The following is a 141,246-nucleotide window of genomic DNA, read 5'->3' as shown; positions in this document are numbered from 1 at the left end:
TGGACACAGACCCAGATGAATCCCGTTCCCAGCTGAGGAAACAGGCCCAGGCGGCCTGGGTCAAAAACTCTGCTTGAGGCCTTCGGAGCTGCAGGACCAGGCAGGGAGTCAGCAGGGTTGGTGGCCTTGCTGTCCAGGCCTGGGGAGGGACCAGAAACCAGGCTAAGTGGAGCATGGAGCGTTTAATGGAGGCAGCTCAGCTAATCAGAGGATCCGAGAAAGAAGCCAGACATGAGCCAATTAAAATGCCAGCCGCTGTGAGTTCCCCGATTTAATTTTCCACAAATTAGCTTAAAAGGGGGGCATGGAAATGAAGATGTTAGATTTTTTTAAGAGCCAAGAAGGAAAATCCTTTGAGAGTTATATGGCTTGTTTCTCTATTAAAACTAAAATCAGGGTGAGTGATTTGGCTCAGCAGCAAAGGTGCTTGCTGCTCAAGCCTAATGACCCGAGTTCACGCCCCAGACCCGCTTGGTAGAAAGAGAAAACCAATTCTTAGAAGATGCTTTCTGGACCCACGTGCATGTGCACTCGCACGTGTGTGCGTGCACACTCACACATACACACACACAAAGTAAATAAAGAAAATTTATTCCTCGCTCTCAACTAGGGACTTGGGATGCTTTTAGTATCCATCCCTTTGGACATGTCACCCAGGGCCTGCCCACTGGGGTGCAGACGTGGTTACCCTTCTCTAGTGTGAGGCACCATTATTCCCGGAGTCACAACTTACCATGGACCCCACAGTCTCTTGGATCAGCACCCCTGCTCCTGTTTACACTGAGGCTCAAAGAGACCATGCCAACTGTCTGAGGTCACAAAGCTAAGAAAGAACGGAGTCTGATTCAAACATTTACAGCTGCCACCCCCACCCCACCCCGCATTGCTCTCCAGCCCCAAACTCTGACCCAGGGAACCTGCAGAACTGGGTCCCAGGAGACAGGCTTCCTCTAGCCTGCATGGTGTCCTGCAAGGCAAAACAGGTCACTAGAGACTGCTAGCATTCAGAGGCCTTGCAAATGCCCTGGCCTTCGCCCGGGCCAGGGTCGTCCCCAGCCCAGCTCCTCTGTCCTAGCAGTGACTTCTGACTCTCCCAACACCCACCTATACTCTTCCAGGGGCCTGGTCTCGGTTTGCCCTTCAACCAAGGCTGGGACCCAGCACATTCATCACTGTCTCGCAGCAAAGGCCTGTTGATGTTCACATTCCCCTAGTGACTGGACCTGGCAACCAGCGCCCTTGATCTCATCACCGTGTCCTCCATTCCACGAGCCAACCCCCACCTTCCAATCAACTAGAAGTAATTCGCTCTGACAATGTGGAGAGTCTGTGACAACACCCACTTCAGTCTTCTACACGGTCAGTGGCCACTTGGAGCCCAAACCCAGACACCCCCCCTCATAGATCCTGACAGAGAACTGCTCTTCTGAGCTATGTGCCTTTGGATGAGTGACTTCTTTCTGGACCTCCTCTTCCTGTCTTCAGAACGCACAAGACAAAAAGTTAGCTTGAGCCACAGTATGGTGGCACACGCCTTTAATCCCAGCACTTGGGAAGCAGAAGCAGGAAGATCTCTGAGTTGGAGGCCAGCCTAGCCTACAGAGCTAGCTCCAGGGCAGCCAGGGTGGCCACACAGACCCAGTGAGGGGGGACACAGATGGGTGGAGATAAGAGCAGACGAGAAGACAAGATGAAACTTCTTGATGGAGAAAGGAGCCCACCTCAGTGGGGTGGTCAGGGATCGGGGACATGAGTGACAGGACAATAAAGCCCTGGGTGTCTAAAAGTGTCCCAGGCACTGAACGGGCTGGTGACTGCGAGGCAGTCACCACAAGCCTTGGCTTATGTCACTGATTTCTCTGGCTTTCACGAAGCTTGGAATGACACAAGACATTTCTCAGGTGTCGAGTGGAATACAGCTGCATCCCACTGCCTCCATGGCCTAAGGAAGGGGCCCGGAGTCACAGGGTTGGTGGACAAGGACTGGTAGCCACACCTGAGATGTTCAGGCCAGGGGGTTAGAGTCTAGTTTGAGAAGATGTCTGCATCCAGAGTTTTCCAAGCTCATTCCAAAGCCAGCCCTGAGAAACATCTGCCCATGGACCCAGAGCTTAGAGCAAGCATTGGCCTGGCCTCCGTGTCCTGAATTCTTCAGATCTGTATTCAGCCCTGCTGAACCTAAGGTGAATCAGCACCTCAGTGCATACCTAGAATCACAGCGTTCAGGAGGCTGAGGCAGGAGGATGACGAGCTTCAGGCAAAGCTGGGCTGCACAGTGAGACCTGGACTCCAAAATAACCAAAAGCTCAAGCCAACTGCCTGCTCTCAGAGAGTTCAGGCCTGAGAGATAGCAGAATGCCTTGAATGTGGGGTGCCTAGCAGTGAACCTCCAATGTCTGTGAGCCTAGTGTCACAGTCATGTCCATCTAGATGTGAACCCCACAGCCAGGGATAGGGTCTACACTGACCTTGGTGAATGCTGAGACACAACTGGGCTTCTGGAGCAGCAAGGAACGGTGTAGAGGAATCAGCGAAGGCCATCCCAGCCTGCCGTCTTCTACCTAGTTTTCCTCCCTCCTCCCATGCTCCTCATCCATCCTTACACACAGGTCGGCCCTACCCCACCCCTGACTGCTTAGCTAACTCCAGAGGAGCAGCTTAGCTGAACCCCAAGCTTCAACAGTCCCACATTCCTTCCCAGGGCTCGGAGGATCCAGCTTTGAGCCTATCCTCCCCCAACCTCCTCCCAGGGCAAATCCTCCCCAAACCACCCTGCAGGGCCTAGAAAGGCAGTTCTGATCCTGGATCCCAGGGAGCTGAGGCCTTATCTCCCAGCAAGCACTTTGCATCTCTCCCCCCACCCCCAGCTTGTGGTCACATCGCGTTCCAGCCCACGGCTCCCCACCATCTGCAGAGAGAAATCCAGTTAGACCTTGCGTAATAAGTTCCTGACAATCTTGCTGAGGATGCTGGGTCATAAAAGTCTGCTGGTTTTATCGCCGGTAACAGACACGGAGTGAAATTAAGTTGTCTTATCAAATTTAGATAATATATATCCCTCTAGAGTAGAAGGCGCTTCACGGGGCTTCCGTGGTATGAGCCCAGGAGGGGATAGGCAGCCAAGGAGATCCTGGGCACATGGTGGGGGTGGGGGTATCCCAGTGAACCCCAAAGCCTGATTGGCAGAACAGCAGGGCGACTGGCATTCCAGAGGTCAGAGACAGTCAGGGCTGGGCTGCATTCCCACGTTGGTTGAAGATGTACAGCAAGCATGTTTCATTCATTCTGAGAGTCTCAGTTTCCTCCTCTGTGAAGTGGGCATGGCAATAGTGCCTGCTGTTGGGAGACTTAAATGAGATGCTGTTTTGCCTGGGCAAACACACATGTAGACATGCTAATAGAGCAATAGAGTTCACAAGCATATACATGTAAACATAGACGTATGCACACTCATGTAAAGCATGCAAAAACAGATTGACAAATGTATATGCACATTGGCAAACACACACATGCAGACACAACTATGCTCTTAAGTGAATGGGCACATGAACAAAAACACACAATAGGGCACATAAACATGTATACATGTGTTCACAGGAACATATGGAAATACAATCACATATGTACATGTGTAATGTATTTGCTCACATACAAATGTTTGTAGCTGAACATGTTCATGTATGTACACACATACATGCACACATGTACTCACACACATGTGCATGCATTCTTATACTGTTGTACCCACATGTACACATGCAGAAGTATACATGGTCAGACATATGCATACATGCACACACATGTAGGCATTCTCATGCATATATGCTCATGTACATGCATGTACATATACACATTTACATATATCCATAGAACATGTGTTCACATTCACACATGAATGTATACATAAACACATACATGTTCATGCCTTATGCACACACACATGCCACTTGCATGGAAACATACATATGTGCTTGCACCTATATTCATATACATATATCTAGCCATACACATGTATACATATATGCACATACATATGAGCACCTACCTATACTCATATGAACAGAGTTATGCACATGTGAATATACATGTTCATATATGCATTCACATGTACTCTTGTATACATTCAGTTATATACATATACATACATATATGTGAATACACATGTGCATGCACCTTCACACACATTCACACTTACCAACACTCACACATACCTGTGTATACACATGTATGTTTAATATGCATACATGCACATACTTATCCACATATGTCTAAACATGTACACTCACTCAAACACTAATACACACATGCATATGTGCATACACAAGCATTCACACATTACACATACACATACTCACAATCATACATACTCATGAACTTGCATCCACATTTATACATAAACCTGTACACTTGTGTATACATGTACACACATGTCCCATGCACACACGTGCCCTATGTATACATACCCACAAACTCACCTAGGTACTTTGACCTACATTCCTATATACATACAAACACACACATGCACATTTCCAGTCATATACACACGTGGGTACACACCATGCACACATTATCCTACCCACATGCTCTACTTACACTTATATGCACACTCACGTACATGTGCAAGTATACATACACTCATATACACATCACGCACACTCATACATGCAAGTGCACATATGCACACATATGCATACACACGAAGGCATAGCCTTCACTGATGTTTGCTCTGTATCAAGCCCGAGTTACACGTACTCACCCATGATGTTAGCCCTGGAAAGCTGTTACCACCACTAACTCCCAATCACAGAGAGGAAGCTTAGGCAAGGGGGCTGGGTGACTTCTCAAAGTCACACAGGAAGGACATGGTACAGTCGGGACTGTGACTCTCACCTCCCATGTTCTCCCAAAAGTTATCTGGAATGAAGAAAGGCAGGCACAAAGGGAAGGACTGAGCAGCTTCCAGCTGCTGGTGCCTAACACCGGGCTCAGCAGACACTGCGTGTCCAATAGATGCTGCTAACCTGATGTGTCTTCATATTTTTCTCTCCCGTTACCACAAGAGGCAGGGAGAATCAGGCATTACAGCCTATAGAGCTGCTATTGCCCATTCAACATAAATTAGAACAAGTGCCCCCTCTAGGCAGCTACTGTAACCCCGTGGGTTTGACTCACCCAGCTAATGCCCTACTGCACAAAGAAAAGTCCCCCTTTTCTGGTACCAGAGACTCAGGTTGACACAAGAACTCACACTCAGAGAGTGTCCCTTTGTGTCACACACAACCTGAACAACGGTCCATGGAAATCCCACTCTGGCTTCCTGGAGCCCAGCAATGAGTCTGAAGGTACACCCGGCATCATGAGTGTTTGTGGAATGACTGTCCATCTTTGACTGTCTCCTACTCTGTTTCCCTCGCAGCCACTCTGAGTCCCTGGAGAGCGATTGGTGGAAGAGTCGCCAGCTGGGTATGATGCAGCCATGTTGCTGTTGGGGAAGTTTTCAGACATAAGAGGGATAGACAGGGTCAGGCATAATTGGTAAATATTTGTCTATCTAATCAGAGGGTCTTTTAATTAGCAATTCCATCCTTGCAACTGGTTTTTTTCCCCCTTTCCACGGGAAGTCAATTAAATACAACAGATGGAGGAGAACATGGGGGTTTCCCTGTCTCCCACCATCTGTCCCATCCCACCACCTCCCCAGCTGCAACCCCACCTCATTGGTGGAGCAGTCTGCCAGTTGTCATAGGAGGGTGGATTTGAAGGTCTGGAAACCAGAGTAGGGTCCCTGACCCCCTAGGAGGCCCTCCTGATCTCCCTTCCTGAACAGTCTTGTCCCCACACTCAGGCTGTGACTCCAGGGCCCTAAGACCTTTGCACCTCCTCCTATCCTCTAAAAACAGTACGTGGAACTTGCAGTTTCAGCCTTAGATGGCCCTGCAGATCTGCTAGAAATGTGTCCTGTCCTGTGTTCTATGTGGTTGACCGTCACTGACTTCAGTAAGCCTTTGCACACGCATCCTTTAAAAATAAAGAACATATACTAGCAGAGCCTGCGCTAGGCCCAGGGGCATGGGGATGAAGCAGCCGGGCCTGACTTTAAATAACTCGGTTAAGCACAAGAGACAGGCAGGTAAATCCATGCATTCGATAAGTGTTTATTGAGCGTCTGCATGAGCCGGGCGCTGCTCTGGCTGATGGGAATGCAGCGGTGAATGGCACAAAGGCCCTATCACTCCTGCGGTGGGGAAGTCAAGAAGCAGATGGACTGGGCATGCAGGGGAGGGAGACCAGTGGCTGGAGAACAGGCGACCACGGTGTAGTAAGAGGTGTCCCACTGCAGGAAGCACCTGGAGTCCTTGGCACTGCTTCCCACGGTCCTGGCCACCAGGACATAGCCGCTCTCCTTTTCTGCCCACATCCTAAGCCGCATTCCCTTCTGACTTCTCCAGTGACTTCACTGGGCCCTCCTCTGACCTAGTCTTGCCTGGCTAACTGCCCTGATGCATGGTAGTCTCTTTCTGGGGACTTTTCTCCAGGGTCTCCTGCTGTGTTCCCACAGTCCAGGCCTCCCCTCCACGCTCATTTGCTCAGGTCTTCTCTGGCCACCTTCAGGTTGTCCCCTCAACCAAGAGCTCAGACCATGTCTACCCTGCCTCATCCTCTGTATTGTCAGCCCGGTGTACAGCACGGAGTACCTCACCAGCCCATCCCACCTGCGTTGACTGGGCAGGATAAAACCAGGTGGGAGGAGAAGGAGGAACATTCCAGGCGGGCACAGCTGGAGGATTCTGAGGCTGTTCAGAGTCGGGCAGGAAGCTGGAGTTAAACACAAAGCCTGAAAGCCACCGACCCCAGACATTCACCGGAGATCCACGTGTCCCTGTGCTGTGGGATACTTTCGGGGGGGGAAAAGCCAGGGCTGGAGAGATGGCTCAGTGGTTAAGAGCACTGCTTGCAGGGGACTCTGGTTCAATTCCTAGAACCCATAAGCTGGTTCACAACTGCCTGTAACTCCAGTTCCCGTGGGATCTGGCGCCTTCCCCTGGCCTCCACAGGCACTGCTCACACATGGTGCATAGACATGCTTGTAATCAAAACACCTATCCAACATGCAGCACGGCTTAGTCTAGAAAACCTGCCTGGGGCAATGAGGGAATGAAGAAAGGATGGACACACAGAAAAGGTGGGATCTGGTGGTCCGTGCTTGCTCTCTTGGACACCACGACTACTCTACAGCAACTCGGAACCACTGTGTCTTTATTGAGCTCAGCTCAGAGGGGAGGAGTTAGCTAGTCCCAGTAGAAGGGGTCTGCAGCAGGGCAGCCGCAGGCTGTAAACAGTAGGAGGAAGCTGTGCTTGCTAGTTTTTGCACACGCTGCCAACATTTGCACTAGGACCAGGGGAAGACTTTGCCATCCCTCCAAGCCTGACCTGGGGGACGGAGGAGGTTTGCCAGTTTCCCATGGGTTTGAAGCATTAATTCTTGACATGATCAGGCCCATGTAAACAGTACACCTATAACTCAGGATTTCATCTATTCGTTACACATTCACCCAAGGCTTCCTCAGCTCCCCGCACCTATTCACATAAAATAAGACTTACTTAGTCTTTTTTAAAAGGAAGAAAGAAAACGGCCATCATTTTTCCACTTTTTCCAAATAACATTCTCCTGTGGATGTAGGTTTTCATTTTTATTGGGTATTCACCTAGGGGAGAATTGCTTGGTCATAGCTCGACACTCATGTTTAACTCTCTGAGAAACTGACAAACCTTTCCAAGATGGTTGAGCTATTTGATAACCGTACCAGCCACGAGTGTGGGTCATTCCCTCCCTAATCTGCCAGCACTTGCTATGCTCTGCCTTTTTAATTTTGACCGTTTTAGTGAAGTGTTCTGCACTTGTAGTTTGAAGTGGTGCCATGTGGCTCTGATTGTATGTTCTTTTCATGTTCTCATTGGAAGTTTGTATGTCTTCATTACAGAAACGGCTATCAAATTCTTTTTTTCCCCAGTTTTTGGTTGTCAAGTTGTAAAAAAGAAATACCTCTATATTCTGGATATGAGTTTTTCACTAAGATTTATTTATTTGTATTTCATGTGTATGTTGCCCACTTATTTGTCTGTGCACTACCTGTGTGCAGGGCTGGCAGAGGCCAGAAGAAGGTGCAATTGCTTGGAACTGGAGTCACAGACAGTTGTGAGCCACCATGTTGATGCTGGGAATCAGACCTTAGACCTCTGGAAGAGCAGCCAGTCAGTCTGTCTCTCTCTCTGTCTCTGTCTCTCTCTGTCTCTCTCTGTCTCTCTGTCTCTGTCTCTCTCTGTCTCTCTGTCTCTGTCTCTCTATCTCTGTCTCTCTCTATCTCTCTCTGTCTCTCTGTCTCTGTCTGTCTCTGTCTGTCTCTCTCTGTCTCTCTCTGTCTCTCTCTGTCTCTGTCTCTCTCTGTCTCTCTCTGTCTCTGTCTCTCTCTCTCTGTCTCTCTCTCTGTCTCTGTCTCTCTCTCTGTCTCTCTGTCTCTCTCTGTCTCTGTCTCTGTCTCTCTCTGTCTCTCTCTCTGTCTCTCTCTCTGTCTCTGTCTCTCTCTCTCTGTCTCTCTGTCTCTGTCTCTCTCTGTCTCTGTCTCTCTGTCTCTGTCTCTGTCTCTCTCTCTGTCTCTCTCTCTCTCTCTCTCTCTCAGGAGGGGGGAGTAGAAAGGCCTGGATATTCTGTCCAGGCTGGATTTGAACTCTTAATTCTCTCGTCTCCACTTCCCAAGTGCTGGAACTATAGAAGTCTATCACCAAACCCAGCTTGCTTTATTTTTCCAAGGGAGAAAAAATGTATCACTAAATAAAATGGAGATCTTCCTTAACAGCTACCACACAAGGGGAATGTAAAAGTAAGTACAACCCATTCATCCTATACACAGATACTGCGATCAAGATGTCCTCTGGCCCAGACACCGGCCTTGGCACAGAGGACGCAGTGACGAATGAGAGACTGACATTCCCACGGACACGGCATTTCTAATTACAGAGAAATGAAAAGTCATAGCATAGGAGGAAAAACGCCAGGCTCTGTGCAGAGCTGGAAGAGCATCTGGGAGAGAGCACACCTCCCGGAGGTCAGGAGGACTGCCCATCACACGGCTGGAGCAAGGGAAGGTGCCAAGGTCACCAGCGAGAAGTTCTGCTTTAGGATCAAGATGGAGCCAAGTTCTCCGTGCTCAGGGACACAGGGGCCATGGCAGGAGCAGAGTGGTCACTGGGAACAGTCCCATGGGATCAAAGAAAAACATGGGTCATTTAGGGCCTTGTGTACTGGAGCAAAGGGCTCAGATTGGCTGTAAGCCCCAGGGAAGGCCCTTTGAGGGTTTTAAGCTGTAGGGAGACATAATCTTATTAAGGCCTTTGAAAGCCCTCTGGCCACCGTGAGGTCAAGTGAGGAGGAGGCAGGAGCCCCGCGTGGCATGGGCTGGCTCAGACCAATGTGAAGAAATGGCGAGAAGACGCCGTGTCAAAGGGGCTTTGAGAGAAGCTGGACAGGCAGCTGAAAAGCTGGATGGGGAGGCGGGAAAGGAAGGAGCGGGCATCATCGAGACGGGGCAGAAGCAGGGTAGCACAGGGCACACGTTAGGACGTTTAGTTCCCAGACACCTGTTGGACCCCTCATAAAGGGTCCAGAGGACTGTTGAGAGCCGCTCTAAAGGTGCCTGGGTGCACACAAAGGGGAAAAAAGCAAACAGACATCAAAGGTTGCCCTCTGACCTCCTCATGCACACACAGGATAATAAATAAGTAAAGTTTTTTTAAAAAGAAAAAGGCCACCAGGTGATGGTGGTGCACGCCTTTAATCCCAGAACTCAAGAGGCAGAGGCAGGCGGATCTCTGTGAGTTCAAGGTCAGCCTGGTCTACAGAGAGTTCCAGAACAGCCAGGGCTACACAGACGGCCCAAAAACCAAAAGAACAAAAAGACCACTGCTGGAGTCAGGTGTGAGGGTCCTGGCCAGTAGTCACAGTTCTCAGGAGTCACAAGCAGCAGAATTTGGAGTTTAAGGCCAGTCAGACCCTGTCTGTGGAAGGCTGGGTCCACAGAGACGCTCTGGGAAGTGCAGGTGGTATTCAAGACTTGGTGCCAGCTGGAGTCCCAGGTGAGAAGGGGCTCGAAGCAGGAGAGGGGAAAGCCGAGAGCGGGCCAGAGGCGCCTCCAGCTGTGGCGTGGAAGAACCCAGGGTGGCAGGACGCAGCCCAGAAAAACTGAGTTTTGAAACAAATCTGTGTTTTTGAGTTCACAGTTATTTGCTGGTGACCCTGAGCCTGGCCTGACCTACTTCTCATGAAGTGTGACAAACAGGCCAGCCCTGCACCACATTGTCCTCTGAGCACTGAGAGAAAACAGCCAAGTCCCGAGGGAGCTCAGATGCCCTGCCTGAAGCTCCTATGGCCTCCAGGGGCTTCTCTGGCACACAGGCAAAGGGGATCAACTAAAGGCTACAGGAGAGGGGTAGAGGATGGGGAGGGAGAGGCAGAAGAGGGAGGGGAGGGCAGAGGAGGGAGGGGAGGGCAGAGGAGGGAGGGGAGGGGCAGAGGAGGGAGGGGAGGGCAGAGGAGGGAGGGGAGGGCAGAGGAGGGAGGGGAGGGCAGAGGAGGGAGGGGAGAGGAGGGGCAGAGGAGGGAGGGGAGGGCAGAGGAGGGAGGGGAGAGGAGGGAGGGGAGGGCAGAGGAGGGAGGGGAGGGGCAGAGGAGGGAGGGGAGGGCATCGTGACAAGTGATGAGAGACTGGAGAGGACTGCTGGGGACTGGAGAGGTGGCTCAGTGGTTAACAGCACTGGCTGACCTCGGAAAGGACTGGTGTTGGGTTCCCAGCACCCACTTGGAGCCTCACAATCATCTGTAACTCCAGTTCCAGGGAATCCTACGCCCTCTTCTGGCCTTCATGGGCACTGCATGGACATGATGCACATACATACATGAAAGAAAAACACCTATCCACATAAAAACAAAATAAATACGTCTAAAAAGAAAGAGGAAGTCTGGACCTCTCTGGGGATCCCCTGAAGTCCCACTATACCATTCCAATCTCAGCCAGAGAGACAAACAACTACTTTCCCTCTGGAGTCTCTTCTCTGGACCTCCAAGACCCTTCCCCTCTGCTTCCTTAACAGACAAGGCTGGACCTAACCAAGAGCTTACTCTATGGTGGCTGCTCATCACCATGCAAGTACAGAGAAGCCTAGCCAGTGACTTAAAGCCACACAGGAATCAGTGATAGAGCTAGGATTTGAACCTGGGCCTCTGACTCAAGCCCTCTTGTCAAGGACATAGGAAGTGGACTCCAGCCTCTACCCAGCAAGGAAGCCCTTGGTCAATGAGCAGCTGCCCCTTGATTATCGCTGGTGACAGGGTGGCTTACCACCTGTCAGTCTGCTGCCTTGGCTGGGTGGGTCTGCATTCTGTCCTTCTGCTCTACCCAGACCTTCTGATGTCTCCCCACTGGTGATGCTGGAGGAGACCTAGGGAGTGGCAGGGCCAAAAGGAAGGTTGAAGTCAGCAGGCCAGGTTCTGCAGCCATGTGGCCTTCAGCAAGTTGTTGCCTGTCTTTTGGCCCCTCATTGGAGCCTGGCCCATGGCAGTACCAACTTCTCTAAGATGTTGGGAGGATTGTGCCACAAATGAGAGAGCCCCCCCACCGCCCCACTTAGGATTGGTAGATGTTCACTCTGTACCCTTGCCTCCCTCCCCTCAAGTCCCTCATGACTCGGTCCTCATCCCCTCCTTTGACTTCCCCTATGCCTCCTGAGCTCTAGCTGCTGCACCCCTGAGGTGCAGGTAAGCCCCTCCACACCTGATGCCTCCTAATCAGGATGCCAGGGCCCACATGAACCCTGGCCCCCTACAGGGCCCCGTGAGGCTCCTAGCTAATTCCTTCCTCAATCAGAAGCTCTTGTGGCCTCTCTGCTGATTGCCCCTTGTTCCCTGCGGGGCTTGTTCCTCTAGAAGATGCCCAGACCCACCCAGCTCTCCCCTGGGGCAAGGAACATGGCCATCCCACCCACCAGGTGTGTCTGTGCCATGGACCTCTGGGTGAGAGGGCATAAGCATGCAAAAACCATCAGTGCACGGGGAGGCACACGTGTATACACGCCTGCTCAAGAAACACACATACACACACACACACACACACAGGCAATTCCACCAATGTGCAATGTGCACTCACTGAACACCCATCAGTGCATAGAAGCAGCAAGCTGAGAACGCATGCTCCAGTAAAGGATGGACACACACACACACACACACACACACACACACACACACACACCTGCTAAACCATAGCCAGGGCTTCTGTCCTCCGCCTGCCTCTCCCTCTTCTCAGTTCCTTGGATGAGCTGGTTGATGCCCAAGGCCCTGGGCCTGGACAAGAACAGATAACACAGAAAATCTCATTTCCAGGGCTTCGGTGTCTGGCTCCCGCCCCCATCCAAGTGAGCCAGGGGCTGCACTTAGATACCTCCCCACCCAGCATTCAACAGCAGTGAGTGTTAGTGACCTGGTCCCAATCAGTCCCCAAAGCCAAAGTGACTCTCTGGAGAGGAAGAAGGGAAGGGTCCTGAGGCCAGCAATTGGGCGGGGGAGGCTCCCCGCCCAGGGATCTCACAGAGCCTGGGATACCTTACCACTGCTTCTCTACAGCTAGGGCTGGCCTCGCTTGGGAAGGTGAATGTTCCATTCCAACCAGCTACCGGCTTAGTGCCCTGGCAAAAAGGGTCCCCCAGGAACTGGTGGGTAGAAGGTCAGGCAGACAGGCTTGGTGTTCTGGGCTTGGCAAGTGTACTGAGGGCTTTGGCACTGGACCTATCTCTGATTCAGTAACCGAAAGCCAGTGTCCAGGGACCACAGGAGGAAGTGCAGGCTTCAACCTTTACACAACCCTTACCCTGCCCCAAGACTGGAGCTAGGCTGTTGTACACCACTCCTGTGCTCTCCTGCAGTCACGTAATGGCTCCGTCCCTGGCACTCCCTCATTCCCAGAAACTGAAGAATTAACACCAAGCCCAGCTGGGAATGTCCAAAGACCACATTCTGCCACCCTTCCCCCACACTCCCCTGGAGGCCATTGATCACTGATTAACTGGTGGCCATGATTTTAGGGAACAGTTACAGATGAGCATCACCCAGGAGCCTGATCCTGACTCTGTCCCCTTCCTAACTTCCCTTCCCATGGTCCAAGAGCTCTGCCAGGACACACAGGTGACTCAGTACTCTATCACAAGCACATGGGTCCTATGTTGAGCCCTTGAGATGCCAACCCTGGTGATTGACTCCAGGCACAGATCTGCCCTAAGCCCAGACCTCTGAGGGAAGGTTACAGCCAAGCCCCTTCTCTGGACTCCAGAGGAATGGCAGGTGTGGCTTCCCACCTAGATCCCCTAACTTCCTCTGCTGCCAACTCCCTGCTGCCCCACCTGCCTGTCCCGCCATCATCTGCATGGATTTATTTCACAATAATTTCATTTTATCCCTGGCTCCAGAAAGATGGATCGGCTGGCAGGGTGACGGAATCAGCATTGGACTCATAAATCTGCTGCCCTCTGTGAAGCTCCCGTGACACCCCACACTTGGTGGGGGATGGAGTGACGAGGCTATAGTCCGTCTGTCTCTGCCACCGGCACTGGGGGCAGGAGCAGCCGAAAGCCAGGGAAGAAGAGCTTCCCCACCCTAAAGCTCAGAGGGCAGAGGACACTTCTGTTACTAACTAACCCAGGCTTTTTGTCACTTGGCTGGCAGGACAGGACACACCTTCCTGCCCCCTAACTCCAGCCACAAGGAGAGGAAGCCACCAGCTGAGTTGGCACTGGAGCTGACTGGGAGACAGGACAGCTCTGCCCTTCTCTAGATGGTCAGTGGGAGAGGATTTGTGGACAGCCAGCTCCTTTCTGGAGGAAATGCATGCATGCAAAACATACAGGCACACAGGCGGCCATCTAACAAACGTGCACACACAGAACGGTAACATGTGCACATTAACACACGCTAGAGAAGAGGTATCAGGCTCAATCACAGAAATGTAGCACCATCAGAAGAAGAATAGAAAGGATGGACCTCCACTAAAGCTCAAAAACGGTGTACACGCTCTTCTGTGTGGCCTGGGGCCACTTGCTCAGCCTCTCTGAACTGACCTTACTCTCCTTCTAGGATGGCCACACACAGCCAAAGGGTGGCTGGTAAGGCTGAATGAGGTAACATGAGAGATGTTCCTAGGGTCAAACTAGCTTCTAGAATCATGGTCACTGACCCTACCACACCCAGCACTCCCCCAACCTCTCTCTATTCTGTGTCCCTCCAAGCCTGATTCAACTCTTTTCCAAATCTGTGCAGTCCCCAGTGACTTCCAAATGCAGCCCAGAGGCCCTCAGGTTCGAGGCCCCACCTCCCTGGCTGCTTGAGCCTCCTTCCTTCCTCCCTGGGAGGCTGCTCCTCACAGTCCCAAGTCAGGCCAGAGCCTAAAGTCGTTTGGAGTGTATTAGATGAAAGAATAGACTCCATGGGCCCCATGACGTTGGAGCAGAGATCCCAATGGGGTGATCAAGTCTTCGCCCAAAGAGGTTAGATGGTTCTAGAGCCAGGAGCTGCAGCTAGCCAGAACTGAGCCCCAGCTCAGTCCTGTGGAAGAGAAGGGGTCTTACTTCCTCATAACAACAGAGCTCTCCAGTGTGACAGACTTCTGACCTTCAGCTTAGAGCCTGCACTTGGCAGTGCCGGGGCCAGAGAGGCGTCCTCCTCAGAGTCAGCTGGGTCCCCGGTACCAGCAGCCCGCCCCCCCCCCCCCCGCGTCTCACTCATTCCCTCCCAGTTCCACACACTTCAGGATCCACTCACCCCCATCCACACACATCAACCCTTTCCTGGGGTCCTCCATACTGGAATCCCTTCCCCTCCAGACCCCCCAAATCCTCCGTGAGGCAGACCCCAGGAGAGGCTTCTCTGTCTGCCCTTCCTTCATCACTCCCGCCCTAATTAGTATTCCACAGAGAGCCCTCCCTGCAGGCCCCAGGATTTGTTTGCCAGCCGGCCAGTTCCCTGTCTCCCCAGTTCAGAATGAGTAATTCCGTCCCTCCCAGGCCCATTTAAGGCAGTGAATAATTAGTTACATTCAATTAGGCCTCTTGCTGCTACAGTGGCTCCTGCCTGCCTCACTTGGGGGGACAGGCTAGCTAATGAGACAGCACACGTCTGACACGGGGGAGCGGGTGTTAAACACAGCCGACCCCTCAGCCCTCTGTGGGGTGCAGAGGGCTTGAAGGAAACAACAGGGGGCCAGAGATGATGTCAGGGATGAAGGAAGGAGAGGAGTAGAGGGGATGGATGGATGGAAAGAAAATGGAAGATAGGAGGAGAGAGACAGAGATAGAGAGACAGAGACAGAGACAGAGAGACACAGAGAGAGAACATGAATGAGAATGCACTCGAAGCTCCAGAGAGAGACCAGGAGAGGAGAAAAGCATGCCTTGCAACCCCCGTGTGCCCAGCAACATGGGGGTTCCCTAATGAGTCAGGAGCCCGCCATGCAAGGGGAATTTGTAGCGATTAAAACCATGCTGGCGATCTATATATTCACTGGCATGGAGAGGCGTCCTGGTGGGTCCCACCAAGCAGAGAAGGCTGCTTACAAAATAGTGCATATAATCATATCTCAAGTTTAAAAACTATTTCTGGCACAAAAAGCAATTCTGAAAGAACCATGCCTTATGATTGGCAGGGTGGTGGGAGGCTTACAGGTGGCCCTGTTTTCCTGGTCGTTTGTTGCTTGGATGGGGGTGCGATGCAGGAGTATGACTTTTATAATTAGCCAAAACAACAACACTTGTTCGAAAGAGAACCCAGGTGAGGCAGAGGAGCTGGAGATGAAGGAGGTGTGCAGGAAGCAGGAAGGACGGACCGGAGGACCAGACAGTCCCTGGAGGGAGTGGGAGGGAGGCCTGGGGTGAGGAGGAAGCAGGGGCCTAGCTGAGTGCCAGGGCCCAGCGGGACCCACCAATCTGCGGGGGGGGGGGCAGGAGACCTGGTGATAGAGAGCATGGGAAGAAAGATTGGTCCCCATCCCAATGCCCCTAGGGCAAAAATGTACTGGTTGATCTTTCTAGAACCCCTATTTTACCACACTACTAGTCTCAGGGAAGCCCCCTTTAGGAAATGCCTCCCCACCCCAAACTACAGCATGATTCCCTCCCCCAGTTTATTCTAAATTAAACCTGCATCTCCCCATCCCTGCAGGTGGGTTTGTAATTTTCTATGCCCAACTGATTCCAGGGGAGAGTAATCCTCTGGGGCATAGCCTTTAATAACTTCTGCTGCCCAAGGAACCCGCTGCAAGGCCCGAGTCTGCAAGAGGGTATCTGAGTACGCACGCCTGGAGGATGCCCACCTCAGGGTTCATTGTGCCTAGCCAGGCCGCCCAAACACAGCGCTGAAGTCTTGGGGTTCAGTGCCTTGGACCCATTTCACCACTGGTACAGCCTAAGCCCCCAGGGCTACCTGATCTCTCTCTCTCTCTCTCTCTCTCTCTCTCTCTCTCTCTCTCTCTCTCTCTCTCTCTCTCTCTCTCTCACACACACACACACACACACACACACACACACATACACGCACACACACACCAGTACACAGTGAGATTCCTAGTATTTCCATTCCAAACCCTCTGCATCATGGCATCATGATTTCTTGGGCAATTACCAAGACCTTTTTAATTATGGAATTAGCTACATTTGTGTGTTGGGAAACACCGCGCAACTCTCATTCCTCCTGGGATGGGCTAGAAAGAGCCAATAGACTTTGCCCCAGAGGAGGAATCCTGCCCCAGGTAGCCTCATTCTCCCTAGACCCCATCTCCTCTACCGATTGGTTGCCCAGCCCAGACTCCCATCTGCCCCAGGCAAGCACAATCCTTATGGAAGGGAACTTAGACCCAGATCTCAGCTCTAACAAGTTGTTTGACCTCTAAGCACCATCTGTGAGATGGGTGCAGTAAGAGGCCACACCTCCTACTGAGTGGTCAGACTGAAACTGCAGAATGAATGAGGCAGGGGGTCAGACCTCAGTTACAAAGATTGGGACCTATGCAGAGCCAGCTCAAAGCAAAGCCAGCGCCAGGCAGCAACCAAAGACTTTAGGATGTTACCTTGCCGCCACCTGCTGGACACTGCCAGCCTCACAGCCACCCCTCCAGGTGCCACCAGAAGAGCAGTCTCTACATGGGAGGAGGCTGGTCCTTCCTACAATATTCAGGCTGAGACAGACCCTTAGGGAACCAGTCTTTCATCAGAGATGTGTGACACGTGTCCATACCCCCAGTATTGCAGGCAGGTCATGGTCAAGCTGGATGCTAAGAGATACTAAAGTTACTTTCCTATGCGTGGTTCTGCAGACTTTCAGAAGAAACTTCCAGAAGCAGACCAGAGACAGAAATGGAGGCAAGCGGTGTGGCAGAGAGTTGAGCCAGGGGGCAGCAGAGGGAAACTGAACTTAGAAAGCAATGAAGAAAGCAGTGGGGCTATGTGCTCGCTGTGGACACGTGGGACTCCGCCACTCTAGGGAGACCAGAAAGCAGTGTAGACACCCGCAGGGCTGGGATGCAGCCCGGTTGACATACTACTTGCCTAACATGCCTGAAGCCCTGGGTTCAGTCCCTAGGTCATTATATGGGATGTAGTGGCAAGCATATATGATCCCTAGCACCATGGGATCAGAAGCCCAAGCCAACCTCTGCTGACGGTGAGTTTCAGGCCACCCTGTCTCAACTCAGCTGTGATGAGAGTATGTGCTCCCAGACACTAACTCTCCCAGCTGTCCCCAGCCTGGCCTGCAGCCACGGCAGGCAGGTATTCGAGACAGGGGAAGCCCAGGCATCGATCCCAAAGCCAACAGGAAATCCACTGCCTAGTCAGCAGTGTGGACGCTAAGGGCAGCTGTTCTCTAAGTATGTTCTCTGATCCTGCAGCATCAGGACCACCTGGGGAACTTGCTAGAAATGCACATTCTTGATCTTGGTCCCAGATCTGAACCAGAAACATGGGAGGTAGGGCCCAGCAATCTGTCTCTCTACAAACCTCACAGTTGGTCACTGTGTTCCTTCAAATCCAAGAACCTCTAACCTAGAGAAGAGCAACTGCAACCATCACCTACAGCACCTGCTGGATGTGGCGGCTGCCCTCCACCAGGTAAGAAACTGGGAAGCAAAGGGGCGGCAGTGACTTTCCCAAGGCTACTCGGATAACAGGTGACAGGTGGGTCTTTTGCCTCTATCCAACACACACACACACACACACACACACACACACACACACACACACACGCATGCGCACACATACACACACGTGCACGTGCGCGCGCACACCATCGATACCACCACTACCACCATGGAAGTCAAGGCCACCAACTTGGCTCTAGACAGGGAAAGAGGACTAGGTCCCAAAGTTCCCTCACCCCCGCCACATTTCCCTCTGCTTTCTAAACTACAGCTTCCACCTGGTGCCTCCAACTGGCCCGGAAGCTCTTCTGGGAAGACTGCCAAAGCCAGGTGTCCTTCTCTCGGCTTCCAGCGGCACTTCCCACCCCCAGCCTGCAGCGGCACCTCCCACCCCCAGCCTGCAGCGGCACCTCCCACCCCCAGCCTGCATCAGGACCAGCCATTGCCATCCCCACCCTCCAAGCAGTAGGACCTCCAGGGGGATCCACAACTGTCTGAGACTTGTGAGTTAAACCTCAGTGGGAGCCTGTGTAGGAGTCTCTCTGAGGCACCTCCTTGCCTCCTCTCCCTCCTTGTCCCCCAGCCTCCTCCCCTCCCCTCCCCTCTGCTCCCACTCCATCTGCTGCTTCTCCTGGCTAGGCTCCCCCTCAGTTGGCACAGCAGGAAAAGAGAACGGATGCTCTATTTTTATCCTGAGACACTGTCGTGGGGCAGAAGAGGGCACCATCTGACTGGGAAGCATGGAGGAGGTCAGAAAACAGTAGGGGACCCAGGATCTCCCCGGAAGCTGATGTCCGCAGTGGCTAGTCTCTGGAAAGCAGAGAGATCGATCTTGGAGCAGCTTGGAACCAGGAGTGGGAGTTCATGGGCCACTGCACACCACTGTATCACCATTGACAAGTCACCCCCCCTCTGTACCCATTCCCTCCACCTGTAAAATGGGAAGGGACACAGACCTTGCCTGTCCTAGAAGGCTACTTCTGTGAACCTGAGGCCTTGCAAACTTCCCACTAAATGTGAGCATACTGGCAAAATTCCCTGGAGACCCCGTAGTCTGGGGACACTCTTACTTGAGCTCAGAAAATACCCTAATTCTTCCAGCCTAATAGCAAATTAAATATCTCATCACCTGGCATGTCTACCCTTAGTCTCCTTTGTACACGTTTGATGATCTTTTTTAATTACGTAAGCATTATATGAATCTACTATCCCCTTGGAAAAATAATGAAGCATTATGGGAAACCCAACACACATACACACACACCTGCCACCAGACCTCATCACTCTTTAGAAAAATAGTTCATTTATATTATGTGTACACGTGTTTTACCTGTGTGGTATGTACATGTATCACATATGTTCAGTGTGCATCAATGTCAGAAGAGGGCATCAGATCCCCTGAAACTGGATGGCTGTGAGCCTCTATGTGGGTGCTGGGAACCAAACCAAGACCTTTACAGGGGCCGCTGCTCTTAACCGCTCAATCACCTCTAGATCCACTCCTGCAGTTTGGATTTTCAGTGCTTCATTTGGAGTCTTTGTCTTACCCACACATGTAACGTGTCTTATTCACAGCATCATAGCTTTCCTTCCATATCCAAACAGACCGTATTCAAGTACAATGTGCAGTCTGCTTACATACTGTCATTTAGCGCATAAACACTGTTTAAGGGTATGTGAGAGCTTTGTGTGCTTTGTTTTGGAGGTTGGGAGAAGTTGTTGCTCAAAACAAGGTTTCTCTGTGTAGCCTTGGCTGTCCTGGAACTCACTCTGTAGACCAGGCTGGCCTCGAACTCAGAGATCTACCAGTCTCTGAGTCCCTAGTGCTAGGAATAAAGGTGTGTGTCACCACCACCCAGTTAATGTTTGTTTTTGCAACAGTATCATGTAGCCCAGGCTAACCTTGAATTCACCATGTATTCAAGGCTGGCCTGGAACTCCTGGTCCTCCTGCCTCTTCCTCCTGAGTGCTGGTATTACAGGCATGAACCACCATACCCATCTTAGGGTACGCATATACATATGCATGCATGCATGAACATGTACCACAGAATGCCCATGGCGGTCAAATGTCAATCCTCTGAATTTGGTTGTCTCCTTTTACCATATAATCCTGGGGATCAAAATCGGGTAATCAGGCTTTGGTGGCTAGTACTTTTACCCACAAAAGCTACCTTACCTGCCTGGGTATGTGTTTTTAAAAGTCGTTTTCCTACCCATCATTCCTGTTTTTGTTTGTTTGCTTGAGTTGATAGTATTTCTGAGATCCTGTTGTATAAATACATTACAGATTTATTTAGCCAGTCCCCTGCTGATGGGCAATCAGGTGTCTTCTAACAGTACAAGTCACAAAGCCATAGACTGTAGCGTCTATGACTCCTGATAGTGAAAGCCACCATGATACATCTCTGGGTCCTGTATTGCTGCACTCTGTGGACCCCTGATGCCCAAGCTTTTCCTCCATCTTTAAAAGCAAGTCGAGGGATGACAGTTTTTGTTCCTTTCAAATCTCAAATGTCAGCAGTCATCCGATGCCCTCAAGCCATCACCACTGCAGCAGCTCCAGGGTCTCAGACCAGGTGCTTCAAGTCCATGCTGTCGGTCAGCTGTCTCTCTTGCACTGCGATGCGGCTCTCCTTGCCATCCTCCTGTGTGACAGGCTGAAACCCAACCATTGTCTCCTGCACTGGAGCCGCAGTGTTGTGGCCAGGACAATCTTCCGTCTCCATGGGACCTTCCATTTCAACAGCATGGGGTAAGGCCTGGAGAGCCAGGGTGTGAGAGCCAAGGTCACCCCTAGGCACAGAGTCATCCTGTCCCTAGGGAGTAGAATCCTTCCTCCAAGTCCCTTCCCCTGGGGGGGGGGGGGATTATCAAAGCTGATTTCTCAGATACCTCCTGCCCCCTGCTGGACGCACGAAATTTGGCAGGAAACTTCCAGAGTTAGAGTCAGCCAGCAGAAGAAACTGCCCCTCTGGTTCCACCTACTGTCCTCTAAAGGCTGGACTTCCCTATGTTCCATGCCAGAGGAAAGCACGGGCAGGGTTATTCTGATAATGGTGCCTGGCTCCTCACAGTGGGGGAGTGACTGGGTTAAAGGAAGGAATGAAGATGGTGATTCAGGGCTGGGTAGGGGTAAGAGTAGCCAACTGTCATCTTACTGGCCCCAGGTACAGATCCTGAGCCCCCCCACCGTGTGTGTGTGTGTGTGTGTGTGTGTGTGTGTGTGTGTGTGTGTGTAATGTGGTGTTGGGTATATGTACATGTACCCATGTATGCACTAATGGAGACCAGAGGTCGATGTCACACTCAGCCTTATTTGCTGAGTCAGTTTCTTTCGGAACCTGGAGTACCTTGTGTCAGCAAGACCCACTGGCTGGCAAGCTCTGCATGTTCATGTCCCCTGCCAGCCCTGATGTTACATGTTTTTTCATGGGTATTGGATCTAAATTCAGGTTCCTGGGCTTGTGTAGCAAGCACTTTGTCCACTGAGTAGTAATCTGTCTCCCTGTGTGCCATGAGTCTCCCAACCTGCCCACCAGGAACTCTTTCCAGTTTCTCTCCCTCAAGGATGGCTTACCTTATTATCCTTTGGTTCCTTGACCACCTTTTCTAGAGAGAAAAAGAAGGGGTGGGGCATTGGGAGAGCTGGTTCTGCAGCCCTGAGTCCTCCCCCTCTTCCCTCACAGGGGCACTCACTGATACAGAAAGACACCACTATGAAGATGGTGGTGAGGATGACCATCACGATGGGAATGACCAGTAGGGCTCGCATCCGGGGCCGCAAACCTGGAGAGACAGACTCGAGTGGAGACACTGGCAGATGCTCCCAATGCTTGTCCAAAGCAACTGCATGGTCTAGCATCTGGACCTCCTGCGGTCATAACTTTCAAGCAGTAGCACTGTGGGTAATGTTGCATTAGGGGACCTTTTTAAATGCTCTGTGGTATTTGCCAATGGTTATGAACTGAGAGATTGCATTTTGGGGAGGATAGCGTATGTGGCCCTGGTATATGTGGAGGTGTGTGCATCTGTGCACACATTCAGTGGCCAGAGGAGGATGCAGATGTCCTGCTCTGTCGCATGTCACCTTCTACTGAGCCAGAGTCTCTCACTGAGCCTGGAGCTAGTCTGGCTACAGCAGTTCTCCTTCTTGCCCCCCCCCCATAGCACTGGGGGTGACATGTGGCTATGCCTAGCTCATGCTTGCACAATAAACACTCTTACCATCTCTCTAGCCCTGGGAGATTTCAGTTGGGAGGATCAGCCCCCCCCCCCCCCCCCCCCCCCGTCAACCAACTTCCCACGTGGCATTCACCAGCTATGTGGTGAAGGGAAAGCCGGCCTGCCTGTTTCTCACACCCCCTGCTCTCTTCCCTCGCCTCTGAGGCCTCCTGCCTTTTGGTCTTTTTGTCACTTGGAATGGCAATGTAGACACAAGAGATACTTTATTTCTCTGCTCCACACTTCCATAGCAGATGTTAACAATGTAGACACAAGAGCCTCAGAGCAAGGGGTGTAACCACTTCCCCATAACAAATAAGGAGACAAAAAAATTCAATCCTCTTTGAGACAGAATCTCACTAAGTGGCTCAGGCTGACCTTGAACTTGGGATTCTCATGCAGCAGCCCCCTGAATACTGGGACTGTTGGCCTATACCACCACATCCATCTGATCGATAGGGATGCAAACACCAATAGAACAAACACTGGCCCATAGGTGGCTACATGGCTTTTAAATAAACTTGCATTGTAACCAGGTTCAAATTCAGGATGACAGAAGCAGGGTCCACACATCTGGCAAGGCCGGCTCCTACCTGATTTCAAAATTTGCTCTTTTGTTCATCACAGGTTTTTATTTCTTACATTTGTTTTTATTTTTTCTAGTATAACATCAAGATGTTTTTTCTCTTGCTTACTGTCCTTTTGCAATACTTTATTACATGTGGCAGATGAGCTCAAGTGCTTCTCTCACTCCATTCCAGTCACATCTTTCCAAGAGAACAAAGCCAATCTTGAGAAAAAACAAAGGGACTGTATCTTTATTTTCCTTTCCCTTTTCGGCATTGGGGATCTAACCTAGGACTTCACACATGCCAAACAAGTGTGGGGGTCTAACCCAGGACCTCACACATGCTAGACTAGTGTGGGGGTCTAACCCAGGACCTCACACGTGCTAGACTAGTATGAGGGTCTAACCCAGGACCTCACATATGCTAGACTAGTGTGGGGGTCTAACCCAGGACCTCACATATGCTAGACTAGTGTGGGGGTCTAACCCAGGACCTCTCACATGCTAGACTAATGTGGGGGTCTAACCCAGGACCTCACACATGCTAGACTAGTGTGGGGGTCTAACCCAGGACCTCTCACATTCTAGACTAGTGTGGGGGTCTAACCCAGGACCTCACACATGCTAGACTGGTGTGGGGGTCTAACCCAGGACCTCTCACATTCTAGACTAGTGTGGGGGTCTAACCCAGGACCTCTCACATGCTAGACTAGTGTGGGGGTCTAACCCAGGACCTCCCACATGCTAGACTAGTGTGGGGGTCTAACCCAGGACCTCACACATGCTAGACTGGTGTGGGGGTCTAACCCAGGACCTCACACATGCTAGACTGGTGTGGGGGTCTAACCCAGGACCTCACACATGCGAGACTGGTGTGGGGGTCTAACCCAGGACCTCACACATGCTAGACTGGTGTGGAAACCTGGCTCATCAGGCTTGCACAGCAAGAGCTTAGCTAATTGAGCCATCTCAATACCTCTCTTTTCACTTTCTATGTTGAGACAGTGTGTCCCCAAGTTTTCCAGGCTAGGCTTGAACATGCAAAGTTCTCGCCTCAGCTTCCTAAGCAGCTGTGATTACAGGCCCACTCCCCAGGCCCAGCTCTCTGACCCTCTCTTTCTTTACTCATTCAGTGACAACCTAGTCACTGTTGTTGTCTGCGTTTGTGATCCAAGCAGCTGGTTAAGCTTGTCACCCTGGCATCCAAACCAAGGCTAACAGGCGACAGTGTCACAGTGTACCCACACCTCAGTTGAGGGGCAACAGAACTGCGCTCACAGTTTCAAAATGGTGAAATGCCAAGCCGTGCAGTCATACCACACAAGTAAGGGAGGTGCTGCTGCCCACCCATTTCACAGCTGAAGAAACTGAGGCTCACACAGCAGATGTGACTCATCCAGCTCCCAAGACAGGAGCTGAAGTGCTATTCCCCAAATTGCCTCCAGCTCGCATTCCTACCCCTATGTGTCTCGGTGTCCCCTTTCCAGTCCCCCTCCCAAACACCAGGCAGGACCCGTCCTCCAGGACTCACCACAGACAGCGTCGGTCGTATTCGTCCCTTCCTGTCGTACCACCATGTTTTGGGCCTCACAGCTGCACAGAGACACGTGTGTACACATATATGTGCATGCACACACGCATGCAGACAGGGAGAGAGAGAACCAGGCTCCCCAACCACGAGACTTCTAAGCCCAGGGGAGCCAGCCAGGTTCACTGAGCATGTGACCAACAGTGCTGCCTTCTGAGCTGCTGGTTATGGGAAAGACGGGAACACGCAAGTGAAAGGAAAAGTTGCTGCTCATAGTGAAGGAGGGGTAACCAGGGGTGTGGAGGATGCCGGCCAGGCTTTGTGACAAGGGCTAAGACAGACAGGGCATTGTTCAAAGGCAGGACCCTCATGGCTGGAATGGGAGGGGATGAGTCCGTCCTACAGTGAGGCTTCTTGACACCCACAGGTATTTTGTGCTGGGAAATGTCCTAAGTCCCAGAATATTCTGTCTCCACCAGCTAAACGCCAGGATCAGCCCTCTAACCAATTACGGCATCTGGAAGATGACCAGATGTGCCCAATGTCCCACAGAGAGCAAAACTGGTCCCTGTTAAGAGGCTCTGGTTTAAGGGTCTTTTGGGGGAAATTTCTCCATGAAGGCATGGAAGGATGTTTAAGTGGGAGCCAGCTAAGCTGGACCGGTGTGACAGTAGAGTCATGTGGGCGGTACTTGTGAAGATATGCTCCAGGCAGAGCAGCTCCAGGCAGCTGGAGAGTGTCCTTGGCACCAGCCAGATGACCTAACTAGAAAGAGGAACTGCTCCCAGGCCACTCGTGCAGGAGATGTTGCAGAAGAGCGGACAGCTGGGGAAGGGGCGGAGCGGAGATGTGAGATGTGGGATGGATGGTCCTGGGAGGCGTGGACAGAGAGGGACAAAGGGAGAGCCGGAAGCAGTGAAGAGGGGGGCTTCAGAGAAAGCGTGTGCCTCAGCCATGCCACCTTCAGCTGAAGCCTCCAGAGAGGGGAAGAGAAGGGCCCCCAAAAGGTACACGCCAGCTAAGCGGTGCAGTGTGGCAGGCGTATATTTGACTCCAGTACAGGAACCTCTGTGGTCAGCTAATACCCACCAGTGGACACTGGTGAGCGCCTGCCACAGGTAGCACCATTCCTAACACAGAGGAGAGACTCATGGAAGGGGGAAGGCTACAACTCTCAATTCAAGCAATTGTTAGCCTTTGGGGAAAGTGAGCTCTAAGCAAGGGGCGTGTGTGTGTGTGTGTGTGTGTGTGTGTGTGTGCGTGTGTGTGTGTGTTTCTCAGCCTGAGGGGAGGGGCTTGTTCATTTGAAAAAAACAAATGCAAAGAGTTAATGGGGCATGCACTTAAGGGCTCTCCCAGGCAGGAGACGTCAAAGCAAAAGAAATCAACTAAGATTGGCGCTAAGGAGGGCTGGGGGGACAGACAACCCAGTCAGGAAACTACCTGCCCTGTAAGCGTGAGTTCAATCTCTAGGACCCATATTAGGAAAAGAAACCCAGGCTTGGTAGCATATGCTTATAATCCCTGGTGCTGTGGAGATGCAGAGTGTCCCTGGAACCCTGACCAGGCAACCTAGTCTACTTGGCAAGTTCCAGGCCAGTGAGAGACTGCCTCACACAAAAGAAAAAGGTGGACAGTGCCTGAGGAACAACGGCCCACGTTGCTACCACACGCACACACACATGCACGCACACATACATATGCATACACAGCAGTGTATACGCATACATGTACGCACGCATGTGCATATACACACGTACACCAAGAAGCGGAAGAGCTGACAAGGAATAGTAAAGGAGAGAGAGGGGTGTCGTGGTGCCTCAAGATGAGAGACTTCATCAAGATAGGGAGACCCAGGTTCTATTAACTAAGCAAGAGCAGGCAAGAAAAAAGTGCAGCAAGCGTCCCTTAGGCCAGCCAGGTCACATTCACAAGTGAGTGTGGCCATGGGGGAGGGCACTGAGCAACAGGTGGCTGAGGAACAGCAGCGGGACCCACACTTCTGTTATTAAGGAGAGGCAACCCTTATACCTGGTCCACGGGCGACACTGTTCAAAAGCTGATGGCCCACTGGAGAAGAAGCCGGCTGGGCAGGGTTCACACACCGTATCGGCAGTCCGGGAGGCTGGGAGCATGGGGGAGCATGCATCAGGGGTCTCAGTGAGTCACAGCATCACAGCGGTGTGGCTCCCACAGGAAAGAGCCCGCGTTCAGCTCCTTGCCCCAGTGCAAGACTGCAACCCAACAGGAGTCCCCTCCCCTTCCCCAGGAAGTTGCCCATAGCCAAGGCCAGATCCCATTTCCTGTTAACCAGAGGGAAGATGGCAGTCCAAGTGGGAGTCGCTATGCCCTCAGCCAAAAGCCAACTGCTCAACCCCAGCTCTTTTCTTCCACCCATGGAGCTGCTTCCCCAGGCGGGCCACTTACCCATCTGCTTAACTCCAAAGCCAGGGCCACAGGATGTGTGTTGAGCACACCTCTCGCACTCCTTGCTAGTGCAGTGCTGTCCCTCCTTACAGGCACAGATGGTGTCTGTATCTGCAGTACCCTCCTTCTCAACCTCAAGCCCTTCCTCTGAGCAGAGATGAGAAGGAAGAATGAGAACCCCCCCGCCCGCCTCGCGCTGCACCAGGAGTCCTGCTTCTCAGATCCTCTCCCGCTTTCTTACACCCTCTTCCCAGTACAGACAATGATGAGCTAACTAACGTATTCAACAGCCCAAACTCAGCCCAGACTCCCACCGACCAGGACAGGCCCCAGCTGCTGAGATCGGAGGGATGCCATGGTCAGGACTATCAACCCAGCTCTCAAGGGCGCCTCCCCCGCAGCCGAAGCCCCACGCACGCACGCACGCACGCACGCTCGTACTGGGTTCACAGTGTGTGTGCTGGTAGCAGCGGGGCTCCTTGTTCCACTTGCTCATGAACTCGCCCGAGTCACACAGAAGGCACTGGGTCTTGGCGAGAGCCGTACAGTGGCTCTCCAGTCTCCTTCCTGAAAGAAAGCCGGAGGAAATGAGGCAGTTCGGGCCAGTCCTGTGAAGCAGACCCTGTCATCTCAGACCCCGTATGAGTGGGGAAGATGGAAGACGCGGGGCAGCCTGGGGCATTCTGGCACCGAGGAGGGGGAGGGAGGGACGAGCCGCTCTTAGCCTCGAGTTCACAGTTCATACACAGGGTCTGCACCTGCCAGCAGGCCAAGAGGGAAGGAAGGGTCTTGGCATGGGGGCTAGAGAGGCTTCTCATCTCACCTGGCTGGCACAAGTCGCAGCACTGGCCATTGAAGAGGTACTGTTTGTCGCTGCAAGTAACGCATTGCCCTAAATGGACCTAAAAACAGAAGTGTGTAACTGGAAGGGATCTCTGACAGGCATGCTGAAAGTTAGCCAAGACACGGACTGTAGCAGATGTGGAAATCCAAAGCAGAAAAGGAAGACCCGCAGTATGAGGTTTACTTGATTTCTACTAGACTGCCAAGTGGTGTGGTTATAAAACACCCAGAGTTATTCTGCCATCTTACAAAGCAAGAACTCAGAACTCCCTCACCCAAACAGATCCACTTGACTCCTCAGTGCCCCCGAAGGCCCAGCAGGAAGGGAGAACTCAAGTACTTCCTGTAGAGTCTGAGGCTGCTGGGTCCCCCTGGCCTCAGCCCTTCTCCCGAGTGCCACCGTGCTTTCTGTCCCCACACAACTGATGTCAGGAGGATAAGGAGTCATTCTACAGAGGGCGACACTGAGGCTGAGACACCATGTGAGGGCAGCTACCCTCAGAACTCAGAAGAGCGAATCAGAAACTCCTGGGAGCCAGAGTTGCAGGTGGTTGTGAGCTGCCCAGTGTGGGTGCTGGGAACCTAACCCCAGTCCTCTGCAAGGGCCGCACATGCTCTTAACTGCTGAGCCAACCCTCCAGCCTGTATTGTGTTCCTTAAAGTGTCCCTGGAACCTAGACCAGGCAGCCTAGTCTACTTGGCAAGTTCCAGGCCAGTGAGAGACTGCCTCACACAAAAGAAAAAGGTGGACAGTGCATTTCAGTGTTCCCCAGGGACAGAATCAAAGTTCTGACTGACTGTGTCCAGAATCAGAGTTCCCAGCATGCCCCCCTCCACTGACTGTGTCTCACTTCCGTCACTGCCACACGGAGACGCCTCCCATGCTATGAACTTGATCGTTTGAACACACTTCTCTTAACTGTAAGTCCGTTGTCGCCTTGAGAGAACAGCTAGTATCACTTCCCATAAATTAAAAAAAAAAAACTAAAAGACACCCAGCAGACTATTAATAAGGTTAGTAAGCCTCGGCTCACAGCTACACTTGCTGAGAGCCTTCTCCCTGGACCTGTCTTGATCTTAGTTTTAAAAGTCTTTGAACGGCATTAACTAGCCACATGTGGTTGTGCAGGCCTTTAATCCCAGCACTTGGGAGGTAAAGGCAGGCAGATCTCTGTGAGTTCAAGGCCAGCCTGGTCTACAGAGTGAGTTCCAGGACAAAAAAGAAAGGGAGGGAGGGAAGGAGGGAGGGAGGGAGGGACGGAGGGAGGGAGGGAGGGCATTAACTATGGTCTAACTCCAGAGACTTGCTCCTTGAAAAAAATGACAGGACACAATATGGCTCAGCAGATCAAGGCACTGGCAAGCCTGATGACCTGGGTCCAATCACTGGCAACCACATTGAACTGGCTTCCATAAATTGTCTTCTGACCTCCACACATACCCTGCGGTACTCATACGCACATGCGTGTGTGCATACATACATACATACAACGTGTAATAAAAATTCCTTTTTTCAAGTTTTTAAAAGAACTATGAAGTGAGTCTATGTTTTGGTGTGTGTGCATATGCATTGCCCTGTTTGAGACTTGGAGCATGCACTTGCCACGGTTCACGTGTGTGGAGGTCAGGGCCCAACGTCCGTGTCAGTCCTCACCTTCCACCTGTTTACAAGGGGACCTCGCTGCTGCTCTCAGCTGCATGTGCCCAGCTAGCTGGCCTGAAAACTTCGCAGACTTTCCTGTTCCACTGAGGAGCATTAGGGTTGCAGACTTCTACCACACGCCACCTTACAAGGTTCCAGGGATGAACTCGGGAACTCAGGCTTGCATGGCAAGAGCTTCAAACCAGAGTTATCTCCTCAGTCCTGTACTTGAGGATTTATGGGAGGGTTTGTTTGCTTTTTTTGTTTGTTTGTTTTGTTTTTAAAGTTTTAGCTGGGTGGCAGTGGCGTACACACCTTTAATCCCAGCACTCAGGAGACAGAGGTAGGCGGATCACTGTGAATTCCACAGTGAGTTCCAGGACAGCCAAGGCTACACTGAGAAACCCTGTCTCGAAAAACAGCAACAACAACAAACATTGTTTAAGTTTATTTATTTTACTTTATGTGTATGAGTGTTTTGCCTGCACTGGTTGGTGCCCTTGGAAGTCAGAAGAGGACACGAGATTCCCCAGAACTGGGGCGAAAGATGGCTGCGAGCCACATGTGGGTGCTAGGAAACTGAACCTGGGTCCTCTGCAAGAGCAGCCAGTGCTCTAAGGGTCTGTCTAGCCATGAAAATTATTATTGATTATGGGTAGCTATGTGTCTGTATGTGGATATGTGCATGCATGAGGGTAGGTACCCTTAGAGTTCAGAAGAACGAATCAGAAACTCCTTGGAGCCAGAGTTGCAGGTGGTTGTGAGCTGCCCAGTGTGGGTACTGGGACCCCATCCCAGTCCTCTGCAACGGCTGCAATGCTCTTAACTGCTGAGCCATCCCTCCAGCCTATATTGTGTTAGGCTACATTCTAGAAATACCCATGGCTAGGGCTGTGGAAAGCTCATGTTTGAGAATGAGACAAATCACTCTGTAACACAAACTAGTCATCTTGCTTTTCTGAGGCTGCATTTCCTCACCATTAAAGATCTGCTTTTATTATTTTATTTGTGTGCCAGCCCAGTGTTGGTAATAAGAACTGGACCTGGCAGCATGTGCTCTCACCCACTAAGCCATCTCACTAGCCCTGTTACATCACCTTTAAAATGGAATTATAACACCTGCCCTGGCGGATGGGTCGAGAATGTGAGAAAACGCACGAGCTCGGACTGGCAGTCTACCATGGCGGGCGCTCACAAAATGGCAACTGTATTCCACTCACATAGATGAGTTTCTGCTTGGGTGCCTGCACCCGGGCAACTGACTGTCTGTCCAGAATTCGGCTAATGGGTAGCTATAACTCAGCGTGGGTATCTGAGCAAATCACTTAATGAAATGCATCTGAAAGCTCCTTCTGCAACAGCACATCCCCAGGCAGCACCTCATGGGACTTCCCACTCTGCTTCTAGAGCAGTGAAAGTCCTTGACAGCATCGTTGAGCAACTGAAAAGGCACCTTGCCTGGTGACTTGCCACCCCACTTCCCGTTCCCCAAAGTTCTCAGGGCCACAGCTTGGGGACCCCTGGCCACGTGAGTGGCGAGCTCAGAAGTCAGGCAGATTCTGATTCATACCCATCCTGAGAGTCTTTGGGCAAACCTTTTCCCCTTTCTGAGCCTCATTTTGGTCATCTGTGTAACAGAGGAGTGGGGAGAAACCAAATGGAGGCTACATGCAGTCTCTCTCCCAGCCCCATGTACAGAAAGACCTTGATAAATAGCACTTGCCATTTCTGGCAGGGCCCAGCCGCTACCTGGAGCCCAGATTGGAGCTTGCAAGGGCAGACTTTCCCTGTGGGTAGTCCAGACCTTCCTTCATCACACCTCTGTTTCTTCCTCCGTTCTTCCCACAAGGCTCTACCCTCCAACTGCATCCTGTCTCCCTAAGAGTCATTGCTTAGAGCAGTGGTTCTCAGCCGTCCTAATGCTGCGACCCTTTAATGCAGTTCCTCGTGCTGTGGTGACCCCCAACCATAAAATTATTTTCGTTGCTACTTCATAATTGTAGTTTTGCTCCCGTTATGAATTGTAATGTAAACCTGTGTTTTCTGATGGTCTTGAGGCAAGTCCTGTGAAAGGGTTGTTTGATTCCCTGCCCTCAAAGGATTGAGAACCTCTGGCTTAGAGTGAAAACGAAAGCTTGGAAAGCAGCTTCCTCACTTCCTCCCCTCTCCTGTTGTGGACCCCCACAGTCATCCCTGTCCAGGCCATATGTCAGAATCTACGGCCCTCGACTGGGGATGTCGCTTGGTTGGTACCATGACTGCACTGCATGCCCGAAACCCTAGGCTCCATTCTAAGTGCCACATTTTAAAACCGGTCATGGTGATGCATGCCAGGAGACCCAGCACTACAGAGAAACTCAAGGACAGGAGAGAGGGCTCAGCTATTAAAGTGCTTACCACATAAACATGTGGACCAGAGCTCAGGTCTCCAGAAACACATGCAAATGCCAGGTATTTGTAGTGGACTCCTGCAATTCCAGCCATACGAAGCAAAGATGGGGATCCCCAAAGCAAGCTGGCTAGTGAGACGGGTCATACGGGGAGCTCTGTGTTTGACGGAGACCCTGCCTCAGTGAGTAAGGTGGAGAGTGTCCAAGAATGACTCATAGCAGTTTCAGGCCACCACATGCAAGAACACACATGTGTCAACACAAATATATACACACTATACACACATGCAAATCGTATACACGCAAAAAATGGGGAGGATTGAAAGTCATTCTCAACTGCATAGCTAGTTGGAGGTCAACCTCAGGTACCTGAGATTCTCTCTCTCAACTCAGCTCCTTGGTTGCATATGCTTAGGGTACCAACTGTCCCAGCTGCAGAAAGCCAGGCCTGGAACATGATACCTGCCCCCATGGGCAAATCGGTGGGAGTCAGCTGAAACACCTAAGTCCCTGTCTCCAAACCAAAAAGACTACAGAGCTTGAAAACACGGGGAGCCCAGCCAGAGGGGCGGGGATGAGACTCAGGTAGTCAGGGGATTCCCAGCCTCCAGAATGAGGAACTGCAGAAATACATTTAAACCAAAAGTGAATCAAACGATGGCTTCTGAAAATCCCGGAGATGTGCTTGGTTGGGTCTGAGCCATTCTGGTGCCGGGAGAAACCGAGGCTGGTCTCTTCACCCTTTCGTGGGTTCCATAGCTATTCCTCTCTTTGAGTACCTCTTACGCCATCTTAAGTACGGGAGGCAGAAGCACCAACCCAGGGGTTCCTCCAAGATTGGCTTGGCTATGGAAGGGTGTGGTGGATGTTAAATCACCTCTCACCAAGAAAGCACCCAGGGTCTCGTTCCCACAAGATGCCCTGAAAAAAGTGGCCCCAGCTAGCAGGAAGATAACCACTGATGGCAGGCGTCTATCCACAATGGGAAAGTGACAGGAAAACAGGCCAGACCCGCCCCTTCCCCTAGCCAGACTACCTTCCTGTGCACTCCGAACCCCTTTCCAGTCTCGCTAGCCAGCTCCTGAGCCCAGGCTTGGATTAGATAAAGTTGTCCGGGCACCTCTGTGTAGGTATGCCCTCCCTAAGCTCCCCCGTGCACTACGCGGAATGGAACCCCAAACTTCTGGGAGGGGGGAGGGGCAGCCCACCTTATTTTACAGTCAAGACCAGAGAGATCTTGCCCGCCCTACTCAGCCCTTCCCACCTCCCCCTATCCCCCAAATCAGCTAGGAAGATCTCGTCCCCGAAGTCTTGTCGCCTCTTTTCATCTCCCACTCTCAAATCCCTTGGGATCGGGACAGAAGCCACTCACCGCTGTCAACAAGCAGCCCCAGAGCACGCACTGCCGAGGCAAAGTAACCATTGCGAGGTCGTCGGAGCGGCCAGATCGCAGAACTTAGAGTGGTGCCTCTAGTAACTCCAAAGTCCCTGCCAAAGGCCCCGCCCAGGAAAGGGGCGGGGTCTTCGGGCACCAATCGCAGAGGGTCTCTGGCTAGTTGCTGAGCAGGGATTTCCCCAGGACCTTCCCAAGAGTCTGATTCCCCCGGGAGTTTAAGGGGCGGCTGGAGGAGGCATAGTCCCAAGGGGAGCCCTTTTTCTACCTCCCGGGACCCCAACGGCCACCTATAGCATGGCTAGGAAGTCTCATGCTTGCAAAGAGCAGAGGGGAAAAGGATTCCTGTAGGGACTAGCGGGGAGAGGGGGAGACCAGGGGGGGGGGCGCCACAGGAGACCCACATTTCCCCTAATACCTCCGGGAATCTTCGCAGAACCGAAAGCGTCCCCAGTGGGGACAGAGAGGTCGAAGGAAGTCCCCAGCATCACCGCAAACCCAGAAAACGGGAAAGACCACAATTGGAAAGCCAGGAAGTGATTCAAGAAAATGAGTTACCTACTCAGTTTCTCTTTCTTGAGAAGGCAATTCCCACGTGTAGGGGCAGAGTACCATTCTCCCATCCATGCATGACATCCACGTGTCTCCACTAGCGGCTTCTAACCCATCCCAGCTCCATCCGGAGTCTGGAGACAGGTATTTACTGGGTGGACCAGCCTTTCGTAGGATCACAGGACCCATCGGGAAATGTTATAAGACTAGAGGCCTTCCCTCTTCCTCCACTAACTTTGGTGAGGTGTGGTCCTCATGCTTGCCTGTCAGGCACTTTGTTAGGGGCACAGGCCAGGTGAGTGGCTGAAGAGCACGCCTGGAGGCCAGGTCCCACCGCATTGTCTGTCTTCTCCCTCTGGGATCCATCTTATTCTGTCCCGTGTGTCCCTCCCCTCCACCACCATCACTGTCCTAACACAGGGTCTCACGGTGAGTATGTGAGTGGTTTGTCACTTCTCACCCACGAACAGCCCCCATGACAAAGAAGGCAAAGGGAGCACAACTCTGCACGTCTCAATTGTGACCTCAAACCACAGCAGCCCCTGGGTGGGAAGGATGGTGTTCACATACAACAAGGCCAGAAGCGTGCAAACCAGGACCCAGGGGTGTCCATTAAAGACACCCAGAGAAACCCAGGATGAAGAGAAAATTAAACCCTCCTTCCCTCCCCTTTGGAAAGCAAGCCTGGTTTTCATTCCTGGGAGTGGGGGCATTACTAGATAACCTCAGCTATTGCTTATTCCTTATTCGCTTGATTCCAAAATTGGGGCCTCCACAAAACTGCCTGGGGGAAGCCAGTGCACAGAATTAAAACATTAATTATATTATATAAAACATATCATAGCGGCAATTAAAGCATCTCAAATTAATGTGTGAAAGAATAAATAGTAGCCTTCATGTTGCCCCATGGGGTGCAGACCAGACAAGATAAAAGGAAGACATTTCAGTTCACACACATCCCTAGGAGACGCTGGTGGTGAGGCCTGAGGAAAGAACCGAGATGGGCTGAGAAGGGAGCTGGGAGGCAGGGGCTAGTGAGATGCTTCCAGGGGAGGTGGTGAGCACCAGCATCCCCTCGAGGGAGCAGTGCCGCAGCAGAGGAGGAGCAAGGGGTGCTGGAAAGAACAGCGATGCAGGAATTGGGAACCCTGGAGGAAACGGCCTTTGTGAAGAGAAGGAGGATGGGTGAATGGCTGAGGAGCATGCATGGAGGTCAGAATCCGTGGGTCTGCTAGCTCTACAAGTGTCTTTTACCTGTATTCTCTTCCTCCTCATCACCTAATACATACCCTTTGTTGTTCTCTTTCCTAGATAGTATGCTGTACTTCCAAGTACATTTGCGCGTGCGTGCGTGCGTGTGGTGGAGGTGGAAAGGGCTATAAAGCTAATTGTTTTTTCAAGTGTTAACTCTCTTATGCATTTGTCAGGGTTTTGTGGTGGATAAGTGCATAAAAATATAATTAATACGGAAAGTGTAAAATCCAACTTGAAGCTCCACGGCTTCTGAATGACTGTCCTAATTATTTAGATGTTTGTGGGAGATGTGTAGATTTTGGGTCTGACTCATCTCACTACATGATGCTTTTTATTTGCAAGTTCATTACAATAAAGTTTTATTTAAAAAAGAAAAAGAATATTAGCCATAGTGGCACAGGCCTTTAATCCCTGCTCTCAGGAGGCAGAGGCAGGTGGATCTCTGAACTTGTCTGGTCTACATACTGAGCTCTAAAACAGCCAGAGCTACATACTGAAGCCCTGTCTCAAAAATTAATTATTAAAAATATCCCAGCTAGTTGTGTTCCCCAAGGACCATCACTTTTTAGTTTACACGGTTACCCATCCCTTGGCTTCCGAATCTGCACCTCTAATCAGCCCTCCACTTCATCCCCACTCCCTCCCCCACCTGACAATACCTCCCTTTACCTGCTTTTACCTGCTCTTTCAGCGCTGGAGTTCAGTGCGCCTCCTCTGGGAACGCTTCCCCCAGTTCCCACTGGGGCGAGCACACCACCTCCCCAGCTCTCTCCTAGCACCACAGCCGGTCGTCCAAGTGACACTCAGCCCCACCGTGCCGTACATCAATTATTCTGTTTATTTGTGGAACCAGTGTGTTGAGGCGACTCGACTCCATGGGGCACGGTAATGAAGCTCTGGCCCTAATCTTTGCCTCCAGCCACGCTCGGCTGAATTTCCCTTTTCTGTCCCTTAATGACATTTTGGGCAGATTGCATTACTTTGGGATCACTTTCTGTTGTTAAAATCTCCATCCTTTGGTGCTTCGTTCGCAAACTCAATTTAAATCTCATCTCATCCTCCCTGCTCATCCAAGGATTGACTTGAGCCAGAAAGAATCTTGTCAGCTAGAAATAAAAAGCAGGGAGGAGAAAGGACTGACTGGGTGATGCACCCTAGCACCTTCCCAGGATTGAAATAGAAAGGGAAAGTGGGAAGAGGGCAGAAATTCCCGGGTGGAGTGTCTGGCCTCTGGAAAGTGTCTCTCCCTGTGGCTTGACCCTCCTTGTCTGCAGTGGCCAAGTGTTGACTTCCGGAGGGACACTGAGTAATTTTCATGGTTTTCCTCCTGGACAGTTCTCTGATGGGACATCAGCTCAGGTTTTAATTAACATTCCTCTCTTGCCATTACTGCCACCTGGAGACAGCCGTGCCCAAAACTCAGTCGACTTAGATGAAGCCTCAGACAGGTTGCTCTGGCCTGGCTACTGTGCTGTTCGCTTGGCCCACAACGACACTTTATCCAGGGTAGCTGCTTGCCATGTCCTTCCTCGCTTTCCTGGTCCTGTCCACTGCCGGGAAGACCTCGTGAGAGACAGCATCCCACGTCCCCTTCCTAGATTGCCCTCAGCCTCCACAAGGTCCTTTGAGCCTCCTTCACTCCCACTCTTTCCTACTGTACACCCTGCAGTCATCGATAGAACAAAAGACCTTCCTCTGCCCAACATTATTAATTAAAGTGGGCACCTGGGCTTGTGGCTAGTAGGTATTGAGTCAGCTCTGCCTCTTTAGTAAAGCCATTGGGGAGATCTGGCTCTATACAACACAAAACCCGTTGGCTTTGCCAGCTGATGCCTCGCAGAACTTTCACTCCGTAGCCTTTGTAATGGCCATTCCTCACATCTGGCTTGATTACTAGAGAGAAAGGGATCGATGTCTTAGTTATGGTTTCTATTGCTGTGCTGAAACACCATGACCAAAAGCAAGTTGGGAGGAACGGGTTTATTTGGTGTACTCTTCCATGTCACTCTTCATCACTGAAGGAAGTCAGGAACTCAAACTGGGCAGAAACCTGGAGGTAGGAGCTGATGCAGAGACCATGGAGGGGTGCTGCTCACTGGTTTTCTCCCCATGGCTTGTTCAGTCTGCTTTCTTATGGAACCCAGGGCCATCGGTGCAGGGATGGCCTCACTCACAAAAGCCTGGGCCCTCCCCATCAATCCCTTAGCTACTGCCCCATCATATGGGAGTGTTTTCTTAATTAAGGCTCCCTCCGCTTAAATGACTCTAGCTTGTGTCAAGTTGACATAAAACTATTCAACACAGTCATCTTCTATTGCCCATCTAGATGCCCAGCCAGAGCGCAGGCCCATGGCGGGTGCTGATCAAGTCCTTCCTGGGTAAATGCAGGACTGTTAGCAACAAGTCTGAAGGCTTCCATCAGGACCTACCTGCTTGGGCCCCACACTGGCTGCATGGCTGCCCGTCCTCACTATGACTGGGTTCTCTGGCTGGGATTCCCAGACCTAGCTGTGTCCCCCAGATATTTCCCTATGACTCAGCAGAGTTGAGCTGGGATTTGTCAAAAGGGACTAAGACACTTAGGAAAGAACACAATGAGAGATCTGGAAAACCCGAGAGTCAACAAAGCAAAAGGGTGCTTTGACAAAAGGTTGTCAGGATCCGGTTAAGAAGCCTTGCCGGTGGGCTGATTGTGACTCCCAGACATGGAGAACTCGGCCCTGAACCTCAGCAGGTTTCGGGGGCTGTGCTGTCTGGAATAAGAGATAGATTTGGTGGCAGAAGAAGTGACTGAAGATTTCCTGCTGTGATCTCAAGGTCTTCTACGTCCTGGCTTCTGCTGGCCTCCCCTTCTGATACCGGCTCCCTAGGAACCTCCAGTCATCAAGCGTTCTGTGTGTCCCTCCCCCACTCATCATCTGCTACCTCCTCTTCCCAGTCAGATCTAAGACAGACCGTGTCTTCAAGGGAAGCCTATTTTGAGACCCTCATCTAAAAGGGAGTTCCTTCCACTGCCCAGCCCCCCTCCCACTCCCCACACTGTCCTCATGTAAAGACAGAGCTCATAATGTTAGATAGAAAAGAATGTTATTTCAAGGATGCTGGGCTGGAAGGCTGAAGAACCAGACTCAGGCCAACCCTGAGCTAGCCAGTCCGGAAGACAGGGCCATGATCCCACCGCTTGGTCCCTTCCTCAGTGTACCAACAGAAACTAGTGACACAGGGAGTTCAGAACATAAAACTCTGAGGTATGGCTGGAAAGATGAACCGGTCAATGACATACTTGTCCCCAAAGCACGAGGACTTGAGTTCAGATCCCCCCACACACGTGAAAAACCAAATGAAAGTTAGGCATGGTGGCATGTGTCTTTGATTCTATCACTGGGGAGGGAGGGGCAAGTGGATCTCTGGGAGTTCCAGGCCAGTCAGGGCTACATAGTTAAGAGTCTGCATCAAAATAATCAAAGAAACAAACAAAACAACAATAAAAATGAGGCAATGTGTGTCTGTAATTCCAGCGCTGGGGAACCAGAGACAGGAGACTCCCTGGAGCTTGTTGGTCAGTCTAGCCAAATCACACTCTATCTAGGTTCAGTAAGAAAGTCTGTCTCAGAAAAATAGGGCTGCCAAAATGGTTTAGTGGGTAAAGGTGCTTGCTGCCAGGCCTGACAACATGAGTTCAGTTCCCAGGACCCACACAGTGGAAAGAGAGAACCAACTCCTGAAAGTTGCCTCTAAACTCCACACACATGTAGTAGAACTTTTGCTTGAGCATATGCAATAAATAAATACATATATAAATACTAGTAAATACATAAGTATAATAACAAAAAGGAAGCCACCCAAGATACACGATTCAGAATCCTCTTATACAGCAATGCTTTGTTCTGACAACCACTCAGTTCTTGGGCTACAGACACACACTGCCACATCTAGCTTTTTGCATGACTGTGGGGTATCCAGAGTTGCATGCCAAGAATTTTACCCAGGAACCATCTCCCCAAGCCCAGAAATCATGTATTTTGACTTCCAATGCTGGTGTAGAATGTATTAGTTCACTAAAGGATATTATATTAAATAGACACTTCACATATATATGAAATCTTGCAAACCAAAAATAACCCATTGTCCTATTCCAAAATCAAATCAATGTTTTCATTTGTACATTTGTGTTCACATTTTAGTCCTAGCCTGTTGCTATCTCTCCCAAGGAAAGTATGAATCTCTGTTTTATATTTTCCTGTTATTATGCTGTGAACATCACTCCCATGATACTTTTATGAGATTTATGTTTGATTACGTGTGTGTGTGTGTGTGTGTGTGTGTGTGTAGGTAGTAAAGTGCCCATGGAGACCAGAAGAGGGCACTGGGGAGCTCACAGGCCACTGTGAGCACCCTGGCCCGGGTGTTGGGAACCAAACTTAGGTCTTCTACAAGCAGTATGTGCTGTGACCACTGAGCCATCTCTCCAGCCCCACAGTTTTCTTCCTTTGTCCATCTCTTCATGACCTCCTATTAGGGACCATTCTGCATGTTAAAGAATGTACTTGTTCTTTTCCTAGGAAACCTAGGTTTTCTCTGGAACCACTTCCCACTAAATAACATATCACAGGAATCGTTCCAAGCAGCTCCTGCTTGAAAGAATTCTGGAATGCTCTGTATGATGAATGTGTCTCATCTGATTCGGCTGCTCTGCTGTGGACTCTCATCCATGTTCCCACTTCTGCAGTGGGCACTGAGCAACACAGGTCCTTGATCATGCATGCTTGGGCACTTGTACTCCAATGTCTACAGAAAAGATTTCTAGAAGGAATCTTGTATGTATATAAAGTGCAAACAAATATTTTCAAAATGCTTTGCAAGGAAAAATATCGAAAATTTCATGTTAAAAGACTTTGGACTGCCAGGTGTGCTAGGTGTGGTTACACACGCGTTTAGTCCCAGCACTCCAGTAGCAGAGGCAGGCAGATCTCTGTGAGTTCAAGGCCAGCCTGGTGTACATAGCCTGCTCCAGGACAGTCAGGGTTACATAGTGATCCTCTGTCTCAAAAAAAAAAAGAACCGTGGACTCTCTCCATTACTAAATGTTATCATTCATTTACTATTTGATAACTTGATGTATAACAGATATTGATAACTCTCTCCATTACTAAACGTTATTGTTCATTTAATATTTGATAATTTGATGTATAACAGATACTGCTGCTTCAGTTCGTATTTCTCAAAAGTTATATTTCTCCATTATTAATAATTTTTTATTTTTGTGGTTGTAGGGTTTTAGCCCTGGGGCCTCATGGAATGTCCTCAGCCTCTTTCCATACTGAAGCAGTTATTCAAGCTGGCCTGGAACTCATCCTGGAGCCCAGGAAGATTGTGACCTCACGATCCTGAGGAGCTGGGATTACAGGACTGTACCATCAGGCCCAGAGAAGGTGAGTGTCTTAGGTTTTACCCAATGTTTGTCAGCCACTTGAACTTCCTTATATATGAACTAACCATCTTTTTTTCAGATAGTTGTTATTCAGCTTCAATCATGAATTCACTCAACTAATTCATTGACCAGTTAATTTGGGTTACATGTTAGGGTTATAGTTTTGAATGAGACAAAGTCCCCGTGCTAATGAGTTCTTTGTATGCAATGAAAATTAACCTTTTCCTCTGTCATCTGTATCAAAAAACAGCTCAGATGTCTAATTGTGCCTCTAGGCTCCCCCACAGGCATGTTCTGGAAGATTATAACCATCTCAGTTTCATGTTATAGGATATAAAAATAGTACTGGGCACTAGCCATCACTTTGTTAAAGAAGAAAGAGTGTCCAACAACGCACTGTGTGGCACCTTGTAGATCCCCGCCCTCAGGCCCTCCATCCACAGTCACCACTCCTTGATGTCTCCTCAGCATCTTTGACCTCTTGTTATGAGGCCATTTATGGCTTCAAGAGCATCTTTAGCTAACTCTGGATGGGAGCAGAATAGGAGTGACGGCGTTAAATGCTCCTTGGAACAGCCTTCTACCACTGGCAGAGTTATAGGCTAGTGCCCTAGTTCCTCACCCCCTCGGATTGAATAGCTAAGAGGTAGGTTCTGCATCATCCCAGTCTGGGAAAAACCCCAGTTTCCCATGATGCGATTTTCTACTCATCAGTCCCCCACCTGGAAGCACTTCCTCTGGGCATTTCACTTGCCCAACTTCCTGACACAGCTTCCTGGCATCATCTCTATCGTGAGACAAAACTTTTCCCAGGGAGATGCAACACACATGTCTACTTATCTGATGACAGACCAAAGAGCAGATACTGCAAAAGTCCAACTTGGTGAACCATGAGTTTTATTGGGTTACTTGCAGGAATATGGGTGAGGGGTTACTTACAGGAGCAGAAATGACTCAAAGACAGCTGCATCACCAAAGCCCACCCCAGCATGGGTAACAGCTCACAAAGCTGGGAACCTGGAGCACACCGCACAGCCTGCAGGCAGCTCCACGGATGGAGGGTGTCCTTCCAGGTGCCTCGGCTGGTGGACACCCCTTCCAGGAAGCAACGCGTCTGACTTCTGCCTCCTCCAGGCAGCTATCTTGGTCTAGGTCTTCTTTGCAGTTTTTCTCTCTGATTGCCCAGCTTCACTTCTTTTGAGGACTCTTAACTTTTATTGTAGACTCCGGCAGGGAGCCGTCTGGTGAATCTGGTCAGTTTCAGGGACTTCCTGAATCTATTCTGAGCTCTTAAGGAGCTTCCTGGCAGGATGGAATGTTTCCATTTCAGAGGAAACCAGTGCATAACAACCTCCCACATCAGTGCTTAAGCTCAGAGCTTTGCCTCACTTTCGGATTTTGAGAGACAGCAGCTAAGATCCTTCAATGGCAGCTGAGGAGACATGCGTCAGGAGAGAATGGGGCTGATAGCCGTCACTGTGACCTCTGACCTCAGAGACATGGGTCCAAAACCACAGTGCTACTGACAGTGTGGCCTTACCCTAACCTGTTTTCTCCTCTGAAATGAGATTGAGCGCTTGGGTGGTGACTGGAAAGACTGGAGTCTTTTATCATCATAATATCTAGTAAAAATGATACCAACCATTGATAATAAACAGTCATTTCATGGGGTTCAGATAGCTCCTCCATGATCACTGGGCATTTAATATTCTTATATCCATTTCATAAGACTCGTTCCAGCTCTCTAAGAACCAGGGATGTTGCAGCCATGGGGTTTCTGTGGTCCTGAAGTTCGAATATTCCTAGATATATTAGTGGGTTGGCCTATCTTTGATGGCAGGCAAATTCCATGTCTGCACCATCCAATATGGTAGCTTCTGGCTGTGGGTGCCTGGGAAACATGTGAGGAGGTAGATGTCTGTGTACTTACTGCGTGTCTGTGTATGTGAGTGTGTCTGTGTGTGTCTGTGTATGTCTATATGTCTCTGTGTATATCTGTGTGTGTGTGTGTGTGTCTGTATGTCTGTGTATCTGTGTGTCTGTGTGTTTGTGTGTGTCTGTGTGTGCCCATATGTAGAGGACATAAGACAACATTTGGTGACATCCTTAGGAAACCCATCTAGCTCCCTTGAGACAGGGTCTCTTACTGGCCTGAGGCTCACCAGATGTGACCAGCAAGCCCTAGGGACCCACCATTTCTGTCTCCCTAGCACTGGGATTACAAGTATGTGCTACCACAACCAGCTTTTTCATGTGTTCTGGGGCTTGAATTGAGGTTCCTGCATGTGTAAGGCAAGTACTTCACCAATGGTGGCACCCCAGCCCAGTTTATGCCTTTAACAAAGGGTAAGCAGCCACACATAGCTAGTATGTACCACCTTATGTGACAGCTCCAGGCTAGAAAAAGAGGTTGAGCAGTGGCGAGCAAGACCCCTTAGCTCTTTTCTTGCCCCTGCTCTCCTGCCTCCTCTTTTCCGTCTCAGCCTGAGCTATTCATTCCCTCCTTTGGAAGGCTCTCCCTCTCTCTCTCCTTTGTATGTGACAGCTTCCACAGAAGGAAGCGGTGGGGACTGTGAGAAGCGCAGTATTTTCATACACACAGCAAGGTGAGACAAGCACTTTGGTGACCTCTGAACTGAAAGACAAGATGAATACGCTATAAATACAGCTGAATAGAGATTGGCTTCCAGATGGCTCCCATTGTTCCCGCTTCCTCGTAGTATTCATGCTGAGATAATTCCCAGCTTCTCAGATCCTCTATCGGTATAAAACATCACATTACCTCATTTTCATCTCGTTACATTCACAGGTCACAAGACTACTTTTATCCTTGCAGAGTTCATCACTAATGGTTGCGAAATAATGCCTCTTTCCGCTCCAGCAGGAGCCCAACAGAGAGCTTCCTGCTTGGGAATCTTTTATCCCCCACTTCCTACTTTTGACTCTCGTCTAAATGATGGGGGCTAATGGAGTGCTCTGTATGCTAGTGTGTACTTCACATCAGCCAGGAGGCTCCCCGCACCAGCCTGTGACTCCGCGGGGGCAAAATAAATGTAGTCGTTTCTTTCCCAACCGTCTGATCCCAAGGGATGGCATGGCCACACTTGCTGGAGCCCCATACACATGGCCAATCGTCAGCCCACCCAGACTGTATTTCCATGGTACTTTCATAAACTCCACACGGTATAAAGTAGAACAAGGGAACTTTGAAGTCTCAAAGACATAGGTTCGAATGCTGCCTGCGACACTTAACAATGTGTGTGGGAGGGAGCAGAATGAAGTCACATCTTTGAGTCTCAATTGCATATTTGTAAAATGGAAGGAAGAGTCACTGTTTATATGGGAAATATTAAGAGCAAGGACCTCACCTCCAGTAGACTTGCTTAAGCCCTTGGGTACTTATCTGTTTCCCCCCCCCCCCCCCCGAGATTCAACCTTCTCATCCATAAAGTGGGATTGCAATATCTATATTTTAGGTAGTTAAAGAGTACTAAGTTAGGGTATATATAAAGTGCTCAGCAAAGTCCCTGTCTCAAAGAGCTCCCTCACTCTTTCATATACCCCCAAGAGAATTCCTGTCTCCATCCATCAATAGCTTTCTTTATACCCAAGTTTTTACATGTTTGTGTGCTGTGGCCTCCTCTGACTGTCTGGAGAAGTCAATGAGTCCTTCTCAAAAATATATTTTCCTGGATTTTAGACATGGATCAGGGGAGTGTCAGCCTACAATCTCAGGGCCAGTGAGTCTGGGAAACGGAGGTCCCCAAGAGATATGCATTATACCCCCAAAGAAGCGGAGAGAGGCAAGATCTCCTGAGCAGATTGGGAACATGGGGGGAGAGGAGAGGGAACCAGGAAAAAGAGAGGGGGATAAGAGGAGGGTAGAAGAAGACATCGGGGAGCAGGAAGGTTGAGTCAGGGTAAGAATAGAGGAGACCAGGATGAGAGATACCGTAATAGTTGGAGTCATTATAGCTTTGAGGAGAGAGCTGACACTAGTGAGATTTCCAGAGATGTACAAGGATAACACCAACTGGACAACAAAGCAATAGCGGAGAGACTACATTAATAGCCACTACCTGATGATAAGGTTGATGACTACCTTATGTGACATCCTAGAACCTTCATCCAGTGACTAATGGAAGCAGAGAAGATACTCACAGCTAAACACTGAACTGACCCCCTGGAACTCAGTGACAGAGATGGAAGAGTGATGAGCAAAGGGGTCAAGACCGTACTGGTGAAACTCACAAAGACAGCTGACTGGACAAGGGGGAGCTCTGGAACCCCAGACTGATGGATAAGAGGCCAACAGGGGACTGATCCAAACTCCATGAATGTAGTGCCAGTGAGGAGGCCTCAGAAATCTCTGGGGCCTTGGATAGTAGATTAGAGTTTACCATGGCATACAAATGAACTTTGGGGGCCCATTCCACATAGAGGGATGCTCTCTCAGCCTGGACACATGGGGAAGGGCCTAGGTCCTGGCTTGGATGAAATGACAGACTCTGGAGATGCCTCCAAGGAGGGCCTTACCCTCCCTGAGGAAAGATGTGGGAATTGGGCTGGGGGAATTGGGAGTGGAGGTAGGGCTGGGAGGGAGAAGGGGGGGGGACCTGGGATTGCCATTTGAAGCATGCATGTTTCTAATTTAAATTTAAAAAAAGAAAAAATATATTTTCCAAGGAATAAGACATTGTGGGGACGTGACAGCCAGCCCTAACCTGATGCCACTGTGTTATCGCCTGTCCAGAAATGAACTGACCTATCCCAGTCATTAGATTAGATTAGAGTGCTCTAACCTGAGTAATGATTTACACAGATCCCCTGTGAAGACTAAAAAAACTTAATATGGAGTCAGGCATCCCTTACGGGCTGTTGACCTTTTGCTCTGGAATGCCTGGGAGATCCTAGTGGCCTACACGTGGGGTAAGAATGAGATAATGAACGGGCTGCTGTGAGGCAGTAACAGCCAGCTGCCTTTGCTCCTATCACAACCTGCTTGTTTCTACAGGAAAGGGATGGAATGGGCTTTTCATTCGCATGTAGAGGGAAAGCAAGAAGCAACTGAGGAAGTAGAACAGTTGTCCTGGCCAGCTGTGGATTCCATGGAGAGTTGTAATGCACACCTTTCTGATGTCCACCTTAGCACTCCGCCTTAACCCCCTTGTGCACGGCACACTGTGTTGGCTCTTATGGCTGTTCTGCCAGCAGTAAGAATAAATTTATTTAATCTAAATTTGAATTGAGTCTAAGTCCTTGATTTCTCCCAGTGGATTTGAGTATCATAACGTAATAGTGTAATGGAAAAAAAAGCAATTATATAGACATAAAATCATCAGAATATTGGCAGCAAGTATGTGGCATAGCACTCTGTGTTTGTTCATTGCTTAATTAAATAACAGATCTAGTTAGTGGCAAACCCTCCATCATCAAAAAGTAAGGACAAGTGTGAACAGTAATACAAGAAGATACCCACAGCAGCCAGGCCTAGTGTCACTGGCTGTCATCTCCACCACTCACTCGAGGCGGAGGCGGGAGGCAGGAGGATCAAGAGTTGAAAGTCAATCAGAGCTACAGAGTGAGTTCAAAGACAGCCTGGGCAATTTGGTGAGACCCTGTCTCAAAGTCAGAAGTCCAAAAAGAACTGAGGCTGTAGTCAGTAGTAGAGGATTTGTTCTATGTCTAAAGCCCTAATAGGTTCAGTCCTTAGTCTCACAATGAAATAGACATGTCTAACTTCTGTTGGAAACAGAGCCGCAATTCACAATCAAGAGAAAGGTTTACTTCCAGTCAATAAAGACATTCATGTTCATGAACCCCATGCCAAGGGCCCTTGCTTTATATCTGTCCTCAGTGGCGGGCCCAAAGTCACAGGTGAGGTGGCAACTTGAAGTAACAGGCTGCAGATTAGCCATTGAGTATTATGTGTCAGGCACTCTGCTAAGTGTTTTGCCTATTTTACAATTCTGTTTTGTTTTTCAAGCAGAGTTTCTCTGTGTAGCTCTCCCTGGCTGTCCTGGAACTCTCTATATAGACCAGACTGACCTCACAGAGATTCGCCTGCCTGCCTCCTGAATGCTGGGATTAAAGGTGTGTGTTACCACCTCCGCTCCGTGTTTTGCCTATTTTATATGTGAAGAACTTAGGGTGTTGTGCCCAAGGTCACACAGCAGTAAATGGGAGAGCCAAGGTCTGAACCCAGGTACTGAGCAACAGTGTGCTCTCCTAGCTACGCCGTTAGAGGCCGTTACACTGCCACTCTACACAGAGCACAACAAGTGAAGTCAGACTAAAACCTTTAGAATTAGCTGGACTGAGTTAAAGAATGGAAAGAGAAGGAACGGAGGATGGAGAAAGAGATAGGAATGGGGCTGAGAGAGTAGAATGAGAGACACAAAGACCTTGAGGTCCAAGAACATGGTGTGTGTTAGGCCCAACAGGACCCTTGTGGTTGCAGATTGAAAGCACAGAAGACAGTGGCCTCAAATAAGCAGGAAGGCAGAAAGGGGACCCATTTCAAAGGACCTTGAAGACAGCTTTATGTTTATCCTAGAACACTGGGGACAGATTTCGTTCTGCAAAAATATCCCAGCTGCTGTGGTGGTGCAGGCCTTTAATCCCAGCACTTGGGATACAGAGGCAGGCAGATCTCTAAAACTTCAAGGCCATAAGTTCCAGGGCAGTCATAGGTACAGTGAGACCCTGTCTCAAAATAATGAGTAAAATGATACATATGTATATGATATACATATACATATATATGCATACACACACACACACACACACACACACACACACACACACACATACACACACACACACACACACGAAGCAGGCCAAGCCAGGGATGACAAAACCATAGACTAGATGATGTCCAGGATGCACAGAGACATGGGGAGATCTGAGAAAAGTTTGAGGGAAAGGCTCAAGTACATCAGAATGGGGTTTTTGACATTCCTCCCCTTCTGAGGTAGACTTTATGTTTCCCTTGATTGAAGCTGCCCAGGCCTGTATGCGTACTCAAGCTATGTAGCTCCTGCTTGGTTCTTTCTCCTCTTAGAGCCCTGAGCTGTGTGTAAACAGCAAGACTGCCCTACAGTGCCATGAAGGCCAGGCTTGGCATGTGGGTGATCAACATGGAGACACTCCAGGGATCTTTGGAGAAAGACCTACCCAGCCCACAAAGCTCCCGTCACCCCTTGCTACTGAGGCAGCCACTGACTCTGAGCTAGAACTGCCGAGTCAGCCCTTCCTCATTCCCAGAAACTATGAGCAAGAAGGAAACAGCATTTTTGCCACTGGGTTTTGAACCTGAAATGTTCATCTTCTGATTCCAATTCCACTGAGCCGGCCAGTTAGCAAGGCGAAAGCTCGCTAACATGATAGGGCTGGGTTATGTGCAAAGGACCCGGAGAGATGGTGACAGGTAGTGAATGGCTTTTTTTGGTGTGTTATCTTTGCAATTTTAATTACCTAGCTCAGTGACTTGCAAACATGGGAGAGCTTTTTAAAATTAAAATGCAGATACTTGTGGAGAATGATGATGCATATCTGTAATCCTAGCACTTGAGAGGCCGAGGCTCTCTGGCTCAATTCATGGATTACGTAGGGAGACCCTGTCTCAAAATAAAGGGGTTGGGGGAAGGAGATATCTCAGTGGTTAGAGTTTGCTATACAAGCATGATGACAGAGTTCAGATCCCCAGTCTTTACACGAAAACATAGCCATGGTGGTGCATACCTGTGATTCCAGCACATGGAGGCAGAGACAAGAGGATCCCTGGAACTTGCTGGCCAGCCAGCCAGTACCTAATTGGTTATCCCTAGTTTCAGGGAGAGACCCTGTATCAAAAAATAATAATAGTAGTGGGCAGTGATAAAGATACTCACCATTGACCTGTGGCCACACACACAAGCATAGGCTTGTACACACATGCACATACATGCATATACCACACATACCCCCCCACTACACAAAAGCATGGACTTGTACATACGTGCACACATATACATTCACCACACACACCCACATACCACACCGACAAGCATAGGTTTGTACACACATGCACATACCACACATACCCCTCACATACCCCCTGCAAAAGCATGGGTTTGTATACACACACACACACACACACACACACACACACACCACACAAAAACATGGGCTTCCACACATATGCTCATACATATATATACCACACACAAAGGCATGAGCTTGTTCTTTCTCTCTCTCTCTCTCTCTCTCTCTCTCTCTCTCTCTCTCTCTCTCTCTCTCAGATTCTACCTCCTGCTCTCTGAATCAGAATCTTCCTGAAATAGGGAACCACTGACTAGCTGCCCTGATGTGCTCTCGGTCGTTATCTTTTGTCTGATTATTCTGTCTGTCTGTATGTCTGTCTGTATGTCTCTGTCTTTCTGTCTGTCTCTCCTCTCTTTCTCTCTCTCTCTCTCTCTCTCTCTCTCTCTCTCTCTCTCTCGTCTCTGTCTCTCTCTCTGTCTCTCTGTCTCTTGATCTCACTCTGACTTTAAGACACAGTTTGGCCAGGCGTTGGTGTCTTGGAACTCGATCTGTAGATCAGGCTGTCCTGGACCCACAGAGATCTGCCTGCCTCTGCCTCCCAAGTGCTGGGATTAAAGGCGTGCATCACCACTGCCCACCTTATTATACTCTTTTTACATGTCCCAGTACAGAGACAAATGGGGAGCTGGCTCTTCTGAGAATTTCTGATGTCAGAGCATTGAATGGATTAACTTGGTCATCTGAATAGCATAGATTCTTATTAATGGTAATTCTTTTAATGTTTCACAAGTACATTTCACATGGTTCTACAGATAAACACATCCCATTATATGTAATCGCAATCAAGCACAGACATTACTGTAACAGTGGATAGCCCTGAACTTAATCCTTCTTATAGAATAGAATATTATATGGTAAAGAAGAAAGGTAAAATTGGTTCAGGGTAAGCTAAGCATGGTGGTGTATATCTATAGCCCTGGCACCCACAGAATAGAGGCAGAAGAATCAAGAGTTCAAAGCCATCCTTGGCTTCATGGAGAATTCAAAGCCAATCAAGAGTACAGAAAATGGTGTCTCAAAAATGAACACGAACCTCTGAGAGGTAATGGCACACATCTTTAATCCCAACACTCAGGAGGCAGAGGCAGGCAGATCTCTGTGTGTTCAAGGCCACAATTCCAGGACAGCCAATGCTACACAGAGAAACCCTGTCTTGAAACAGCCCCTGACCAAAAAGAAGAACATAACAAAAATTATTTGAAGTGTTATTTGGTGTTAGATTAAGGAGAGAAGAGAGGAAATCTAATTAAACTGACCTCTGGTGTGTCAAAATCAATTTTAATGAAATATTTAATTATTAAAGGGGAAGAAGTAAGTCATATTAATACTTATAGAAAAATATATCATGTTTTCTCCAGATAATGAAGTCTAAAGTTAAAACAAAATTCAGGGGCTCAGTGGTTAAGAGCACTGGTTGTTCTTCCAGAGGTCCTGAGTTCAATACCCAGTACTCAACGTGGCAGTTTACAACCTCTGTAACTCCAGGTTCAGGTAATCTAACAGCCTCAAAACACCAATGTGAATAAAACAAAATTAAAATTAAAAATATTAGAAGGGCTGTGTTTGTTCTTGTGAGGTTTGTGGGGACACCTATCACCTTGCCTCTTTTAGCTTCTAGAAGCTGCTTGCTTCCTAGGACCAACCAATACCCCACTCCTCTCTCTCTTTCCCCCTCCCCCAGAACATGCCTGAGAGAAGCACCTGGGGGGGGGTTGCAGCTCGTGGTTACAGGGATCTCAGTCCATCACAGGGGAGAATTTGTGATGGCAGCAGTAGGAGTGTGAGGCTTCTGCTTTTCGGATTTTGGCGGATTTGAACTTGAAAGGTTCCATCTAGACCCTTTCTCCCCAGAGTTTCCATACAGCACCACCAGCTGGGAACCAAGCCTTCAAACACACGGCTTGTGAGGAACATTTCACATATAAGCCATCACACCTCCCTTTCGCCCCGCCCCATCACCGCCCATCTCTCTCTTCTGCCTTCTCCCTGTCTCTCCTCTGCTAGGAAGCATGCTTCCTTCTGTGACTCTGGTCCCCACCTCCCTTTATAAGAACCTGAGCAATTCATGGGCCTACCCAGACAACCCTGGGATATTGCCTATATCCAAACCAAAGGCATCACCCGTGTTACCATGGAGGGAGACAGATTCGCAAGTTCCAGAAATGAGGGCATGGGCATCTTTGGCAGCCAAAGTAGTTCTATCAAAGTAGTACAAAGCTATACTGACATAGGGGTGTGACCAGACACCAGACTCTTCCTCACCAGGTGACCCTGCCAAGGAAGGTCCCTAAAGACTGTGAAGCACTTAAAGGTGACCAATCAGCTGTCCCCTACTCCAGCCCTTTAGACATACATCAGAATGTGCCAACTAGCTACGGCCTAGTTTCATCCACTTTGCTTGCAAAGCTTTGCTTGGGGGGGGAGGTGCTATTAGCTTTGCTGGGACTAAGCAGGTGCTTCATTCTCGTCACTGCAGCACAGTCCCCTCCCCTTGTCCAAAGTTCAACGGATCAGACACAGGTGACTGTTATGCCAGCTATGATCAGAGTAGGACATGAAAACCTAAGGACCTTTCTAGCAATGGCCTAAAAACACAGCCCAAACAGATCTATGGAGAGTCACAAACTGTGATGTCATAACAGGAAGTGACAGCAGATGATAACTGGGACTTAATGAATCCATTAATGGCCCAGGCCTGATTCAGAGAGCTATACGTAGGATGCATGCATACGATGGCATTTTTACGCTTATTTCAGCTGACTGTAACATGCAAACTCTTGCTCCCTGTTTACAGATGAGTTCAGGAAAGGTTCATGAACAAACTTGTTTGCTTGGCTGAGAGGTGCACGTGGACCATTCTGATCCCATAGCTTGTGTTCTCATTCACCATGTCTTCACAAATGGCAAATTCTGTTAACTTGAACCAAGGAATTCAAAGCAATGGAGATGTTACTCACTAGAGTCACCCGGTTGCCACCCTAAGGGCAGCACAGGCAGGCAGGCCATTAGTCTGTGCAGCCAGCTGAGTGAGGCTGCTGCTCCTTCCGCCCCAGTCTCCATGGGGTCTCCTCACCTCTGTCAGACAGTTCCATGGCCCAGGAATCCCACTAAGGCCAATGTTAAGAAATGTGGACCATTTTGACTTCTATTAGCTCCTGTGAGCCCTGTTAAGAACTGCATATAAGAGAGATTCATCCCTTTGCCCGGACAATGTTCCTGTATACACATAATGTTCCAGTGCGTTCTGACGAAAGGGCACTTAGAAGAAAACACTGACTGATGAACATTTTGGTGACTGATGCACAAAGATCACCGCAAGGTGGAGGCCAGCCTGGGCCACTTCTAGGAGCAAGGCTTCAGAAGCAAAGACAAAACGTAACAAGTGAAGATGCACAGAGGGCAGTGCTGGTGGGGATGTGGGCTAGTACAGCTGTTTCAGAACGCCAACTAGAGGTTCCTCAGGGAGTTAGGGGAACTAGCCTGTGTCCACAACACCAATCGCTCACACATCTGAGCAGTGGTGGTGCACCACCTGTTCCCTAACGGGTTGGGAGCTCCCCATAACAAAACACCTCTCAAATCAAGTATTTTTTGCCTCTAGCTTATGTTGCCCAGGCTGGCCTCCAACTCACTGTTCAGTAGAGGATGGTCATGGACGTCTGGTCCTCCTTCCTTCACCTCCTGAGAGCTGGGGCACAGGCTTGCAAGACCACACCAGTTGGTGTCGAGCTGGAGATGCACTGCCGTGCTTGCTACAAGGTAAGCAAGCACTCTGGCAGCTGTGCCACGCCCCAGCCCATGCTTTAGTCTAGTTAGTTAACTGACTGGCAAGATTCTTCTTCAATGTTTGTAACTTAGGATGTACTTCAAATATTTATCTTTAATTTATGTGTCTGAGTGTGTTGCCTAAATGCATGTCTGTGCACTGCATGTGCGCCTGGTGCCCACATAGGCAAGAATTGGGTATTGGATCTCCTGGAAATAGAATCACAGACAGGTGAGCTAACATACAGGTGCTGGGAACCCAACCCCGGCTCTCTGCAAGAGTAGCAAACACTCTCAACTGCTGAGCCATCTCTCCAGCCCCATGCCTTAGGAACTATTTTAGAGAAGAAAAGATGAGTGTCTGTGGGCTACCTATCTGACAGACATTCTGTTTTGATCTTTGCTTTCATGCAATCTTACCATTTTTACAACTATTTCACCTGTAAGGTTAGGCTGCAGCTGAGAACACCAACACACGCCTCCATGTGCAGCTACACACTCTAGTGTGATTTCTTAACCTGTTCTAACGCATCTCTACTTTCCAAAAGGACAGAAAAGGGTCTCTATTTGCTAACGAGGGTGCCTAGCAAGTAAGTACGTAACAAGTCACAGAATGATTTTATAATTAAAAAGAAAAACTTTGAAACAGGCCTTAATTGCATAGTGATCTGCCTGCTTCTGCCTCCTGAGTGCTGGGATTAAAGATGGCTTTTTGTTTTATTTATTTTTAGTACGTGTGTGTGTGTGTGTATGTGCACGCACGCGTGCATGCACACATTCTCGGGACTGAACTTGTCTTGGTAACATGCCCCTTTGCCCCCAGAACCACCTCACCAGCCAAGTTTTGAGGACTTTGTAGCAGAAATACAACAAACAGCGAGTTTGTTCAATGAACAGAGAGAACACAGGAAATGATGTTCAAAGAAACTGGAGCTCTCGATGTTCAAATTCCACAGCCACCATTTTACTTCATCTGTACTATTCAAGGGCGGAAAAAACCGAAACGAGACCCGATGGCATCCGAGGAGTTCCCTGAGGCGATTCATGTAGTCATAGCTTTAATAGAGAGCATTTACAACTGTGTGAGCAAATTCCATTCCCTGCGACAAACTCTAGATTAAATAAGAAAAGCAACGTTTTTACATGCTTCACGGTCGACAGTTATGTTGTAGGGGATTTGTTTTTGACCTTGAATATTCCTCAAAGAAATAACTCTAGAAGAACCGCGACTGTCTCTCTAGGAGCCTTTTGCCTCTCGTCAGTGAAAGGAAAAGGATTCACAACCTATTTAAATGTAAATTTAAATACAGCTTTTTCTTCGCCTCTCTGATCTCTTTGTTCCTTGAGATCTGCCTTGGAGACTGCACACTCTCCAGTAGACAGATCTACAGGTGCTTGGGTGTCTTAGGGCTCTAAGTTTTACAGGGCTGAAAGTATTGGGGGGACTTCAATGTTCTATTTGTCCAGTTACCAGGGAGGGAAAGGGCTCTGGAAACAGCAGGGGGGAAAAAAAAACCAGACGGAAGAGGCGAAGGCGTGGAGCCGGTACTCAACAGAGACCCCGTTACTAGGCAACCGCCGGCGTTCTCAACCGCCGCCCCATCACCACTTCCTCGCCCTCGTCGCCAAGGAGATGGACGCCTCAACTCAGCCCTGCCGTAAATCCGCACGCTCTTTACGTCACTGCCGTGGCCGCCGCTGCGTGCGCGCCCTCTGCCCCCACCACCTCCACACTCCGCCCCGGCCGCCATTGCCTCGTGCCCGCGCTGGTCGGTTGGTGGCGCCTTTGTCCTACGGCGGGCAGGTGGGCTGAGGCCGAGGCGGTAGCGGCGGGTCTGAGGCGGAGAAGCGGCGGGGAGGCGGCCGCGCTGGTAGCGGTGAGTGCCGGGAAGCGGTGGCCGTCCGCCGAGGCGTAGGACTGATGGGCAGGCCGTTGGGGGTGGGGGGCCCGCTGTGGCGGGAGGGTCCGTTCGACGCGCGGCCGTGGCCTCTTCTCCGGGCGCGCGCGCGCGCGCGCGAGGCTGCGCATGCCCGGTGCGGGGCGCGGCTGCCTCCGGCTCGGGTCGCACCCTGGCCCGGATCTGGCCGAGCCCAGTTGGCGAGCGACTGTGGGCTGAGGTGGGCATCGCGTCCCGCGTCGGTCGCAGCCGCTGACTCGTCTTTGTAGGATGGCGCACGCCCTGAGCGCCAGTCTGTGAAGTCGCTCGCCCGGGGAGGGGGCAGGGAGGGAACGAGAGGGGCTCAGCGAGTCAGTGGCGCTGGCGTGATTCGAACCCGGGCGGCGAATACCGGTCTCGGCGGCGCTGTCCCCACGCCAGTCAACCTGGGGCGAGCTGTCGCCCCGGGCGCATTCTCGAGATGTCAGCCTGTGTGACACCTCCTCCATTATATGGACGTGCACCCTGGGCTTGGATAACCGGGCGAGAGAAACCCATACCCGAGGTTCGCACGGACTCGGCGCCAGAACCTACTGGCTTCCCAGGGCCCTAGCACTGGGCCCTTCCCGCTCCACGGTAGCGGGCCAGGGGCTGTGCTTAGGACCGGGTCTCCCCAGCTTCCGTCCCTCTCGACAATCCGCCTACCGTCTGTACTGTTTACCAAATGTTAAATGTTTTTCTTAAAACTGACTCTGATTCCCTCTCCCCCAATACATTTGTTTAAGGCGGAAACTTCAACCCCAAGCCGTATAATGGAAAGCCAGTTATTTTTCTAACGCTCATTAAAGAAAATAAATACCTGTCTATTAAAATAAACACTGTGTGTACTTGTTCCTCCTGAAGTTGTGCGCTCCAGGCTTTGGGAACCACTGCCCTCGGAGTACGGGGTTAATTGTGGTGTTGTGGCTTTCACTGTATGTAGAATTTTTTTCCCCTGCGGCATTCCAGATCCCATTGAAATGCCCTGGGATCTTCGGGATGATAATTATTCTCGTTGTAAAAGGTTGCCATTATTGACTTAGAACTGGAGTCCCAGAAGCTGCAAGAATCATCCCTCAAACACACTGGGTGTGCCTCTGGTTTCTTATAGCGCTGTAGTTGTGGTAGCCACCTTGATGGTTCCTAAAAGGATATTTCTACAAACCTGTTGGGGCTTTTGACAACTGTACTTGTGTATCGGTTTGAGTGTGACAAAGTAACTTTGTATCGACCTTTTGGAACAAGACCCTAGTTTTGCCTTGTGGGGATTGGAGATCGTTTAATGGTTAACATGGATGTCTTTCTTTTTGGTTTCTTTTTGTCTCTTCCTTAGCTCATCTTTTCACCTTTCGTATGTTCTTTGGGACCCCAGACATGCATACTCTCAACCTAAATGTAGAGACTGCTTTTTCTCGTATAATGAGCCAACCACATTGCAAAAACTAAATGGCAGGCATTTTTCTAAATATCAGCTGTTCCATGTCCCATTATGAAGTTATCTCTTCATAAATTTGGTTTTTATAAAGTGTGAGAGCAGATTTACTATAGTTTCTAGAAGGAAACTCAGAAAAGCCAACTTGGCCCATTCCTGATACTCCACCACCAGGGGCTGTGTAAGACAAGAAGTCTATATTCTTTGGGGCTGACCTTGGTATGAACAGAGTAGAACTAAACATAAGGTCATTCATTGTCCTCAAATTTCTAAACAGCAATCCTGTGCAAAGAAGAAAGGGGAATTTTATTTTACTCAGGAGTTCATTTCAGAACTTAAGCAAGTGGAGCCTCATCTACCAGTGCTCCAAGCTAAAAATAAACAGCTTTTGGAAAGGCTTTAGAAGTCCCATGAGCAAAGGTTTGCTCTGAAACTTCATTTTAAATAATCATTACAGACCTTCCATGTCTGTGGCCTGCAGATGGCAGTGCCTTTATAAACTTAGTGCTACTGTGAGAGCTGGAATTCACCTGTGCTTTCACGAAAACCTTTGGAATATGCCCTTCAGTTTTCTACCTTTGACTCTCTACATGAAAAATACTCTCTAGTCCTAAACTCACCATTGGCACTAAGTTGCAGAGGGAATCCACAGCTAGCAGCACACACACGTGATAAACACTACTCATTTGCTCTGCAAGTTGTTTTGTAAGATGGGTGCATTGGTGTTGCTATATGTGTTAGGAAGTTTTGTGCATATATGGAAATGACAGCTCAGTGAGTTTTAAGATTTCTTGCCCAAGATCACATATTAAGAGAATTTCAAGACAGTATTGTTGTAGATAAAAGATTTCATGAGCAAAACTAGGTAATGTTGTGTGGTGTCCATAGTCTAGGAGTCTTGAGGCCTCCCTGTATGCTAACCCTGTGTGTGTATGTATGTATGTGCATGTGTGTATATATATGTATACATATATATGTAATCCCAGAGATGAAGATAGTCTCATGATTTTTCCCTCCAACTTCCCATGAACTCCTCCACTTAAGTGTTCCTCCAAAGAATTATTCTTTCTATTGCATTGCTTCCTGTATACCTTGTGGCTGATGAATAATTACCATGTGTCTTTGAGACTGATACTTTTAAAGTTCACTGTCACATTTTTGTGTGTGGGCTAAAAGATTTGTCCTGTGTTGTAGAATGGATGTGGGTTCATGAGGGTCCATGGAAAGAAGCCAGGGCACCTTAAGGATGAATCTAGTCTTTCCAGCTGCAGGGGATGCAACCTCTCACAGACTGAGCCTACTCCCCCAGCCAAGGGCTGTTTTTAGTCTCCAGTTTACACCTTTAGTAGGTTGATTTCCTTGTCTCCAAAACATCCTAACCAAGCTTCCAAAGAGGCAATGCCAAATGCAAAGGAATATCACAGTGTGCTGTCACAGGGGGAGTGCAGTCTTAATGCTTTCCTTTCATTTACTGCGTGTGTTTTTTTTTTTAAGATTTTATTTATTTATTATGAATACAACATCCTGCCTCTACATATGTCTGCACGCCAGGAGAGGGCTTCAGATCTCATTACGGATGGTTGTGAGCCACCATGTGGTTGCTGGGAATTGAACTCAGGACCTCTGGAAAAGCAGTCAGTGCTCTTAACCGCTGAGCCATCTCTCCAGCCCACGTGTGTTGTTTTTGAAGGCATGTTACCTTCATTAGCCCGTACTCTGCCTAATGAAGATCAGACTCTTAATTCTGCAAGCCAGGACTGTCTGTATTGTTTTGCTCCTGGGGGCCTCTTTGATGTATTTTGTTTTACATTGGGAAAAAATTAAGATGGCCACATCCATACTTTCACATCCATACCGCTAAAGCAACGTGTAGTAAATCTGAAGTTAAGAAACAGACATTGGGATCTTGGGAGACATTCTTTGTTAGGAAAGGTCTTCTTCTGAATGTAAGGTATTAGCTATTGGAAGGTCCACAGACATTCTAAGTATTCCTGTTGTTTCTAGTTTAGTCTAAACTACAACTTAGTCAAAAAGTTAAGAAGCAATCTAGTTCACGCTATGAAACAACCAATTTTTGAGTTAAGAGCTTTTGAAAACAAGTGGAAGCATAAACCAGAAGTTGTCACTATCAATTAATAATCCTGGCTATGTCTAGATTTTCTTTCTGACAGTTGATGATGTTTGTTATTTCTATTTGAACAGGTTTAGGAAGACTTGTAAATGGAAGGCCTAACTATGTTATATTGTATAAGCTGGAGGAATAAATAGGTAAAAGACTAGTACTTCCCAAGTATTTGTTGAGTTCCCTTAGACTTTAGTACAATTACAGAATACTGATCTCAGATTCTGTAAACTTAGGACAGGGCCTAGGAATTTGATTTTTTTTTTTTTTAATGAACTTTTGGTTGGGGATTCAGCTCAGTGGCCCTGGGTTCTGTCCTCAGCTCTTGTGTGTGGGCTGGTGGGGTGGGGGACAGTGAACTTTCCGGGAGGTACTGACACATGACTGAAGCAGTGTGGCATAGGATTGAATGTATGTATGCAATATATGTGGGAACATGTCTGTGTATATGAGAGAAGGGATGGGAAGGTTTTGTTTCATGGACATAGAGTTTCAGTTTTGTAAGAACGCTGGCGAGACTCTCCTTCCTGGCTGTGGATGTACTCACCCTGCTTGGGTCCCCTCAAAGAGAGCTAAGATGGCTTGGGTGAAGCAGATGCTGGAGCACTTGCCTCGTGTGCTCTGGGCCCTTTGTTCTACCCCCAGCACTGAACTAAAAGCTAAGATGATGGAGTTTGTTGTTGTTGTTTTGGTTTTTTCTTGCTATCAATTTTTAAGTGATGCTAAGAAAATCAAGAATGGTTGTCTGTTTTCTTTCTGAGTAGTGGACTGAACTAATAGACTGCGGCTATTAAGGTGTTAGAAAGCTGGCTAAAAAGAAGCTTGGGGTGGCTATTATTATTTTGACCATCAGTTTATTTTATATTCTGTTACTAAAAGTAAAATCATGATCTTCTCAAATTTTCTCCACCTCTTTTCTTTTACTGTCAAACCAATGGTACCTAAAGAATGTACCTGTAATGGACAACATTCTGTCCTTTAAATTTTCGAAAACTTTATTATTAGTGTGTGTACGATATGTGGGGGTGGACACATGTCGCAACATTCGTGTGGAGAGCGAACAACTTTGGAGTCCGTTTTCGCCTTCTTTACATGGGTACTGGGGTTTGAACTCAGGCCACTTAGCTTTGTGTCAATTGCCTTTATTCATGGAGTCACCTCCCTGGCAAAGACTTAGCCTTGTTTTTAGGCAATGAAGGTTTGTTAATTCATTTTGGTAGTCTAGTTCATAGCTCGTATCTAGTAGGTCCTTTTACCATCGGGTTTTTTTTTCCCTCCTCATAGCAAAATGTTTTGTGATCTAGATTTAGTCTTATACTGGCTTCGTGTCCTGCTCTTCTCAGGCTATGGTTTCCTGCTCTTCTCGGGCTACGGTTTCCTGGTTTGTTAGGTCTTTTGCAGCGTTCCTTTGCATTCACGTGTTGTGGGTAGTTTATCCCTCTTCCCAAGCTGCTCTTCACGTTCTACTGTTTCCTTTCAGTCCTTCCTTTCCTCCTCCGTCACCTGCCACTTCCCTGTAAGGGATGTGAGCCTTATCGTTTCTGCATATCTGACAGCCTAGTACAGTAAGAATATTTTGTTTTGTTTTTTATTTATCTTTGTAACTTTGGCTGTCATGGAACTCACTCTGTAGACCAGGCTGGCCTCAAACTCCGTGATCCACCTGCCCCTGTCTCCCGAGTGCTGGGATTAAAGGTGTGCGTCACACCATCTGGTTTATACAGTATGAATTTGACAAATGGCAACATAAAAGAAATATGTTAATTATAAACTATCCTTTTCAAGTTTATTGACTGAATTTCCTAAGAACTAAGCTTTGCTATTTTGCAGTTTAGCTAAATTTTGGAGTTTTAAAGCTGTATTTCAATTTTTTTGTAGTCTGTGGTTTACTTTAGATTAGCTTATCTTTATTATTCTCAGTGAATTTTTAGTTGATTTGTCTCATTGAATCAACATAGCAAACACTAGAATATTCATTTTTATCAAGAAGACACAGGTTCAGAGGAATCAAGTGGTTTGACTGAATTCCTTAGTAGAGCGTCAACTCAGATCTCTTTTTAAAATTTGAGCTTCAGAAAATAGAATAAAAGTTAAGTTCTTGGGGTGGGGGTGACACAAAGGTTAGCTCAGTGGTAGAGTGTTGCCCATCCTTCACAAACAAGGTCATAGGTTCAATCCCCAGAGTGCCCAAACTCTCATGTTCTCTCTCATGCACAAAAAATTTGATAATTAAAAGAGCTGGAAAATGTTCATTAAGGTTTTTTTGTTGTTTTCTTTTTTTTTTTTTAGCCCTTCCATTCCAATATTTAGGAGTCAGGGGCAGAAGAGTTTGGAACTAGAGGACAAAACAACAGAGTTGGAATATTAGTAACAAAACCCAGAAATGTTAATAGCTTGAGGTAATAGAAATTGATAGAAGCAATAATTAAATCAGTAAATCCTACTCTATTATCTGTGAGGTATTTAAACATTGAGTGTTCAGCATAGAGTGGCCCTTTTCCAGGTTCTCCTGGGCTATGATCAGTCCTAGTAAGAGTGTTCTAAATGGAAACCATGTATGTCCTGTGTTAGGGAAAGCTTAGCCCAATGTTTAAGCACTTTGTGTTGGTTGGACTTGGATCTGAGTTCCAGATTTGCCTTTTGTGTGGGAGTGAGGATGTGTACATGATATGCACGTAAGTGTGAATGTACATGTTTGCAGGGATGTCAGAGTAGGACCTAGGGTGGTTTCCCTTTTGCCCTCCACGGTATTGCCTTGAGACAGGCTCTTTTGCTGAACTAGACTAACTGGCTGCCCTTGGGATCTGCTGTCTCTACCTCACAGAGCTGGGATTACAGGCTGGTACAGTGCTTAGCTTCTTGAAGGGCACACAAGCCAGTTAAAGATGGTGCCAAGAGGAAGTCAGGAGGGTAAGTCCTGAGATGTTTTCCAAAGGGGGGGTTGGTTGTCAAGATGAAACCAGATGAGGTCACTGCATGAACTGCTAGTGTTCACTAGGTAAAGCCCAGGGCGCCTAGACGCAGGATAGGCTGACCTGCAGTAAACGAGTTCCTGCTTGACTAGAGTCCCTACTTGGTCTGAGAGGCTGGGGAACTGGCTAGCAGCACACTTACCCTTCCTGGGACCCAGCTAGGCCTTCTGCGGTTGGGCTAAGACCCTGCAGCTTCTAATATGAGAGCCCTGAACTCCCAGATCTCCACAATTTTGTCTTGATAATTGTGTGGCCTAAGATAAACCACATGGTTTTTGTGACCCTCATATTTCCTCATCAGCAAATTGGAAGCCTCCTTTTTTGAGACAGGCTCTCACTGTGTAGTTCCAAATGAAGAGTTGTGAAAGGACTGGATCAAGTCATTCACATGGTGTTCTTTCCAGGAGTGTTATGCTAATACAGTTAAAGATAGAATAAATATAGAATGAAGGGGGTGAAAATGAGGGAATGTATAGTGTTCAGAGTGAACTTAGCTTAAAGTGCTGATTAGAACAAATGCAGCAAGCATGGTTTTCTTGTTTGTTTTTTGCTTTTCAAGACAGGGTTTCTCTGTGTAACAGTCCTGGAACTCACTCTGTAGACCAGGCTGGCCTCAAACTCACTGAGATCTGCCTGCCTCTGCCTCCCAAGTGCTGGGATTAAAGGCATGCACCACCATTGCCTGTCCAGCGTGGCATTGTTTATATCTCTGGCCTGTGACAGTAAAACTCATCACAGTGTTCCTGATTTACATGTGTCACCAAAGCTGCCGTCTTTAGAAACTCTGTAATTTTTCCTCCCAATTTGGGAAATACAGTAGCTGATACTTTCTGTCTTTGTGGGTATGGTTTTCCAAATGGTGTCATCTTCATATAATGCCAGTTTAATAACTCCTGATTGTTAGTTGGTTTTCAGCTAAACTTTGGGGGAGTTTTATTTTATTTGTTGGCAGTTACTGGAATTATATGACTTCTGGAATCTTTCAACAGTAATAATGGTGCTGTGAACCATTCAAGGCTCATGGTTCACACTGCTGTTATGTCTCATGTTCATTGTTTTCTGTTGCTGTAGCCTGCTAAGTAGAAAAATGTAGTTTCAAGGTTTTTCCAAAGGCCTTGTCTATGGCTCCAGAGTAGAGAGCTTGCTTCACATGCATGAAACCCAGTACTGCAGAAACAGCAACAAAATCCCTTGTTTTATAATGATTCTCTCTCTTTCTCTCTCTCTCTCTCTCTCTCTCTCTCTCTCTCTCTCTCTCTCTCTCTCTGTGTGTGTGTGTGTGTGTGTGTGTGTGTGTGTGTGTGTGTGTGTGTGTAGAGCAAAGCAGTTCATAGTACTGTGAATGCAACATGCAAGTTTATAACACTCCAGGACCGCTGTTGAGTCCTGTCTGGCATTTTGGTTTGAAATAAAACTGTAGAATGGGGACTATACACTCTTTGGGAAATCTTCACCCTATTTCATGGTTTAAAGTGGTTCTGCTGCTTCTGTGTAACTTGTTTTCTTGATTACTTTTACAGTTTTTCCTTTTTCTGTAAATCCCTTCATTATTAGTTTTCTTGACAAAAAATTTAACTGAGAAGTGCTCTTAACTTGAAGCTTTCAGAAGACTGCTTGGCAACCACAGGTGTTCAGACCAAGGTTATATATGTATCTTTTGGTGATTATGGTAATAGTGAATGACACTCATTTTGCTGATAAAATGATTTAACTGTATAAGTACCATCCAAGCAAAAGTGGAGAAGATATTGAGAAACTGACTTTGTTTAGGTTTTATAAAGGTGTTTGGCCAAAATAACGTGTCATAGAAACAGAAAGATGTGGACAGAAGTTTCCGTTCTGCCTGGCCCCACAGCCACTTTGCCCCAAATAAACACAGAGATTTATATTATTTATATATAAACTGTTTTGCCAATGGCTCAGGCTTCTTACTGACTAGCTCTCTCTTAATTATTAACCCATAACTTTTTTTTTCCTTTGGTTTTACAAGACAGGGTTTCTCTGTATTGTTTTGGAGGCTGTCGGTCCAGCCTGGCCTTGAACTCACAGAGATCCGCCTGCCTCTGCCTCCCGAGTGCTGGGATTAAAGGCGTGCGCCACCACCGCCCGGCAACCCATAACTATTAATCTGTGTATTTCTACATGGCTTTATCTTACCAGAGAATGCCCTCAAGTCCTGTCTTTCCTGTAGCTACATGGCGTTTCCCTGAAGGCTTCTCTCTGCCACTTTCCCCTCCCCCCCCCCAGCCTTCTCTTGGTCTCGTAGCCCCACCTATACTTCCTGCCTGGCTACTGGTCAATCAGTGTTTTATTCATCAACCAATAAGAGACACATATATATAGAAGGACATTCCCAGTCAGAAAGGAGCCATTCTTTACTCAAAAGAGGTATTCCACCTGTCTTTGGAAAGACTCCCAAGTTGCTGTCACCCTCCTATTGTCTAACTTCCAGCCAATCATAAGTCCCCATTTCATGTCCAAAAAGAGATGCCTCTTGCTGCTGTTTTCTTCTCCTATAGATGAATCTCATTTTTATTTCCTTGATGTTGGCTGTCTAGCTCTCTGAGGAGTCAGGAAGAAAAGAATGAGATTAATAGAAAAGCTCCTTTGCCAGTAACTACATGTGCATTTTCAAAGAGAAGCTCCCTGACTAAGCCTTTGCCTCCTGTGACAGGAGCTCAGATCTCCAGTGTGTGTGCTAGGATTCTGGGGGGGTTTAACAACAATGTTGGTAATGTTTTCTCTACTGTCTGAAAACCTCTCCACTCTACTCTAACGGGGCAGTCGTCCTGAATGAGATTCTTAGCCAGAAAATTCCATTTCATCATCTCTGTATGTCAGCCAGACTGAAAGACGGTGAAATGAAGGTGAGAAGGCAAACATTTGGCACACCTCACTAAAAGTGTGTTGACCTCCAGAAAGAAGTGGATTTGTTGAGAACGCAGCTCAGTGGCAGAGAGCTTAAAACCTGTAAGGCCAGCACTGGAAGACTCCTGCAGGAGGCCAGCACTGGGAGACTCCTGCAGGAGGCCAGCACTGGGAGACTCCTGCAGGAGGCCAGCACTGGGAGACTCCTGCAGGAGGCCAGCACTGGGAGACTCCTGCAGGAGGCCAGCACTGGGAGACTCCTGCAGGAGGCCAGCACTGGGAGACTCCTGCAGGAGGCCAGCACTGGGAGACTCCTGCAGGAGGCCAGCACTGGGAGACTCCTGCAGGAGGCCAGCACTGGGAGACTCCTGCAGGAGGCCAGCACTGGGAGACTCCTGCAGGAGGGCTGGCTTGGATTTGGGACTAGCCTATCTCAAAGAAGGAAGAAGTGGGTGAAGGGATGGGGAGTTGAGTCCTTTTTTTTTTTTTTTGAGGAAACATAAGGCACAGCATCCATATATATCATTGCTTTGTATTACTCAAGGATAACACTACAAAACAGCTGTGATAAAAAACGGCTTAAGTATATAACCTTAAGTGTTCTTTAAGTAATATTTGAATTGTTTTTAGCAAATGGTTTTTAGAACGTGAATGTAAAATATCCCCTTCCTATCTCGAACCAGTTTTGTCTCAAATTTTCTTAATGTATAACCACTTTGACCTTGAGCACTTATAGACTGGATACAATGTAATACGCTTTCATATGCGGAGGGAAAGGATAGAGTTGACAGAAATCAGTCAACCTAGTACTACAGGAAGCAATATGGCACCTAAAAAAAATCCCAGCTCTCCAGGGTATTCTATCCGGCAGGAAGATCTTGAGTTCAAAGCAAATTGTCCTACAAACAAACAGCACCATTTGTGTGCACATACTAAGTGTGTCCCAGTGATATTATGAGAACCCTGTAAGTAGTCAGAGGTATTATCTTTCCTCCAAATCCTGTCTGTTCTGTACTTGAAGTATCTAATGATCAGGCTAGGTCAATGATGTAAGCCCTTGCAAAGGTGAACTTGTTCTTCCCAATTATAAATTAAAAAAAAAAAGGACTCAGAGAGATGCTCAGTGGGTAAAGATACCTGCTTGCCAGTTCGACAACCTGAGCTTGGTCCCTGGAACCCATGTAATAGAAGGAAAGAACCAACTCCCAAAAGTTGTCTGACCTCACACATGCAGTTAATCGCTCACTGTGATGCCTGTTGTTGTGTAGTGTATGCTTTGGATATTTGTGAACTTAACTGTAAATCACAGAAGCTCCTTCTTCAGTATCAAACCTCTGGCAGCTATTTCAAGTCAAGTCTTAACTTAAAAAATATGTCCTGACTTTAAATAGAGATTATATTCTGTGTCTTCATAATTCAGAAGGTAAAGAATGATTCGGGCAGAGTAAGTTTCTCTGGCTATGTAGATTCATGTTCTCTTCAGTTTTCTCAGAAACATCCTCCAGGTCTTGATGTAGAGACTTCTGATTTAAGTGGAGTTACAGGTCTTCCTCACTTGCATGAGAACTTAAAAATGGCAGCTTACAGGGTGAGTGAAGCCTATACTAGACCATTTGAAGTTTTTCATATTGCTGTGGGTTTGCACGTGATTGGAAACTGCTTGGAATTTTTTAATGCATAATTATTGTTTTAAAGCATTCTGTTATCTGAGTGTTTAATACCATTTGAGTCATTAGCTGTGATGCTGTTGACTGCTTAAATGAAACGAGGGATGAGGTTGCACTACAGTAGGAGGAAGTGTGTTTCACTTGTGAGGTTTGAAAGTTCCAATCCATTCATTTGTTTCCTGAGATGACTAGGTGTTATTTTGAATCAGATTGGTGTGTTTCCTTAAGTACTCGGTTATCTCTTAGAATGTAGTATTTCCTTAAGTACTCGGTTATCTCTTAGAATGTAGTATTTCCTTAAGTACTCGGTTATCTCTTAGAATGTAGTATTTTAACAAAACAAACTTTAACTATGTGTGCTCATTGGCTTTTCTCTAAGCTCTTAAAGACACTGGTGCCCTCCCTTATTTACCCAGTGGCACATGCCACTCTCTCTAAATGACAGGAATGGCTTCTCACAACCCATGTACAAAATGCTTACCTTACCTTAGCTTATGGATGTGAACAGATAATAATAGTCTTTGATTTTAAAAATTAGTTTCTCTCCTACATCTCATTCTAGAAGATTTCCATCCAATGGAAAGCAACCCAAAATACATTAAAAGGCTGTGCTTCACTGAATAGTGATGCTTTAAGACTTCATTCTAACTTCTTTATAATGTAAATAGAGTTATTTACACCCCCCCACACACACACACACAAATATCCAACTGACAGCCACCTTTGCTTCCCTTTGGACAAGGCAATGCTAAGTTTAGCATTTGGCAGGGTATTAAGATATTGACATAATTAAATTTATACAAATTATGTTTTAGGTACAAAATATAGGGTCGTCTTTTAACCTGTAAGTCATGACACTATATACCCTTAAACTTAATAAAAACTGCCCAAGTGCCAGTAAGTCTCTTGAATGGATTTCCTTTTACCAGCTGGTTGCCAATGTAGTTTTTTTCTTTTTTCCTTCTTTTCTTTTCCTTTCTTTATTTTTGGTTGTTGCTTTCATTTAAAATGTGCTGATGATCTTGTTTTTATTCCGTAGCATTGAACAGATGGGTTGATTATTCTTTTCAGATATTAATAAGGCAGCGGAAAGAAGAAATATGAATACGGCTCCATCAAGACCCAGCCCCACACGAAGGTAAAGTACCCTGAAGCAGTGAGTTACCCTGGGAGAGTTGGGCTTTGGGCAGTTAAGCCCAACTTCACACATCAAGGGTCTTTTCTTCCCCCCAACAAATCAGAACCGCTCAAGCAAACAAGAACCTTGTGTGAAGGGCCTTCCTACTTTTTAAAATCATACATCATGAGATACAGAGGAAGCTTTGTGTTTTCGGTGACAAAAACAGCAAGTTGAGCTTGCAGCATGAGTTGCAGGCAATTGGAAGAGGATAAACCTCTATCTTTCCCCAGCTCACGTGTCATTGGGAGCCTGCAGAGCAGGAAGAGGGCCCCAGGGTCGTGTTGGTGTATGCCTGCCATGCTGCACTGCAGCAGGCAGCAGAGATTTGACTCTTCGTTGCAAATTGCTGCCGGTCCAGATGCTACCCCAGGTTTGCAGAGAGCTGCTTGAGAGACTGCTGCTGTGCCTGTGCTGCAGATCCCCTGTGCTCATGTGTTTGGGTTACTTGTTGAGGGGAAATAAAAAGGCCAAAACACTGCTTCTCAAAAGTCTTCCTTTCTGAGCTTTTCTGAATATAGAGGGCATTTTCCCAGTGTGGTCTTCCAGTATAGACAAAAAAAGTCATATTTTTGGTGTGTACTCTCAAGACACAAAGGAAAAACTCTGCTAGTGTTTGGTTGAGATTGTATACACACTTTGTGATCCATAGCAGCTCACAAGTGGGATGCAGTGTGTGCAGTTCCGTGCGGATGCAAATCGACGCAATGTAGTTCATATCTGATATTTCTTGAAGGCTCATGTGTACTCTGGATTTTGCCTTTGCTCCTAGGTAAAATGCCAGATTTCCACCGAAACTACAACCCACAATAAAGCATATTCTAGGACAGTGAAATGTCTCAGAGGGAACAGGTATTTGACACCAACCTAGCAGCTTGAGTTGGATCATCACTAGGACTCCCATAAATCTCCTCTAACCTCCACCTGTGTGCGCCGTGGCACCCCCTACACAGACAGAGGAAATGTAAATTCTGTTTTTTGTTTTTTTTTGAGACAGAGTTTTCTCTGTGTAGCCCTAGCTGTCCTGGAACTAACTCTGTAGACCATGTTGGCCTCAAACTCACTGAGATCCACCTGCCTCTGCCTCTGTGTGCTGGGATTAAAGATGTGCACCGCCACTGCCACCCAGCTATAAATGTAATTTTTAAACCATCTGCATTCCCTACATGAACTAAGCTTAGTTCTTCAAACAGAACCCTAATGTGCAGAGGAGTTGAATTCAACACCACAACTGCAGCTACGCCACAGCTGTCACATGGATGCCCTAGCTATTGGTTTCAGTGTACAAGAAGGCGCATCATATTTTTTTCCTTCTAACCCTTTTAATGCCTGTGGCAGGCTGCAAGTATAGCTCAGTGGGTAGAAGGCTTGCCACATGTGTACTAAGCTCTGGGTTTGATCCCCAGCACCACATAAACCCTGTGTGGTGCTGTACGCCATAATCCCAGCGCCTGAGAAGTAGAGGCAAAAGGAGTTCAAGGCCATCGTCGGCTACACAGAGAGTTCAAGACTACCCTGGGATACGCTAGAGCTTGTCTCAAAAAAAAGAAAGGAAGGAAGGAAAAAGAAAGATTGTGGCTTTCAGGTAAATGCTGTGTTGGTCGACTTACGGGTATGTGTAAGTAACCTAGAGGACACAAATCTTTAAAACTTAAAAACTGTCCATGCAATATCTTCTTCTATCAGGCTGCATCTAACTGTGGTGTAGATTTAGGGCAATCCCATCTCCATTGTTACTCACTGCCTCAATAAACGTGGAGTGGGGTAGCCAAGAGTTTGCCTTTCATGGTCAGAATTATGAAGTTTCAGGTTAAAGTTGTAATTGCCAGTGGCTTGAAAGAGGAGACATGATGTGCATAATTTCCAGAGAGCTCTAGTATGTAGTTTTCTCAAGTGGCTTAAGTAAGTATGGAATTTATAACTATGAAGATATTGACTCTTCTAGAAAAATCCCCCCCTGTGATGCTTGTGGTCTCTGGATAGAAGCAGCTATGTTTTTACAGACTGGAAACAAAATAAGGAAAGTACACCCACAGTTCATAGGACAGTCATTCTTGTTTCTGTTACGAATTAAAGGGGCATTTTGTATCATCCTAATGATGTTTAGCCAGGTACCTCACATTTCTAGTTGATCATAAATATTCAACATTGCAGTTTTGGAAAAATCAGCTCACCTGTTTGGAATCCAGTGTAGCCATTACCAGGGCACTAAATTAAAGAGATTGATTTCATCTCATCATAAAATGCTGCTCCATAATGTCATCTATAAGGGCAGTGTCTTAGTCTTTCTTCGATTACTGTGAAGAGACATGGTGACCAGGACAACTCTTGGGAAAGAAAACATTTAATTGGGGTCTATCATACAGTTTCAGAAGCTTAGTACATTGTCATTAGGGCAGGGAGCATGGCAGCACACATGGCCCTGAGAGACTCTGGGCTTGGCATGGGCTTTTGAAACCTCGAAGCCTACTCCCAGTGACACACTTCCCCTAACAAGGCCATATCTCCTAATACTCCTAATAATCCTTTCAAATATGTGTCACCACTTCTTGGTAATTAAGCATTCAAATATATGTGCATATATTCATTCTTATTCAAACCACCAAGGAAGGAATAGCATTTTTTTCTTTTAATAATAGCTTCCCACAAGCAAACAAATAAACAGCATTAGAGAGAACTCTTTCAGATGATCTCCCTGCCAGACAAACACCTTGATATACCTCAGAACTAAGCTGTAAACAGATTATTTGGCTGTAGAGGGTGTGGCTTCCTGCCATGTTCACAATCAGCAAGAGGGATTGCTAGGCTAGTGCCATTTGATTACCAGATTTTCTTGTGATCTATGACTGGGTTCCTTGGTGTGTTATTTAGCACAATGATGTTCTATATGGCTGTGCTTACTTGTTTCAAAGGAAAACAGGATGTTCACATTTGGTAAAATTTGTTCTGAGCACCATAAAACCTGAACAAAAGAAGCCCAAGTTTTTACCTTTTAAAAAAAACACAAATAGGTCAAGACAAAGTAAACCTACTAAAGTAAAGCAATGCTGCTTTGATCACTACCCTACCCATGCTTCATTCTCTGGACACAGCAGTGGGATCCAAGTACAGGTAGGGCAGGGCAAATAAATCCAGAAGGACAGTGACTTCTAAACTGTCAACCCCTTGGGTGCATGTGTCCAGTCAAAGCCTTGAGGTAATTCCAGTGTCAGCGTTGAACTCCTTCATTGAGCAACCCTAATCCTTCTGTGTGCCCTAGCACAGGGTTTCACTGTTCTGGAGTAAGGCCTGACACTGAACTGATGGCCAGGATTTCCTTAAAACATACCATTGTGTCTTCATTCTGTCTGCTTTAAAACAAACAAACAAAAAAAATGTGTTTAGATATGCTGGCAAGGCCTTCATAACACTTGTTTTGCTGGATTTTAACCTTGAGTGTCACAACACCTATGTATCTTCAGGAGTTTTCAAGGATTATCACCTCTTTAGGTATCTCTGTAAACACAGTTCTGCTGGGCTTGCTCTGTGGTCAGTAATGTGCCTCCCTAATGACTCCAGCTGTCAAGAAAAATTCTGACCCTGTTGGCCTGGCCAAGCATAGAATCTGCACGAGGGATCTCTACCCAGGGTCACATTTCAGCCTGAGTCTTTATTGTGCAGCCCTTGGACTGCTTCCTTAGACTACTGGAGTGCACAACATCCTTATCCAAGTTGTCTGTAGCTGGTAAACAGGCCTTGGTTTGCTTTCAATGAATGAGTTATGATTCTCGTGACCCAGATTTTCAAAGTTGCCATTTTCAGTCTTCCTTGAAAACCAAATTTTGCAGCACACTCCTATGCCAATTTGGCCTCAGGTACTGTTTCCTAAATTTTCCCATTATTACCTAAAGAACATTAAATAGAATTACTTTCTCCACACCAAAAGTCTTCCAGGGGATTTTCTCCTTACATTTGTGAAGGGTGGTGATCATGTACCTCTCTGGTGAAAGCCACTGGGCATTAATTAGCTCATCAGAAGTAACCTGGCTCTGGACAAATTTCTTGTATGACCTGGGTGTTTTCACCTTGTCCATATGACCTTAACTTCTGTAATTGCTTGTTCCTTTGGTATGAGATTGCCCCAGCTTTCAGTGGCATCACAGTGGAAGACCCTCGGCTGTGATTTATCTCTTCAAGAAAAGTCGTCAGCTCTCCAGAGGTGCCACTTCTGTCAACAGAGGAGCTAGCATGCTCTCCAGAGAGAAGCTTGAGCATCTAAAGAATTTGGATCTGTGAAGTGTGCATCTCATTGTACCTGTTTCCTACATGTATTTGATGATAGAGTTCTGCAAGTCCCTTATTTCTCACCTGGGACTGTCACCGTGAAGGGTCAGCTCCACCATTTAGATAATGGTATTTGTGGGCAGGATCTATGATGGAAATTTGAAGAGCTGATGGATTTTTCTCAGAGCCAAATGAAGGCTGATCCTCCCAATACTGCAGTGGACACAGGAAGAAAGGAAGCAGTCTAACAGAAAAGCAAGAAGATGGGGTCTTTCTCCTGAACTTTCCGTACAGCCAAAGCCAAGGAACACTGTCCTGGATCTGATGTTTCAAGCTTGCTGAAAAAAAAACAAAAACAGTTCAAGTCTGAGTTGGCCTTTTAAGCCGACCATCTGTGTGCCGGCTCTTCTCTGTGTGCTCTCTAGTGCCTAGTGTCCTTCCAGCTCCTTAGTTCCTGGCAGGGAATCTGTCAACCATGTCACTTGCTATTGAGCTGTGGTGTTTCCCTTCACCCAGCCTGCCTTATCTCTAGAATGTTTCCCAGTGATTTGATTGTCTCTTAAAACAAAGATCATTTCATTTGCCTCCCCTTTCCTTGCCCCCTGAATAGAACATGGAGCAAAATTGTGTGTTGACCAAGTGCCCCTCTCTGTGGCCTCTGGTGCTGCTGCCTAACTGCTGTGTTCTGGTTCCTCGAGGTCAGTGGTGTAGTACTTGACTGTGCTGTTTTGGCTTCCCTTTGTAAAATACCTCTGGTGTCCTGCAATGATCCTGTGAAGTTTTTGTGCTCTAGAAACTTGCTTATAGCCTACTTATCATCTGAGGTTAAGTTCCTCATGCAGTTTTATCCTCTCCTAGTTAACCTTCTGTTAACTGTGTTTTTGTTTTGAGGAAGATGGTGGGATCAGAGACAGGAGTACCATTGCTCTGACAGTGTTGTTTGGGCCCTAGAGTGGCCCTAACAGGGTTTTATTTTGTCTCTACAACAACAGTGGTCTACTATATTGTTCATCTGGAGGAGGAAAATGTTTTAGAGAATTTCTGTCTTTACTGCCCTCACCGCCATCACTCCTTTGCTTCCATCTTTCCCCCTTTGGGAATATTGCCCCTTCTGCATTTTTTTTATGGTTTTTCGAGACAGGGTTTCTCTGTAGCTTTGGAGGCTGTCCTGGAACTCACTTTGTAGACCAGGTTGGCCTCAAACTCACAGAGATCCACCTGCCTCTGCCTCCCTGCCCTTTCTGCATTTTTACCCAGAAGAGAAATGTTAGCTTTGTTGCACATGGACTTCTGAGTCTTGGGGGAAGGGGGAGCAATGTTGTGCCATGCAAGAAGTGTGGACCTAGGCTGTGACAACAGGGTTGTTATGGCGACCTGCAAAGGTAAACTATCAAGTAAGGTGTTTCAATGGAATGGAAAGCAAGAACAACTGGGCTAGCGATGTAGATTGGTAGCAGCAGGTAGGAGCACCTCAAAAATAAAAACAGTAATAACAAGAACCAGACATGGCACTCATGATTATTATAAGGCAGCAGATAACATGCTGTTAAACATAGGGTTTTTATCCTCATTTTCTCAGTTCAAAGCCTGTGTGGTCTGTGGTCCATCAGGCTCATGATATTTCAGCCCTAATTGCCAAGAACACTTGAAATCTGATTCTGACTCTAATGATTGCTTCTAATTGCTCCCCAAGGCAGGTTTATCTGCCAATCATTAATAATCTAAAAATACTTTGTATTTGTCACTTCCTGTCGTTTCCTGACTATTTGCCCACATATTTCACTGTGGCAGATGTTCCACATAGCAGGAGGATTCTGCGATTCAATAGGGGAGCTTGTGTTGTCTTGGTTAGTCTGCACTTGAGTCTGGTAAATACCTGGCTACTGGATGACATGTCCACAAATCAAAAGAGTGTTGATGAGGCTTAAAATATAGGACCGGAATAGTCACAGCTGTTGTAGAAAAAAAACTGCATTTAATTTGTTTCTACTGTAGCTATGAGGATGAAGGGAAACCAAGGCTGTCTTCAAAGCCAATGGCATTGTGGTAAATGCCTAGTATGTACAGTGGTGAGGAATGCCAGAATCACAACAGAACATGGTACCTGCTCTTGAAAAGCTTAGAGTTCAGTAATATAGTTGAATTTGTTAAACATTTTCTGAACTCCTTGCTAATACCCTAGAGGCACAGTCTTAAAGACAGCATTCTGTTGGTAGGGAATCAATGTGAACAGGTATACTGCCATTCACTGCCTAAGAAAAGGCTCTGTCCCAGAACCTGCCACTGAGCAATTTTTTATTGTTGTTTTGTAAACAATATAAAGTACATTTACATGCAGACAGTTGCTCTGTGTTATAGTCTTATAAGAATACCGTTGTGTATGATGTCCTTTGTTGATTAAAATGTTGTGCACTGTGTTTATGTTTATGTTCAGGACAGTTTGCTAAATACAGTAATATGTGTAGGAACACGTCCCTCCCAACATAGTTCTGTGTGGGTTGTTTTTAGGGCAGAATCAGGTAACATCTTTGTCCTTGTAGATTTTGTAGTCTACCAAGGAAGATGCACTAGATGAATGTTGACTGTAAATTCGTACTAAATGATATGAGGAGGTACAGAGCAGTTGGGATGGGGTGCAGCTCAGTGGTAGAGCACCCACTTTTAACACGTGTGATACCTTGAGTTTAGTCTCTAGTGCCACCCAAAAAATTATAACCTTAACATTTTAGGGGCAGAAAATAATTTTTCCCCTCAATGACTCATGATCTCACCATGTAGCTTGTCTGTACTAGACTAGCCATAAAGTCATGGCAATCCTTCCTCCTTAGCCCCCTAAGTACTAGAGTTTCAGATACATATTTACTTTTGAACAGAATCAGCCAGGTGTGATGGCAATACACACCTGTAATCCCAGCGCCTTGAGGGAGACGGGAGTATCATGAGTCTAGGCTATGAGACCCTGTCCCAAATATCAAAAAATAAGCTTAAGAGAATCGGGGAGTGGGGGGGTATTTCTATACCAAAACCTAGAAAAGAAATATGGGTCCATTCCTGCTGCACAAGAGGATCAGGAAAGATCTAAGCTAGTTGTAGATGGAAGGCCATATGGCAAGAAAGTGGTCAACTATGGAGAAAGAAGTTAGGGTCCAAGATCATTCAGGCTCTTCCTAACCTTGGTAAAGATTTTATATTGAATTTAGATACTGTGAGAAATTACTGAAGGGTTTTACTACATAAATGTTCCCTCAAGAGCGACCTTTCTGGACAAAGATGAAAGGAGGGCTCCAGAAGGTTCTTACTGTTGAAGGGGGCAAGGTGGAGAGGCAGCATTTGGCGGTGCCAGGGGAGGTAAAGTGGGCAGAGCTGACACCACCTTTCAGAGAAGGAAGCAAATGTGATTTAGGCCTGTAACTCGGAGCATGACAACACCCAGCTTTCTGGTTGAGTGCCTGTCAGATGGTGTCATTTGCTAAGGTGGAAAACTGGGGGAGGAGCCTGTTTGTTGTAGAAGATCAAAAGTTTAGGTCAGGCTTTATGGAGGAGGTTATCCTGCAAGTGGGTCAGACATAAGACATTGTACAAAGATAAGTGCCAGATGAAGGTGAATCACAGACATGGAGGCTTTAGCCTGGAGAAAACAGCTACTGGGAAGATACAAGGGCTTGCCTGCGAGGGTTGGGTGGCACTTGATTCATCTAGGAAATAGAGAAACCATATAAACAAAAGTATGCAGGCAGGCATGTTTGTGGATTAAGTCATAAAACAACTCAAATTGAGCCAGTCAACAAGGAGGAAGTAGTGAAAAGGGCCCTTGGATTGAAGAGACTCCTACCAGTGGCAGTACAAGAGCCGATTGTTGTAGAACTGTTAACCTGACATCCCAACTGCTTGCCTTTTCCCTGCAATTTGAATGTCTTGCTGGATATTTCAACTGGTTTTCTATATTTTGTTGTTGTTGTTTTGTTTTTTATTTATTTATTGTGTATACAGTCTTCTGCCTGCATGCCAGCAGAGGGCTCTAGATCTCATTCAAGATGGTTGTGAGCCACCATGTGGTTGCCGAGAATTGAACTCAGGACCTCTGGAAGAACAGTCAGTGCTCTTAACCGCTGAGCCATCTCTCCAGCCCCGGTTTTCTATATTTTAAAAATGATTCCTCTGGTTACTTTGTATGAGATTGTGTCTGAGCAGGGTGACAGAGATGGGGTAACTGTCCTTAAAATTCTAGTCCTGCTCTCACTGTTGAAGTGCTTGCTGTGTTTGAAAGACTTGAAGGGTGGCACCTTCTCCCATAGAGAGCTGCAGGTTGGCTTTTCCTTTATGAGCATTGGCCCTTACTGTGCCCCATAGTTTTGACCCATAAAGTCTTTTTCAGATACTGGTCATGGAAGAAAATAGACTTTAGGGGAAAGTCTATTTGAAAACTTGTTGTGACTGAAGAGTATTTGTTATGTGTAAGAAGCACTGAATAACACCGGAAGCCCAGTGACTACTACTACTACTACTACTACTACTCCAGCCACAACTTTTGGCTTTTGTTCATGCATATTTCCTTTGATGCTATAATCTTTTGAGGTTCTAGAACCTTCTAGGACTTATTGATAACAAGATGGGTGACTGTCCTAAAATTTTTAGTTATGTTCTCACTGTATGTGTTGTGTTTCAGAGAAAAATACTTGGAGGGAGGTGGCATTCTATAAAGAGCTGAAAAGTTGGCCACCCAAAGTTTCTTTGTCTTAGCATGTTTTTGCTAACTCCCACAGGGATCCATATGGCTTTGGAGATAGTCGAGATACAAGGCGTGATCGCTCTCCAATTCGAGGAAGTCCCAGACGAGAACCAAGGGATGGCAGAAATGGCCGGGATACCCGGGATAGCAGAGACATTCGAGACCCTCGGGAATTGCGGGACCACAGAGACAGCCGGGACATTCGAGATCACAGAGACAGCAGAAGTATACGTGATGCTCGGGACCTGAGAGATTTTCGGGACTTTCGTGACCTAAGGGACTCTAGAGATTTTCGAGATCATCGAGACCCCGTGTATGACAGATACAGAGACATAAGAGACTCCCGAGACCCTCTGTACAGGTATATCCAGAGCTTGCCCATCTGCCCTTTTGTTAGCAATTTTCCTTAGGTGTGTTTGGAGACACTTAGCAAAAACTCCATATAAAGTAACCCTACATTTCCTTATGTCCCTATCAAGTAACACACAGTAAGTTTGTTGAATGTTTGATGAATTGTGCTTATTCAAAGCATCTAGAGTTATAGTGGCACACACCTTTAATACCAACATTTGGGAGGCAGAGGTAGGCCTGGTCTGCAGACTGAGTTCCAGGACAGCCAGAGCTACACAGAAAAACCCTGTCTCAAAAAACAACAACAAAAAAACAAGCATCTGAAGCCGTCTGTGTTGTGAAAGACAATGTTGTATAGACGAAAGCAGAGGTAGAATATAAATTAGGTTGGCCATGCAAGAACATGGGGAAATTGGTCCACTTCATGAGTCATCAGGCAGATGCAGATGAAGCCACAGTGAGAACCTACTTTACACCTGCTCGGATACATCTAATGATTTTTGGGAAAGATGCAGAAAATGATTATTAGCAAGATGTAGATAGTGGTATATAGTTGGATGATTTAATGGCCGGGTGTGGTGGTATACACCTGTGATCTAGCATAGGAAGATGAAGCAGGAAGACATGTTCAAACCACCGTGTAAAGTGGTTCAGTTCTTCAGTCAAGAGCTTGGGCTAGGAATGCCTTGGACAGTGAAGTGTCTGCTGCACAAACATGAGGGCCTAAGTTCCATCCCCAGCACCCACAAACAAGCCAGACATGGTGTGTGCATCTGTAGCTCCTCCACTGAGGTGGTAGAGACAAGTAGATCCCTGTAGTTCTTGGCCAGCCATCTTTGACAAATAGATAAGCACAGGACATCTATCTGTGGCCTCCACACTTTCAAGACAGACACCACACTCACCAAGTTAAAGAGCAGAGGAGGGTTCAGACAGTCATGTGTGAGCACACACAGCAGCACTATCCATATAGACCACAAAACAATCCAAATATCCATCACTGTTAGATACCCATGTCATACAGTGGAGTAATATTCAGTCATAAAGCAGAGTGAAATGCTGATAATATGAAAACAGGTGGACACTGAGAACATTGCACTAAGTGAAATAAGCCACACACAGAAAAGCAGTTACTGTGTGATTCCGCTTATTTTAAGTCCTTGGAATAGGCAGATCCATAGACAGGAAATAGAGATTGTCGGGGCTGGGGAAAGCAGGCAAATGATGTGGAATTCTGTTTGAGATTGACCAACAATTGGAGATGGGTAACAGTAACAACTGTATGGCATTGGGATTGTAGTGCCGATGAAGTGTGCACTGAGATAACGCCTGTTATGGTGATGGCCACTTGTGATACTAGCACAGAAAAATGAGGCATGGAAGTTCAAAGCCAGCCTTGGCTGTAGAGCAAGTCCAAGGCCACATGAGACCCTGCCAAGAAAAAAGTTAAAATGGAATATTATTGATAGATATTTTACTGCAGTTTTTTAGAAGATGTATTTATTTTATGTATATGAGTGCTCTATCTGCATGTATGACTTTATGTCAGAAGAGGGCATCAGATCCCACTATAGATGGCTTTGAGCCACCATGTGGTTACTGGGGACTGAATTCAGGACCTCTGGAGGAGCAGCCACTGCTCTTTAACCGCTGAGCCCTCTCTGCAGCCCCCTTACTACAGTTTTTTTAAAATACAGGGAAGAGAGTTGAGGAACGCATGAAATGACTCCTCCAACAGACATTTTTCATTTGCTCAAGTGCTGTCTTTATTCCATCGCTTTTCATCCCAAGTCCCTATCATTTTGTGACTTAGACACAGTCCCAGAGACAATCAACAAGTCCTCCATACAAACCTGTATCCCAAAGTCTGTGACTGTGTTAGGGAGCTTTGGTTTTGAAGTAGTCTCTGCATCTGATTTTTGCAGGGTAGGACAGAGTTGTAACTTGAGAAATTGTCCCCAACTTTGCAGGAGAGAAGGCTCTTATGACCGCTATCTGCGGATGGATGACTACTGCCGGAGAAAGGATGATTCTTATTTCGACCGCTACAGAGATAGCTTTGATGGACGAGGCCCCCGAGCTAAAGGTGAAGTCCCAGCAGTGTTCCCATTCCTGGGGGAGAGTCATTCATGGACACCACCACCTCCACACAAAGGGCTTAGAGACCCAGGGAGGCAAACCACAAATGTTAATGTTGATGTTTAAATGCAAATTAGCACCATCCTGTAGGTTAGTCATCCCACAGGAAATGAGAGGGCAGACGATGGCAGGTGAAGGCTCAGAGACTGCCTTGTTACTTGTTTTGCAGATAACGACCATACTTATGGTGTAGGGCTTTGTATGTCTATCATCCTTACCTAGCAGCTTCTCTTTTAGGTAGAGGCAAGTAAGCATCTGTGTTACTTTTTACAACCTAGGTTTCTCAACCCTGTTATCAAAAATGTTCTTATTGTTTCCTACTGGCCAGTTAAGAGATGGGAAGAGCCTTGTTACAGGTGTTCTAGAGTGTAGTCACTCTTGCCCATTTGACTATCTCTGGGCACTTTGTTTTTTAGAAAGTCCACAAAAGTTTACATTGGAATAGTAATGAAATATATCTGCCAAAATGGGCAGACATTAAAAGAATAGCAATGCCCAGTGTTAGGTAATGTATTCAGAGAAATCAACAATGGCTGGTTTGCTTTTTGGTTTTGAGACAGTCTGATATAGCACAGGCTTCCTTCCTTCCTTCCTTCCTTCCTTCCTTCCTTCCTTCCTTCCTTCCTTCCTTCCTTCCTTCCTTTCTTTCTTTCTTTCTTTCTTTCTTTCTTTCTTTCTTAAACAAAGTAGCCCATGCTGAGCTCACTATGTAAGCTTGGCAGACCTTGACCTCAGCAGTCCTTCTGCCTCAGTCTTCCAAGTTCTGGAATTATATAGGCATGAGTCACCACATTGGCTGATCCACCGTTTTTGCATAAATAGTTAACAGCCTTTCTTGAGGTCTGTTTAGTAGTAGGATCATATAAAGCATTACAGTGACCATGGCCTATCACCCATGGCTCCATCTTAATGGATATAAGATAGTAGAAAGGAATAAAACTGGTTAATTTTGAGATAGGTATATGAGGATTACGTACTTTATGGAAGGGCAACCCTTACTTCCCCTTTCCCCCCCGCTGGTGTCTTGCAGAGCGTTTGAAACGTGAGGAACGGCGTAGAGAAGAGCTTTATCGTCAGTATTTTGAGGAAATCCAGCGGCGCTTTGATGCCGAGAGGCCTGTGGATTGCTCTGTTATTGTGGTCAACAAACAGACTAAGTAAGAACCCGTGCTTGATTCTCACTGGTATGGAAAATGTCACAAAAATGGAGGGTTTTGCTTAGCACTTCGCTCACTGACCTTATTCTGTGATGTCTTGAGTATCAGCTAGAGTTCTTGTCTCTGAGTGACAGAAAACCCAATAGGAAGTTCAGCCATGGCCCCCTTCTCAAGTCCAGCTGTCAGCGAGACCTGCCCTCTGCTGGCATCCCAGCTCTCCTTCACTTGCCTCTGCTCTCTTTTTGACCATGCTTTCCTTGAAGACAAGGCTTTGCTTTCCTAATGTACTCGTGTCCCGTCCCGCCCCCCCAGGTCAGTACACATCTTTAATCCCAACTCTCGGGAGGCAGACAAGTAGATCTCGGTGTTTGAGGCCAGCGTGGTGAACAGAGTTCCAGAACAACCAGGACTACACAGAGAAGCCCCATCTCAGAGAAAAGGCCTCTTGCTAAATCTAGAACTACTGTTATCTGCTAGTGTTGCTGGCGTTTTCTCGTCCCACCTGCTCCCGCTGCCTCAGCCCCAGTGAACACACAGACACATACATATTAGCTATTAAACTGTTGGCCGATGGCTATGGCTTCTTATTGGCTAACTGTCATAATTAGTAATCCATAACTACTAATTTATGTATTTCTACATTGCCATATCTTACCAGAGAATACCTGGTGCGTCCCATCTTCCCAGTCTCTACATGGCATCTCTTTTAGGTCCTCTCTGCCTTCCTTTCCCAGAATTCTCCTCATCTCCTAGTCCCACCTATCTTCCTGCCTCTACTGGCTGTCGGCCATGCAGTGTTTTATTCATCCACCAGTAAGAGAAACACACACAGAAGGACGTCCCCATTATGCTAGGCTGTCTGCTTCCTCAGCTAGCACTCTCAAGTGCTAATAAGCCATCTCTCCAGCCTTCCCTCCAAGTATTCTTCCAAGTCTTAGATTGTTTTCATGAGACTAAGCTGCCTTACTGTAACTCCTCTCTCTGATTTTGTCACTTTGGACAGGGGCCCAGAATATTGTAATTTACTAGAGCTGGGTTGTATGCCATAGATTTAGGTGAGATTAGCCCTTAGAACCATGTGAACTAAGAGCAAGAATGGGAATATATTCTAGTCAAGAAAAGTAGTATCTCTCCCGCACTTAAAGGGCAGCCTTGAATGGAATGGAGCCTTGTCTTGCTGAGGTGTTAGGTGACCACAGCCAAGTCAGAGTCCACAGGACCTCTCTGTTCCACTCTGTCCAGCTTACACATTTGCCGTAGCCGTGTTCTGTTTCCCCATGTAGTTAGTACATCTGTATGTTTTTAAAGGTACAGTGGCTAGGGAAATCTATATTGAGCCATCAGGCAAAAGTTCACAGGCCTTGGGTTGCCTTGCTTTGTCTAGATGCCAGATAAATAGCCATTATTTTCTGAGTACCTACTCCATATGACCCCCTGAGTGCTTTACCCCAAACGACCTCCTGGGTGATTTACATAAATAACTTTTATCATCACTATAATATATATGTGTCATTCAGCGAGGGGTGGCTAGGTACTAGGACTACAGTTTTAATAGTCATACACTTAGTCCCATCTGCCTGTAGTTCTCACAGTCTAGTGAGGAAGGTGACAAAAAGTATATAAATGAGTCTTGTGCCAGGAAAAGGTTAGGAGTTTGAGTTCGAGGCAAGATGAAGAAATGACAGGTATCGAGTCATGCTTCTGATTTACTGGCTTTAGAAGAAAAAGGGCTGACTTTGTTAAGAGATAAAGGACTTGCTCGTAGCTTCACAACTTCACAAATAAATGCTGGAACTGAAATCCAAACCCATTTCTAGCATAAAAACTCAGGCTTTCTTCCCATTGTGTCCCATGCAGTCTCCCCAAGGGATGAGAAGTCCAGCAGCACAAAATGGAAAGCAGTTGATAAAAGACTAGACAAAAGAAATGTATCGACTGCTCAGTGAGACATGCCTATAGTCTAAGCGTTCCAGAGTAGAGCTAGAAGTGCTTCAAATTCAGGGCTAGCCTGGGCTACAGGATAAGGTTCTGTTCTTAGTTGAACACATATGCTTCAGAATCCTGGGACTGCTACACTGCAGAACCTGTATAATATGTGCAGCCAGTGTACCTAAGGAAACCCTACTGATAGAGGAGAAAGAAGTTGAGATTTTTGCCTTCCAGGCAGAAACTGCCCAGTAAATATTGATGATTAATACTATCTATTCAGATAAGTTCATCAGATGCTCTGAACAAAATCAGATATGAAAGCCTGACAGATCCTGGTAAACTAGAACCTAGGAAGGAGCTACACATTAATCTCATTCTCAGTGAACAAGGTCTGACCCAAGGCCAGCTTCATCAGAAACCTTAGCTTTATCACCAAGTTAGGATTAAAATTTTCATGCAGTCTCTGCAGGCTAGTGAGGTCCTTCACATTGCCCAGTTTGGTTTGGTGTTGGTTTTTATTCTTTGTATCTGACTGCTGGGAAATGGCTTCAGTCACCAAACCTGATAACTGATGAATGATATGGCTGCTAAGCCAAGACTGTTAGTAAGGAAGCAATGGGTCATAGAGCAAAGGTTCTGCTACTGCATCAGAAAGAGGACTGAACCTGGGTGCTTAGAGGAAAGATGAACGAAGAAGGTTGTGAAGAAACGGTCCCGGTTTTTTGGCTTATCCCATTACGCTCTTCGTGGAGAATGTGTATGATAGTGGGGATGAGGCTGAAGACAAGGAAAGGAGTCTGGTACAGAACCCGTAATAGAGGCTTAGTTCCATTGAAGAGGCAGAAGAAAGGAAGCCAGGAGAAAAAGAAGAGGACGATGGAGAAGTACGTTAGTCAAGAAGAGCTTGAGAGAACAAAGCCTGTTTGGGAACAGAAGTCCTCGTGATGTTAGTAAAGAGCTCTCTAGGTACTCTGCCAGCAACTGGAAGAACACTGAGCTGCATAACCACAAGTTAGCCCCTGAGGATCTGAATTTTACTAGAGCCATTTTGGATTCCAAAGACCTCCCTCCTAAGTATTTCCTGCGAAATATTGCATCAAAGCAAAATTTAGAAAGCAATCAGAATTAATTTGGTTTAAAAAATGCTTAGAGCTGTTTGTTCATTAAAGTGACAGAAAAAGAACTGGAGAGGTGGCTCAGTGGTTCAGTACACTCTCTGACTGCTCTTCCAAAGGACCAGGGTTCAATTCCCAGCACCCATATGACAGCCAACAACAACGCACTTTTAATTAGAGTTCCAGAGGATCCAGTGCCGTCTTCTGATCTCCACACCAGGTACATGGTACACAGACATACATGCAGACAAGACACTTAAACACATAAAATAAATGTTTTAAATGTAATAAGTAAACTGGTAGAGGATAAGGAGAAACTACAAAAAGTTTTATGATACCCTCTTAGTCAGATGCTCTCATAGCTTATATGATACAACATGGCTGTTTCTAGTGATAAGGTGATTTCTTCTAAAGACCAGAGTGGAGAAAACCATAAACACATGTTTTCTCCCAGGGGAGGCAACCTCCTGTGGACCATCTCCAAGTAGTGGCTCAGAAGTGATCTGTATGACTAAGCTCGTTGGTGGTTACTGTGTCCACTAGCTGAAGAGTATTGAGGGGAAGATGTGTCAGCTACCAAAGATGGCTTGGAACTTCCAGAAGATAAACAGGAAGCGATCAAGTTTGAAAACTTAGCAAAATTATGAAAGATACTTTAGGGAAAAGATCAAAAAGGTGGTTGTATCTGATATCTTGGTGACATCCTCAGGAAACTGTTGTCATGGGCACTTATATAGATAGACAGCAAATAATGGAAAAAATCCTGAAGGTTTGACCTCTGAGAAACAACTCAGCCTTGGGGGCTAAAAGACAGCAAAAGACCCACAGGAGATCCACCTGAGCACTCCATTATTGAACCCTTAAGGCAGAGGCTGATGGGAATGGCAAGTCTGGAGCTATGCTCCTGTGCTGTGGCTTCAGGTGGGAAGCTCCCAGGATGCACTCTAGCAGGATGCCCAGTGTTGAGGAGTGTGACCCCACTGCTGACAACACAGCACCCTTGGAAGAAGCAGTCAGGCTTCATGGGAAAAAGTGTGCTCAGTGCCTCCTTCATTCCTCTGATAATGTCTGTTCCGTGGTTGGGATGGGCTCTTCCCATTTTGAACATCTGAATGGCATGAGAGCGAAGGTGAAGACACAGTGTTTTCCTTTAAGTGAGTGAGACTGATGACTCAGGCGTTGAAGTGAAGCTGGTGATGCTTTCTCTAGTGTCCTTCATACGTGACTATTTATGGTTCGGCATATTTAGCTGGGAAGCTAAAGTCCCTCAGTAGACCAAATCTTTCCTCGTGAAGTGAGCTCTACCTTGATGTTTAAAACTCATGTAAAAATGGCTTACAGTTCTTTTAGTGTACCCTTTTTACAACTCCCTGTGGTTAATTCATGGACTAGTCCTCTGGAAACAGTTTGTTGAGCTGAACTCAATGGGAGGTATTCTCCATGAGGCTTGTTTTTCAAGAGTAAAGTACCAGGAATGCTCAACTAACACAGCAAGACTTCTAGATAGAAACAGTGTCCAGTGATAGTAAATGAGATGGAGGGAATAAAATACTATCCTACTGGCAACTTCCTTGCCAGCCCATAGGCAAGTTAAAACTAGAAGCCTAACACCGGGTGTGCTAGAGCCTGATTCTGAAAAGGAGACACAGCAGGCTAGGGTCCAGGAGTGTTCAGATTGAGATATGGCTAGGGAGTGCTCACCCGTATCCCGTTTGTTCTTACAGGGATTATGCTGAGTCTGTGGGGCGGAAGGTACGAGACCTTGGCATGGTTGTAGACCTGATCTTCCTCAACACAGAGGTGTCATTATCACAAGCGCTGGAGGACGTCAGCCGGGGAGGGTCTCCCTTTGCCATTGTCATCACCCAGCAGCACCAGATTCACCGCTCCTGTACAGTCAACATCATGTTTGGAACTCCACAAGGTACCCAGATAGTCCAGATTCCCAGAGATAGTCACCAGCACACTGATTCCCAGAGATAGTCATCAGCACACTGATTCGGTGGCCTGCCTGTGCGATGTGGGTTTTGGAGAGTGGCTGATGTGTGTCATCTCCAATGTAGCAGACCCCTTTTGTGCTGTCCAGGAGACTTTCATCATCATGTTTTCCTTGGTGTTCTCTGATACTGCACTGGAACTGCTTGCAAACTGTTCAACAACCAGTTCTACCGTAGAGGCGGGTGATTTGTAGCATTCACTGATTTCCGTGATGTCAGTACTGTCATAGTATCCCATCTCAAACCTCCAGTGTCACACCTGGCTCCCAGTGAAGTCTGGCTTAGACATCTGCTGCCTGAAGTGCAGCTCCTGGAAACAGGCTTCACAGACTGTTTGTCAGTATGACGAAGAAGCAAGTAGAGGAGTTATGAGGACAAGAGGTAGCTCTGGTCCTCCAGAGGAAGGATGGGATCCTTCAAGTCATCCTTCAAAGTGACTTGTGCTTTGAGCCCAAGCATTACACTCAGCCACCCATGCCCTGATTGTGGCTCTTAAAGCCTAACTTCCTCTTTTCCACCTGCCCAGAATCTTTGATGGCCTGGCTGTCAACACCCATAGTCACAGGGTATGTTAGAATCCCCAAGTCATTTGTCTCTGAGGAGCTGCCCTTAGTTTGTGTGAGGGTGTTTATGTAAGGTTCCAAGAAGTGCCCTCCCCACACTGCAATGTGATCTCAGTCCATGACTTTTGAACTGATGGATTTAAAAGTGGTGGCTCTGCTCTGAGGCGCACAGCGGGGAGCCAGACTTTACAGAGATTCTTTGGCCTCCTGCTGGTGTCTAGATGCTACAGGCTGCTCCCACATGGTCTATTCGACTCTGTGGGAGGCTCTTGTGTTCCTTTGGTTTTTACCACAGGTCTGTGATCCAGGAATCTCACTGAAGAAATAGCTGTATAGGAAGGATTGTCCCACACTGAAGAGCACTGCTCTCTCCCTCAGCCTACCTCGCTCTAGGCTCAAGGCAGTGCTTCTCTGCTTTGAGAATTAGAAAGGCTTGGCAAAGTGCAGCAGTGGGCACTTGGATCTGTCATGGGAGAAAATAACTTGTGTCATTCCCTCCTACAGAGCATCGCAACATGCCCCAGGCAGATGCCATGGTGCTGGTGGCCAGAAATTATGAACGCTACAAGAATAACTGTCGGGAGAAGGAACGTGAGGAGATTGCCCGACAGGCAGCCAAGATGGCTAATGAAGCCATTCTACAGGAACGAGATCGTGGAGGCCCAGAGGAGGGCGGTCGTGGGGGGCACCCTCCAGCCATTCAGAGCCTCATCAACCTCCTGGCAGACAACAGATACCTCACTGCAGAGGAGACAGACAAGATCATTAACTACCTGCGTGAGCGGAAGGAGCGGCTCCTGAGGAGCAGCGCCGACTCTCTGCCTGGTGAGCTACGTGGCAGGGCCGAGGTGAAGTTGTCACTCTGCATTTCTCTCATCCCGCGCTCCGCTGGGGGGGGGGGCATGCCCAGGGTTCCTGGGGTGGGTGAGGGACAAGAGGCATCCATGGGCTTCTCCCACAATCCGTGCACGCTCGTGATACTGTTAATAGTGATTTAGATTCATTGCTGAGCTCTGCTCCTTTTAGTTGGACTGGTGGGGGATAAACTAGTGCTGTTGGTTCCCTGGGAGCTATGGTGGATGCCCTTGGTTATTTATTTATTCCTTTTGTCAAGCAATTTTTTGGGCACTAAGCTGCCTTCTGTGAAACAGTCCATGTTCTGAGATGGTCCTTTTAGAATTTGATGTTATTGTCTGTGCTGTGGGATTGTTGTGATGTATGGTTGGTGTTCTTCCTTTGGATGCTAGGCCTCCTGCCCTTAGGGGGCACTCTCAACCAGATGCCTCCCTCTTCTGTCTTCCAGGCCCGATTTCCCGCCAGCCACTCGGGGCGGCCTCGGGTACCTCGCTGAAGACACAAGCAAGTTCCCAACCGCTTCAGAGTGGCCAAGTGCTCCCCTCTGCTACACCCACTCCAGCCGCACCCCCCACCTCCCAGCAAGAGCTTCAGGCCAAAATCCTCAGCCTCTTCAATAGTGGCACAGTCTCGGCCAACAGCAGCTCTGCATCCCCCTCGGTTGCTGCCGGAAGCTCCCAGAACCAGAATTTTTCCACAGCAGCAAACAGCCAGCCTCAGCAAAGACCACAGGCCTCAGGAAGTCAGCCTCCAAACCTTGTGGGACAGGCGGGGTCTGCTCGGAGCATGGGCCCCAGGCCTGGGGCTCCTTCCCAAGGCCTCTTTGGTCAGCCTTCCAGCCGCCTGGCACCTGCCAGCAACATGGCTAGCCAGAGGCCTGTATCTTCTACAGGTATTAACTTTGACAATCCAAGTGTACAGAAGGCTCTGGACACCTTGATCCAGAGTGGCCCTGCCCTTTCCCACCTGGTTAGCCAAACTGCTGCACAGGTGGGGCGGCCCCAGGCCCCCATGGGATCATACCAGAGGCATTACTGAGGCTCCAACGGTCCACTGTCCCTAGTCCCCCTTTTCCCTGGCCCCTCCCACCTCAACCTAAGTAGAGATGTTTGGAAGTGTTCTTCTCACTCTCTGGGTCAACATCAGATACCCTGAGTTTCTTGCACCGCTCCTTCCTGCGGCTGTTGCTTACCACTTAACAGAATCAGAACTTAGACTGCTTTTGGGACTGTATCTTTTGTTTGGGTAGAAAATAAGTATTTCTGGGGTCTATGCTCAGCGTCTTCTGATGGGGTACTCTGACCCCTGCCTGGAGCTGGAGGAAAAAAGGAAGAAGCCAAACCCCAGCTGCCCCAGTTTGGACACCACTTGTGGGATCAGTTGTGACAGACAGCTTTGTTTGCACCTCCACACATCAGCCAGAACTGAGCTGCCGGCTCACACAGGAGCAGTTTGGCCTTGGCCGGCCGTGTCATCACGAGAATGGAACTCCACTCAAGGACTCACATGGCCACCCTGAACTGGGGAAGCGTGGCGTGGCAGCTACCAAGAGTGGACTCTTGTGCCTGCGTCAGAATGGTCCCTTGCGGGTTGGTTTGGTTTTGTAGTTTTCCATTTTCCTGGAGGGTCTCCAGATGACCAAGTGGCTCACTCAGCAGTTTGACAGAACTGTGACCGGGACCCACTGCTCTCCACAGCATTAGTCAGCACTTTGTGCCCAGCGGCACTGACGGGGCAGCCCCAGTCTCTGGCACTGAACACCCATGTTTTCAGTGGTTTATTTGGAGCCTTAGGCTTTTGTTTTCATCCAGACTCTTGTTTTTCTGATGAGCAGGAGGTAGGGACCATTTGATGTTAGACTATAGTAGTTGGATATGTTCTCAGACGGACAGCATTCATAACTTTTGAGACAGAGTGGCACTTGGATGGCTCTGACTGCCACCCTGAACGGATGGATCCAAAGGAAAACCCCTTTTCTTTTGGGAAAACTGATCATTAGAAGCCTGTGGCTCAGATCTGTGAGAGAGAAAGGAGGCCTGGCAGAACAAGCAAGAATGGTAGTTCCAGCTGAGCCCCTGCCAGGCTGAGCAAACCAGTTTCAAAGCCCGAGGTCCCCAAACAGCAGCAGTTTATGTTCTGATCTGTTTGTTATATGGTGGGTTCCCCCCCCCCCTTTGGAACTCTTGTGTTGTTGATAAAATGAAATAATTACTTTTTAATTAAAATAAGAAAGTCAGGTCTGTGCTCATCTTTCTTGGTGTATCTGCAGCACCTCTTTGCAGAGCACTTCCCCAAGATCAGGCTTAGGATCCCTGACCCAGCCTGAACCTCAGTGTGCTGCCCACCTGCCGAGAAGTGTTAGTAATGGCACAGAGCAAAAGCCTCACATCAAGTCCTGCCCTGCCTGCACCTGCTTCTAGTAGAGACAGCTTATCAGGGGTGTGGTCAAAACGTAGGGAAGGAAGCCATTGTGAGACACCTCTATGGATGATGGTTAGAGGCAGGGGCATTCCTCATTAGCCTTCATTTCTGTTGCTGTCTATCATGCAGGAGTTTGACATAATCTATAGTCAGAACCTGAAAGCCCTGAAGAGCCTGTAATATACTTGGCATGAATGTCCCAAGCTTCCCCCAAAGGCCTCACTGCCTCCCAGGGGGTGCCATGGGACCTGACACGTAGGAAGCGCACCTCCCGGGTCAGGCACGGCACAGGCCCAAAGCTGGTGTGCCCACTTCTCCTTTGAGCAGAGAGGACTGTCTTCCCACCCACGAGTCCTGTTCTGACTGGACACGGTGGTCCACACATAAAATCCCCAGGACTCCGAAGGCGGCAGCGAGAGGAATGGGAGTTGAAGGTCATCCTGGGCTGCATTAGCCAAATTCCAAACCAGCCTGGGCTCCGTGAGATCCCGTCTCAAAAACAAAACATCCGTCAAAAGTGGATTTGACTTCCTCCTCAAGTGTCCGAACCGTACCCCTTAGGCTATCAAGGGTGTAATAAAATTATTTTTATTGCATTGTGTGCAGACAGGTATCTAAAAAATTAACACAGTAAAAGCCTTAAAGCATTAAATGGGAGCATTCAACAATAAAGGAAAGACTGACCCTCTCCTTTGCATATTGGCACGAAGAACACAAGATCAGTACCGAGGCAGGATGCGAAATACCAAAACACTAAAATTAAAGGCAGGCCTAATAATAATAGTAATAACAGTAAATACTCTTGATTTGGCTTGCAACCTCTCCTATTTACAAGGGTTTTGGACTTGCTTTGCATTGCCCTGCACATAGGTCGGCTGAAACAAAAGCAACACTCCTTCTCACTACCAGGCTATTGAAATATTGCACTCAGTAAGTCACCTGGATGGACATGGAACATCTAGCTACAGTGATTATAAAGGTGACTTGAACGACACAAGGTTCATAACAAATATTGCACATGGAGCACAGAAAACTTGGGGTTTCGTTGTGGGATGTTTCATCAACGGAAACTTTGCTCTTGCCAACCAGAGAGTCTGGGCCTAGGTAGTGCAACTTTGGTTCCCTAATTGATGTTGATAACAGCCTCTTCTGCGCAGCCCCTCTCTTGCCCCAAAAGGCAAGACCATGGCAAGGGAGGGCAGTCTTGAAGGATGGCATGTCCTGGGTCCCACACTTCCAGCTTTATGGATACTGCCTGGAAGAATATCCAGTCCACATCAAATCGCAGAGGGGCCTTGGGCCCAGCAGCGGAGCAGAAACTCCCAGCCCTGCCACTGGCCACACCTGACCGTCTAGACTACGCCAGCTGCAGCTCTCTGCTTGGGGCTCAAGGGGAAGGAGGTGGTGAGGTCAGCTAGTGGTCCCGGGCCCTGGAGTGGGCAGGATGTCTAACTAGGTGCGCAGGCCAGGGTCCTGGGGCTGGAGGCACTGTACCCAGTCCCAGAGGGCGCTTAAAGGAGCATGCAGTGCCTGTCCCCTTAGTAACGTGCCCTAGGGGAAGGGAACCGGCCAAACGCCTTTCTAAGGACTGAGGGCACCTCCCCAAAGGTGGGGCTGGTGGAGCGGAAGCGCCAAGGACGAGTTAGGGAAGCCAAAGGCCTTGGGTCCAAGTCAGAAGAGGGCAGAGAAGCGCGAGGATCAACAGAGCCCACGTGAGTCCAGCCCTAGCTCTAAGGACCTGCTACTAGGCAGCAAGGCCTGTCTCCAGAGCACTCAGTAGGCAGCTGCGTCCCCAGGCAGGACCTGCAGAGGGACACCAAGGACACCAAGGGAGGGAACATCAGAGGCTGCCCGGGCCTCTAGACTGGCATTGGCCCCTCGACCCTCGCCTGTCTCAGGGAGGAAACTGGGGAGTGGGTGCCCTCCAGCTCCACAAATTCAGTCTTTGGCGAGGAGCCATGGGGAGCAGGCGGCAAGCTCCTCCGCGAAGGCACCGGGCGGGGCTTGCTCAGTAGGTGCGGCCCTCGGTTTCTCCCCCGTGGAGAATCGACCCCTGGCTTTCCTGGTCGCCAGAAAGCTCGCATCCACCGAAGCCGGCCGCCGTCTCACCTGTGTTTGCCAAGAACTGGAAGGAAGAGAGGGAGGCCCAGGGTGTGGACATGGGAGGGAGGGAGAGCGCGGGCCATAAAGCACTTGGCTCTCAGCTCGGGTGCAGGGAAACCTGACTCCCGGGGCCTCCGCCTCCCTGGGCGCCCACAGCGGGGAGAGCGCGGCCGTAGCGAGGAGTCCGTTGCGCTTCTAGTTACAGAAATATGGGGACATTAAAAATACACGCGATGTCTCCTGTACACTATGTATAGCGCGGCCGGCCGGCGCCTGAGCTCGGTGACCAGGGTCCCGGGGAGGACGCGGCAGGGCGTGGGAAGGGACGAGCCCAGGGCTGCCCGGCCCGGGACCGCGGCTCCGCTCCTTTCCACGCCACCTTTATTGCAGCGTCAGCTCCAGTGGGGCGAGGCCGGGCTCAGAAAAGGGACCCACGGGCCGCCGTCAGAGTCAGCCCCGACGGGCACGGCCTCTGGGCTGCAGGCAGCGGGGAAAGGGGCCAGGGCACGGGCACAGGATCTTATGTAAACGGTGACAGCGGCGGGGTGGCGCGGCGAGGGCTCCGGGGCCGCGGACCGGGCGCGCTCTGGCCGGCTTGACAGGTCCTGGCCCTCAGGAGTAGATGGTGATGACCTCGCGGCCGCCACCGCGGACCAGCATCACCCGGTCCAGTTGCTCAGTGAGGACCTCCAGGAACTCCATGTCTGAGAGCTGGTCAAGGAGACAGCGCCTGCGCCTTCCCAGAGCCCGCGTCCCTGTCCAGTGCTGATCCTGCTCTGCTGTTTTCAGCCCAGACTAGAGGACACATGTACTTTGCCAACAGCCTCCCTCTTCCCCCCTAACTAAAGTCCAGGATACAGTTTTCATCACCATTGCGGTTGCGGGGAGGCCCAGGCATGTTGAGCAAAACCAGCTTGGCTTCCCGGGATTTATTCACGATGACCTCGTTCAGCCGCACGGCCGTGTGCATGCGCCTCACGTTGGACTGGTTCCTGTAGAAAAGAGGAGGCAAGGGCGTTAGCCCAGGCCAGAAAAAGCTAAGTCTGGTCACCCTCCCAGCCTGAGTCGGGCTGCCCAGCCTGGTGCTTGCCGGCCTGGGACCTCCCTCAACACCAGATCTGTCCAAGCTAGGCCATTTAGAGGCCCCAGAGGACAGGGACACCCCTTGAGGATTCCATGGAATAGATACCCTGGAAACCTAGGAGAGAAGATGGAAAAATGGTAGCGCACTTACAAGTTTTCCCACTCCCTTCAGGAAACACAAAGAGAAGCAAAGAGAGAAAGAAAAAGAGGGGTCAGGAAGAGGTGGTGCCGCTGAGCCCACATCGTCTGCCCTGGGTGAGCCTGTCCTCACTCTCACAGCCCCCCCCCCCGCCTCTCTTTTCAACACCTCCACTTGGGAGTTGGTTCTGACCCTTAACCATCTAGCCCAGCCCTGTAAGTCTCTGTCTGAAAAAACAAGGCAAGCTCTGCCCTGGATCATGACTGCCGGAGGAGGACTCCAGCTCATTTTCCCTGCCATAGTAAACAAGAACTTTAGGTCCACCCAACCCCGAGCTTCAGCCCCCAGGCCCATACGGCTTCATGCTGAAGAAGTCCTTGATGCCCTCGGAGGAGACAGGACTGGGGCCTTTGTTCTTCTCTGCCACTGACTTGTCCTTGGTCCAGGTAAGATGCACCTTCTCTGGGTCTGCCTCCCCCTCCCCCTCAGGCTCCTCCCCTGGAGATGGTGAGCTGCTAGGGCAGCTGGGAGCATTCTGGTCATGGATCAGCTGCACCTGGAGGAGGGGGGAGTGTTCAGCAGGCGATTCTTTTGGTAGCCAAAGGTTCTGTTCCCACTCGCCAGAGCCAAATCACACCAGCCACTCACCTCCTCTTCTGGCTTCTCCTCACCGTCACCAGCTGTCTCTTCAGGAACATTGAGGCGGAGTCGAGTGTTGGCTGGATTCTTCCTCCGAATGGAGCCCCGAGACTCATCTGTGATGCTCTGGATCTAGGGAGTGACATAGGTTGATGCCAGCTCTGCTGGGGGTCACCACCCACGCCCTGCCAAGAGCCATTACCACAGCTGAAGCTCATCCAGGTTAAACGCATTCCCGAGTGGCACACATTGTGAAAATAGTACAGTGCCTCACGACCAAACACCTATTACACCGCTGGCCCGGCCTCTGATCTCCAGAGCTCAGACCTCCCTGCCGTCAACAACCAGCAGGCTAACACCTGGCACAGCAAGGCTTGAGCCTAGCACTATGGTCCCGTGTCACTCCGGTTACCCAGCACAAGCCATCACTTCCACTGTCAGCCTGGATGACACCCCATCCAAGAGCCCGCTCACTTCCCTGAACACGCATCAGCCTCATGGGGGAAAGAGCAGATTCTCTTCACCTGGGAGACCCACAATCACAGCTCTTCACCCTCACCTACAGGACCTGCCACCCATTCCCCCAACAGCCTGACCCCCACTTCTAGGCGCTCTGTCCACAGCCTGGGTAGCATCCCTCCCTTCCCCCAGGGGCTCCACTCCCTGGAGTGGGTCTTTTATCCATACTCCACAAGACCAGGGACTGAAACCTAAGAGCTCTTCCCCCATGGGGTGCTCAGCGTCCCTGCTCCTGAAAGCCTTTCACTCACACCCTAGGAGGCTCGCCCCTGACTCCTACCCAACATCCACGTCTTTAAATATACATCTGTTGCCCACTCTGAGAGTCGTTACATGAACCCTCGTCTCCCACGCTGGCAGCCCACACCCCCTGAGAACTCGTCATCCATGCCCATTTAGCATCCACTATTCTCCCTCAGGCCTACAAGTCTCCTACAGAGGAGAAAGTCTGTCTGGATGCCAAAGTCCCTGGGAGGGGGGCTGGGAACATGCATCGGCCACATGTCCCACTGCAGGGGAGCCGGGCGTCAGGAGGAGGTGGCAGATGAGGGCTACTAAGGGGAAAAGAGCAGTGCTGATGGCCAGGGATGTCAGACAGAGCCTCCCACACCTGTAAAACCCCACGTTCTGCAGCAGCTCGTGGCTGAGAGCCCCACCGTGGGGGGGGGGGGGGGGCTTACCTCCCGCTCCCGCTCATTCTTGGTCAGGTGCATCTGCTTGAGGATCTGTGAGCGCTGCTCCATCACCAATGTCTTCTCGTAGGTGTACGCTGAGATGTCACTCTCATGCTGTGCACAGGGAGGAGCACAGGACTTGGAACTCAGGAAGGCCAAGGTGGGAGGCGGGGCCCTCCCTCCCTCCACCTGCACCTCCCTATCACACGCCCTAGCACCAGGTTGTAGGAAGCAGCGCCATGGCCTGGGAAAGCACGCAGCTAGTTCCCCGTGCACCCAACACAGAACCAAGGATGGAAATGAAGTGATGAGTGAGTTGACAGATTAATTGCCTGAGTGAAAGCAGAAGGGGAAGAAGTTTGTGAAAAGAACGAGAGATGAAGAACACACACCTAGGCGAACGGGGTGATAAGTGGAAGGCTATGTGGCCAGGTTAGTGAGCACAGCCGGAGGCATGGACACACCGAGGAGGTAAAGAGATAGGAGCTGGACCGTGCGCCCACCAGGAGCAGGCCAGGCAGTGGCCTGCAGGGTTTGAGCTCTGACTCAGCCACTCACTGTACTGTGCAGTCAGTCACTACACAGTCTCGACAGTGTGGCTGGGAGTGCAAACGTCTAATGTGTGTGTCTCATTAGAGGCCATGAGAGTTCCTGCTTGCCAAGTGCACACACAGTGTGTCAGGGTGAGCATGCTTCAACATGGCAGTTACTCGGAGAGAAAGAAGGCTAGCTGGATGAACTCTTGGATGAGCTAAGGGGTGGTCCCAGGAAGGCAAGCTGATGGGTCTTGGAGGAGCCCTGACTGGTGCTGGGGCCAATAAGAAGGAGCTGCAGGTGGGGCTTCTGGGCGCTCACTCACCATCTCCACCACCTCCACCTCTGCAGTAATGCGTAAGTGGTATAGAAACGTGGTCAGGTCTTTCTTCATCTGGATGCTGTTGTCGTCCATCTGGGCCACAGTGAAGATCCGCATCTTACATTTCCTCCAGACCTGCAAGGATCAAAGGCAATCCAGAAGGGTCCAGCCAAAGGCAGTGAGAAGACCCATGGCCAAAGTGCCCACCCCTTCCCCCACTGGCTCCTCCCACCAAGACTCTATCTGCAGACTGGCCTGCTCAGGTCTGAGCAGTCTGCACTAAGGTACCACTTCCCTGTATGAAACATCCCCTCTCCTTTGCAACAGCGTACTTGTCAGGTCGGCACATCAGTCCCCAACACCCCTGATAAGGGGGATGATCAGAGACCCCAGGAAGGGCGAGCACGGAGGCTGGCCAGAGCACTGAGCTTGCCCATGGATGTACCTGCATGCACACACGGCCCCCCCCCACCGCAGACATGCGTGCACACAGACCTTATGATGACGCAGCAGGAAGGGCAGTAGCATGAGCATGCCCCCATCGTGCACGATCCACCACACATCGATGCTGCCCTCGGAGAAGCGCTCAGGGTTCCCAGGAAACATGGAAACATTCTTGGTGACTAGCAGGGCCAGGTGGCCTGCTGTGGTTTCCCGGACCAGTTCTTGGAAAGGCCAAAAAAGAAAGGACCAGAGGGCAACAGTGACCAATCCTCCTGGTGCCCAGGAAAAGCCACAAGGTCTCCTGGCACCCAGCACCCACCACACTCCATCTGACCTTGGCCTTGGACTCTGGTAATCAGGGTAGCAGCATCTACCTGGGCCTCGTCCCCTACTGGCTATTTGACTGTAAGAAAGTACTTCAGTCTCCTGGTCCTGTTAATCCCCACCTGTTAAATGACCAGTAGCACCCCGTTCTTTTTTCTCTTGTGTGTGTGTGTGTGCATGTTCATGTGGGCACACATGTGTAGATGTATAAGGAGTACAGGCATCAGCCTCAGGCAGACTTCCCTGTTCCTCAAGAGCCATCCATCTTGATGGGGTTTTTCATTTGTCTTTGCTGCTGTCTGTCTGTCTGCCTGCTTGCTTGCTTGAGACAGGACTCTACTTGACCTGACTGGTTCAGAGCTCACAGAGTAGGTGGGCAGCTGAATCCCAGGAAGTCTCCTGTCTCTGCCTCCCCAACACCAGAGACCTCTGGATTTCAGGATCAAACTCTGGTCTTCATGATTTCATGGTCAGCACTTTACCAACTGAGCCCCTCTCCAGCCTACGCCTCTACGGATCATTAAGATGCCATCAGAGGGTGGGATGGCTCAGTGGCTAGGAGCACTGATTGCTCTTCCAGAGGCCCCAGGTTCAGTTCCCAGCATCCACATGGCAGCTTACACCTGTCTGTTACTCCAAGATCTGACACCCTCACACAGACAGGTATGCGGGAAAAACATCAATGCACATCAAATAAAAATAAAATAAATTATAGAAAAAGAACCCATCAGAAGCCAGGCAGTTGTGACACATGCCTTTAGTCCCAGAACTTGGGAGGCAGAGGCAGGCAGATCTCTGTGAATTTGAGGCTAGCCTGGTCTACAGTGAGTTCCAGGGAAACCCTGTCTTGAAAAATGGAGGAAAAAAGCCCACCATGAGTGGCCTCTGCTGTTTCAAACATGACTTCCTAGGTTTGCTGTGTGACCCAGGCAAATTCCTCACCATCTCTGTCTCAGTCTCTCACCAACATGCAGGTGATAGTGCCTGGCACTCAGGGAGGTGAGAGCTTTAGAGAAAATCTCCACTTACCTGGTACAGACCAGAGCTGAGACACAGACCCTGACCACAGTGACTCCGAAGCTGCGGCTGCCACCCTGCCCTGTCCTGCCCATCTTCCTCCCAGGGCCTGACATAGAAGCTAACATGTGGCATCACCTGACTGTGCTCAGGAAACCCTCAGAAGGCGAAGCAGCCCAGGGCCAGCCCTCCACCCCGACCCCGCGGCATCAGTACCGATGAAGTTCCTCCATGTCTGGTGATCCTCCTTCTGCCGCCAGTTGCGAGGCCAGCCCACTAACACAGTGTTGTGTTGCAGCCCACCAAGACCCCCAGACTGGATGAGGTGGGACACGCCATCACGCAGGTTAGAGGAGATCACTACTTGACAGAAGCCCTTCACCTTCTCGGCCTCCATCAGGCGTCGGATAGACTGTGGGAGATGTATGTAGTAAGGGCCAGCCTCAGACACCCTGCGCTGGCTGGGGCTGGGACTCACAGGCTCCTCCCATCTTTCCATCCCCTCCTCCCTCTCTCTGTCCCCTTCTGCATCTGTCCTATCTTCCTGAACCTCAGTTAGGACCTTCTCTGACTCTAGGACCCACACTGGCACCGCACCCCATCACGGATGACCCGCCCCACGCCCCACCCCCTGCTGTTACTCATTCTTGCTCAGCACACTCTCCATCCATCCCCAGGGCCGCCCTGGACTCAAACGCCACCCTCCCCAGAGCCCACCTCCATCTAGCCCACAGTTAAGCCAGGCTGTTCTGCGTGACCACACAATGCAATGATTTAACAAAAACCATAGGCATTTTCAGTGCACATTTAATCTGCACTGAGGGTAGGAGTCTCATCACTCCCGTTTTATCAATGAGGAAATCGAGGCTCAGAGAAATTAAGATTCGCTTAAGGACAAGCTGCTAATGTGAATGACGATTCAAGAGCCAGGAGACTCATTTCAACCACTCTGCCCTCAACCACTGACCTGATGTCTAACAAATAGAGGCTAATTCCCATCTCTGCCACCTCCCGGCTACGGCCTTGCACAAGTCACCTAACCTCTACTCTTATCGTCCGTGGGGGGGAGGGGCAGTTCCACTTAGGAATCAGGAAAATTACACAACTTGATTCATGAAAGAGCTCAGGACACTGCCCTGTATCATAGCCCTAATGTGTCACATTGCTCTGTCCTTATTAACCCAGCGCAGCACTCAACAGGGCCGAATGGGTTTGGAGCCTTCTGCCTGTGGCCTGTGGCCTGTGGCTATCTTGTTCTGCTCTATGCCTAGCCTAGTGTCTGGTACCCAGCATGCTCTGGGCCAGTCCACACTGAGTTGCCCTGACCAGTTGGGGCCTCCAGCTCTGAATCTTGATAGACTGGTGTGAACAGCTCGGTGAGGCAGAAACAGCAACTGTCCCAAGCCATTAGGGTGCCCCTCCCCGGCTCACCTTGTCTCCCTTGGGGTCCCTTTTCTCTCTCTACTTCCAGCTACAACCCTGAGGGAAGATAGGCCTGAGTCTTAGGTGGAGCCCACTTCCTCCTCTGCCCACTTGGGTTCTAGATACTTCTCGTACAGTTCATGCTCACCCAGCTGCCCCATTTACAGTGGCTCTGTGTGTTACTTTGTGGATATGACAAAAGCAGGTGACCCAGAGCCAGGGGCATGTGCAAATCCTGGCTAGACTTCCAGCCAGCCGTGTGACTTCAGAAAGCTGCCAGCTCTCTCTGGGAGAGGCTTGGCTTCCTCCTAGAAGCTCTTTCGATCTGTTTTTGTCTTGTTTAATTTTTTTGATTGGTTGATTAGTTTTTGTTTTGCTTGAATTTTAAAGCGCCTTGAAAGAGTTTCCCCTCCAGCAGGAAGAGCAGTTTCTGACTTGAGGTAAGCTGGTCTCTAAACCTCAGTTTCCTTATCCATGAAATGGGTCCTTCTGGCTCTGTCAGCCTTTGATTCTGTAGGCTGAGCTGTGTGCACACATAGGTGTGGAGGCTGGAGGTCAATGTCAGCAGTCTCCTTTAACCGGCTGCTCATTAAACATGCAGCTTACTGACTGCCGGCTGGCTAACCTTGCTGGCCAATGAGCTCCAAGGATCCCCTTGTCTCCACCCCCACCCTCAGTGTTCCAGCATCCCCAGTGCCTGGCTTTTGTATGGGTCCTGTGTTTTTTACAGCTGGGCTTCATCCACTGAGCCAGCTCCGGTGGGTGGAATTCCCAGGCACTTGCTAACCCTTGACCCTCAGGCTCCTCTTTTAAGGGGAAGACAAGCTTCAGGCATTGGTGGCCCACGCCTGTAATCCCAGCACTCAGGAGGCAGAGACAGGAGGATCTCTGTGAGTTCGAGACCGACCTGGGCTTCAAGATCTAGTTCCAGGGCAGCCTCCAAAGCCACAGAGAAACACTCTCTTGAAAACAGAATAAACAAACAAACAAAAAAAACAAGGGGAAGACAAACTCCCGAGGGACCTGAGATCCCAAAGGTGTACTGCAGGCACTACAGCAGGACAGAGACTGGCTTTGGACCCTGGCTTCCCACCTGCCCGGCCTCTGCTCACCTCCTCTGCCCGCTGGGCCTGAGGGTGGTTGTCCAGAAAGGTGCCCTCAAGGACAGAACCCACGATGGTCAGGCCCTTCCCGGCCTTGAGCTGGGAGGTCAAGGACAGCAGCTGGGGATGCACCACGTTTTGATCCTGGTCCACACGCACCAGCACCAGGAGCTGGGGCCTGAAGAGGGTGCACGGTCACGTGACCCACCACCTCCCAGTCACCCACCCTCCCACCACATGACAGACCTCAGTTTACCCATATGCCCGCACACCTGGGCCCCATCGACCATAACCTGCTGGGCCACAGCGACCATTTCCTTGAGTAGTCAGCCCTCCAACCATCTCCCACACCTCTCCATCCATCCATCCACCCACCCATCTCTCCATCTCCCCCATTCATGTATCCATTCAGCCACCCACTCATCCATTCCAGCCTTCAGTCATCCAGCAATACCCAGATGAATTTACCTACCAGGCATTATTCACTCAGTCGCCCACACGTCCACCCACCTGCTCTCCATTCACACATCCATCTATTCCCCCGGATAGACTCCCATGTGTATGTGCTTATCCATCCATCCTCCCAGCCATTCACCCATCACTTCTCCATACAGTCAGCATCATGTTCCCTCAACTCTCCATCACTTTCATAGAGTTCACCAAGCAAGTACCTATTCTGGGCTGGACCTGGGCTGACCACTTGAGAATTTACAGGCACTGTCAGGTCCAGTGATGGGAGCCCCAGGTTAGTAACATGTCCATTATTTAGACTTCCATCCTGACCCTTGGTGAAACCAGGGGACAGATGTCAAGCTGAGTGTGTACTTAGGAAGTCCCTAACCTAAGGACAGAAGGGGGAAATTCCACAAGGCCTAGGGCCCCTCATCTTCAGTAGAAACATTGTCATCAGTCTGGAGTCTCCTATGCAACCCTATCACTCTCACTCTGAAAGCAAGAGAGCCGACTCAGTGTTGTCTTTCTGCCTCGCTCTGTGCATCTCCACAGATCTGTGAGCTGGCAGTACCCCCAGAGCTAGGAAGGGGGTTGGCCATACAACATGAGTTTGAGGATTTTTTCACAAGTAATGGAATGATCAAATAGACAAGCACATGGTGAATAGATTTGGAGAACAAATGTCTGGAACTCAGTTGATCATAGTGTTATAGGAGGGGTCAGGCAAGGCAGGGTTGGAGAAAGGTACCACTCAGCCAGAGTCAGACGGATGAATTAGGTCCCTGCTCCCTTGCCATCCCACCCTGAACCCTCCCCAGGCGCCCTCACCACTCACCTCCAGTTCTTGGTGTGCGGAGGCCCTTCCTCCAGGCGCAAGAGAGCGTAGCGAGCAGCGCTGAGAGACAGGCCCCGGATCCCATCGCCCCACTCCTTCTCTGCCCTGGAGACCAGGAAGGGGATCACATGAGTCAGGAAACAAGGGTGGCAGGGGAAAACATCCCACAGATCTGGTTGTTCCAGAGCACAGCCGTCTCTCCCATGTTGCCCTTGCCTCCTGACTTAGTCAAGCTGTAATCGGTCCCTTTGAAATCACTCCTAAATCTAGGTGCTCTCTTGCATGTTTCTCAAGGCATCATCAGCCTCATCTCCAAACCTACCCCATATCATCCCTTTCTCTGCACTCCAGCCCTGGATCATCATGCAATCAGCCCTGTCTGCTCTCAGCCTTCCAGCCTCCTCCTGGCACTTACCCCCGGTACTCGATGTACTTATAGATGAGGCCAGCGATGAGCATGGCTACCAGCGCGTAATACCAGGAGCAAATGAACATGAGGGCCAGGCAGAGGCTCATGCCCAGGAAGGAGAGAGTCCTGGAAAATGAAGAGAACACAGTCCCTGAACCCTTTGCAGGGTTGATTATGATGTCTGGGCTTGGGCAGCAAGAGGAGGATAGCAGGCAAGGCCTGGGCAAGACATGGGAATCTAGATTTAAATGCCACACTGTTGTCACCCTGAGCACCTGCAGACATGGTGCTTTCTAAATAAACAAGTAGCTATAAACAGGACACTGTTCCATGTCCCCACCTGACTCCAGAGTCACTACCCCATCTAGTTTCTGTCCCTTAAACCCTGCCAGATAACTTCAAGTAGATGGGTTCATATGGTTTCTGAGACAGCGGTCCATGAGCACTGGAAGCAGAACTTTCCAGAAAAAAAGGCCAGCAGCAAGAGGAGCCCTAAGACCAAAAGCAGGTAGCTTCCATCAAAGTACATTATCCTTATGAGTGACAGCAGCACACACCTTTAATCCCAGCACTCGGGAGGCAGAGGCAGAGGCAGGTGGATCTCTGTGAGTTCAAGGCCAGCCTGGTCTACAGAGCTAGTTGTAGGACAGCCAGGGCTACACAGAGAAACCCTGTCTTAAAAAAGAAAAGGAAGTCTATTATCTCATAGTCTTATGGGTGGCCATGGGCCGGCCACCTGCTGTGAACTCAAGTTTCCCCTTGTGGGGCAAGCATGGTTCTGCCTGTCACAGAAGAAAAGTCACAGAGTCACATAGTAAGGAGAGTTTAGCCCCATCGAGAGGAAAATCCTCTCTACATCACCTACCATGCTCACCAGAAACCCAGTAGGGAGTGAGGCTATTTTTCCCATTTCCCAGCTGAGGAAACTGAGGTCCAAAGAGTCTCCATCATCAGTCCAAGCTCTCGGAGGCAGGAAGTGGAGAGTTGGGCTGTGAATTTGAGTCCATCTGACTCTAACCTCCACACTGTAGTACAAGAGGTTTAGCTTTGCAGACAAAGAAGAGATGGCCACTGAGGCTGTTTCTGACCGTGACCATAAGACCCTCCCTATGACCATCCTCGAGCTATCTGAATGCAAAAGCTGGAGAGGAAACACCCTGCTTGAGGACCTCCGATCTGAAGTGCGGCTCAGGACAGATGAGAAATAGCTCTGTGGGAAGGGGTGAGGAAATGGGCCCCCACCAGTGGTAATAGCGAAAGCGTGGCCTCCAGTTGGGCGTCCTCAGCAGCGTCTGCACCGCACATGCCAAGTTCACAAACATGTAACACATCAGGAAGAACCTAGAATGGGAAAGGGTTCAGGTGAGGCAGATGCAGGAAGATGTGCAGAAAGAGAAACGGAGACGTGCAGAGAGAACAGGACATGGAGGAAAGAGAAGGGAGGAGGAGAAGAGAGACTCGCCAAGGGCCAAGTCACATTGAAAAGCTAGACCTCACGGCACACCCTGATGTGTGAGGGCAAGTCTATACGACAGTGATGGGCTTCTGCGGCCACCGGGGAGCTTCCTGGGGTTATTAAGATGACAGTGGAGGGACCCAGGAAGAGAGGCTCATGGGGTCAATGGGTGGGTTCCAGGCCTAGCACGCACATGGAAAGGATGGGGGCGACCTCATCCAGGGAGGCGATGAGGATGCCAATCTCACAGATGCAGGCAGTCAGCAGCAGGGCCCAGGTCGGCTCTCCATTGGCTTTGCCATGGCCAAAGACCTGGGAACAGAGCAGTCATCGTGGGGGACTGAAGCCTTCAGTCTTGGGGACCAGGAGAATAGAGGCAGGACTCAAAACCAGTGAGGGGGTAAGGAGAGGTGACTGTGTTCTGCTTCCTCTAGGGAACCCAAGGGAACATCCAGCTCTCTCTGTTCTCACCCACCCTACTGCTGTCCTCCTGCAATAACTCTGAAATGAGCCCCAGAGGGAAAGAGGCTCCTGAGGGACAGGAGAGATGTGTCTGTTTGCTCTGTGGATTTTTTTTAAGAACCACAGAAAAATACAGCCTTTTCTGGGTCTGTTGCTGGCTCTGAGTCCCCAACTGCCCCCTAGGCTGGAGAAGAGCCATCCACTTTTCCTCTAAGAGTGGATAGTTTTCAGGGAACTCAGGCCAAATCCCGAATATGGCCCTTTCTTTTGTAGTGCAGCTGTGGAGCAATACCTAGCAGAGAGCTCAAGGATGCTGGAGCCCTGGTTCAGTGTCTCCTGGGCAGGGGCCCCAAAGACTGACTATTGCGTGGGGTGGCCTGCCACACTGACCTGCAAGAAGGGCACTATGCCATCCCGGGAGATGGCCTGGAGCAGGCGTGGGGCCCCTGTGAGGCTCTGTAGTCCAGCCCCACAGGTAGAGAAGAAGGAGCCGATGACAATGACCCAAGGAGATGGCCAGGCCAGGGTGCCCACCACCAGGTTACCATTCACAGCTTCCCCAAACCTGGAAAGAGATAGTAAGGGGCAGAAACATTGGGTGAGCAATGCCACCTGGATTCCAGAGCAGCTTGCTCCAGACCAATGCCATGCCCAGCAGGATGCTGACTAGCAGCTTGCCCCAGACCAATGCCACGCCCAGCAGGATGCTGACTACAGGGTTAGGCTTCACAGTGTCAAAGGAGATACAAAACCAAGTATCGTTGTTACTTCCTGTCTGTGCAACCTTGATCCTCTTCTGCTGAGAATCTCCATGAGCCTACCTCACAGAAATGGCGAGAGAATAGGAGACATAACGTGAGAACTGCCCAGAACAGGGTAGGAACACCATTTTAATACACAATTGTTAACATGATGATCCTAAGAAAATCAGTTGGCATCTCCACATGAAAAATGGGGGCTGTGGCTTCATGGTGTGCTGATGGTGTAAGAATCAAAGGGAAAGGGCCTGCAGGATGGCCTACCTGGGAAGGGACACTTGTCACACCCATGACCCCCATGGTGGAAGGAGAGAAGTGACCCCACAAGCTGCCTTCTGACATTGACATGTGCACTAATGGCACAGAGATGCACACATGCACACGCGCGCGCGCACACACACACACACACACACATACATCCATACAATAAATTAACGTTTAAAAAATAGAAAAAATCAGGCCGGGCTTGGTGTCATACACTTTTAATCCCAGTGTTTGGGAGACAGAGGCAGACAGATCTGAGTTCAAGGTCAGCTTGGTCTACAGAGTGAGTTTCAGGACAGCCACGGCCACAAAGAAACCCTGTCTCAAAAAAAAATCAAAAGAAAGAATTTTATATCAATGCTATTGTCTTAAAATGGAAATGTAGTGGCATGAGCCCCCCCGTCCCAGCCACGTGTAAAGCTGAGGCAGGAGACCTTCGTGAGCCCAGGAATCCCAGAGCAGCCTGAGCAGTGTAGCAAGACCCTACCTCCAAAAGAGGGGAGGGGTGGACTAGATGGCTCAGCTGTTGAGAGCACTGGTCACTCTCCCGCACCCACATGACAGTTCACAGACTGCCTGAAGCTCCAGTCCCTGAGGATCCAGCACTCACTTCCGGCCTCCGTGGACACCAGGCATGCAGGTGGTGCTCAGACATACATGCAGGTAAACACTCATACACATTAAATACAAACAAATGTCTTTAAAAGGTGAAAGAAAGAAAAGTAAGGGGAGAGAAGGGAGGTAGAGGAGAAGGGAAAGATGGGAGATGCTGCCTTTCCTGTCCCTGGAGATGTGCTCAAGGGACCACTGGTGAGATGCTTCAAACACCAGGCTAAGAGTGGGGATGAAGGAACTGTGGACCCTTTGGCAGCCTCATGAGAGGTCTATGACTAAATGAGATGCATGGAGGTCAAACTACTCTAAAACTGCCGGGCGTTGGTGGCACACGCCTTTAATCCCAGCACTCCGGAGGCAGAGGCAGGCGGATCTTTGTGAGTTCGAGACCAGCCTGGTCTATAAGAGCTAGTTCCAGGACAGCCTCCAAAGCCACAGAGAAACCCTGTCTCGAAAAAAAAAAAACAAACTACTCTAAAACAGTCATAGATGCAAATTCTTCAAACCCGAGTTTGATCCCTAAAATCTACAGTGGAGAGAGGGAACCAACACTTCTTCTCTAACCTCTATGCATGTGCCATGGCACACACACACACCTGCATACATGTGCGTGCACATGTGCGCACACTCACACACACTAAATATTTTTCGAGATAGGTCTCTTTACACAACCCTTGCTGACCTGGAACTCACTCTGCAGATCAGGCTGGCCTCGAACTTACAGAGATCCGCCTGCCTCTACCTCCCAAGTGCTGGGATTAAAGGTGTGCGCCACCACAACTGGCAATAAATAAAATTTTAAAGACAGTGGGAAGGAAGACTAAGGCAAACATCTCTCGGAATCTGTATGGGGTGGGCCCCTGCTCCCAAGATACCAGATTCCTTGGTGCTCACACCTTCAAAAAGTGACACAGTATGCACCAGCAGGCACACAGTTTCCGGAAGATTCAGAATCGTGTCTGGTGACTTACAACCCCAATACACTAGAAGTCTGTGGACCTGGCTGCCACACTGTATTGTTTAGGGAACATGACCATGGAAAGTCTACACTGGCTGTACTTCCAGAGGACCCAGGTTCAGTTCCCAGCATCCAGATGGCAGCTCACAACTGTCTGTAACTCCAGTTCCAGGGGACCTGACACTCCCATGCAGGCAAAACACATATGCACATAAGTAATAATAATTTTTTAATTCTACAAAAGCTGAGCTTTCATCAAATGCTTTTGAGCTGTGGTTGGTGCAGGACAAATTACAATGTACAAAAAAACCCTTCCTGCTTTTCCTCAGAGGGTTGTATGCTGAAGTCCTTCAAATGCCTGATGAAGCTCTGAGGAGAAGGAACTGCTGGACCCTGGCATTCTCGTGGGAGGACTATGATTAAAGGAGATAAATGGAAGCCAAACTACCCTAAAACTAGCAGTAATGTGTTCATTAATGTATTCGTTAATATGTTAATTAATGTATTCACTAATGTGTTCACTTGACTGGGTCACACTGAACCCCACCATGTGCTCTCTGTAGCCCTGTTATATATTTTTAAAAAAACACACAAAACCTGTGTTACTCTTTGCTTCCTTCAGAATGTTTAAGACAATGAACAATACACAGAAGTGCTAGGTGAATGAATGCATGGATGAATGAATGAATGAATGAACAGATCATAAATAAATATGTCACCATCCCAAACCAAAGGAGACATCTTTTGAGCCTCTTAAGGTTAAGTGACAAAGATAAAATATTCAATAAGAAGAAAACGAGTAGATCAACAAATATCATGGTCTCTCGCCCAGTGGCCCCTCTCTCAGGTCCCCACCGTCCTGCCAGCTCTGCTTCTTCCTCAGCCCACCCCTCCTCCAGGACAAAGTCCATTCCCCTTCCTTCACTTACTTGTCCCGCAGGACGACCCCCTCAATGCAGGCCCCGAACAGAACAACAGAGCTGATGTCTAAGGCAGAGAATGAAGGAGAATCTCTAGCATGGTGATACCCTACCAGCCACCCATCCTGAGTCACCCGAGAAGGTAGCAACCTCCATGCCACCCGCAGTACCACACACACACACACCAGGAGTGGACACACCCAGCTGTGCAGGATACAGACAGCAGAGGTGGTGGCAATGGCCAGAATGGTTCCAGTAGGGATGGATTTCTGGGCATCCCGCAGGTCTCCAGACCGGTTTGAGCCAGCCATGATTCCTAGAGGTGGGAGAGCAGTTCAGATAGAAGCCAAGGCCATTGAGGAAAAGACGCATATTGGAGTCAGGAGTCTGGTACCTCGCCTTGCCACACAAGCTATCTGTTTTGATCCTGATTCCTTCCTCGATCCCATAGGTCCCAAACAAGGATTCACCACTGCTTAGGTGGCAGGGAGAGCCATTAGTCTTGTCTCCGAGCCTCCTATCCACCCTCTCCCAGGCACAGAACTCCCTCTCCGAGCTCTGGCTCACCTGTGACTGAGGGGAAGTAGATGCCAACGAGCAGAGTGAAGTAAGAGGTCATGTCACTGAAGACATAGGGGTGGTCCATGTCGACGGGGGTGCCATCTGTCAGGCCCACTGAGGGCATGCCACGCCTCTCCACGATCACCCCCTTCGTCAGGTAGGAACTCCACAGGTTCTCTGTGTGAATATGAGACACTCAGGGAGGTGACCAGAAGTTGGGGATCAGAGCTTAAACCAGGAGGGATGGGAAGCAAAGAGTTAAGACCAACCAAATCTCATTCACACCCACAACTGGTCTTTCACACCCACCATTTCCCAAACTCCTGCCTTGTGCCATAGTGTGCACACCGATTTCAAAGCTGAATGGGACTGAGTCTGTGCTCTTACGTAGTCCAATCTCGTGGGACAGATGCAGAAAGTCCTCCCTGAGCCTGCCTGTCCCCAGTTGACCTCATCTGCTCTCATCTTGGTGATGGCACTAGCATCAATTAATTCAGACACCTTGGCATTGCTGTCAACTGCTTCTGTTCCCCTGCTTCAAAGCCTTTCAACTTCTGCCCATCACCACTCATTAATATTTCTCAAACAAGCCTTTTCATCCCACTCCAGGGCTCCTCCACCCCACACCAGTGGCAGGTGAGGTAGATGAATCTGCTATGGCGGGGTAGCAAACAGCACTAGAGTGTTAGGCAGACACCTGTCATCTATACACTAAATGTCAGCAGCATCCCTCCAGTGTTGCTCCTGTTTTATGCGCATGGGTGTTTTATCCGCATGCATGTCTGTGAACCTCATGTGTGCCTACTGCCTGCAGAAGCCAGAAGGCATCAGGTCCCCTGGAACTGAGTTACAGATGGTTGTGAGCCACCATGTGGCTGCTGGAATCAAACCTAGGACCTCTGGAAGCGCAGCAAGTTCTCTTCACCTCTGAGCCATCTCTCAAGCTCCAATCCCTCTAGTCTGATGACCAAAAAATATCTCAAGGGACCAGAAAGATGGCTCAGTGAGTAAAGGCACCTGCTGTAAAACCTGATAATCTGGGTTCAATTCCAGAGACCCACATGGTGGAAGGAGGGAACAGACTCCAACAAGATGTCCTGTGGCTTCTATATGCACATGGCATGCATGTACACACACATATAAACATGCAAAATAAAATTGTGTGTGTGTGTGCACGCGCACAGAGAGAGAGAGAGAGAGAGAGAGAGAGAGAGAGAGAGAGAGAGAGAGAGAGAGAGAGAGAGAGATGGCCAAACACTTCCAGGGCAGAAGAGCAGCTCTAGTTGAGAACCCCTACTCCATTACTGCTGAAACCATCACTGTTTCTCAGAAAGATGCCATCTTTCTCCTGGGCTCACAGCATCTGCACCCCCACTGCCTTCAACATGCAAACCAACCTCCTCAGCAAGGCTTCCAGGGCCTGCCATGGTCTGGCTTGTGCTACCCTCTGTAGCACCATCCCTTGTCATTTTAATTTGTACATTGCACCCCGAGTCACACCAAATGCATTGTGGTCAGAAGGACAGGCCACACGCATTAAGCAGGCTGTTCTTTGATTTTAATTCCCATATCCAGTCTCTTGCTTGTCCTCCAAAGTTTCCCTTGTCAAGTGCAGGAAGCCTTGTTCTTGTCACCTGATACATATGAATGCTGTGTCTCCTCACGTCTCTCTGCTCAGTGAATACACATCTCTGTGGAACATAATCTATTACTAACACATTGATCTGTCACTGAATCTCTAAGGCCAAGTCCTGAGACTGTGTGTGTTGTGGTTCCAGTGCTTCAGCACGGTGTTAAGTAGATGTTTATTAGACCGGCTCTCTTTCTTAATAACAGTGAGGCACATTCCACTCTGCCTCTCCATGATACTTAGGACAGAACCTGGTCTACCCAAGATGCTTAATTAAAGCTGACTGAATGGAACTGAATCCCAAGGAATGCCCCTAACCCTGACAGCTTAACCAACAATCCCTGAAACACTCCATAGATATCACCCCATTCTCTCTCTCACACACACACACACACACACACACACACACACACGCACGCACGCACGCATGCACACCTTTGATGAGGCCACTGGCAGCACCAGGAATGCCTTGGATCTCTGTGACATTGTTTCGGGTAAAGTACTCATCGCAGGTGGCGTTGAGGAAGCGGGAGGAACAGAAAAGGCCCCAGAGCTGTGTGGTCACTGTCTCATTTCCTTCCCAAGCCAGCTTGGAACACACATCAAAGCCATGGCGAGACAGTGTGCGGTTCCCCAGGAGGCAGATCCTAGGGAGAGAAGCAAGCAAGGGAGATGGGAGGGACAAAACCTCTCCCTGGTTTCACAGCAGAACCACTGGCAGTTTTAAAGATGCAGATTTTGGGGTCCCACATCCAGGGATTCTGATTCTGTCTGGGGTGTGCCCATCGGAGTTTCTATAACATTTCCCAAGCCAGTCAAGCGTGCAGACAAGATGGAGAGCTAGCCTGTGGGTGCTGTTGAGTTCAGCACCGTGGACAGCAGCCTTTGAGCCCCATCCTCTGCACTAAGGAGATTCTACTAAAGGAGCAAGAGAACCAAGGGGACCTGAACCCTGGGCTCTCTCTTCTGGGTTCTTTCCCATCCTGGAGAAGGTGCTAAAAACTAAGACTGTCCATTCCAGGAGGTTGACCCATCCACAAATTTCCCCACCACACAGGGTGTATTCCTTCAGAAGCCATTTCTATTTTATGTTCCCAAGTCCCCACCAGCAAGCATGTGACACACTCAAGGGAACTTCTTCCCACCACTAAAACTGTTATCCCATGCTGGATAAATTTCCCTAAATAGGAAACATTTGTCCTTCCAGGGGATGTTGCTCCCAACCCACACACTTCTGGTTCTGAGGGGTGAAGAGAGAGGGGACCTGGTAGAAACTCTTACTATGCAGACCTGAGCTGGGCCAGTGAGGCCGTAATACTGTAGACTCAAAAGACAGCACTCACGGGAAATTGGGTGGGTCGAAGGCAGACTTGATGACCCCTGCATAGATGGCCAGGATGGAGAGGATGACACAACCCAGGAAAACCAGGGCAAACTTGTTGACGTACTTGACACCCACAAAGACAACAGTGGCCATGCAGGTAAGTACACAGGTGCCATACACCCGCATATTGTTCAACATGGCTGCTGCCTCCCCACTGGCATCTTCTGCCTTGAAGATGGCCATGGCTGGGAAGAGATAAGCCTGCAGAAAAGGAGCAAAGGAAGCCAGATGGGTGACCCAGGAAAGTCCAACAGAGACTCACCCCAGGGAAATGGACTCCGAGGAGGGAAATGGATCCATTAACAGTGCACTGCTAAAAAGGTCTCCTGCAATGTGAGAGAAGCTTCCTCTGTTATAACTATTAGATACATGTTACTTTTATTATTTATGATATAGAGGTGGAAAAAACAGACGCTTATCCCTAGAGGCTAGGTAAATAAATTCTGATATTTCTATTTAAGCTACAAAACTATTTTAAAAGATGGCATGGGTCTGTGTCATGGCTCAGTGATGGAAAATACATTCAAATGAACACAAGCCCTGGGTTCAATCCCCAGCAGTAAGGGCAGAAAAGACATGAATTTATATGGATGGACTAAAAAACTATCCATGGTAGGCACGGTGGTACAGATTTATAATCCCAAACTATGGCAGGAGAATTTGAAACCAGCCTGAACTACATAGCAAGGCCTCATTTCAAGAGTTTAAAAACTACGCATAGTGTATTGGGTAAATAAAGTCAAGTTTTAAAAAATGATGGATCTTATGATCTCATATTTATTAATTTATATGTGGAGATATTTACTCATTGTGCTTGTATTGTTGTAGATGTGTTTGCAGGGATATCCAAATATCAGTGGTACCAGGCATGTCTGTATTCCAAGCACTCAGGAGACTGAGGAAGGAGAGTCAACAGTACTGAGCAAGCCTGAACCTGTCTTATGAAACAACAAGCCGGGTGTGGTGGCACATGACTTTAATCCCAGCAGGAAGAGGTAGGTGAACCTCCGAGTTCGAGGCCAACCTGGTCTACAGAGTGAGCTCCAGGACAGCTAGGGCTATACAGAGAAAACTTGTCTCAACAAAAAAAAAAGGAAAGAAAAGAAAACAGCAACAGCAAAAAAGGACAACAGAAGTTTTATTGAATAATTAAAATGTGATGTCTTATATATTCATATTTTAAATGTCTACATTAAATTTAAAATGCTTATACTTATTTAGTTACTTTTTATTTATAAGTAAAGGGAGCTTTGGGTTCTTAAGGAAATATTTCCAAGTGGAGTTGTGTTTTACAAAAACAGAACAAAGCATCATATAGAAGAACAGAAATGTGAGAGATACACGCTAAAATGTTTGTGATTTTCACTGGGTCATTTTTTTCCTTACTTTGTTACTGTGGGCAGAACTGTTTGATAATGCATCTAGAAATGCCATAAGTTACAGAGGTTCACAGAGCCCACACCAATGTGCCCCCTCAAGCCCCCAACCCCTGATTTCTTCTCTCCTGCCACCAAACCAGGAGCTCTGACTCTGTTAGTTTTGGTTCCCTAAGATCTTGGGAGACAGTGGACAAGCACAGACTCTGGAAGCCAGGCAGATGAAGGTTCACACCCCTCAACATGTTCCTGAGACTCTCTGACCTGGCCCTCCTCATCTGTAAAATGGCCATCTTCTAAAATATGAGAGATTCATGAAATCTTAGGGCTTGTGGAGGATAGGAGGTGGGAAAGGTTAGCTCCTCTTTTTCTTCTCCTTTCATTTGTGACAAGATCTCTTGCAGTCCTGACAGGCTTCAAACTCACTATGTCCTGAGGGTGATCTCATACTTATCATCCTCCTGCCTCCACCTCCCAGGGTTAGAAAGTTTATACAGCGCTGAGAAGCAATGCCATGGTTTGGAGCATCTAAGCCACTAAACTGCACCCTTTCCTTAAGCTAAGGGTCCCTCATCCGCACCCACCCAATCAGGAAGAACAGGAGGTCTAAGGCATCGCCCTGTCCTTCAGACACAGCCCAGACACCTAGGGTGTCTCCTATCGGATCTCTCTACACGGGTCCCTCATGGTTCTCTTTTACAATCTAAGAACCATCTATCAGGGCTCTGCAACTAACATCCAAAGAGTGCTTCCCACCGTCCCTGGAATGTGGCAGGCTCTCATTATTCCAGCTGTTATTTTAACTCTTATCAACCCACACCTCTGCCAGCTTGCCCATAGCTGAGTGACCTTGAGCCAGTGATCTATCTGCCTTTTGGAACTTCTCATTTGTAAAATGCCATCATGATACTTAAACCTCTAAGGATTCAAGATAATGACTGCAAAGCACTTGGAGCTATGCTGAGAACTCAGTGGGTGCCTGATAAACCACAGCTGTTTGTGTTACATAATTATTGTATCTTGTCTCCCCAGCCAGACTGGGGACTCTTTCGAGACAGACCACATCCGACTTCTCTCTGGCCTTAAGCAGTGGCCTGGCCTACAGCAGGTGTCCAGGGAACACTGGTTAAGAGGCTGACAGCCCGGGACCCCACTCCTCCTCCTCTCCCCCTCTCACCAGCAGGATCTCGATGGTGCCCAGGATGTACATAGCCCCAGCAAAGGTAGTGCCCAGGTAGAAGCAGAGGCCCACGGCGCCCCCAAACTCTGGGCCCAGAGACCTGGAGATCATGTAGTAGGAGCCACCAGCTGCAGAAAAAAACTACTATCAGCGAGAGGATCAGAGGGCCCTGGACATCCCTGTGCTGAGCAAGCTTAGGGACAGAGGGCAGAAGACAGTTTCTCTAGACCTCAGGCTGCAGCCCCAGAAAGGAGACTACGGGAGATTCAGCCAACCACTCCGCATGGAGTTTGCAGCAGTAATTATTACCATTTTGCTAATTACCTCTGAAAGGAGGTCATGGCTCAGAAAATAGGATGGTAGAGAAGAGGGTCTTGGACTGAGTGGGGGAGAAGGTTATCATTGCCCTATTCAACACCAATATCTGCCTCCTTCCCAATCCCCAACAGGCTCACCCCTACCTACCTCTTGGCCTGCAATACTGTCTTGGGTCTTGGGTCCCGAGGGTCCACAAAGCCTGGCCCTCTGTTCCCCCTATCAAGCATCAGGCCCCTGGCCCTCCCCCACTCTGCAAAGGCCCCAGTCACATACCAGGTACAACACCATTGGTTGCAATCGCGCTCATGGAAATGGCTGTGAGCATTGTCTGTAGGAAAGAGATCATCAGAATGGTGGCTGCTGGGGGCTGCAGTGGTCTGGCTGGTGGCCAAGTCAATATACCCAACAGCCACCAGCCAAACCCACAGGCTCTCCTCTCCTGAGCTTCTCTCTGGGTCTGTTCCAACTTCTACTCATGCCAAGTCCGTCTCAAAGAATACCCTCTTATTTACCACGAAGATGGGAGGAACTACCATGCCAGAGAACTCCTGTCACTCCAGTTTGGCCCCTAGGTAACTTATGACCAAAGACAATTCACCTCTCAAGCCTTGGTATTCGCAAATATAGAATGAGAGGCGTAGCTTCAGCACTTGCATCTTCACATGCAGAGTGGTCTCCAAGTTATGTGTGAAGACACAAGAATATGAGTTTGGTGTTCAATAGAAATTGGATTTTTTTTCAACGTGGACAGGAAGAATCTAGTTGCAAGGTTCTCTGTGAGACATAATCTCATTTTTTTGTGAGTAGGAACCTTCCAAAATGTTAACTCTTATGCAATTATGTTGAATTTTGTTTTGTTCTCTGCATTTATCATCTTCATCAATGATTCTGCAGTACTTGTGTAAGTACATGAACACACACATGTAGATTCAGTCGTCAGAGAGAAGCCTATGGGATTCAGGAAGGACCAGTCAAGCCTAACTTACTTTCAAGGATCATAAGTAGTGACTCGTATAAAAAGCTCAGGTCTCGTGCTTCCTTCCCACCACCCACCCCAGGCCTCGAACCCCAGCCGTCTTCACTGAGCAGGGGTGGGGGTCACTCACACAGGAGCAGCAGATGAAGACCATACAGAAGGACTCCATGATGCCTGCAATGCCCACCACCCAAGTGAGCCGCAGGAAGAGGATGACGCCGAAGATGTTCTGCAGGCAGGGGAGGTACACGCCCATGAAGGTGCCCATGCGTGGGGCCTGCCAGAGAGGCCAGCGGTCAGTCCCGACACCCTGCGCATTACCAATAGGCCACGCCTCCTCCACGTTCCTTCCCTGCCTCTCCTCGCCTGCACTTTCCCTCCCTTCATCACTCCTCCTGTTTCTCCATCCTTTTCCTCCTTCCTACCAGCCTCCAGATCTCTCCCCTTTGCCTCCCTCCAAACACCTCCTTCTTCCTCTCCTCCATCTCCATCCTTCCCCTCCCATTCCAACACAGCCACCGCCCTCCTCCTTTCCTCCCTACCGTTCGCTCCTCCATCCATCCATTTCCCTCTCCCATCCCTTCTCCCCCAAGGCCCCACCTGAACTGGCTTCTTTTTTCCACCCTCGTTGTTCTCTGCTTCTTCGTGCTCTCTACTGCCCTGGGGCAGGTTGGTGTAGTTAGCCAGCCCGCTGAGCAGGGAGGACACCATGGGGCTGGTGTCCATCTCCTCCTATGGAGGAAAGGGGTCGATGTTAGGGAGCCGGAAGGTCAAGGCAGCAACTGGAGTGAGCTGGATGTAGGGGATGGGGACAAAGTTCAAGCCACTGAGTTTGGGATGCGATGGGAACCGAGGAAGAGGAAGCAGAGGGAAGGAGAAGGAGGCGGTGAGAAAGGAGAGGAGAGCAGGGGACCATGAGGTAAAGCCAGGAAAGACCAAGGAGGGCTGTGGAGGCCGGGGAAGATGGTGGACCTGAGGGAAGAATGGAGAGGCGTCTCCTCTTCCCGAGGGAGGGAGGGAGCACTGATGAGCCAGCGTGACTAGCTGTAGCCCAAGCAGCCCACCTCAAACAGGGCCATGTTCTTGCCATCATACTCCTTTCCCTTCTCTGTGTCGGTGCTGTTGATGAAGGGACTGCTCTCCTTGGGATTGCCATCACCTGAAAAGAGGAGGAGTCGGGTGTGACACAGTCACTTGTTCCCTATCCATCCTGACTATAGCTATGTGGTCCCTTTAATGCCTGCAGCCTCAGGTCATGTGCTGGAGAAAACTGGGCTTGTACTGCCTTCTTGCATGATTTTAGCAGCATGGATGAAGAACCCAGTTTCCTACTGGCTGTTCTGAGTGCCTGATGAAGTGTATGCCCTTCTCTGTTCTTGAGATCCGATCCTAGTTCATCTACCATGACACCTTAAGAATCTCCAGAATTCTCCTCTTGGATACAAATGAACCCATCTTAGTATGTGGGTGGATGTGTGATTTTTTTATAGGGAAGACAGCAGAGAACCCTGCAACCTGAACGCCTAGGGATACCCTTTTGGCTCCCCGTTTCACTGTCATTCTACCGTGTGCCAATAGAATAGTCAGAGGAGGAACCGAACAGCCTAAAACACTATCGCCGCCCTTAGAGACCAAACCAACGCCAGGGAAGAAGCAGCAGACAGGACTGCTAACATCTGTGAAAGAAACGGAACATCGGGGATGCGAGAGGGCATGCAGCCCAGCCTGAGAGGGCACAGAAGGCTTCCCAGAGGAAGTGACGCGTCAGCTGAGAACTGAAGGATGAGTAAGGGCTAGACTGGGAGGGTGGCAGGAGGGTGTTCCAGGCGGAGAGAACCCAGAACAGCGTGTTTGGTGTCCCAGATGTGGAAGCCAACAGCAGAACAGGTTATTGCTGAATGAAGCATGATCTAGCTAGGGTCTTAAGAGGGGGCATATTGGGGCTTGGGAATGAACAGCGGCTTGGGGGAAGATGACTCAAGGTAGTGTGAGCCTTAAAGAAGTGCCAGGCCATCTTGAAGAGCTTGGACCCCATCCAGAGGACAATGGACAGTCATTGAAGTTTCAGGCCCAAGAGTGTCATGACCTGACTTGAATATTGCAGCAAGCCTTCTGGCTTCAGGTGAGAAAACACAGCAACTAGAGCATTTCCATAATCCAGACGACAGCTGACAATGACCTAGGTCACAGCAATATGGGGCAATGGAAAGACTCAAGCACCAAGCATTATGGAAGCATTGCTGTGCCAGATGTCTGGGGAGGGGGAAGGGATAACGCCTGGGGTTCCTAGCATGGGTCAATGAGGGGGACGATGTTACAGCTTAATGAACTGAAGTGCAGAAGGCAGGAGTGTGGGGTGGGGAAGAGGCTGAATTTAGCCAAGGGTCGTCCATTGCAGGGTCCAGAAGCTTCCTGGGCACGAGAAGGGAGTGATGCCCATAAAAGATACTGCACACCAGAAGGGCCCCAGGGTAACTGCACACCTCCTTGGCTTGGCACATTTGCTATGCAGGTTTGCATGGTTACCCCCGGCTTTCATGGGCATTGCTCCCTCCAAATGCAACAAGCCAAGGAGAAACTCTGTTGGTGCAGAGTTTCTGTGGTAATATTTTCATGGACAGTTCCAGTCACCAATGTCCTTCAGCACCAGGGCTGAAGTCCCAGCAGCAGACATCTTCCTGGATTCCGGGGAGAAACACCATTGTCCAAGTTCCAAGAGAAGGTGAGGCCCTGTGGCCCTCCAAGAGAAGGTGAGGCCCTGTGGCCCTGAATCTCCTACTCCTCAGCTTTTGTGTTCTTGCCTATGTAACATCTGCACCCTTCTCCCTGCCTCCTAGAACCTTCTCCAGTCACCCAGCCAGGGACCCCTTCCAAGAGCATGATGTGTCCCAACCTGTCTGAAAGTTGGGGGAGCAGCACCTGCTCCAAAAGACACCCACCTCCACCTTGCCCACTGAGGCAGAAATGCCTGGATGCCTGACCAGACCACCAGACATTCTCTCTTCTCACCCGGGTAAGTTCCTGGGAATAACAGGCCTATCCTCCCTATGACAGCCAGCATGTAATAGATGTTCAGAAAACAGTATTAGGAGGAAAATTCTGCGAGGCTTCCCTCTCAGACCTCAGAATCTGAAAAGATCTGTCTGGAATCAGAAAACCAGGAGAAATGAAAGGGTGATGCGGCCTGTCTTTTTTTAAATGTTGACCAGATGCCTTCTGTGCTTGTCACAAGATAATCAGGACTAGAAAAGCTAATGGGATGTAAGAGAAAATTCTCTAGTGGTTCAGGTAAGGGCTGAGCTTCACTGCCAGCCTCTCCAGCTCTGATTCCAGCCTGAGCAAGTCATTCTCCCCTTGCAAAAGGATACTAACTTGGTCTAACTCATAGGATGGCTATGGAGTCAACTGAAATAACATATACTATGTGCCTACCGCTACTATTGCAACTACCACTTAGCACACCTGGTACACATCCAGCCTGGACTCCTTATCTCGCATCCTTCCCTTAGCTGCAAGATTTAAGGGCTGCTCTGTAAGCTGGCTGCCTTTCTTAGATGCACCCTCTTTTAGGTCCCAGACCACTGTCAGAAGAGCCCCTCCCCTCTGTCTTCCACATCCGCTCTCAAGCCTTCCTTCTTTGCCGCAGCGAATGGCGCTTAACCAGCTGGAAGGGGGACATCCTGGCCGGAGACCCCGTAACTAGGAGGCCAGGCACCAGTCTCCATGGCGACAGCGCGGACCGACCGCGCAGCGCCGAGCCGGCCACGCGCCCGCCCGCAGCCGCTTATGTAACGCAGCGCGCAGAGCCAGACTACAGGCCCGAACCCGACCAGGAAAGGAGTGCAGGGGGAGGGGGCAGCTTGGTAGGCTTGTCCTAGGTCCCGCCTTTCCATCCGCTGCCTGGGCCAGACGCCAGGCTCCCGGCCTTACCAGCCAAGAGCTGATTTTGTCCCCAGCCTGGAATGCTGGGCTTACTAGTTAAGGGGGATGGGGAGTGAGCGTCTGCGTTCTCAAGGAGCAAGACAGCAAAGGGGAAACTCGTCCTGATTCCCCAGAGCCAGGAGTCTGGGTGTTGAGGGAGCACCTAGAGGTGCAAGAGGCAGGCCAGACCCAGGCTGAGCCGCCCCCGCCCCCGCCCCCGCCCCCGCCTCCGCCCCTATCCCCGCCCCCTGGGAGCTCTCAGCCTGAATCGGCTTTCAATTAAGCTGCCGAGGCCAGAGCTCGCCTGGAGGAAACAGGCGCTGGCTAAGGAGTCTCCCCCGGGGCCAGAGACTGGACCTATAGGGAATCCCCAGGGCAGCTTAGGGAGAGAAAGGGGTCGTCAGACCCCAAAGGTAAAGGAGATCTGAAAGCCAAAGACAATATCCTTGGGAATATTCTTTGGCCCAGAGGAGCCCTCAGATTCTCCCTGAGGTCAACACCCGACTCTTTCCATATAGTTCCAGGAATCTAGACTCAAGAGTCGGGGACTCAGTCCTTCTTTGCTCAGACTCAGGAAGTCTTTAGTGCCGCCTACCACCGTCACCAAGAGTCCAGGGGGAGACCTTCCCACTCTAGATGCAGACTATTTGACCAGGTTCTGACCACTCTAATTCCAAGTGCTGGAGTCTATATATAGAAAGAAAGTCTCCAGATGGGCCTGTTACACTTGGTGTCTAGAAATGAACAGTCCTGAGAACTGGAAAGAACTATTAGTTAGAACCCTGCTCCCACCATGCATGTGCCTCTTTACTGGGCCTTTGGCAACCCCAAAGAAACACAGAGGTCCAGTGAAGGTCGGTGGGGAAGCAGGTGCCCAGGAATCCTCAGAACCCATTCTGGGGAGCAGGGGTGTCTCATAGTGGAGGTATCTGAGGAGGATCCTGGGAGGAAGTGACATCCCTTTCCTTTGCTCCTGGAACACTGCTTCAAGATGCTTGGAGCTGCCGCAGACTAGACTTTTACAACCCCCTCCCCCTGCAGCCAAGGGAGCAAAGCCTGATGAGGTGACCCCCGGGTCACTGGAGAGATGGATGAGCTGCCCAGCAGTAGTTGTGTCCCCTGCATAGGACTCAGTCCCGTGGGGGAATGGGAAGGGGGTGTCGCTGACAAAGGACCAGGGATGCTGGTGCCCCCAGCCTTCCCACTGCTCCACTTGGCCCTGACTGTGATCCAAAATCAACGACCTCGACCTCGGAGTCAAACCTGCTAGTATCTAAGAGATCATGCTTTCAGTTCTTGTGGCCTTGGGCCATCTCCTGGGGAGGTCTGTGGGAGTCTCGGCCCCGAGGGTCAAGCAATGCCTAGGAGAACATTTGAAGGCTCTGAGATGCAGTAGTGCGCAGGGGACGCAGCGCCACTAAAGGGTGGGGGCTGGGGGCGGCTGACAGCCGTGATGGATGACTGAGACCGCTGGGGGGCGGCGAGGGGCCTGGGAGCCCGAGGGGGTGGCTGGCCCCAAGACCTTGGAGCAGAAAAAAAAAAAAAAAAACCCGGCAGTGAAGGATGACGGAGAACCGGAACAGCACCGATTTGCTCCAGAGCCCCTCAGCTTCTGGCAAGTCTCTGCACCCACCGCAGCGAGTCCGCAGTGTCACCACGGCGCTGGGAATTCAGCTGCTGGGACCCCGTTTCTGAGGCCTCACTAAGATAATTAAGAGAGCTAACTATAAAGACTTCCCCTGCCCCGCCCTGAAAACCACACTGCTGCCCCGGGGTACCAAGAGAAGGGGGAAAGAGGGAAGCAGGGATCTTGCTTCCTGTCCTGAATAGGAACCCACTGAGAACTGAGAGGGAGAGGAAATCCAGCAAAGCAGACCTGAAAATCCACAGACGAGGTAGCTTCAGGCTAAGATAAGGACTTCAGGGAGCCTTGGGGGAGGGGGTCCTGGTTGCACCAAGTATCCCCTTATGGGAACACCGCAACCCAGACGGCCTCCAAACCTCAGATCCATCACTCCCTGAAGCTCAGAGCGAGGGACTGCAGCAGACTGCACCCCCAGAAGCCCTGCTCTGCGCCAGGACGCCCGGGTCCCCTCTCCGGGAATGGAGCCTCCCTCCTGTCCGTCGAACGGCACGTCAGCCCTGTTCCAGCTATTCCATCCCCTTCCAACAGCCCCTCGGGTTTAGCTAATCAAAATCTGGCCCCAGGCCGCGGATCATCCCAATCCCGGGTCCCCAATCTGCCTCGGAGCGCGGCGCATTCCAGAACCTCGGACAGCGCCTAGCGCATTCCAATGGAGCAAGCCTCCGGGCTACCTCCCGCATCTGCAGTCGGGGTCAGTATCAGGCTCTTCTCTCCAGGAGGCGTCCCCCCACCCCCGCTCCGCCTCTAACCCCGAAGCTGTCCTCCTCCTCGCCGCCCCCTCCCCCGCCGCCCCCGGACCACTGCTTACCCGGGTTGGCTCCCCCATCGCCGTCCTCGCAGTCCGTCAGGTTGTTGAGCATGGTGGCTGCGCAGCTCTAGCCCTGGGATGGCTGCACCGTTTCGCCCGCGCCCCTCTGCCCGCCTTTGGCGCTCGCTGCTCGAGCTCTCTCGCTCGCTCTCCGCTCCACGGAGGAAGAAGCTGCAGTGCCCGCCCGCCCGGCGCACACACACTCGCACACGGACACACGCTCACACCCGCGCGCGCCCCCTCTCAGCAGCGGCGCTGCTCACCTCATCCCGTATGCAGGAGGCGTGAGCCACTGGCGGGTTTTGGGGGGGAGCAGGAGGAAGGAGAGGGGATGAGGGGCGGACAGAGAGCTCCAGTGGCCCCCTCGCGGGAAAACTGGGGGCTTGCGCGGGTGGGATGAGGGGGTGCTGCGGGGGACGCAGCCCTTGCTTCCTAGAGCAGAAGCAGCCTCCCCCCACTCTCCAGCGCAGGCGGGGCCCGGCACGTGGGCAGGTGCCATCCCGCGCCCTAAAAATAACGGCAGGGAACTAGGTCGCGGCCGCGGGGAGGCGGCCCCGCAGCGGCTCCCTGACTGGGGGTCCGAGTTGACCCCTGGAGGGAACATGTGGGAAACCGAGGTGGCAGGGGAGGGCGCTGTGGAATGTAAGGGCCCCAGGGAACCTGTCTACAAAACTGGTGAGGCAAGAAGGCCTGGAAGGAAAACCAGACCCATTCCCAGATCTCTGTCCTAGAGGTTGGAGCTGAAGGAAGAGGTACTGTGCTGTCCCAGGGGCCTCAGGTCAATGGTCTATCTGTCCCATTCTGTTTTTAAACCGGTGGCTGCCACTAGAGGAGTTGTAGTGAACTCTCTCACGATGCTCAGGCTGGTTGGAGTCTCAGCATCCTACCCTAAGACAAATCCCTGGAGTCCACACCACAGACAGGGGCTTTCTGAAGTAGAATGATCTATGGGTGAAATGCAGTGAGGAGCAAGCAGCAGAGAGGTCTCTTTCCACCTGAGATGGTGCAGCCTCTAGGGAGGGTAGGCTGGCCTCAGGCTGGCCAGGAACAGGGTGGGGGGGAGGGGAGAATGAGGCCGCCTGCCGGTCGGGGACCAGATTTTCTACTGGGGCGGGTGTGTTTAATCCCCTAATCCAGGATTGCTTTCTGAGGCTTTCCAGACCTGACATGCTCTCCTGTTCTCCTCCTCCCCGCCAGACCCTGCCCCAGAAGCTCGATTACCCTCAGACCCCTGAGCAACCCTAGAGTCCAGACTTGAGCCAATGGTGGAGACGCTGCAGAAAGCGACATCTGAGATTTAGACCCTTTGCATCTGGGAGATCTAAACATACCATCAGGGTACAGGAAATAGCTTCACAGTCACACTGGTTCCTGACTCGAGTCCTCAAAATCCCAGGGCAGAAGAACTTACCTAATGCACATCTTACCTTTCATAGATGAAAAAAAACTAAGCACCCAAGACAGAAAATGACTGCCCATAAACACAAAGCCAATGAATGGCAGAATTGAGTCTAGAACCCATTTCTATTTACTCCAACTTAGGTCATTCCTCAATAGAACCTCTTTTAAATTGATCTTGCCTCCAGTGAAAGAGACAAGAATACAATCATATCTGCGCTGCTCAGCTGCCTCTGATTTTCTGCTCCAAAAATAAATAAAAGAAAGAAAGAAAAATTAACAGGGGTTGAGTTTCGGATGGGCTCTCCCTCTTTTATGTCCAGGTTTCAAAGATGAGAGGCCTCTTGGATGGAGCCGAAGGCCTCCTGTATCTGTAGAGATAGCTTACAGTGCTGGCATTTTCAGGACCTTGGACAGAGTCAACTGCCATGCTGGCACTGTAGAATGCACCAATGGTTTCAGACGAGACCAACTGTGGAGTCTTCCACGGCGGACTCAAAGGATGCTTCTGAGGAATTCACCAACAACAAGGTGCTTTCACCGCTTGGTTTTGTAAACACCCAGCTAATCTGTTAGGATGGAGAGTTAACCATTCAGACAAGATGTGAGCACTTGGGAGATGTGTGATGGCTCACTGATAAAGGCACTTACAACCAAACCTGACAACCTGAGTTCAACGCTTGGGACCCAAATGGCTGAAGAAGAGAACTGACACTTGCAAGTTGTCCTCTGTCCACACATTTTGCACACATACAGAATAACACTATAATATTTTTAAGAAGGTATGAGTATTTGGTACCCTTGGTTGTCCCAGAGTCAGTCACACACACACACACACACACACACACACACACACCACACTACTAGCATACTACAGTCTATCCTGTATTACTCTGTAGAAATGTGTAAAGGGGTAAAGCATGAAGTGTGCTTGTCAGGTGTTTTCCAGCAATCTCCAGTCTGGGATGTCCCCCTAGGGGCATACTTCTTCATCTATGGCCTGGTGCTATTGCATTTCTGATCTTCCAGGGAGTAAACCTGTCTATAAAGACATAAGGATCTCCAGAAAATAGGTGACGGCCAGAGTGACTGCCCTTTCCTACTGCCTCATTGTCAATCCTCACTAGAGCTCTGACCTGGAGAGCCACCTGGGATGTGGGAAACACTAACTCCACCCTACCCTCTGTTGCAGAATTCTACTTATTCCCTCTCTCTGGACTTCAGCATCAGCATCTGTAAGTGAAGAGTAATCTGTCTTCTGTGAGTCTTGGATTAAGACCATGGAGCTCTTCCTGAGGAGGCCTTGGGATATAGCTCTGTTTGAGAGAGCTTGCCTAGCATGCACAAGGCCCTAAGTTTGATCCCCAACACCACAAAGGATTTGGGGGTGGGGTGGGAGGAAGCCACCTATCTGGCTGATTGTAGCAGTGCTTACCTATCAGGAAACTGAGGCAGAATTCTCATGACAAGTTTGAGGCAAGCCTGGTCTACATATGAGTGCCAAGCCAGACAGGGCAAAGTAAGGAAGGGAAAAAACATTGTTCCCAGGGGGTCCAGACCAAGCAAGGGCAGAATCCCAAAGGGAAACCCCAAGCCCTTCAACTGACACCATCCAAGGAAGCTGGGACCTGTTCCTTGCCTTCCTGGTGAGACTTTCAGAAAACTCATTGCAAGCACCTCCTACATGACCAGCCTGGCCTTGGCCAATAAGAGGTGGCCTTCAGTTCTGAGGCCCAAGAACCAGACCGCCCACTCAGCATACCCTCCCCATGCAGAGGACCAGAGCCCTGGGAAGATGGGACAGCGGAGGAAAGCCCCTGGATAGAGCAACCTAAGAGACAGCAAGCAGGCTCCTATTTTTGAACTCAGAGTCTCCAAAATTCATCCCCCACCTTGTGCTTCTCAGAGAGGAGCTCAGTGGAGCTGCCTCCCACCACATGAGGACTGGGATGCAAGAAAGGACTTTATAAATTATTTTTCCACTTACCACTTATGATGAAATTGGAGTCTAGAAATGGAAATGGAATGGGAGGCATTTTCCTCGTGGGCTGAATTTACAAGTGGAGACCAGAACCCAGCATCCCAAGCTCTAGGCAGGCCTTCTCCACCAGGCCAGGAGAAGGGCTGTCCGGGGGAAGCTGGAAGACCCAGCTGTACCCAATCCTTATCACCAAGCATCACTGCCATGACCCACCCATCTCCTGTCATGGACCTAAGACCCCAAGGCCTCTCCTTCACCCCTCCTCCTGCTCCCTGCATGCCCTATCCTCCAGACCCAAATCCTAGCAGTCAGTTGATGAGTCCAGCGCATAACACACCCCACACATATAGGGCTCGAAGCAGAGCACGTCAACCACCACCGTCTCCATGGCAACCAGGGGCTTAATTAACAGGCTGCAGCCCCGTCACCATGGCAACAGCACCCCAACAGCCCCCTATTCCCCTGCAGACTCAGCCTATCTTCCCTATTTTCCAATCTGGGACTTCTTCTCATGTATCTCAACCCCACCGTCACCCTGCCTGGGAAGCTGGGCCTCCAGACAGCTCTGGTTCATTGAGAAGAGAGGAGGAAAGGGGGGGGGGTGAGAAAGAGAGAGGAAGGGAGGGGAGGGGAGGAGGGAGGAGGGAGAGAGAGAGAGAGAGAGAGAGAGAGAGAGAGAGAGAGAGAGAGAGAGAGCTGTCACCATGGCAACTGCAGCCCTGTTCATAACCAGTTTGTTGTCATGGAGATTCCTAGGGCTCACCTTGGGCTGAGGTGGGCAGTGAGGTTCTGAGTCTTGACTGAAGGTGGAGAAAACAATTGGACAGCACATGTACATGGTCTCCTCTCCCTCTCTCTCCCTCTCATTCTCCCCCCTCTTTCTCACACACACACACACCAATAACACCATCATTCTTCCCAATTTGCAGATATGAAGACTGAAAGGGGAGGTCTGAGTCTGGAGGAGGCCCACTCTTAGAAGTCATCAAAAACTCTTGCCTCATTTTTTGTTGTTTAAAGTTGTTTTGATTTTGAAGAAAAGTCTTTCTTTGTAGCCCAGGCTAGGCTGCCTCAGTCTCCTGGAATTACAAGTATGACTATTGCCATAGACTCATCTTCAGTATTTTAATGGAAGGAAGGACCCGTCCTACTTTATACTACAGACAGGTGAACTGAGGTCCAGGGATGGAAAGTCCAAGGTGACACCACAGAGCTTGTGGCCTGTCTTATGGTCTTGCTTCATCTCCTAGCAAAAGTTATCTTTGGTTGTTTGTTTTTCAAGACAGGGTTTCTCTGTGTAGCTTTGTAGACCAGGCTGGCTTGGAACTCAGAGATCCACCTGCTTCTGCCTCCCAAGTGCTGGGATTGAAGGCATGCACCACCACTACCTGGCTGCAAAAGTTATCTTATTATCCCTCCACAAAGGTAAGCCTCAATTTCTGTAAGCCTGGCCAACCCCAGGGTTTCTTTCCACTGTCCAACCTCCGCCTAAAAAGCTGAGGCATGACGTGTGGGTGAAGGATGTGGGCTTGGCTCAGAACTGTAAGAGTTTGTCTACTTCTATCCTGGGAGATCACCATCAACCTTCCTTTCCATGACCAAAAGACACAATTAAGTCATGTGGGGCAGTCCGGGGTTAAGGGTACATCCGAGGCTCAGTTTCTCACTTGCCCTTTCCATCCCTGTAGTCATATAGCAGGAACCCTCCAAGGGGCAAACCCTATAGCCTGGGCCCACAGTAAAACACAATGCTCACATATACATCATTTACCAGTCTCCCCAAGCCCCTCCCAGCCTCACGCACGCTGCCACCCCTCCCTCTGGGCCTGGGGACAAGAGGTGGGGAGAACATCTCTCCGAGCTGCTCACTGACTGACTCCTGTCTGCAGACTGACACAAGGGCAGCTGTGGGAAAGACACCAGATGTTAAGCTCCCCCTGGGAGCGCTGGTCTAATTCCCTACTCAGTGACCTTCAAGGAGGAAGCTCTTGAGGTCATCTAAGGGCTTGAGACAAAGGGGAACTTCGAATGAACTGGATACAAGTGCCCACCCCACAGACAAAACCAGAAATCTATACACCAACATGTTCACCATACACACTGGCAACACAGTGAGTGACACACGTAAACTGACTCACTGGGTATCTGACAGGTCATGGAAGCTGCTGTGGGACATTCGCATGGAGACATGCACACACAGCCTCAGCCACAGCACACAACATTTGATACGCACATTCCTTTTCCACAGACATCAGAACAGTCCAATTCTGGGTCTGTGTGTTAAGAGAGCATGAATGGAAACTCTGAGCAATCGCCTTGGGACATGAGTCCCCGACATCTCCCTCCCAGGCCAAGATCTGAAGAACAGGAGGAGAAAAGGCAAATGGGAGGAGAAGGAGGAGGCTAGAGCCACACGTTCTCATCTGAGGAGCAACGATCACTCACTGTCAGGCTTTGGGTCTAGAACTCAGGACACAAAGATACAAAGACGCGATCTCTGTCTTTGATGTGCTTCGACCAGCATCCATTGGGAATGTGCTCCAGTGGGTAGGATGAAGAGGAATGACTACCTCTTCCTGGGAGCGAGGGGAAGGGAAAAGGATTTCAGAAAAGGTGAAATGAGCTATAACTTAACAGGATGAGTGGGAGTTTTCCTGGCTAATGGAGGTGGGGCAAGGGTTGAACAGGAAGAGGCATACCAGATGCAAATGAGGAAGGAAGTTGAGTGACAGACTAAAGGGTTTGGCGTTTATCCTACAGTGGTGGACATCTTACTTGAGGGATGGTTAGAACCAGCTGGCAGCCGGGAAGCCAGAGAGGATGTGGTCCTGGCTATGTGACCGGGGGATGGTGACAGGTAGGGGAGAGATGTAACAGGGTTCAGGTTCAGTTCTGGAGGTCAGTGGCCAGATCATGAGGAATAATTGGATTTGGTGAGAAGAGGAAAATTGCTGAGTTTCTTGATTCTGAGAGGCTTGGAAGCCGTTTTTTCAAACTGAGAAACAAGAGGAGTTACAGCAAAGATGGAGAGTGAGAAGACCCGAGTGTTCACATCCACGAGGCGGTCGGGTCACCTGAATGGAACCTCCGGAAGTCCAGAACTGGAGTTGTCCATACCTGGAGGAGCTTTCTGAAGGATCCCCCTAAGAACCACGCTTGTGTTAGCTCCAGGCAAGGCGAGTTTACCCGCGGCTCATGAGCGACCCCTAGCGGCCAGGGAAGGCTCTCTCCTCTCGGCCTTGTGGCCACTCCGAGCCTGTTTGCCCCTCTCCTTCCAAACAGGAGGGAGGCAGAGTTAGAGAGAGTGACCCTTGCAGAGGAGAGTCTGTATGCAACCAGGATGTCACTTCGTTTCTGAAGGCCAGAGGATCCTCCTGCTCTCTCCACCGTAGGTGCACGTGACTTCCATAACAAGATGACTGCACCGGGCCCCCCCAACTCCAGCTGAGCCAGCTCCTCCAAACCCTTCAGGAGCTCTCCCTCAGAGGGAGCTGAGTCCCGAGCATTGAGACTGGGTCCTCTGGCACCCTTCCTTGGCCTAGCTGCCCAGGATTCAAACTTCCCTGCCGTCTCCTTTAGAGGATACCCAGGCGGCGTTCCCGACTCTCTATAGAGACAGAACACTGGAGAACCCGCCGGGGCATCGAGGACCCGCTGACGTGGCTTCTGCCTCAGCGACCCCACCCACCCAACCTGGCTCCACTCTCATCCTCCGGGCCCAACCGTTTCTAACTGCCCCCCCAAATCGACTTAGGCCCGCTTCCCTGCAGCTCTGGAATCCCCCAACCTCATAGTACCCGCCCTCTCTCTCCCTCCTACTCCCTCTTTTCAAGGCCCCCCACCTCCTTAGCGCTTGGGCCTACTCCCATTGAGACCCAGACACAACCCCTGCGTCTCCAGCTCTCCCCTTCTTCCCTCGCCCCTGCCCCCTCATTTCCTAGCCCCATTTGCTCCCCTGTGGCCCCGCCCACCAGGATCCGGCCCCGCCCCCCTCGCCTTTCCCTCTGGGGCGCCCCAAGTCCTTGGTCGGCACTCCTCTCTGCTCCCTGCAGCAGCCCTCGCCCAGCCCAGGCCCCGCCCCACCCTGCAGTGGCCCCGCCCTCTCGCCCCGCCCCCGGCAGCCCCGCCCCCTGCGGCCTCTACCTTTGACGTCTTCCCTTGGGAGCCGGCGGGGGTCGGCGACCGAATGCCGGCGAGACTCGGGGTCGGCGGCTGCAGCTGGCGCCGCAGGGGGCAGCGAGGTGACCGTGAACCTGCGGCTCATGTCGTGCGGGGCGGCGGGATCGCACAAGTGGCCGCAGCCAGGCTGCTGGAGCGCCAAGAGCTTCCCCGCCCGCCGCGCGCCGCGCCGGGTCCTAGTGCCCGCTGTGCCCAGCCCTCCCCAGTCTGGCCCCTTCTTGAAGCCCTAGGCTCTCAGTTTCACCAGGAGCACCTGAGGAGCCTACCCAGATGTGAGTCATTTCTCACGGAGGGCTCTCCACCTCTTCTGGGGTCTCCTGAACACCTTGGGTTCGTTCACTCAGCACAAGTTGATGGCGATCCTCTTTTAGACAATGGAGACATCTGCCCATAGCGTAGTGACCATCAACTGTCTACTTACCTTCTTGAGACTTATGCTCTAAGGAGGACATCGGAGAAAGTGTGTGAGCAAATATATATATGCTTACATATGTATATTTATATTACATACACACCTACATACATGCGTGCATATATATAAGACTGTGCCGTATCTTAAGAAGGAAAACTAGCACCATCGTTGAGGAGAACGAAAAGGGTGATCTGAGAAGGGCTCCCAAAAAATGTGAGCCCTGAGCTGAGACCTCACTGACAAGGATAACCAGCAATGCAGAGCTCTCAGGGAAGAATTCTCCAGCAGAAGCAGCAGCAACCACATAGGTCTAGGGATGCGGTTCAGGGGGAGGGTGCTTGCCAGGCATGCGCTGGGCCTTGGGTTTGATACTGGGCATCTTGGATAGCAAATGAAAAGGCTCTGCATCAAGAAGGAGCCCAGGCTGTTCAAGAAAGCACGAGACGGACACTGTCTATATCAGAGTGAATGAATGACAGGAGATGAGAAAGAGCAAGCAGCATCTTGAGTCTATGCTTACTAGTTTTATATCAACTTAACACAAACTAGAGTGGTTTTGGAAGAGGGAACCTCAATTAAGAAAATCCTCCACCAGGTTAGTCTGTGGGCAAGCCTGTGGGACATTTCCTTGATAAATGATTGATGTGGAAGGGCCCAGCCTACCGTGAGGGTTACCACCCCTGTGCTGGTGGTCCTGGGTGCTGTTTGAAAGTAGAATAAACAAGCCATAAAGAGCTAGTCCGGAAGCAGTGTTCCTCATGGCTTTTGCTTCAGTTCCTGCCTCCAGGTTCCTGCCTTGACTTTCCATAGTGATGGACTGTAATGCATATAAGCTGAAATTAAAAAACAAAACCCACCTTCCTCCCAAAATTTTTTTTGGTCAGAATGTTCCGTCACAGCCATAGACATTTTTGAGGAGGAGACTGAACTCTTCTAATCCAAAAGGGGAGCCACTGGAAGTTTCAGTGCAGCAGAATGGTGTGATCTGACTTATATGGAAACAAGATCAGTGGCTCTGACAGCTGGACTGAAGGCCTGGGGCGATTACTCAGTTAAGTGTGCATGGTGGGCACAGAGCCTGTAATCGTATGGCTGGTGAGGCAGAAGCATGAGGACCCCTAAAGCTCAGGGCAGCCAGCCCAGCAAGGCCCCAGGTTTCAGAGAGACAGCGAGAGACCCTGCTTCAAAATACAAGATGGGAGCCGGGGCAGTGGTGGCTCATGCCTTTAGTCCTAGCACTCGGGGAGGCAGAGCCCAGGGATCTCTGTGAGTTCAAGGCCAGCCTGGTCTACAAAGCTACTCAGAGAAACCCTGCCTGAGGCGGGGGAGGGGGAGATGGGGATGGGTGTGAGGCTCATCAGCTAAAGGTGCTTGCCAGCAAGTCTGATGGCATGAGCTTGATGAAAAGAAAGAATTCACTCCTGCAAGGGCTCCTCTGACCTCCGTGGCTGTTGGCACATGGGACACGTAGACACGCACGCATAAGAATTAAATAAATCAATGTAATATGTTTCTAAATCAAGATGGAGAGTGCCTGGAGATGACACACAAAGTTGGCCTCTGGCCTCTGCCTGCACCCACACACATGTATATGCATGTCTACACACACACACACACACACACACACACACACACACACACACACACACACGCACGCATGCACACACGCACGAAGTCAGGAGTGGATACCAGGAGTCAAATGAAGTGCTGATGGTGGCCAGTCTAGAGAAGGGACAGATGTTAGATACACTGTGGAGCAGCAGGAGCATGGCATGGGATTAGCAATGAATCAGAGAGCAGCTGCGCTGTGGGGGAATAGAAACAATCGAAACCACTCTAGAATGCTGTTTGGTCATATCTCTCTCTCTCTCTCTCTCTCTCTCTCTCTCTCTCTCTCTCTCTCTCTCTCTCTTGGTTTTTTGAGACAGGGTTTCTCTATATTGTTTTGGAGGCTGTCCTGGAACTCCCTCGGTAGACCAGGCTGGCCTCGAACTCACAGAGATCCGCCTGCCTCTGCCTCCCGAGTGCTGGGATTAAAGGCGTGCACCACCACCGCCTGGCTTGGTCATATCTCTTAAGGCTGGGCATATACATGCCCCTCGGCCCAGAAGTTTTACTCCAGTTTGTGGGCAGAAGAAATGGCTACCCATGTGCTCCCAAAGGCTTTTGTTTTCCTTTTATGTGTGTGTGTGTGTGTGTGTGTGTGTGTGTGTACAGTGCCTATGGAGGCCAGAAGAGAATATTGGATCCCCTGGAACTGGAGGTCCATGCAGTTGTGAGCCATCAGATGTTGGTATTAGGAACTGAACTTGGATCCTCTGTAAGACAACCAAGTACTTTAGCCTCTGAGCTGTCTTTCCAACCACTCCCCCACCAAAGCTTTTCCAAAAATGGTCACAGCATTATTCATAATGATCCCAGACCTGAATCTACCCAAATGTCTACCAATAGTAAAATAGATCATTGCCAGGAATTTATTTACATGAAGGAACTGAGCATCTTAGTAAAGAATAAATCATCTACTGTTTACAGGATATGCACAGTTTTGCAAAGATATCATTGTTCAAAAGGATTCAATAAACTCAAAAAGTAGAGCATACCTTACAGAACTATTTAAATAGTGGGGGAGGGCAATGAGACAGCTTAGTGAGTAAACGCGCTTGCTGCATAGCCACGGTGGAATGAAAGTCGTCCTCTGTGTACGAATGTGCACGTCCACAGTCATACAAAGGTGGTGACACCTGGAGGAGGAGTTGGCTCTGTTTAGGTGGAAAACCTATTAGGTCAGTAAGAGCAGGCAGCCAAGCCTGAGTCTACTAGGGGAGAGGCTCAACTGAGGATGTCAGTTTGGACAGATATGCTGCTCAAAGTTGGACAGCTGGTGAGGACACAGGGAGTAAGTGTCCACAGTGGAGGATCTGAGGATGGAGCCTTAGGGCATGCTACCATAAGAGGTTACAGAGAGGGAAGAGAAGGGGCGGGGTGGAAGGCGTTCGCCACACTGGGTGTGAGAAAAGCACTTCTGGAGAGAGAGAAAGATGGACTGCCCATCACACACGTGGATGGAGGAGACAGTGTTTGCTGTGCTGACTCTGTAGGAGGTCACAGGTGACTTAATGGCACTGTGAGGCAGGAGCCTGTGGTGGATAGTTGGGAGCAGGGAACAAGGAAGTGGAGACCTGAGTAGGACCCACCCACGGGTAAATTTTCCTATGAGCTGGCCTGGGGGTGAGGGGAGGCGGGATAGTATCCCATGGGAGACTGGGTGGAGAGAGGTTTTGAATAAGGCGTGTTCCACAGGAATGCTTGTGTGCAGATGGGAGTGGCTCATTCCTGGGCTAGAAACAGACCAGCTGGGAGACAAGCATCCCCAGAGGAGGGGCTGGGGGCAGTTCTCTGAACTCTCCCTTCAACTCCCCAGAGCTTGATTACATCTGACCAACCTTCTCTCCCGCTTCTAGCCTTTCACTGACAGCACACACTCACCCTTGGGCTCTCCTGGGTGGACAGATCCCCATCGCTGGTGTCTCACCATTTGAACGATGTGACCGCCAGCCTTGTGTGTGCTGTTTCATGCATACATGTGGAAAGGGTGAAAACTGGGTCCATTCTCAGGTTGATGGTTTGGGGATGGCTGACTGCAGAGATGGCTCAGAGGTAAGAGCGCTTGCTACTCTCCTGGAGGGCCAGAGTTCGCCTCCCAGTACTGGCATGGGGCAACACATCACCGCCTACAGATCTAGTTCTTGGGGATCCAATGCCTTCCTCTGGCTTCCCAAGGCATCAACACACATGTATGCATACAAACACATACACACACACACACACACATACACACATACAGTAAAAATAATTAATAATTTTGAAAAAGACTGTCCCAATTCCCTCAAAAAGACACGTGGTCATGCTTCCTGGGTCAGTTCCAGTGGAGGGGTCATCTTGGCTGGAGGACATTATCTCAACCTCAATGCCCCAGGGTTTCTCCTGTGAGTGAGCCAGCTTCTCAAGAGTAGAGTCTGGGGTCTTGTTCAAGCAGGTTTCCAGGACACTGAGAGTCGCTGAGAGACCCTTGAAGGAAGGGCCCATATCCAATGAATTCCTCTGTGCCCAGAGCCCAGTACAGAGCTTGGCTCCCAAGGGATGCTCTCCATAAATGATTGATGAGTGAATAGCTTGGTAGCATCCTCAGATGTAAAAGAGAAATTGTTACGTAATACCTACCAGTAGGGGTAACTGAATACCTTAATGTTTATGTGGAGCTTGGAGCAGTGCCATTGCTCACAATAAGCACTCTATCGGTTAGATACATGCCTGTGAACGTGACCACGTGCATAGTAAATAAAGGTGGCTAGAGTCAGTGAGGTGGCTTAGTCAATGAAGTGCTTGCCTCAAAAGCCTGAGAAGCTGGGTTCAATCCCCACATCCCACATAAAAATGGAAGTTCAGAACCGACCCCACAACGTTCCCTTCTGACCTCCACATGTGCACGCGTGGACACACACACACACACACACACACACACAACTAAGGAGTAATCGATTAATTAAGTAGCTGGCAAAGGTTAAGGAATCGGTGTTTATTAGAAACAGTCCAACAAAAAAAGAGGAAGGAGTGAAGGGAGGGTCCAGCCGCCTCCACTCCTTCCCAGTCTCTAGAAGAGGTCACCAGTTTGTATCCAGCAAACTGGCTCCTTTCCCTCTTGGGGCGGTCTCTCTAGTGCTCTGCTGGATCGAGGAGGGCACTAGTTCTCAGGGCACTGCAGGAAGTCGTAGGTCATGTAGCCCACCTGGTCCACTTGGTTCACCTCGTCTCGGAAACTCACACGCCAGAAGAATTGGTCGTGGCAGAAATAGGCTTTGTCTGTGGCAAACAAGGAGACACAAGAAAACTGAATCCCACACTCCCTTAGAGACACAGGAACACGATTTTTTCAACCACCCCCATGGCGGTTTGAATGAAAATGGCCCCCATAAGCTCATAGGGAGTGGCACTGTAAGGAGGGGTGGCCTTGTTGGAAGAAGTGTATCACTGGAGGTGGTCTTTGAGATTCCAGATGCTCAAGCCAGGTCCAATGTGTCTCTCTCTTCCCACTGCCTGATGATCCAGATGTAGAGCTCTCAACTACCTCCATGATGATAATGGACCAAACAGTAAGCCTCTGACCTATAAGCCAGCCCCAGTGAAATGTTTTCCTTTACAAGAGTTGCCATAGTTATGGTGTCTCTTCACAGCAATAGAACCCTAACTAAGACACACCCCTCTTGGTCTTTCTACATCTTCCTGCGGTTTTTACATGATACTTCAGTTCTTCTGCTTGCCTGTGAAATGCTGGAGGGCACAGACTTTGACACCCAAAGTACTGGCAAGCCTGGCGCATGGTAGGTGTTTCACATACAGGGCACGAACTAAATCAGCAGATTAATGAATGGATTCATCCAACAATCATTCATTGGGCAAGCTCATTCATTAATCCATCCATTCAACAAATATTTACTGAGTACCAGCTTTGTGCCAAGTATGCCGAGAGGCCCGAGGAACACAGTAGAGAAATACAGACATGATCTCAAGATACAGAAAGAAATAAAAAGAAGTGAATACATAATGAGGGTCAGGTCAGTCTCTCTCTGAAATGGTGGCATTAGCACTGACGAATGAAAGACAGGCAGTGTGGTGACAGTGTAGGTGAAGCCTTCCAAAGAGGCATAAAGCCCTCCAACTGGCATAAAGGCCTTAAACTAGGAATGACCCTGATCTATTCAAAGAGCAACAGCATGAGTATGGGGAGGAGATGAGAACTTGGAAGTACACACGGGACAGCAGTCAGGCCATGTTAGCATTGGTTTGAGCTCACCCTCAGAACCACTGCCCTCCACTCCTGTTCCCTCCCCACTCTTCCAGAATATACTAAAGCTTATTGGATAGCCAGAAGGGAGGGGTATAAAAGAGATGGCTGAACCAGGTGGTGGTGGCACACGCCTTTAATCCCAGCACTTGGGAGGCAGAGGCAGGCCGATCTCTGAGTTCTAGTCTACCCTGGTCTGTATAAAGGAACCATGTCTTGAAAAGCAAACAAAAAAAAGGAGACAGCTGAAAATGATAGATTTGGGAGATCTGAGCTTTAGAATAAGCCTAAAACCGCAATGGAGTATGAGTGTTGAAAGAGTGGATAAATACAACTCTAGCTAATATCCCTGTTTTACAGATGGGGCAACTGAGGCCCCGAGAGAGGCAGTGACTTGCCCAAAGACAGCTAGAACTTGCCTCTCCGTGACCCCCAGGGCAGCCCTGTACAGTATAGGCCCTTGCTTATTGGTTATTATTCCTTTAGTAATAAAATGATAAAGGAATGAGCCTTCCCGAGAACTGTGTTCTGTGCTGGAGTTCCCGAAAGAGAAAGATATGCAAGTAATCTGGGACTTAGCTCTGACTGTGTGAACTGGAGGCGCTTTCCCTCAGTCTCCAAGAACTTTCTCTCTCCTGCTGAGAAACTGGCCAGTCGCTAAGGGAGGGAGCTCAAATGTAGGCAGCATCTCATGAAAGGACCCTCCCCTGCCAGCATCAGCAAGCCTCACCTTGGTACTGGAAGATGTCGTGTGAGTCAAAGGGCACCCCAGGGAACATCCTATCCAAGCGAGTGACACTCTGGGGATCCACCCTCTGTGTCTTCAAGTCGAACCTGCAGAAAAGTAGACAAGCTCTGAGCCCCTCCCGCCCCCACGGGCTGCGGGTGAGTGGCGCCAGGGCTCCCCCTACCGGCCGCCGCGGTTGCTCTCACCTCCACACACGCCCCTTGCTGAAGAGCAGAGCCTTCCCGCTGCTACGCGGGAGGAGCCCGGAGATCTGGGTTACCTCTGAGCCCAAACCCAACTTATCCAGACGTCTGGGACCCAGCACCGACTGGCCTGTGTACACCCACACTTGGCGCCCTACAAAAGAGAAGGGTCACTTTGGTCTGGGGACACAACATTGGAGCACAGTCTCTTTGAATGCCAGAAGGGAGAAGCCAGGGAGGCCCAGTCTCAAATGCCACTCAAGGGTCACAGCAGCCAAAATTCAATAGCCTACCCATAAGGGGGCCCCCCTTTATGTCGCGGCAGTTTCATGGGTAACACCGGGTCTCTGTGCCCTACGATGATGGGTATTGAGGAACAGATGAGCTAGAGAGGCGTAAACTAACCAGAAAAGAAGAAAATCTTCTTGGACTGAGGATCCTCAAAGACCGAGTCCAGCTTTGCAGGCAGAGCTGGCCACGTGCGGGCAATAAGAAAGGGGCCCTGCAGAGGGCTCCCTCTGCGATTCTGGAACTTCCAGTACCGGCTGAAAGAAAGGAGATAGCAGGGCCCTGAGCCTTGGCCTGGGGAGGAAGTGGGTTGAAGAGGCAGGCAGGGGGGCTGGAGAGATGGCTCAGAGGTTAAGAGCACTGACTGCTCTTCCAGAGGTCCTGAATTCAATTTCCAGCAACCACATGGTGGCTCACAACCATCTGTAATGAGATCTGGCGCCCTCTGCTGGTATGTGCAGACATACATGGAGGCAGGATGTTGTATTCATAAGAAATAAATAAATCTTAAATTAAAAAAAAAGAGGCAGGCAGGTTCCTCTCCAAGCCTCCGCTCTCATCCACACACCCATCCTGCTCACCCGTCCTTGAAGAAATACAGAGAGTCCTGGATCTCAGCAATAGCGTCGAAAATATCCACGTTGCAAGCATTGTCGGCTGGGCTCAAAGACACTGTAATGGCCTCAGAAGGGTCGGCAGTAGGGGGGTCTGTAGGGCCAGCAGTAGGGGGACCTGTAGGGCCTGCTGCAGGGGGGCCTGTAGGGCCAGCTGTGGGGCTCTTTGTAGGGTAGGTAGTAGGAGGTACGGTAGGGCACATAGTGGGAGGAGCTGTCGGCTGTGGTGCAGTCGTGGTGGTGACTGGAGGCCTTGGGTCAGGCTTAGGACCAGGACCTAAAACAAGACACTCGGTAAAACACACTAGTAGGCAATTCACCACAGCCCTGCCTGCTACTGAGCCCAGCACTGATGTCTTCTGTCTTCCCTTGAACCTGGAGGCTGGCTACAAGCAGGCCCCTCCCACATACAAGTCTAAATGTCCATACGGGTCTCTGTGAAGATATGGCCTGGGTTGTCAGAGCAGAGCAATGGGAAGAGTCTCCCTCACTCCCCCGGGTCAGAAGGGGTGAGAGTCTTGAGTGGCCACCACGTCAAACAGTGTTATGAGCATTATAAACTCTCAAGATTAAACCAGGCAGTGGTGGTGCGAGGTTTTAATCCCTGCACTTGGGAGGCAGAGGCAGGTGGATCTCTGTGAGGCTGACCTACAAAGCAAGTAGCAGGACAGGCTCCAAAGCAACACAGAGAAACCCTGTATCAAAAAAAGTAATAATAAATAAATAAATAAAAATAAACTTGTAAGATTAGCTCTTCAATATCCCCCACTATTTGACCAGGTTGGTTTCCAACTCACAGAAATCAGTCTGCCTCTGCCTCTGCCTCTGCTTCTTAAGTCCTGGGATTAAAAGTGCGTGCAAACATGCCTGGCCTGCTATGCCTTTTAAAGCTCCTTTTGGAGTTGAAGAGATGGTTGAGTGGTTAAGACCACTGCTTGCTCTTCCTGAGGATGTGGGTTCCCTTCCCAGCACCCACATGGAAGCTAACAATCTGTAACTTCCGTTCCAAGGAATCCAACATCCTCTTCCGGCTTCAGCTAGCACCACACATCCACGGCACACAGACATACACTCAGACAAGACACCCATACAGATACAAATAACTTCATCTTTAGCAGTTCCTCTGGGTCAGAGCCTTAAGTGGTCCAGGTTGGCCTGGAGCTTACTATGTATCTCAGGCTAGCCTCAAACTCGTGAACCTTCCTGTCTTAACCTCCTGAATGCTGGGGTTATAGACCTGCAACATCATACCTGACAGGTAGCCCCATTTTTTAGGGTAAATGTTGACCAAAAACAAAACAAAACAACAACAAAATCAAATGGCACTTACTACAGCCAGGCATCAATCTACTTCAGTTAACCCTATCAAAGGTTTATGAGAGGCATACTATTATCACAGATACACACACACACACACACACACACTACTTTACATAGGAGGGACCAAAGGGTGATCTGACATACCCCATTTCACCTATGAAGTAGCTGGGATGGCCCCTCCAACGGGAGATCAAACCTGGGGCCCCATGCCTGCTCAGCAGCACTCGGTGCCTACTCTAACCACTAGGCTGCACACCCAGCCCCAGGCTGGCTTTTGAACCAGGTCTAGAGTGTCTTCTCCGAGCACTCACTGGGCACCCAGGCCCTGTTCCAGATGGATATTGAGGTTCCACTCCTTCCACCCCCTCTTCGCTGGTCCCACAGCTAAGCCACATCCACCCCTCTGCTCCTCCACCTCTGTCCCCAGCCTCACCATACAGATGCTGGATGCCTCTCACGTCGTCCTCGTGCAAAGGGGAGCCCTCAAGGAAGCGATACATGGGGTACATGAGCGCTTCTGGCACTGAAGAATGATCCAAACCCAGTGCATGGCCGAACTCATGAGCTGCCACCAGGAACAGGCTGTACCCTGGAAAGCAGGCAGAGCCTAAGATGCAGCAGACAAGGCCCCAGCCCTGGCTGCTCCACCACCACGACTGCCCGGAGGTGACTCGGAACCCACCCTAGGAGCCTCAGAACGCCGCTCACCTTGGTCTGGACAGAAACCCCACTTCTTGTCAGTGTCGAAGCTCGAGGTGGTAGCGCACCAGAGGCGCCCATCTCTGCGGCCCTCGCTGGTGCAGGTGGAATACTCCTTGCCCAGGAAGACAAAGGGGAAGACACACAGCTCGCCTGCTGAGTTGCCACCAACCACAGTCGCGTCGGCTGAAAAGACCAAGAGTCAAAAATGAGCCTGGTGGGTGGGCCTAATATGGTGCCGGGGGTGGGCCAAACTAAGAGCTCGCTGGACTAGAGAATCTCCATGGCTGATTTTTGAAGCCTACAGGGCACTGTGGCGCACTGCTGAAGCCAGGAAACTCTAATGGGCAGAGCCTAGAATATGAGCCCTGGGCAGAGGCCTAAGGCCAAGCAATAAAAGGCTGTCCAAATGGGACTCACAGAGAGGAGATGTGGAGGCAGACCGTGGATGGCAAATGGGAAGAGAAATGAATGGATGGAAAAGCCATTTTTGGAGAACAACGCTGAAGGGCAGAGGGAGGCGGGGCAGAGGGGCGGGGCAGAGGGAGGCGGGGCAGAGGGATGCGGGGCAGAGATACCTCGGGTCGGGCAAAAGCCGTAGAGCTTATCCTGGTCATAGTTGGCTGTGGTGGCGCACCAGCGGTAACCATCCGAGCGACCTTCAGTGGTGCAGGCAGAGTAGGATCGGCCCTCAAAGATGAATGGAAACACGCAGGGTTTGCCGTCCCCATTGCCGTGCTCCGTGTAGAGTCCTGAGGAGACCCACGTGATTACTTCCAAGTGTGGCCCCGACTTGGGTCAAGAGTCCCAGTCATACTCTAATTTCACAGAGCAGTCTGGACCCAGAGAGGGAGAGAGAGAGACAGAGACAGAGACAGAGACAGAGACAGAGACAGAGACAGCGACCTGGCCACATAGGAATTGAAAACTAAGATTCTGAACCTTAAAGGTGGCGCCCCGCCTCTCCCCCCCTCCCCAGGGCATACTTACTCTCACTGGGGCAGAAACCGAATTTGCGGTCGGTGTCATAGTCAGCTGTAGTACTACACCAAGACGCGCCATCGGAGCGGCCATCTGTGGTGCAGGCCAAATAGGAGCGTCCCTCGAAGGTGAAGGGAAAGTGACATGGGGCACCATTTGCGTTTCCAAAGTAGGTGGGAACCACTGTAGCGAGGAGACAGAAGTCAGGACAGCTGGCCACAGGCCACTATGAGAGAAGGGAGCTGGGGCAGGGGTGGGGGCGAGGATTCAGGAAGCTCAAGATCTCACCGACGCCTTTGCCCAGAGACCACAACTCTTCATCGTCGAAGTGGGCGTCTCCCTGAATGCCCGGGCCAGGGGGGAAAGCGTGTGCCAGAAGACCATCCTTGCCGTCGAAGGGATACCCGTCTCCGTGCTCTACAGAGGCAGGTGGAGAGGAAGGGAGTCAACCAACGACAGTTGGGCTTAGACTTGGCTCTCTTTAGCGGCAGGAGACTGACAGCTGTGTCCCCCTGAACAGCGCCCCAAGCCTTGTAAGAAGGCGGTTGCAGCTCCAATTCCGCAAAAGGGGGCGGCGTCCTTTGTGCGAGCCGCGACTAGCGATTGTGGGGCAGTCAAAAAAGCTGATCTGCCGTCCCTTCTATCCGTCCGTGGTCTTCCCTCCCATGGCCCAGCCCGGGAGTTCTCACCCGCGACACCAAACTGAATGACGATGTCTGCTTCAAGGCCGTACACGCGGGTGAACGTGAGCGGTGTTACCGCGCTCCACACCGCGAAGGCGCGGGCGAAGGCGTCATCGATCACTTCCCGCGGCAAGTCTTCCGAGTAGTTTTGAATCCTGTAGGTGAAAAGCCAGAGTCGGTGTGCGTGCTGGGATCACAAATGAGAGGGGGCGGGGCAGCAGCAACACACCCAATGCTCCCGGCTTTCATAAAGTGTATAGATAGGATACCTTGACGCCTTGTCAGTCATGCGCAGGAGCCGCCTAGCCTCCAGCCCCGCCCCAACCACCTGCTTCTAGCCCAGCATCTCACCAGTATGTGATGTTATGGTGGTGCCATTTGAGGTCACCCTCGAAGGTTTGGAATTTGCCCAAGTCTGGGACACCACAGCGCGGTGCACGAATGGCCTCTAGTGTCTTGCTGTCCAGTTCACCGGTCTGGGGCAGGGACAGCTGCTTCTGAAGCAGCAGCAAAGCGGGCCGCAGGCTCAGCTTTTCTCCCTGCATCTCCGCTACCCGACTATAACCATAGCGGTACAGGTATTCCTGTGGGTGGAGGAGCAGAGACATTGCAGAGTCTGGTACCCTTTCCTAGTCCTCTGCGCCACATGCTTAGGGACTCTAAAACCAGGACACCAGGGCTTCTCACACAGCTAGAATTTCCCAACCCTGTGGATAACACAGCTCCTTCCCACCTAAGAAGATCTGAACCACCCTATCCCACAGCTCTCCTAGGGTTCACTTCCAACCTGTGCCTAATCCACGACCCTCCGAAACCACCCCCATCTCATTGCCCTAGCACACTCGAAACTGTCCGTTATTTTCACCACTGCGCAGTGAGCTCCACACTACTCCTAGTGTCTAACCGCCGGCACTTCTGTTTCTCCAGACATGCCCAATGCCACACAAATCCCGAAAGCATATTTCAAGCCCCATGATGTCTCAGGGATACCGGATGTCTTCTTGCCGGCCCTTCCCAACTCTCCGCTGAGGCATGGGTCTACCTGTGCTAGCTGAGTGTCCGTGAGGTTGCTGGTTCGCAGGTCTCTGGGGAAGACCACAAAAGTGGGCTGGCGCTGGTGAGGAGCGGCAGAGCTGCAGCCTAGAACCAGGAGTGCCAGGACCAGGGACTGCCAGGGGCTCATGGTGAAGGTGGCAGCGTCTGGCTGAAGCTGCCCTTTCGGAGATTTTTAAAGAGGCAGTAAAACTGAATCAGTAGCTCCGCCCCTCCCCTCCAGGCAGGTGCTGACTCAGGGTGTGTGTGTGTGTGTGTGTGTGTGTGTGTGTGTGTGTGTGTGTGTGTGTGTGCTGGGCTTACACCAGCCCTCCTTTCTGCCCTGCCCACAGTCCACATTGCCGAGTCAGGCAGGACCCCAGACCCACAGGAAACCACAGCACTCAGGGGAGCGGTTGGGTTTTGCAAACAGCAGAATTTGTGGGAAAGGGAAGGGGGCTGTCCAGGATGGGGGACTCACTTAGCCGTGGGTCTGAAGGCCCTAAATGGCCAGTCCGGTAGAGGACAGAAAGACGGCCTGGAATCCCCCTTTCTTGAGCTTCTGAGACACCCCCTCCCTGGCCAGAGCTCAGCCTGGAGCCCCTCCCCACACTGTCTTCTCACACACACCCCCCCCCGTGGTATCCTTGACTCAGCTTCCTCTCCTGACAGCTGGGAGCAGGCTCTTCAAGGCAGGATTTGGGGAATTCCGCTGGGCAACCCCCTCTTCAGAGGGCTGACTCCTTGGGGAAGGAAAGATGAGGCTCAGGGGCATGTGGGAACAAGCAGAAGCTTCACCCTTCCCATGAGCCTCAGGCTAGCATCCTTCCTCTGCTGTCCATAGGAAAAAAAAAACAAACAAGCAAAACGGACCCTTCCTCCCTCAATCCTTTGTCCCTATACTGCTGTAAGGATAAAATGGGACGAACACAGAAAATGCTTTTAGCACAGTGTACCTGAGGCCTCAACTGATGGTGCTGATTCCTTTAACCATCTGGAGGCCGGGTTTGGGATCAGAACAAGAGACTGGGGTCTTGGCTCTAAGACTCCGGGGTGATGAGGAGCAAACACCTTCCTCCCCCTGAGCTATGAATTCCTTGCGGACCCTTCCCCTCTTCCAGCCCCGCTCCATCTATGAAAACTTCTGCCCAGTCTCACCAATAGCCAACAGCCTCCCTGCCTTCCATCTACCCAGCCTGCCACCATGGTGAAACAGGCCTTCACATGCCTTCCGCAAGCTCTTTAGACAGAGCCTGCTATGGACCCAGATCTTCATACACTTCCGGAAGGAACGAGCCTGTGAGGTGGAGACGAGGTGTGCTCCCCAGCTTCTCTTACAGGCTTCTAACTGGTCATCTTCAGTCCTGAATTTCAGTCTTGGGTCCACCATTTCCCAACTTCACCATTTCCCAACTATGTCACCTTGGGCAAGTCATTACATCTCCAAGCCACAGTGATAATTCACTTTTTGTGATTTATTGTGTTGAACACCGTGATGTATTCCTGTAAACCTCTCATTTTCTCTTCCTTCCTTGTCTCTCTTTCTCTCTGTGTGTCTGTGTGTGTGCACGCGTGTGAGTGTATGTATGTGTAAAAATGCCATGATCTCAGCACTAGGGTCTTGCACATGCTAGGCA

General features: G+C 49.6%; 4 protein-coding genes and 1 long non-coding RNA gene across 10 annotated transcripts; 2 read left to right on the top strand and 3 right to left on the bottom strand.

Moving 5' to 3' along the window:
• Positions 1-20,494: 20,494 nt before the first annotated feature.
• Positions 20,495-33,336, bottom strand: Cd40 (CD40 molecule). Of its 4 annotated transcripts, XM_013124391.3 has the most exons (10): positions 33,218-33,336; positions 27,794-27,872; positions 27,412-27,537; positions 26,971-27,117; positions 26,575-26,668; positions 24,547-24,608; positions 21,923-22,012; positions 21,804-21,835; positions 21,119-21,311; positions 20,829-20,985 (listed from the first exon to the last, which is right to left on the bottom strand). In XM_013124391.3, exons 1-10 carry the CDS (start codon positions 33,266-33,268, stop codon positions 20,966-20,968), a joined length of 894 nt encoding a protein of 297 aa, XP_012979845.1. In that variant the 5' UTR covers positions 33,269-33,336; the 3' UTR covers positions 20,829-20,965. The 4 variants fall into 4 exon arrangements, with proteins under 4 accessions (XP_005085037.1, XP_012979845.1, XP_040588858.1 ...); XM_005084980.4 differs by lacking the exon at positions 21,119-21,311 and having other exon boundaries at positions 20,495-20,985; XM_040732924.1 differs by lacking the exons at positions 21,119-21,311; positions 24,547-24,608 and having other exon boundaries at positions 20,848-20,985.
• A 20,729-nt stretch (positions 33,337-54,065) lies between these two features.
• On the top strand, positions 54,066-87,813 carry Ncoa5 (nuclear receptor coactivator 5). 2 transcript variants are annotated; one of them, XM_005084983.4, is made up of 8 exons: positions 54,066-54,202; positions 66,374-66,440; positions 75,506-75,832; positions 77,793-77,908; positions 78,992-79,118; positions 83,887-84,086; positions 85,227-85,547; positions 86,026-87,813. In XM_005084983.4, the coding sequence occupies exons 2-8, from the start codon at positions 66,403-66,405 to the stop codon at positions 86,613-86,615; spliced, it is 1,719 nt and encodes a 572-aa protein (XP_005085040.2). In that variant the 5' UTR covers positions 54,066-54,202; positions 66,374-66,402; the 3' UTR covers positions 86,616-87,813. The 2 variants fall into 2 exon arrangements, with proteins under 2 accessions (XP_005085040.2, XP_021091571.1); XM_021235912.2 differs by having other exon boundaries at positions 85,227-85,570; positions 86,026-86,215.
• Positions 87,814-88,565: 752 nt separating this feature from the next.
• Positions 88,566-126,910, bottom strand: Slc12a5 (solute carrier family 12 member 5). Of its 2 annotated transcripts, none has more exons than XM_040732989.1 (26): positions 126,773-126,910; positions 113,941-114,035; positions 113,477-113,608; positions 113,007-113,153; positions 112,174-112,228; positions 111,580-111,710; positions 108,986-109,227; positions 108,078-108,289; positions 106,019-106,189; positions 105,669-105,767; positions 105,461-105,518; positions 102,327-102,501; positions 101,668-101,786; positions 101,261-101,359; positions 100,025-100,144; positions 99,610-99,714; positions 98,331-98,499; positions 96,013-96,208; positions 94,507-94,676; positions 94,015-94,146; positions 93,162-93,269; positions 91,972-92,094; positions 91,680-91,879; positions 91,336-91,350; positions 90,960-91,093; positions 88,566-90,805 (listed from the first exon to the last, which is right to left on the bottom strand). In XM_040732989.1, exons 1-26 carry the CDS (start codon positions 126,891-126,893, stop codon positions 90,714-90,716), a joined length of 3,420 nt encoding a protein of 1,139 aa, XP_040588923.1. In that variant the 5' UTR covers positions 126,894-126,910; the 3' UTR covers positions 88,566-90,713. The 2 variants fall into 2 exon arrangements, with proteins under 2 accessions (XP_040588923.1, XP_040588924.1); XM_040732990.1 differs by lacking the exon at positions 126,773-126,910 and adding an exon at positions 119,251-119,676.
• Positions 119,774-120,928, top strand: LOC121134518. The gene is made up of 2 exons (XR_005871609.1): positions 119,774-120,002; positions 120,448-120,928. It is a non-coding gene; the product is annotated as an uncharacterized LOC121134518 (long non-coding RNA).
• Positions 126,911-131,781: 4,871 nt separating the features above from the next.
• Mmp9 (matrix metallopeptidase 9) lies at positions 131,782-139,805 on the bottom strand. The gene is made up of 13 exons (XM_005084984.4): positions 139,620-139,805; positions 138,929-139,161; positions 138,584-138,732; positions 138,183-138,311; positions 137,904-138,077; positions 137,492-137,665; positions 136,923-137,099; positions 136,648-136,803; positions 134,862-135,171; positions 134,398-134,537; positions 133,996-134,146; positions 133,793-133,896; positions 131,782-132,080 (listed from the first exon to the last, which is right to left on the bottom strand). The coding sequence occupies exons 1-13, from the start codon at positions 139,758-139,760 to the stop codon at positions 131,962-131,964; spliced, it is 2,157 nt and encodes a 718-aa protein (XP_005085041.1). The 5' UTR covers positions 139,761-139,805; the 3' UTR covers positions 131,782-131,961.
• Positions 139,806-141,246: the final 1,441 nt, after the last annotated feature.

Source organism: Mesocricetus auratus, unplaced genomic scaffold (genome assembly GCF_017639785.1).
Source record: "Mesocricetus auratus isolate SY011 unplaced genomic scaffold, BCM_Maur_2.0 Super-Scaffold_100028, whole genome shotgun sequence".
NCBI lineage: Eukaryota > Metazoa > Chordata > Mammalia > Rodentia > Cricetidae > Mesocricetus > Mesocricetus auratus.
This window is presented reverse-complemented; position numbering and strand designations above follow the sequence as displayed.

Coding starts and splice junctions, on each gene's coding strand:
- Cd40 (XM_013124391.3), bottom strand. CDS start 33,268: ATGGTTACTTTGCCTCGGCAGTGCGTGCTCTGGGGCTGCTTGTTGACA. Junction 24,609..26,574: donor CAGTGTCGCCCGTGGACCAG/GTATAAGGGTTG, acceptor GTCTCTGTGCAG/CTGTGAGGCCCAAAACATGG. Junction 20,986..21,118: donor CGTCCAGCAGGGGGCAGGAG/GTATCTGAGAAA, acceptor CTGGCTCTCCAG/GCCTTACCCCATGCTGTTGA.
- Ncoa5 (XM_005084983.4), top strand. CDS start 66,403: ATGAATACGGCTCCATCAAGACCCAGCCCCACACGAAG. Junction 66,441..75,505: donor AGACCCAGCCCCACACGAAG/GTAAAGTACCCT, acceptor TAACTCCCACAG/GGATCCATATGGCTTTGGAG. Junction 79,119..83,886: donor GTGGTCAACAAACAGACTAA/GTAAGAACCCGT, acceptor TTGTTCTTACAG/GGATTATGCTGAGTCTGTGG.
- Slc12a5 (XM_040732989.1), bottom strand. CDS start 126,893: ATGAGCCGCAGGTTCACGGTCACCTCGCTGCCCCCTGCGGCGCCAGCT. Junction 99,715..100,024: donor AAGTACATCGAGTACCGGGG/GTAAGTGCCAGG, acceptor CCTGGTCTCCAG/GGCAGAGAAGGAGTGGGGCG. Junction 92,095..93,161: donor AGAATGAGCGGGAGCGGGAG/GTAAGCCCCCCC, acceptor GTCACTCCCTAG/ATCCAGAGCATCACAGATGA.
- Mmp9 (XM_005084984.4), bottom strand. CDS start 139,760: ATGAGCCCCTGGCAGTCCCTGGTCCTGGCACTCCTGGTTCTAGGCTGC. Junction 138,078..138,182: donor GTCTCTGGGCAAAGGCGTCG/GTGAGATCTTGA, acceptor TCCTCGCTACAG/TGGTTCCCACCTACTTTGGA. Junction 137,100..137,491: donor CGGCTTTTGCCCGACCCGAG/GTATCTCTGCCC, acceptor TGGTCTTTTCAG/CCGACGCGACTGTGGTTGGT.